The sequence below is a fragment of the Varanus komodoensis genome, unplaced genomic scaffold (genome assembly GCF_004798865.1).
Source record: "Varanus komodoensis strain SLA01 unplaced genomic scaffold, ASM479886v1 scaffold4, whole genome shotgun sequence".
NCBI classification, from domain to species: Eukaryota; Metazoa; Chordata; class Lepidosauria; order Squamata; family Varanidae; genus Varanus; species Varanus komodoensis.
This window is the reverse complement of record NW_025335941.1, coordinates 9,112,672-9,256,850: the sequence shown is the minus strand read 5'-3', so window position 1 is coordinate 9,256,850 and position 144,179 is coordinate 9,112,672. Positions and strand designations below refer to the sequence as shown.

The window sequence follows — 144,179 nt, the reverse complement described above, 5'->3', positions numbered from 1 at the left end:
ATGAACAAGTAGCTCCTACAGCAAATCAAGCCAGAACTTTTCCTAGAGGCAAAAATGACAAAACTGAAGCCGCCATGCTTTTGGCACTTCATAAGAAAGCAAGATTCACTGTGCAAGACAATAATGTGAGACAAAGTTGAAGGCAGAAGAAGAAAAGGCAGGCCAAACAAGAGATGAATTGACTCCATAAAGGAAGACATCCCCTTGCATTTACAAGACCTGAGTAGGCTGTCAAGGACAGGCCATTTCAGAGGGCCTTCATTCATTGAGTTGCCATAAGTCAGAGATGACTTGACAGGTCATTACAACAACAACAACATGGCTACACCTTTGGGTATTAAGTCAGTCCTATGTACAGCTGGTGTAACTTCTTACAGTGACCCCAACTGTAACCTCCTTCTAGACTTTACTTTACTTTTAAGATTTATGTAGAAGCACTTTTTTTTCTTTTTCTTTTAGCAACCAACTATTCTTGCCAGTTCCTGGGCTCCAACAGGGTAAGGACAATGCTCAGCTTGGTTGAAAAGTACTTGATAAAAAAAAATCCTAATAGTATCATGTAAGTCAAACAGTCCATTGAGAGCTTGAATTAATTTGAATAGGAAGGTGCTTCAGGAAAACAATGTCTTTTTACATTTGATTTAGCATCTCTTCAATTTTCTGTATTATCCTTTTGACTTTTCAGTTCTGTTCAGAAGGAACTTGTATAAAATTCCTTTGTAAGGGATGCTTGCTGGAGTTATACGTGATAATGGTTGACTTCATCAATAATTATAATGACCTGCAGATGAATATTCTGCATTAGAGATGCATTTTATAAAGAAAATATTGTAATGAAGCAACTAATAAAACAATAATCACATTCTATAAGCTGCTTCCACAAAAACTGTATTAGTTCTGAATTACTCTGAGATGAACTTAGAAGAACTCACCCATCTTTATAGGAGTTGTTTTGATTTTTTTTTTTTTTTTTGCCAATCCTTGTACATTGTGGAAGGAAATCAGAAGTGGCATAATTTCTCCAAGCCAGACCTTACATTCAGTTTCTATTAGCCCTTGTTGAGCATTCCACCTCTTTTATATGGTGAACTGCAGAAGAGTTTGAGTGTTTAAAAAGCTCGCTCCTCCTGGGAGGTGTTGCTTAATGAATCCCCAAAACTGTTCTCTGAGTACAGGCTTGGAGAAGTTTACAAATATCTCTTTTTCCAAATGTGTAACATCAGAATCACAGCTCACAAAATACCACTGTTGTCTTATGAGCCCAAATGCTAAATCAGAAACAAAGTGCCACAGACAGGTAGCACCACAAAAAACTTGTGGTCATCTGTCTTAATTTAGATTCTGCCTTAAGTACAGCTGCAGTTATATGGATTTATAGGTTTTGGATTAAAGTGGATTTGGTCATAACAATTAGAGTGTATGAATATATATGCGTGCGCGCACACGCACACACTACCCTTTCAACTCTACATAATTATTTTATGCAATCATGCCTAATAAAAAGACTTGTTCCCATTTTCTAGTTCATCCTCCAACACCAACACTGCAATAATTCATCTATTGCTCTCCCTCTAAAATAGCACTTGAGAATTGTTATATCAGACCAATAAAATTCTGAATGCTAAAATGAATAAATGTGCAAGTACCAGTATGTACAAAAATAATTAACATTACATGATTTTTTCTAATTGCATGAAGAAAATGTACAAAAATTAATTTTGATTAAAATATAGAAATGTAATGGCTAGAAGTAAACGAAGGGGAACTTTGCATAAATGAAAAGGCAGGGAAGTAAATGAAGGGGAAATTTGCTTGTCTGCATTTCTCCATTACTGCAGGTGCACGCACTACCCTTCCATTTACTTTCCAGCCATTAAATTTGTGTGTATTTTCCAGTCCAAAATAATAGCAAAAATATTTCCAAAAGTTTAAAAAAAGCCCTTAGAAGATAGCCAAATGGGACAGAGTAAATGGGAAGTCAGCACTAGCAGTACTTAATACCTTCCCCTCCCTGTGGAGCCAATTCATTCCATCAAATGCAACTGCTTTTAGGGGGTGGGGATAAGAACTGCAGTTACTACAGCAGTATAACTGTCTTTAAAAGGAACTGTGAAAAGGGGGAAAATTAACATCTCTTTTTTGGAGTAGATGATAACTTAGGAAAAGGCTGAAAAGCTGTAGGACACTGAGAAATGACAGATGAACACTTAAATGCCAAAGGATCACACTGTACAAGAAGGTATTGCCCCCTCCCACATTTGGTACATTTTCCTCTTTGGCTTTTCCTCTGAATGTTTGGTGCTTCTGAATTGTGCTAGTTAGTCCTTCCTTTCTTTAATTATTATTCCCCCCACCCCTGTATTTCATGATTATGTGCAAATTATCCAACAGGCAACCTTATATTGTCAATTCGGTTGTACCTTGCCTAACCTGCTTGACTCCTGTTGGCAGTTGGAAGGAAGGAAGAAAATTGACCAGGCATGACTGCATCTTTAACAGCGCATTTGCAAAAGACCACCAAAAACCCCACTACAAGTGTGTAGTTTTGAAGGTCTCAAAAATAATAAAGTAGAGAACAAAAATGGTTAACACTCAGAGTGGGCAGGTGTCAGGATAAGGGGACAAAACAGTTTCTTCCACAAAGTCTCCCGGCATGTGTGCCTAAGCAGGCTGCGAAGAAGTGGCAAAACATCCTGTGGCAAACCCATTCATCTACTCAGTGAACAACTCAACCCTCTGTAGCTCATTTGCAGGGACTGCTAAGTGTTACATGTGAACTTGCACATCATAGACTTCAGACAACAATACATCTATATCTGTGCAATGTAAAACATTTTCTTTTTAAATGGTAGCTTTCAGAGCTTTAAGAGGCAATTAAATACATACAGCATTTCAATCCCTTACAAAATAATAGAAAAGATAGACAAGCAAGCATTCCAGTTACAGAAAAGGACAACAAAATTATCAGGAGACTAGCTCAGCTCCTTGACAAGAAAAGCTTACAGTGTTTGAGATTTTTTAACTTAGAAACTAGGAGACATGATAGATGTGTGTAAGATTATGCTGTAAAGGAAGTGGATTGATACATGTTTTCCTCCCTCTCTCATAATACCTTGGGTCATCAAATGAAGCCTAATTGTGGGAGATTCATGACGAGCAAAATGCAGCACTTCTTTCACATGACATGCATTAAATTACAGAATTCAGTAGTACAGGATGTGGTGGTAGCCACCACTTCAGAGAACTTTAGAAGAGGAATAAATAACCAAATTAATGGAGAATAAGGCAACCAGTAACTATACTATGCCTTGATTCAGAGTTAGCATTCCTCTGAACATGAGTTGTTACCAAACTACAGAGAAAAAAGGGGTGCTAGATAAGCCTGTCCTCCGATTTGGCAGAATTGTTCTTATGTCATATTCATACAGTATTCTAATTGTTAAACATTACTTCTAGTTCCTAGAAATTTAAGAAGCAATCTAGAAAGGCGTACACAAGAACTTGAATCTATGCAACAAGCATTTTGTCCTCTTTCCTGCAAAATCCCCATGAGTTTCTGTAGCACCCTTGATACAATGAGTGAAGCTACTGATCCAAAGGTCAATAGAAACTTATCCAAATAATTACTCAAATCATAACTAATACCATCCATTTGATTCTGCCTAATTTTACATTTTTCCTTTAGTCCACAAAGCCACACTTTAAAAAAAGAGAGAGAAAATCAAGATGCAAACAACATAGGAACCCATTATACTTAATTAGAAATGAAAGTTAGATATAGTAAATATGTAATAAATTTGGCAACCTTTGGGCTCCTCAGCACAGGTATTCTTGTGTTCTTGTAAATAGATATGCCTGAGGTGAGTAAAAATCACCTCCAGGCAACAAAGAACAACACAAATGCAGCAGCCACAATGTTCTGTTTTCTCAGAGAGGGAAATACAGGACTGCCATAACTGTTGCCTGTTGTTTCTTTCATCTGGCAGAGAGCAGAGTTAGACTAAAAACAACAACAGTGGTGAAACACACCAGGGTGCAATGGCCTCTTCCAATACAGTCCCTTTTTTTGCTGCTGCCACTATAGTGAGTATCCATTCTGGGAGTAAGAAAAGCAAAGCAGCAGACAGAAACTAACCAGAATGGGGGCAATGGATAAAACACCAGTTCCTTGTCAAAGTTAAAGTTTGAATTCAAAATGATAGGGAAGTAGCTGCAACAGCTGCCATCTTAGTTTGCTTTACTTAAGTTATCTCCCTACCCCACACCTTTCAATATTTTTATTAATTTCAATCCTAAAATATAATGAGTCTTTTGCTTAGTCCACTCATCAAGATTCTGATCCAATGTGTAAAAAATTGTGAAGCACATAAAGTGATCAGGTCACACAACTGCTGGATTCAAATCAATCTCCTCTCTTCTTTTCAGATATTAAAAGAAGAGCAGATTAACTTGTATTTGCTCAGTCCCAAGGAATCTGGGAAGGTATCCAGCATAAATAGATAGCCAACAGAAGAAGCTGCTCAGCTTCAGTTTAGGAAAACCCCTCCCTGCAAGGTCTTACAAGACTTTTATTCAGATTTCAGGCTAAAGTTGTGAAACAGTCCTTTAATATTTGTATCAGTGTTAATGAACTTTTATTTTTGTCTCCAACATTTCTCAATTTCTCACATGAGGAACAACTCCCAGATTAAATATATTATATAATACAGCGGCTCAGTACAAATGTGATACTGACATGCAGCCTTCACATTTATTATATTTCAATTCTGACATGCAGTCTTCACATGAGGAATTCTGGGCTTATTTGTTTGTTTAGATGGCTGAGTGGACAGAAACACACCATAATAGACAACAAGAAAGATGCCTTGTGCCTCAAACCAGAAAACAAAGGAAGTAAGATCAGGTAATATGAATTTAAATCCATTAGCTAGCTTATTCATCCTACTTTTACTAACTGAAGGAACGTCAGAGTAATACAAAGTTTCTTTTCTCAGTAGCCTGGAAAGTATGTCTGAACTTGAGCTATAGACTAAGTCTTGAATATGCCCCATATAACTGAACAAAGTGCTTTATGTAAATAATATTTATTAGGTTTCCCAGTCTCTCCTGAGAACTGGCATATCACCTGTACCTGAGATAGGAAAGCTGTGAAGCTACACCAGATTTTCCTATAGTAACACAAATAAAATACTTTTGTATGAACAAGGAACACAGTGACACTGTGAACTCTGGATAGATTTTTAACATGTGACAATGGCCAGGTTTGCACAACTGGAAAAGGATAAAATCTATGATAGCTTCATTTCCCCATCCTTGCATGCTGGTCATTCCCCACTTCATTTCCTTAATTATCTCTGCCAGATGGATAATAATAACAGATATTATCCAAACCTGTTGAGGTGGGCACTGGTAGTGGCTGAGACCATGCGAACCATGGGTTGTGCTAGGATTCTGGGATGGTTTGGAAGCCACCACCAATACCCACCCTCATTGAATTTGGGCAACCTGGCAAACTGTGGCCAGCATGAGTAATTATGGAAATAAGGCAGTGCGTAACTGGCATGTGGATGGCAGGAAAAAGCAGCTGTGGCTTTTTTTCCTTCCCTGATCACTCAAACCCAGTCAATGAATGTGTATGGTGAACAGCGTAAATATGCTGGGAACAGCGTAAACTTTTTTAAATGGAGAGCAGTATCCAAATATTCTAAAATAAATTCTAAAATTGATTAGGTCTGCAAACTGATATACTTGTTTGGGTAATAATGCTGAACCTTGATAAAACTAGTAATCTTGCACTCAGTGATGAAAACAACTAAACAAATGTTAGAATGTTACTGGAAACAAAAAGGGAAAAAAATGAAGATAAGGGGTTTACTAGAAAATAGTATTTACGTTAAAGGAAATGTTGAGTTACAGAACCACAGGAACAAAACCATGATACAACTGAATACCATGAGACAGACAAATAAATGCCTTTCCCAAAACCTTACAAGTATGTGCATATTTACCTTTTTCATATTCTCTATACAGGACAGAATTTGATGTAATCTTTTGTGAATCTTCTATCTTTAAAATATTCAGACAAGCGAGCAAAACAGCATCTTCAAGAAAAACTTTAAACACAATGTAATGTGAAGCTACATTCCAAAATTAAGAGACAAAATTGTAGCTTCAATTCTGCACTGGTACATATGGTTTAACTAAAATCAGAAAACCACAAATAAATAATTATTTTATTTTTGTAAGATTACAGAAGAGCAACAGGGAATGCATGCTTTCCTGGTGGATGACAAAAGCGAAGTAAAATTCCTATTAAATAAAACCTTACCAAGACTCCCTCCACTACCTAAATAGAGTACTTGCTCTACTCATATTCCGTTACCTAATAAAACAAAATTCTGAGTCTTTAAAGCAGTGGTGGGCAGAAAGTAGATCTCCAGATGTTTTGGAATTCAGCTCCCAGAACTGCTGCCAGCATGGCCAATGGTGAGGAAAGCAGGAAGGTAAAATTCAAAATAACTGGGGATCTACTTTTTGCTTACCCTTACTTAAGCAGTAAATTTCAAGAAGGGAAATCATCAGACAAAGAATCTCAAAGTTTCAAAATAAAAAATGTCTTCAGGGACTATGCCTAATTAAGCACATAAATAAGTAGTTATTGCTGTGCAATTTAGGCTATACATAAGTCTGAAGAAGGAGAAACAGACTAACTACTACAATATTGGCTTTCTTGTGAGATTAGTGAAGGTGCTTTACTCCATGCCTCTCTGTTTAGGGGTAAGATCAAGGTTTATTGCACAGCGATTTCTGTTCTACTGAACTACCTGAACAGGGAAACTGGGCAAGCAACCAGTCTGGACAACTCCTATAGGAAGGGAGAAAACATTTTTAGTCAGTCTTCCTATCTGCTAATATACATTTGTTAAAAATTGTGTCTGCTGATGCATTATTACCTTTTATATCTTACTGTCTTAATAGTATTTGTGATATAATCTGCTCATCTTTTAACCATCACAGTGCAATCCTCTTAATTTTATAAATAAATTCATCTCTTGTTAAAATTAACTTTATTTGAGTGTAATCCTATGGCCTCTTTGACAACATCTAGAGAGTCATAGGGTAATCTAGATTCCCAGATAGAAGGTCAAAGTCAGAATAGAGACTTCAAAGTTGGCATTCCATGCTCTGATTCCCTTCTCCATCCCAACCACAGCCAGTGCAGAAAGAACCACACCAAGACTGCAAAGGCAACTGTGAAGAGGGCTTGAAGAGGCCATTCTGGAAGGTGGGAGGGGTGCAGGCTAGAACCACTAAGATATGAAGTATCCTGCTAACACACCAGCCTCCTTCCCTTCCCCTCTGAAGCACATCAGGTGGATGGCTAAAAGAGCCATCTAGCTGAAATGCAGGGCAGAAGGTGCAGAGAAACAGAGATAGCCTCCACTACTTCTTCCATTCTACAGCAGACACTCTTAAGTCTCTGACAATGTGTCTTCAATGCTTGGAAGCCCCCAATCAACTTGACTGTGTCCTTTAATAAACTTTGTATCAACTATAATGAAACACTGGATAGGCTATTTCTGATACAAATAAAACAGCAACGCTAATATGCTTAGTAAACTAGTATTCAAGTGGAAGCATTTAAGATAAAGAATAGCAATCTATTTTGTATCTTTACATCTTGGAAAAAAAGGTTGAATTGTTAAAATTTCAATGACTAATTAGGCTAATCTTGAAAACCAACAAAACTAATATATTGTGAGTCCTTCTCAGCCATTTCAACATCAGTGATGTAGGCTATCTAGAAATGTTTGTATTCAAAATTTCTAACATCCTTCATCTATTGCAACCACATTCAGCACAGTTGGACTGTTATGTACCTTTACCTTTAATATTTCTTCTTCATTCCACCCACCAAACTTACAAATTACCGTATTTTTCACTCTATAAGATGAACCTGACCATAAGACGCACCTAGTTTTTAGAGGAGGGATCCATGGAAAGCTTCCTGATAATCACAGGCACATTCCCCATCACTTCCCCATGGGCTTCATTAAAAAACGGGTTGCCATTTGAAAACACACACCGACCTGTGATTAACAGCTCTCACCTGCACTGCAGGAGGGGGGCGGAGCAGGGCGCGCCAAGCGCATGCCGGCCAGGTGTGGTGCAGCCGGCCCGGCAGTGTGCCGGCAGTGGTCTTCCCGGCGGCGTGGCGGCGGCAGGTCTTCCCGGGTGGTGGGGGTGAGCACTCTGTCTCTCCGTGCGGCCAGTGGGTTAAAGGCCGCAGCTCCTCCTCCTCCGCACCGCTCCCCCTGAACGGCACAGCTCTCACCTGTGCCGGAGGGGGGGGTGGAGCAGGGCGCGCCGAGCACGTGCTGGCCAAGTGGTGCCACGTGGTGCAACCGGGCCGGCAGTGTGCCGGCGGTGGTCTTCCGGGCGGCACAGTGGCGGCAGGTCTGCCTGGGCGGTGGGGGTGAGCAATCCGTCTCTCCGTGCAGCTGGCAGGTTAAAGCCCGCAGCTCTTCCTCCTCCGCGGCAGGTCTTCCCGGGCGGTGGGGGTGAGCAGTCCGTCTCTCCATGCAACCAGCGGGTTAAAGCCCGCAGCTCCTCTTCCTCCGCACCGCTTCCCCTGAGCAGCACAGCTCTCACCTGCGCCGGAGGGGAGTGTGGAGCAGCGCGCACCGAGCGCTTGCCAGCCAGGTGGTGCCACGTGGTGCAGGCGGGCCGGCAGCGTCCCGGGTGTCGGGCACACACTCATTCACTCTATAAGACGCAGCCATTTCCCCTTACTTTTGAAGGGGGAAAAAGTGCAACTTATAGAGCGAAAAATACATTAATAGGCTATATGTAGGGATGTTGCGAACCATGTCAGAATCCATTCCTCCAAGCATTCAGTCTTCCTCTTGCGCTTGGCCCAGTCTTCCAAAGAAAGCCAATCTGGGAGGAAGTCCACGAATGCTTGCCAAGGCCTGGCTCCCCAACCAGCAACTTCCTTCCATGCCAGCATCAGCAGTCCCCAAAATATCTGTAGATGGCATGGAGGAGAGATGCTGCTGCTTTCCTAGCAGGTGCCCCAGAACCAGCCTTCTCTGGTGCTAGAGCAAGTGCTGCTACCAGTTAGAAGGCTGTTTTCCTGGTGGGTGCCCCATAACCACGTGTTCCATGACCAGCCTTCAGTGCAAGGAATGGCCACCATTTGAGGGGCTGCTCTGGTGCACATGTAGGCACAGCCTGTGCAGTGCATGGGACTGAGTGAGCATTCTGCGGGCTCTGAGTGCACTTGCAAGGAACTCAAACTCTCTGCTTCCACAAAGCAGACCAGAATCCAGGGAACTGAGCCCAGGGAATCCAACAGATTCCCAACAGCAGAAAGATTCCTTGCACATTCCTAGTTGTATGTGGCATTTTATATTATGCATACATACATACACTTCCTTAAAACCATTACCTGAAAATATGAGCTTTGAACTGGCTAATTTTACTGATACTGCATCCATTCAATCTGTTTGTTTTACTGTTACTCAACCTGTTACTTTAGAATGAAACCCTTTAGAAGCAAAGCCCTGACCTAAGAGGTTTCCAAGTCTTGTGAATGCTCTCTGCTGGGCTACTAAAGGCAGGACAAGCAAAATGATGGAAACAACTTTCACCTTCTCATCTTCCTTTTACAAAAGTTCTTCTAGACAGGCCTTTGAGATCATATAGAAGACAACACATTGCCAGGAGCTGGACCAAGGCCATAGGATTTCTCATATTCCAGCCCCTTCTCTCCTTTTCCCATCCACTGGAATACTATTGTTTCCTGCCTCTGGAGTCACATTTGTCAAGCTCAGGAAGCAGTCAACACAGTTCTTTTGTGAGGAGATGGGGAGGACTGGAACTCAAGAGTCTCCCTCCTGAGGTTATGACCATGTCGATACGCTTGGATGAGGACTCTGAACAATTCTTTGTTCCCTGAGACACTCTTCAGGGAGCATATGATTGTTCTCTAATTTTATGAAATACTACACTTTAAATGGAAAACATTGTTTCTAAAAGTGTAAAACTTTCCACACCACACCATTGAAAAAGCTACACATTTCCTTATTCAAGAGTAACTTCTAAAAATATAACTCATATAAGAAGTTTCTGCAAGTAATGACATGTTTCTTTTAAAAAATTTAAAATGAAAGTAGGTATGTCTATTCATAGATATAAACTTATTAGTAAATACCTGCATAATTCCATTTACAGTTTTATTCATGAATTGCATGCACCAACCAGTGTTGCAAGCACTTCTAAAAATGACTTCAAAATATTAGGTGGAAGCATTTGACTTTGCAAACAGCATACAAGTACCATGTCTTTTTTTTTTTTTTTTGGCTCACAAAAACACACTAGATCTTATTTTCGGGATAGGTCTTTTTTATTTTATTTTTAATGTGTACAACAATCCACACTTATTCATGTACAACAGCATGAATACATGTACATTTGGTATCACTGTGCCTGTGAAAGGGGCCAGCGCTATAGAGGAAGCGTCGGCTTACAAGTTAAAGTTAAGTTAAAAAATAAAGTTTAAAAAGGCTCTTCATGTTCCCCACTGGCCCTGGGAATAAACACAGCTAGGTCTTATTTTCAGGGTAGGTCTTATTTTCGGGATAGGTCTTATTTTGGGGAAAACACAGTAGGAGCAGCAACGAAATGCTAAGGTGGAGATGTTCATGTTTGGGGTTTCAGCCAACCAGTCATGCCCTCTTCCCAGATAATCCATTCTATTCCCATTATTCTTCATCTCCCACAGAATCAGCATTTCATGTCCACTAGGCAGGCTTGATTCTCATTTTGTTGTGTCTGAATTTCCTTCTTAAAGTCTGTTCTAAACTTACTGTTACTTTTATATATTTCTCCAAACTTTCCAAGTCCCCCAAACCTGCTGACTCAGATACATGAAGAACAACACTTGGTGAAGAGAGATCTCTATTACAATATATGAGAGATGAGACCTACAACAGAAAATTAGAGTGGAGGGTGTTTCTGTTCAAGGTACTCTTATTCTATTTCCTTCCCCCTCCATTTACCGCATCAGCATTCTACACTCATCAGCACTGTAAGCGCTTAGAGATTAAAAAAAAAGTACTTAGGCTTCCCCAAGTCTGCTGAAAACTGCTCCCTCCTGTAGGGATGGTAGTATTCTGGTCACATGACTGACACATGAGAGAATTCAGGTTGCTATTAGTATATACATATTTTTAAAAAGTGTTTCAGGTGAGATCTAGCCATATATATATATGTATAAACTACTGAATTAAAAATACAGTCCCCAAATACTTGCAACATTTGTCATTAATTTATTACACATAGAATGCATGAATACCTTATCCGAAAGCTGATTCTGCTTGGGAATTCTTAAGGCAGTCCTTCCTAAATTGATGCCCTCCAGTTGCTTTGGACTATACCTCCCAGCATGCCTGATGCCTGGCAATGCTGGCTGAGCCAATAGCAGCTGAAATCCAAGACTGGTTAGGGAAGGTTACTTCAAAGTGCTAATTTAAATGGTTTTCCAAGACACTTCCAGATCACAAAAAGATCTGAGTGCAACTGATGGCTAACTTACTAATACACATTAACCTATTAACAGAGTTGGATGTTCTATCAAGTCTGGATCCTTTCATAAACTGTATCAGGCAGTTATTAAAGACTACAGATAGAATACAAAGTTTTACAACAGGACTCCCTCCCTTCTCTCCTCTGTAGTCTCACATGATCCTCAAAAATCTTGATCAGAGGTCCTCAACCCCCCAGAGGAGATTTAGAGGGCACATGGGAGAAGAAGAAAAAATGAGGACTCTTTCCCTTCTAATTTTGTGAGCAGAAATCCTTCACTGCAATTCATTCAACATGTCTTTCTTGGAGATTAGCACACTGACTGAGCTTCTGATCAATGGGACTCCTGCTTAAAAGGTTTTTTTGAGCACATAGGAATTCCAATTCAGCAGGAAAGAACCTGGTGCCCTCCAGATAGTTTGGACTACAGCTCCTGTAAGTCCCAACCAGTGTGACCAACAATGGAGAATAATGCAAGCTGCAGTCCAAACTACCTGGAGGACACCAGGCTGAATTCCCTTTTCTCTGGACAACAGCAACTAACGGAGTGAAATTTCAAGACCGAGCACATAAGAAATTAAACACTGAATCACTTTTGAATTCTAATCCACAAAGGTAATATGGTAATCAATAATAAAGTTGTCAATTCAGGTAATAAATAGAAAACTAAATAACAGCAAATCTTTAAAAAGCTTACTGCTCTGTATCTGAATTGGACAGTACAGCAAACTAACACCCAATATATTTTAATACTTTCAAATGATACAGATGTAGGAGCAAAGCTTCTAAGGGTTATGATAATATTTAACAAAGATGTAACAGAAAGTATAATTGCAGTTCAAAACAGGAATAAAAAGACTATCCAGTGACAGAACTCAGACACGAATTGTTTAGTACAGGAAAAGAAAACCTGCACCCACCCCACTCCAGATGTTATACCATACATCTTGTCTACCCAAGCCAATATTGCCAATGGCAAGGTATGCAGGGAACAGGGGTACAATGACATTCAGAGGTATTCTACTTCAGCACAGTAATTTATAAAAATTCACACTTTAATTGTGCATTGAGCAAAGCTGGCACCAAACACAGAATGCCTACTGCACACACTGAAACATCCCAGCACAGTTTGGATGGACAGATCCCCTATCAAGAAAGAAAGGCATTGCAACAGCTGAAAGTTATCTGCTGAGAGAGAGGACAAGATATACAAATGTGAACCCTTGTTTTACAAGATGAAGATTGATGTAAACTAGAACTTGAACACATTTCTTGCTGATATGCCAGCAATCTCTAGATGCATCACAAGACACATCCACAAAGCATTTCTATCAGAGAGTCACTGATCTTGACTACACAGTGCTGAATCTGCTAGACTACAGCTAGGAGGAAATAGATAGCATTTTATATATTTATATGATTATGTGTATCCTGCCACAGCCTTTCCACCAAAATTGACCACAAAGAGATCATCTAAGTGCCTTATTATTATATCATACCTTAAGTATGCAAACCTGTGCTACAATGTAATTAAATAAATAACAGTTCAAAAGGTACTTATTCAGCCATAAATGTATGTTGGCCAAATGGTTTTGATTGCATTGGTTATTGAACAAATATTTATTACATGCTTGTTGTATGCTTCTTTTAAGGGACTCTGGGCTATGTACATGTTCTTCCTTCCTCTTACCCCAGGAACCCTACTGATGGTGACTGGTGGAAAGGCATCAAATGAGTTTCATAGCTGGATTTGAACCCTCCTCTTCTTTCTCCTAGATCAGAAAATAGGACTTCCTGTTCCTAGGCCAGTTTTTCTATCCATTTGGTGGAAACAGCAGCTAGTTTTCTTCTTGCTGGAAAACAATTAGTATCTTGCCACTAAAATGAGCTTTCTGCATGAACTTATTTATGAGTTCTTGCATATCCCTTTTCATTTGCCAGCCATCTTGAAAAATGATATCATGGGCATATCTATCCAAGTTATGTGCATTCCTTCATGGGCCTTATGCCCATATACACTTCAGGATTCCATGCACTACTTAAAAAAAGATTCCTATGATAGATCCTGGACTTTTAAGGATTATATAAACTAAACCTATCCCTTATATGAGCAATTCCTTACATAAGTTGTATCAAGATTTGGATTGCTGCTCTAAGAACCTGATATAAAAATGTATTAAATGTATTTACTTTATTAAACACAACTGTACTAAAATTTCAGAGATTTGTAATTCTATCTTTAGCTTTCAATCATTTACCAAACAGACTGATACCTCAGTCATTCAGAACTTTGCTATATGCAAAAAAATCAAAACAACAAGGCCACTTTTAAAACATTTATTAGTATTTCCCCAAGTAATTCAGTTATGGCAATAACAGGAAATTATGAAACTTTAACACATTAAAGCAAGTACAAATTAAGTGACTTAATTATTATAATGATTTTGCTTATACCACAAAATGGGGGAAATTTTCAATGCTTATCATTTTAAAATCAACCAGAGAGAGATTAAAAATACTCAAACTGAATACAAAAAAAAACTGTTCTAAAAATATAATATCACACTGTTTGCAAAAAATATAACTGTCTTACATAAATATACCAAATGCTTAAACTTAGGGGCCATTGTTTAATGATAAACTACAGGACTTGTGCTTTAACGTAATACACAAATGTTCGATGAGGAGCAATGTGTCAGATTACATCTTTATTGGTACCTGTTATTGGTACCAGTTGTTAAGCGACGTTGTATCACAGCTGCAGTAAACTTAGGTCTCAAAACAAAGGGTCAGTGCAATGAATTCTGCACAAGCAGCCATAATTGTGATGTTACAATGCTATACAATTTACCTGGAAGTAGAACTTACTCCAGAATAAATATGCATAGGCTTGTATCTTCCCAGACGCAGATCTTGTGCAATACATAATAATAATTACAAACACACTTAACCATGAAAAATCCAGAATTCAGAACCCACTGACAAACTATGAGTTCTTTTTCTGGGTTGCTCATGATTAACAACCCTTAGTCAAACTCAAATGCAGTGTTTGCATGTGAGAACAGCTCAAAATTCAGTGACAACCCATACACAATGTGTCAATGAGAAGCTGATTTTAATCTGCAATAACGCCACAGAGGTTTACACACACCAGTAGTCCCCAGGTTACGGACAAGTTCCATTCCTGAGACTGTCCTTAAGTTGAATTTGTATGTAAGTCAGATCACGTGAGTAAACCAAATGCATTTATTTTACCTTTCTATGCATATAAAACAAATACTTTCATATTCACTAAAACATCTTAAAAATGCTACAGCATTGTAATAATTATAATAATACAGTAATAATAAAGTAACTACCGGTACTGGAGGGGGGTATGTACATGTGTAGGTATACAGTATTGAAAAAAAAATGTAACTTGCCTCATATACTTGGCTTGATGTATGTTTGAGTTTCATTCTCTGTCTGTCTTTAATCTTAATGTAAATTCAACAGAAAATAATCTTTAAAAGTGACTTATTAGTCCCTCATTATCTTCCAAAATTCTCTGATAATGGGCTGCTAGGGCAATACAGTACAGTGCCAGCTTATTACAATCAAACCACTTTAATTCATGGCAAATTAGTTTCAATGGGTCTGTGTACAGGGACAAAGCTGGCTAAGCATTTGCTGAGCTTCCGCTTCCAGTTCCAGTTCCTGATGGAGCACAAGGCTTATGTGGAAGGGGAGGCAAATGTGTTGCCTGATGTGTTGCAGAGTTTGTTGCAGAAGGAGAAAAACACTTGGTGTAAGGAAATAAGTTTCTGTGACTATCTCTAAGGAACTACACACCCACTGAGATGCATCACCAGATGCATGGTGTAGTTCCCTAGAAATAACCATGATTATCTCCAGTAGAAAGCTGTGAATAACTCTAGCAAATTTCCACCTCTAGCAAAAAGCCATGAATTTCTCTAGAGAACTATGCAGTTATTAATGACATATCGCCAAACACACTGCATAGTTCCCTAGAGATATTCACAACTTTTCTCTAGAAATATTCATATACGGTTTATGGCAGTTCGCACATTCATAAGTACAAGTTGTTCATAAATTGAAAGTTCCTAACTTGGGGACTACCTGTACACTGGTAAAGCAATAATTCATTTTCATAGAACTTGAAACTGGTTACAAGAATTTCAACCATGCAAACAAGTCACAGGGTACCACTAGATCCCTCAGATCATAACACTAACATTCTATTAGCATATAAAGAAATGGTATGAGGTCAGAGCAGAGGAGGCAGTAGGCAAAGCAGATCACCTCATAACCTGTTTCAGCTGGACCATGTTTCCAGGGGCCATTAACACAAACTACATTATGAGAAGAATTCTTATACGTTTTATATCTTAATACTGCTTAGTCTTTTTATTAATGAATCTTTCTGCCATTTGCAAGCCATGTTGCAAGGATATATATCCTGAAAGGGAGGATATATATAACTGCAGTACTAAGTTGTTGTTGTTTTCACATGACATCAAGTTGTTTTTGACTTATGGTGACTTTATGAATGAAAACCTTCCAGACTCGCCTATTCACGACAGTGTTGTTCAGCTCATGTAAATGTAATAACAAATATTTTAGGATTAAAATATTTTGACCATTATTTATTCTTATTAACCTAGAATAACCCAAATAAGCAAAGAATTTTCAGCTGAAACTATTAATATAGAACACTACTAAATTATCTATTTGAGATGTGTAAGATGGGTAGCACCTCTCAGTAATGGATACATGGAGCAAAAATATTTCAAATAAAGTTTCAAAATTCATACTTTTCTAAATCTTTTATTTATCCAAGTTTCTAAAACTGGCAAAATTATGTTCTAATGTGATTTAAAAATATAACATTTTATATTTATAAGAAAAAAGACAAGGAACACAAGTAACAAATATTCATATGTTAATCATGCCAGTCTTCACCTTTCCAACCATTCCAAATGACGTCACTAAACTGCAACACTATGTATACCAACTTAGAAGTCCCACTTAAAAAATAGGGCTTACTTCTCAGTTAATGTGACTAGGATTCAGGTTATATAGCTGCAGCCCTTAGCTGACTAGCTTAGAAGTTTCATTGAATTAAACTTCACTTATCTCAAAGTAAAGACAGAACTGGAGCGCAAATAGCACATCCTCTAGTAATTTCAGTCCAAGTCTTGTAGCAGAGCAAAAATAAACTCAATGAATGAAATACAGTATTCTGTATATAAACTATGCCACTCTAAAAAGATCAAACCATCCCTTGGCAAACTTATTAACTGTAGGTTCACCACAAGAAATTAAGTTCTCTGTATGTTACATAAAACATTACCTAATACTTTCAGATACACCCCAATTTGCCAACAAATTGTGCCACCCCCCAAAAAACAGACATGAAGGAAACAAATGCACTCATCCCCAGCAAGAGATTTAAATACAACAACTTTCATGTTCCATGTGACTATTTTTGAAAATGAAGGTGTTCCAAAAGTAAAACTCCCCATTTGAAAATGACTTGCAACCTCTAGTGCAACTGGGGCAAAAATTACCCTCTTATCACAGAATGAAAAACCATACGGACAGACAGATGTGGTAAGCCGCCCCGAGGCTTCGGCGAATGGGGCGGCATAAAAATGTTTTAATAAATAAATAAATAAATAAATGTCAAATTCCATCTCAGGAAGCCACTGAATAGCACTTTTAATTCTTCCTTTACAGAAGCATGAAGACCAACATATTCTATCAGCCACTGAATAGCACTTTTAATTCTTCCTTTACAGAAGCATGAAGACCAACATATTCTATCAATCAATAAACTAATCAGGGATGTAAACTGATTTTATACAAGAATTTTCTATGAGATATATTGAACCAGCATGAAGTTGAACCACCATGCCTTTGTCAAATGTACCATTTCAGTTTGAATGGTTTTGGCTAGAGATGTGAAGGGACAGGGGAAAAAAAGAAAAAGGACTGTGTGTCCCCCTTTTTTGCAGGCTATCATATTTTTAGCTCTAGCAACATCCTATTACAAGTTTTTCAACAAAAAAATATTAAAGACTAAATTTTTCTAGCACAAATATTCCTTTCCACAGATATAAAGGTACTAGAAGATTTAAGATCAAGACTGCGATACCAAAAGCAGTGTAGTCACCCACCAATGCGTAATTGTAAGCTAAGAAATAACCATTATTTACTACCCTGCCCCCATATTAAGCCCAGAAACAGAGGCAGTATATCAGAAAGCAGTGTTTGTAATGCTTGCAATTTCCTTATCAGTTCCATGCTTTAAATACTAAATCAGACCCAAAGGATACATTCACCCCTGTATTTCCCTGGTACAAACAATACAGATGACAATGTTTTCTGGTTCCTACTAAGCATTAGCTTAAATGCACCTTGGAAAAAGCAACTGGAGCAAAAGCAGCATGTACCATCATAGTTTAAGATTCTTCCTGTTTATCAGTTCAAGTAGTATATAATTTACAGTTCTGACAAGGATAGCATCAGACTCCAGAGAATGTCAAATTTGCAATTTTTAGAACAGTTGCATATAGTACTATTGCAAACTAACATTATGGATTCTTTCCAGGCAGGGCTTATCATGCCATCATTCACCATGCCTCATTCGAGGAATTTTACAGGTGGCCTAATCTTCTACTTGTAACTGTTCCACTGTTTTCCCAAAGTTGGTTAACAAAAGATGCCTTTTAACCTCACTGTCTAGAGCAATCTATATTTACATAAAAAAGAGACTCCTTAAGGAAAAACAAATAGTCTCAAAATTATAAGCACATTATGAACCAGCTCCCATCTGATAGCACCAACTTAACTGTTCCATTATCTATAACAAAGAACTCAATAATACTATGTCATGTTATAAGGGACAGATCTCAGGATTATCATGGATCCAACAACTATTCAACAGGAAAGTACTAAAGGTTCCCAAATTCCAGCAAGTTACTCCACTCAGCAGCTACATCTTAGAATGATTATCAGCACAGAAATCAGATCTTGCATATAAGCCGTCTTTTCCACATCTTTTCTAGCACCTTATAAGTCCTGTCTTATCCATTCAAAAAAACACATTACAGCCCTCAAAGAACTACTGATGAACAACCTAGTCTGAAATTGCACAAGAACTCTGAGTTGCTCAGTTAGCTGTCTAAATCTTCTCTTTAAAAAGTCATTGGAGCTTAGAGGAAGTGCTTGGCCCCAAATGGTTTTCTGGCCTGATTATGGTATTATTAATTCCCCACTATCCCAACTGCATTACTTGCCTGATGGTGAATCATTCTGGAAAATAAACCAGAACTACATAATTTGAGACATTACCAGAGTCACCCAGTTGTGACTTACTCTGATTTTTAAATTCTGCAAGCCTACCATTTAGGGACTAAGGGACTTACTTGGGAAGAAGCTATACTAAATTCAATAGAACTTAATTCTAAGTCAATGTATCTAGGAATGTTCTATTAATCTATGGTTTATATATTCTTAAACAGCAATCCAAATAAAAATGACAAATAGCAGATCACAACATGCTTTCTCTTACCATAACATGATCAAGCTACTCTACTCCTGATGCTTTGCTCCACAGGGTAGGGAGGGGGAAATCTAAGGAGTAGCCCCTCCAAATTCACAAATACACCAACCATGCCAAGCAATTAACTCATTTTAATGTCAGAAAAACCAGATCCATATAGCTGATGAATACATAAACACATTAAATGTATACCCACTAAGCCAAACACAATAGTTACAGTATTTTTAAATCACAATACTACAAATATTTGGGTTGCTCCTATTTAGACTGAAGCTTCACATTTTAAAATGCAGAACAATTCTACTCTTATATGTATTTCCGCAACATTTTCATTTCTTGTCTTAAAACTAGTTGCTTTCATTAATATTGCTGATAAGACCCAGCATGCCAGCAGTTCAATACATGTATGCTACTATTTTATACTGGGAAGAAAGCCAGGTAGACACTACACTCTTAAGTAAAATATCTAACATGTAAGAGTCCAAATGTGTGTAGACGCTGCCTTTGCATAAAGTCAACACCCCAACCCCACAAAAATTTAAAACTTGAAAAAATAAACTTGCCAAGAACAAAACATGTACGCTTTAAAGTATGTTTGAATTGCAACAAAGCAGCACTTTTAAAAGAACATTTATGCCCAGCCTAAACATTAAGATGTCACAAGACAATGATACCAGTTCTCAAAAGAAAATAGAGATATCAAATGATTCAGCATTATCCCCCTTCTAACTATGTGATAACAGGTAAAATTGTCCAGAAAATTAAATTGTCATTTCTAGGCATTGTGGCTCTTGACAGTGCCTTATAGGCAAGCAACTAAACGTGCCACAGGTTGATGCAGTTTATTCATAACTCTACAAATGCAATATTCTACTTTAGAAAATCAAGAAAGACAAAACACTCTTGACACATGAATAGAATTTACCTATGCAGCTATTAAGCCTTACACTTCAGCTGATGAACATATTCATCCCTACTATTTATTTCCCTGTTTACCTCCTCCCACCCATTTCTTTCTCCTCCCTGTCCGGCCATCTTGGGCAGACAGGAGCAGCCATTACTTAACTAAATGACAGGACCAATAACTTTTTACTGAAACAAGCTCCCTTTTTTCATACTCTGGTGTGCTGCAGCAACCTGTACTCTACTCCCTAATAAAACAGTAGGATGAGAAAAGCATCCGCGAGAGCAAACAAGCCACTCAAGGAAAATGCATTGAAAGAAAGTAAACAAAACATTTGGAGACTGGCACCCAAAAGTGACACGCCATGGAAGGAACCACGTCTCTTTGATACCCCTTCTTCCTAGTTATATGAACCGAGTTAAGGCAATTCAGTTCCGCCTGGCTTTTTTTCCTCCCAGCAACATGGATGAGTGAAAAGAATAAAACGGGGAGGGGGAGAGGTCCAGGGCGGCCAATGGCAAATAAGGAACGCTTGATCTCCCGACTATATTGAAGGAGTTGCTCCCAGCTGGGCAGATTCGGGCCTGAAGGGCAGGCACATTCTGTCCTACTTTTTTGGACAAAGCCCAGAAAGTGGCCCAGAGGCGCTTTCCACGCCACGCATCCCTCTTCGCCTTGCTGGGTGCCAGAGAAAAACGGAGCCGATCTTGCCAGGAAAGAGATGGTAGGTCGCAGGGCAGCTCGACTAAAGTCCTGACGAGTCTTACGGGCGCGATGTGACGGTTTAATTCCTCTGCTCTCCTGCACGCACACGCGCGCGCACGCACACACACACACGCGCGCACACACACGCACACACACACGAGGGAGGGGAGGGTGGCTCCCTCGTCGGTTGCCTCCTCCCCCACCCCAGTCCCCTTACCTTTAACAGCAAGGCCTTCGTTCTGGCGCCATCTTCATGAAGCCTCAGAAATCCGAAGAGTCGGCTGCAGAAGGGGAAACCAGGAGAGAGAGGGGGAGATTGAGAAAAACAGCCACGTTCGTGGAGTCCCCCACCCCACCCCACCCCACCCCGCCTCAAACAGACCGCTTCACTCGCTCCCTCTCTGGCGCTGGCAGGGCAGAGCCCGCACCCCGGCCCAAGAGCACCAGCACACTCACACTCGCTCGCTTTCTCTCACGCACACACACACACACACACGGGCGCTCGAAAAGCACGGGCGGGCGGCCGGGCGGGCAAGCAAGGGAGAACACCGGGCGAGCCGGATCACAGAGGCTGCCGTTCGGGTACCTGTCGAGGCCAGAGAGGACTTCTCTTTCCTCCGCTGTCAGGCTGGCGAAGTCCTCCTCGCTCTGGCCGCTCGCTTTCCCCGCCGCCATTTTCTTTTCCTCATCACCGAAAGAAGCAGCAGAGGCGGCGGCGGCGAGCGACACTCCACACGATTTCATGGAAACGCAACGTAATTAACTCACGATCGCAAGGGCCCCCCCTCCTCCCCGCGCGCCCCCAACGCCCCCCCCAGTGCCGGGCGGGGCGGGGTGCCCGACACACACACACCACCACCACCACAACTTTTATTACAACAACAACAGCCGGCAGGGAGGGGAGGGAGAGGGAGGCGGGGGGAAGCCCCGCTGCTCGGAGGAGGAGGAGGAGGAGGAGGGAGGGAGGGAGCCCCAGCGCTGGAGACTGGGGGGAGTGGGAGGAGGAGAAGGAGGAGGAGGAGGCGGCGGCTGCTGCTGCTGCTGTTGCTGCTGGCGGTGACGGCGACGAAGCAGTGTTTACATCGCTGCCGAGCCGCCAGCCCCGGCGGCGAAGAGTGAGTGGAGTCGGGGTGACAGGGGCCCGCGCGCGCCCGCGTGGGGTGTATTTGTTGCCTGTACAAACTTCCCCAGCAGCTGCACAAAGTTGTTGTAATTGTGTCACAGAGCGAACCCCACGCCGCCACCGTGACCCCCCTCCCTACCCCGCTTGCCTGTGCCCACGCAGCCAATCGCCGCGCCCAGCCCTGCGCACGTGATCTTTGTTGACTTACGTCAGTCATAGCGCTCTTCTAGCGCTACGCTCGAGCTTGATAGCCGCGCTCCTTTTACCAAGGGGACGCAGTCTTAATGGCTTTGAAGCTCTTCTTCAGGTTTCCCGATTACATCGCGTCGTCTCTTCCATGTGCGGCTGGGACAGAGCGATAACAGGACCGCGTTAGAATCGCCTATTCGTTGCAGTGTTTTGAAGCACGGCAAGTTGTTTCAAAACGTTACAGATAAAACATTAGATACCCAGCTCCCATCCCTATGGCTGAGTTCCTACGTTTTTATATTTCAGAGTCAGACATTCAACGGATGCAAATGTAAGGATAGCAAAAGGTTTTAGTAAAAAAAGTAGATAATTTCATGGGATTAAATCTGAGACTAGACTGATTCCTTTTACAAAGTTGCAGTAAAGAAACAAATTCAAAGAAAACAACAAAATCCCAACTTCATATATGCAGTGATGAGATCTAAGCTTAACAATGCCTAACCAAGAAATCTATCCAGCTATTTTGGTGGACAGGTTGATCAAAATTGCAAACTCCATGGTAAGCATGATTAAGAAAAAAATTGAAAAGAAAATGGCCCTTATACAAATCTATGGTGCAACTACCCTTAGAATGCCATGTAGTTCTGACCACTACACTTTAAAACATACTAAAGAGTTGGAAAAGGTACTGAAAAGGTCAGACTAAAATTATCATTGGCTGAAGCATATCCTCTATGAAGAAAGGTTACTACAGCTGGGATTGTTTAGCTTAAGAAAAGCAAATAAGGTGCACAAAATTATTTGTGAGACATTATTCTTCCTCTGGCATAATGCTAGAACCTGGGATTGCCCCATCAAGCTGATCTGAATCGCCCACCACTGAGTGGAAAAAACGGTATTTCTTCGCACAGCCTGTAGTCATACTATGAAATGCATTTCCACAGGACGTAGTAATGGTCACTAGAGCTTTAGAAGATGATCAGACAAATTCATAGAGGAGAAGGCCATGACTGGCGACTTGTTCACATGGCTGACTCCTACCTCCCGCGACAGAGCAGTGTGCCTGTATACACAGGTTGCTGGGGTACTTGGGCAAGAGGGGACTGTTATACTCAAAACCACTGTATGGAAAGCATGCGGGACCAGCTGGACCCCGGTCTGATCCAGGAGGGCTCCTCTTATGTTCCCTCGTCATGGGTATAGCGATGTGAAAACTGCAGCTGGATATCTGTCCGCTGTTGCAGTCCCTTTAAAGGTGCAGGATGAAACATAAGCTCTGTAGTATCTGTTCTGCTAAAACATGTCCCCAGAAAGTCCTGGGTGGAATCTTTTCCCATGCAGAATGCGTTCTTCTGTTCCATTGCTTGAAGGCCTGTTTAAGAAACAGGCCTTTTTCATTTGCTGGCCATATATACTTACATTTTTTCCCCCACAATCCAAATTGCCCCCTTACAAACATTTCTGTCTTCCTTCTAGCAAAGCGTGCTGTCTGGTTAGGAAGTGATCTGTTATAAATGTATAACATTTATACTAAATGTTAAATTGGTATAAATGCTACCAATATTGTATAGTATAACTCGGAGGATAAACACGGGCACTATTTCCAAAAACTACTTTATCTTAGAAAGAACAAACAAATCTAAAATCTGTTCCAACAGCAAATGAGAGTCCAGCTAATGCAGGGAGCAAAAGCCGTTTTTGGGGAAAGTCGAACAGTACGAAGGTATTGTGCTTCTAGCGCTGTCTTATTTATAAGGTTCATCTCCACAGTACCCCTCTCACTTCCCCGCATGTGGAGGGTTATTAGGAACGTTAATTGAAAGCCGGGAATGTAACTCTCTTCTCCATTCTCTTAGGTTTCTACCCTCATCACGGGCCACACGGCATTGGACGGGAGGGTGGGGTTTCTGTACACTCTGCCTTTCTATTCAGCTGTTGGTGAGTCAATCAAACGGCTTTGTCAGTTACCCAAAGAAGCATGTTGCTATGCGCCCTTTAAAATTAAGTGCGGGGAGGCGAAAGCGGAGAGGAGTAGTTGTTGGCCGAGGACAGGGTTGGACGGTTGGAGGGTAATGGTTGCCATGCTTGCGAGTTCAGCCGGAGGCTCGTCTGGCGATGTGGTTAGGAAATCACTGTGTGGACGCGCGGCTGCTCTTGTCACCGTCGTTTTCCTGCTCCAAAGGAGGGCTGGCGGGGCGGGGGGCCGGATTCGGCAACGACGGCGCCCCTCCCGCCTTCCCTTGGGCCGGGTCTGGGGCGTGGTTCTCCTGGCACCAGCGAATAATCATGGCTTCCCTCGCGCGGCGTATGTGCGCGTGAGGAGAGGAGCTTGGAGCCGAGCCCGGCGGGGCGCTGCGAAGGGGCGGGCGCTCCCTGTGCCGTGGAGTGGCTGCTTCGGACGCTGCTCAGGCGGCTCCCGGCCCCTTCAGCGGGACGGGAACGAATAGACGGCGCTTCGGCGCGCCTCCCCGAGTCGCTCAAGGAAGGCTGCCAGGGCCGCTCGGGGGGAGCCTTCGCGCCAGCGCCAGCCGGGCGAGCTTGGAAGGCACCCGGGGAGCTGGGGGCTTCTCCGGTTGGTTCGCATGTGGCCAAGGGGCAGCTTCCACACCGAGTTTAGCTAGGCCGGCGGTGTACTGTTCCTCTTCTGTAGAAACGGGGGAGTAGCAGGTAGCTTGCCTAAGACCCCTCCCCCCTGCCCAATCAACGGCGAGGCGATTGCGGAGTTTCTTCTTTGCTTGAGGAGGAACTGACGGCGGCCTCTTTCGAGCGGTTTACCTTTCCGGACGTAGACAGGCTTGTGGGACGTGTCAGGGGGGGGGGGGCGAGAGCACACGTGGCTTGTGCAAGGCTGAAAACTGCGATCGTTTCCTGGCTCTTGGGAAAAGGCGCACGGAGACACGTCTGCGGAGTTCTCCGTTGCGTTGTATGCAAAAGGAAAAGTAGAGGGAGTCGCGCACGACGAATACTGAGTGGTTTTGGGGTCTTCTGGAGACGTCCTCTCGTACCAAAATTTAAGGTTAAGTGGAGTAGTCTGTCGAAATACGGAGTATGTCACCGCTGTAAATAATTGAGCCATCCGCTCTACTATAACTGATTTCCAAACAGCCCGATTTCTTGATAAATAATAAACTTCGGGCTGCAGCCTTTTGCCATATACCTTAAATGGGAGTTCAATGGCCCATTGAACTAATTTTCCATTGCCTAAAATGTCATGCTTTTGTGATAAGCAGTTATAGCAGCATCCAATTTTTTTTATAACCTGCTGTAGAAGTTGGAATTGCTTTATAGAGTGACCAAAGACAGATACACTCTGTACTTCACTCTTTATTTTTAAACTCTAATATTGCCCCACTGCAAAGCACTGTTATGAAAAATAGGCTGTTTAGAAAAGTATCTTGAAAAAATATTTTTGTTTTAATATTCAGTTTAGTTTTTTAAATATTTGCTGACTTTTTCATAACTTGATCGAATATTTTCTCAGTTTTGCTTGCTTTTGGTACAAATGCAGCGGTACTGTAAAATAATTGATGTGTTCTTCTCCTGAGCCGAACCACAGCCATTGTGTTATGCTGGTTAAGCTTTGTCTCAGGTTCTTTCTTGGTTGTGCCTAATCTGACCAATTGATTGGTCTACTCTAAATGTGACTAAGCTGTACCAGTCGTTGTTGAATGTATTTCTACAATTATTTCTGATCAAAAGTAATCTTATGATTATGCCCTTTATATACTTGTGGTTTACTGCTGCAATCCTGTGTTTATTTATGTAGGCATTAGTCCCATTGTCCTCAGCAAAACTTCTTTCTGAGTAAACACATAGAGGATTGAACTGTTAGTCCCCTGTCTCTTGATAAAAATTATTAGAAAAAGCTGACTGGCTGAATTCCTGTTCTCTGCCTCCACTATCTTCATTGATTCATGTGGAGCCATTGAAATCCTAAATATAAATAATAATTTGGATATATAAAGTGAAATGTAAAGTTGGTTGAATTTTATTAGGATTCCCACAGTTTATAATTATTACTTGTAAAGAGTCCTGCCCTGTTCAAAAATTAATAGGTAAAGCTGCAGGATGCTGCAGCTTGAATCCTCCACCCTGCTCCCCAAAGGACTATCAACTACCAGCTGTTGGTGGGAAGGAATCTGATTAATTTTTATATGTTGACATTTAATATGCTTTGATGTTGTTTTTGTTAGCTTTCTTGGATGGATCAGTATTCTGAACTGCAGGGTATAAATAAAGATAATAAACAGACTCTTGATTAACTATATGAAATAACTTTCATTGGACCATGTGATCAGCCACATATCTAGAAATGTTGCATAATCATTTGCTCATAGCAATTCAAGGTGTTTTATACCAGTTTTGAGTTAATTAGAGCATACCTATCAGCGAGCATCTTATAATAGATGTTGATAACAGAACTAACATACAGATTAGACACTTAGATAAACAGAATGTCCTCAAGGGAATCAGAGAAAGGTACCAGTGATTCTTTATTGTTGTTTATGTAGTGTTTTGTACTTAACCAATTAGCATTGGCTTACCATTTATTAATAGAACTTTTTTTCTTCAGAGTAGTAGACAGGAATTTGGAAAACTGGAGTCGACACTTTTATCAGAGCAAGCCAATTCTATTTTCAATATACTATGAAAACACTACTTTTCTCTGTATTATATTTACAGTCATGCACATCATGAACTCGGTTCAGCGCATTTTGTCTGCTTTTTAGTCAAATTTGGTGGCATACAGATGTCAAAAATAATAAAATAGGTGAAAATAAATTCAGATCAACTTCCTGCAGCCACCTAAGCACTAACCTAGGCAGAAGATTGCTTTTGTGCCGTCTTTGCTTCAAATTCTGCAGTATAGTTCCATGCTGCCTATATGCTGATTTACAACCCATCAGACTGTTTATGTCACTTAAGAGTTTTTACAGTGGACCTGCTCACTGTATGCACACTCAGTATGTGGAGTTTCCATTGTAAATGAAGTGAGTTGGTCACCATTTGGGTTTCATTCTGCAGAGTCCTATGTTTCTGGGCTTGACCTGGTTGGATGCTGTAGCAAGCATCAATGTACTTCTGTTCTAAAATGCACATGTGAAAGGAACTTTGTATGTCATCCTGCTACTGCCAGAAGATATGATGGAACAGCATGTGTGTTATCCCACCTTTGTTTATTTGTTTCTTTAATTTTGATGCATGGGTCTGTGGATTTATTAAAAAGGCCTCAACTGGACCTCGGCACTAGAGAATGCTGTCTCCACTGTAAAAGCTTTTAACTTCTGCTGCATGTCTACTTAAAAATACTAGTTCATAGGGATGGGATAGACACCACACTAGAGGCAAATGATTTATTTCGTAAATTATTTATGAAACTGAACATAATGTGACTCTTCAAATAAAAGGTTGAGATTACAGTACTTAAAGGTTCTTAAATTAAATATGGATGTTTGCCATTCTTAAGCAGACTTTCCCTGCTAAATACAATCTCACTAGTTTTTCCTTTAGATTTCCATAAACTCCACTGCACAAATAGGAACAGGTTTAGGCATTTCTTTTAAACTTTCTTAACATACAGGAACATAAGTGTTTATATAGCCAACATTCCTGGCCATTGGGCAAGCTGCCAGCGGCTGATGGAAGCTGAAGTCCAAAATGTCTAGAGCAGCCTTCCCCAACCTGGTGGCCTTCAGAGGCATTTGGACCCCAACTCCCAGAATTCCCATCCAGCAGGGCCATTGACAGGGAATTCTGGGCATTGCAATCCAAATGTGTCTGGAAGGCACACGGTTGGGGAAGCCTTATCTAGAGTACAGCAGGTTGGAGAAGGCTGTTAGTGACAAACTAGCTCTATAATGGACTCTAAAGAAAGGTTTGCTTGTTCAATATTCCACAAAAGTCTAGTCTTTTTCAGTAAACAAAGATGATGACATTCCCCCATGGGATGCTGTGCTGATTTCTGTCTATGTTGCCTCTATGTGCTGACCTTGGAATCTCTGACAGGCACCCACACAGGAAGACAACCTTCATTTTAAATAAATCAACCAGTCCCTGATCTGCTGTCTGAACTAATACAGATCAGTATATAAAACTGTTTTGGGCAATATGAACTTTAATAAGAGTCACTGTGATACAGTGGTTAGAGCAAAGATCCCAGCCATTTTAACCAGTGGGCACAATTGGGAATTAGAGAACCTGCTGTGGGCATCCTCACAAAATGTCTACTGTTTAGTGTCTACCTGTCATGACTATGGATCTTGGGAAATGTCTTACTCAGCTATGCATATGCTTGAAAGACGTATGCATTTCATACAAATCCATGTTCACATATCAAAATGGGAAAAATGTTAAAAATCCCTTTTGGATCCTGTTGGGGACCTCTTTGTGGGCACCGTTAGAGGTGCCCCTGGGTGCCATTTTGGAAACCCCTGGGTCAGAGTGTTGACCAAGAAACTCTGGGTGACTTTGGTCCTGTCAATGGTTCTTGCTCAACCTACTTTCCAGGGTTGTTAGATGTATAATATGGAAAGGAGAACCATGTACACTGCCTTGGACTGCTTGGAGAAAAGGCTGGATAGAAAGGTAACAAATAGTAACCTGCTATTCCACAGATGTAACAGAGCAACTGGAACATCTATCTGAGGACAAGACTGCAATACCAGAAGCTGCTCCTTGCACTCACCAATGCCCAAATGTAAGCTAGGAAGTATGTGTTATTTACTATCCTGCCCCCCTCCCCCCAATATTAAATACAGAAACATATTATATCCTTAGCCAAATCAGGGTATCAGAAAACTGTGTTTGTAATACTTTCAATTTTCTTATTGGCTCCATGTTTCCAATGAAGAAGTACTTGAAATATCAAATCAGACCCCATGGATTCCTTCACCCCAGTATATTCCCCAGTACCAAAAATACAGATTACAAGACCCACTTATGTTTGCTATCTGCAACCAAGTATTAGCTTCTGGACATGATCGTTTTGATAACTTTTGAAGAAAATATCCTTTGTCAGAGTCTCTGAGGCTTAACCATTGTATTTAAGTGAATAACGTCTCAGTATATGCTTACCTACATCCTAGGATCTTCACCTGAGGCTGTTCTAAGTGGCTCTTGCTATCTGAGCCGGAGCACCTGACTAGTGGAGAAAGGGCCTGCTTTTGGTAATGCCTTGGCTATGGAAGCCCTTCCTCAAATAGGCTCATCCAGTGTCCATCTTGATAATGTGTTGCTTTTTTGCTTTCCCAGGTCCTTTTAATTTGTCACCAGGTTGAATTTGATCTAATTTGTTTTAACTCTGTTAAGTGATTTTATGCTGCTTTCACATTTTATAGTTTGTTCTTGCTGTTTTATAAATTGTTGTATGCTGACTATGCAAGTTGTCCTGGTGTGATTCACTGATGTGTGGAGTATAAGAACTATAAATAGATCAAATAAAGTATTTTGAAGTTGTCAACCTTGCTCAGAATTGATAATCCAGCTAGAAGTGCTATCATATACAGAATAGTTACTGCAGATTTGCTAATCTAAATCTGAGAAAGCTTGGTAGATAAGCAGGTGAGCAGAGGATAGCTCCAGATCTGCTGGTGGTTCTCTGGGAAATCTGCAGCAGAGTGGCAAAGAGTTTCCAGTTCCTGGTTGTTTAAATTTAGCTACAAAACAACCTTTCCCCACTGAGAACTGCTGAAATAAAGAGAGCTTGAGGATAAGCAGGACTTGAGTTTCTTTTCTTTTTCATTTCTTGTGCTGAAAAATATCCCTAAACTCAGAGGCATTCTGTTCCAAGTGTATGTCGTCTGCACCTGACTGTGGTTAGAGCCAGCATGGCACAGTAGTTAGTACAGGACTCGGGGGATGTGGGTTCTAATTCCCACTCAGCCGTGCAGTTAACAGTGTAACTTTTGGCCAGTCACACACACTGTTTGTTGTGAGGGTAAGATTGAGAGGAGGAGAAAAATTATGGAAGCTGTTTTGAGTTCCTTGACCTAGTGGGAACTAGAAGCTGGATCACACAGATCACAATCCAACACTCTTAACCACTGCACTGCACTGCACTGCACTGAAGGACATGCTATCAGAATAATAAGCAACTGACATATGAGTGCCGATTTATGCTACAGTTTTGGAGTGTCCAGATCAATGTAGAATTGACTCAAAATAGTCAGCCCCTGGTGTGACCAGTCTTGCATAGAACTGTATTATCTCACTTTTACAAAAGTGCCTCAGTAATAATCAAGGAAAACATCCCAAGTGATTGTTATAATTAAGCATGTAAACAAGCAAACTTGGTGGGTGGGGGAGTATATATGTGGGTTCCAAATGTTACGAAATACATTTACTATTACTTGATTAAAATCAATAACTTTTAAGTATGAATACAAGGCAAACAGATAATATGGGTTCACAGAACCCATACTTCTGGAATCCCATACTTCCAGAAACTAAAACCAAAAGAAGAATGGGAGTCAACACTGGATGCTACTCTGGCTCCAGGATAAGATGACAAGTCCGACATGACATGTGCACACTTCAGTGCTCTCAGCATCAGTATTACTCCAGCAGATGTGAGAATATTACTGCTGTAAGGAGAATCCACAGCATGGGCTTCTCCCTTGTGGTCCAGGGCTTCTCTGTGCAGGAAAGGGTATTCCTGTAATTCTCTCATATGAGTTGAGATGTGCCAGATTAGCCAGATAAAGTCTAGAGCTGCCTATCAGTGACTTAAATAACATCACTGGTTGTATCCCATGGGTACCAAAACTTAGTACAGTGCTATGTTTCTTTATAAAGCTATCATTCTGACTCCCTTGAAGTCCAAAGGTAAAGTTACAAATAGCATTAGAACAGCTGGCGTTTCACTAAAAACAAAAACAATGAAAATCCTATTTTATCCTACACTTGCTAGAGCGGTGACATGAAAAAACAACTCATTAACAAGGTTTGAAAAGGAACAGAGCTTTGGAAGCTTGTATTTTATTATCATGAAACACGTCATTCTTTTTCTAGATTCTTTCATGATAACTCATAAGTCATACACATTTATTCACTTTCTGCTGAACTTGCTTTCTTGAGTTGCCAAAACTTTTTCTAGCCAAGTGAGATGCAGTCAATCCAGATACATATATCTTTTTTAATAACTATGCTGATATATCTGTTATCTCAGTTAAATGATAAAAAACAGACACTTCTGACTGGAGGCTGCTGCTTGAGCTGGAGGATGTCTTAATAAATATCCTCTTGTTTCTCCCTTTCAAAAATAATTCTTGAGGTATTAAATTCGATGGTAAGTCTTGTAATTTATGCACCAAGAATACAAAGATTCGCAGTGAAACAAATAGGCTGTTTTTAATTTTGTGGTCCCAGCAGTGTCTTCTTGATGACTTCGTACCAGAGACTAATTTTTATTCTAACCATTGCTTTTCCAAATTCCATCTCGTGAATAACATCTGTACTCTTAATAGTTTTCTTTTTCAGGCATATCATGCAAATTGATTTGAAATATGGGATTACTTTGATACTGGAATCCTATGAAGTGTTACCACTTTTGGTCCAGAAGCTGGATTATCCCCCCAGACCAAGCAAATAGGCTAGATAAGATCAGGGGGTGGAATCTCACACCCCAAACCCTGCTCCATCCCTTGAAAACTCTCCCTCAACCCACTTTAAAAAAATCTCCATGCAAAAAGAGCCACGGAACCTGACTAGGGTGTGAACAGTATGGGAAGGGACTTGTTTAAGACTTGCAGAACTGACTCCTGTGAGCCCTGGTTGCTACTGGCTACTCCTTTGAAGACAAACAATTGGTGATAACAATGTGATTCCCTTTTGTACTGCTCAACCTCTGGGGGATGAAGTGTATCTGAAAAGGTGGTCATCCTCTTCTGTGAAGGCTCACACCAATGCCTCAAGGGTTGTCTTTCTGCAGGACCCTAACTTGTGACTGGCCTTTTGTGAAGATTTCAGAATGTCACCAGTTTTCAGCTGAGGAATTTCTGTAGTGCTTGCTGCTCCTTCAGAAGGATGTTGCTGGCCATATACTGCAGTGATTTCACTGCTCCAACAGGCATAGAATGATGGCTTACAATACTTTTATTGTAACACAAAAGTGAGCAAAAACAAACTGCCACTTGCTGGTTACACAAGTATTCTCTCCCATTGCTGTGACACGTTCAATAAAATGATACAATTTACCGACTCCAGAAGTCACAGACTAGACATGGTTTGATGGAGTTCACCTTTGTACAATTCCAATGCCATGAGATCTTAGATTCAGTACACCTGTTTCTGGGAGGCCCAGAGTTTGTTGGAGAGCATATCTAAACATCAGTATCATGAAGACCAAGGAACTATCAAAACAACTCACAAAGGTGGCCTAGAATCCAGCTGTGATGGCTTATCCAGCTAAAGCTAGAGAGTCAAAGCAACTCAGTCTGATGGCGCTTGGAGGCTTTGTTTGCCCTGTGTCTCTTGGTGACATCAGCACAGCTCAGCTAATCAGCACTAGAGTCTTCATCATCACAAATTCTTACGTGCTGCAAAGTAGAGAATTTTTTTTTAATTCCTAACAAAAATATGTGTGTAAAAGCCACATTTTCTAGTATAATTTCATCTCACTTAAGCTTCATTCTACACTTGCCTAAGCCAGGCTTTTAGGCAACATCCATGTGACTTTTCCACAAAGATTTTTGCTTTCTGGATGTTAGCTGTAAAGGTTTGAATCCCCTGAAATTCAAGCCTGCAAGCAAAAACAAGATTTTCTCCAGGGAGCAGCAGCTTCATTGCTTATGCCTACTGTGCTCAATTGATATTCCCCAGTTATTTCACCGTGACCCATGGGGCATTATCAGCTGTTTTAAGAAAAAAAAAAACAAACTTTGTTGAGTTCATTACTTCTCAGCCCTCTGAATTATCTTTTCAAATCTAGGGTTGATGAAGCATCCTTTCACTGTATGAATGCAAATGAAATTCACAAAATGCTTCCCTTAGAATAGCTTCTTTTAAATTAAACTGTTTTAATAGGATGCTTTAGAATATGTGCAGGCACATAAAATAGAAAATGCCCCCATGTTTCCAAACATTCATGGATATGGGGTGGACACAGGCCAGTAAGTGGCAGTGGATCAATGGTGTGACTAATAGAGCTTTGCTTTGTGTTGATGACAGATATCTTTATTCTATATGATATTCACTCCAGCAACACTCTCAGCTAATCATGCTCTGAAGGTTTTTCCTAGACACATGCATTTCTTATAATATAAGGAAGAACACTACCATCAACAACTTCCAGAACAGTAGCTACAACAACACAAGATCCCATCCTGTGAATGTTAGCAGAGCCAATTTTTAAGCTATCTACTTAGTTCTCTCTTTCACTGTTGGATTAAGCTCCAGAAATATGCTTTTGTTGCGAAATCCCAACTTTCTGAATATTATTTTCCTACCATTTATCCATATTCCTGATTTTTTGGGGCCAACAAAAGATCAAATTCTTCAGCCACTGTTACTGTCCAAGTGCTTTGTAATAGTCAGCATTATTTTCCATGAAGGTAGCAGCCAGATGTTTCTAGCAACTTCGTATAATTGAAAGAGATGCTGCTTGGCATCTTCAGGGTTGACAACAGTGGATTGCAAGACATCAAATTCCAGTCATACCCTAAAATAAGGGCTAAAGCTGTAACACACTTAACTATCTTACATGGCGGGGGCGGGGGGGGGGGGTAGAGAAAACCTTGCCCAACCTGATGAACTCCAAAGTTTTTGGACTACAACTTCCATAATTCCCTAACCAGGAAAGGAAAGGAGGTGCATAACCCTTACTATTGGAGGAAAGGGATAACCTCACGTTATGGGAAAGATGAGTCGGGAGATCCGGAGCAGAGAAGCAGCTGATAGGGAACAGTTCTGCATCCTTCATGACTCTTTTCCTCACAACCACCTCTGACTGATGCTGCTCTTCATTTCATTAAAGGAAGTCTTGGCTTACTTTTGAATAGACTTGCCTGAGATTGCACTGTTACATTGTGGGTTAAAATATCATTTTTTGTTTATTGTTCTTTAAGGAAAGTCCACATAATGTACCAGTCAGCTGTTCAACGTACACTTCATTTCAGTTTCTGGCTGAAAACTCTGGATGCATTTGCCTGAATAGGTTGTATCATTCTGCAGCTCTGTTCATATTCCTTCAGTGCTGGACTTTGCTGCCTACTTCCATTGTTGTCAACTATGCAATAGAAAGGAGTTTGCTATTTAATTTCACCACTTCTGTCAGGTGCCAAGTTCTGGTGGAATGCCAGTTTGGAATCTGGTCTGAAGGATTTTCTTCCTTTAGACTGTTCTGAAGTAGAACCAGATCAGTTGGCACTGATTTTAACCCAATTCTAAGTAGCACAGATTTGATTTTGTTAAGGGGTGTGATCCAGCATTCTTTCATAAGGAAATCTTGTTGAACAAAGTCCACAGTTAGCCATTATAAATTCAAACCATGGCTTAAACCCGGGAGGCCCCTTCTGACTCACTCTGTTTCTATGTTAATTGACTCAGCGCCACTCTTAGTGGTACAGAACAGGTTAAAAAAGTCCTACAGCATTTGCACATGCTTCAAAATTATATGAAAATCAGTTGAAATGAAAGAAAAGAAGGTGGGAGGTGCTTCACGCCTCGGTTTTCTTGGGGTACAGCTCTGGAAGGGCTTGCCATGAGTCAGGGATGACCTGATGGCACGCAGCAGCAGCAACAACACAGCAGCTGCTCTCAAGGACCTGCAACCTGGAGTGGTTTCATGGCTCTGTGCTGAACAGCAGCCGAGTCTCTGACATGGAGGGATCATAAAGCCAGTGGCACAAGCCAAGATGCTTCAGGGTCTAGCACCGGTACCAAACTAGAGCCTTTTTGAGCTAGGTCCCCAGACTAGGATGTCTAGAAACTTTCTTCCTTGAACAAGACCCTGCTTAAGAGGCAACCCCTCACTTCATCTTAGGCCTCTCATAATAATGCATCAGACAGAAGCTGATGGGTAAATGATGGACTTCGAGGCTCCAAGCCACAGGATTACTCTGTAAAGGCTTGTTACAACTCAAGAAATGGGTGGAGTTTGCTATAAACGAGCTCAAATATGCTCAAGAACATGTTGGGGCATGTTGTCTGTTCAGATATATGCAAGATTCTGCAACCTGATGCAAACTGGCTGGCTAGCTATGACACCTTTGTGTGTCTGGATTGTTCTGCAGGTTTGTGAGGGAGAGTTGCACTTGCTGAACACTAGCTGTTCTCTAGATTCAAGGCTATTGTTAATGTTGTTTAACATTTGTTAAGTAATACCCTGCCCTTCAGAATGTTTTTCAGGATTATCATTACCCCAGCTTTATTTATTAGAGTAACCTTATCTAACAAAAATGCCCTGTGTTTTGGGAACACATTGATGCAAAGCATAATACCATTTAGCCAAATGGCCTTCGAGATATCAAGAGGCTGAGACAAATGGACATTTTACATACAAACTACTACAAGAAGGCTCTTCACTGAATTCTGGCAGCTAATTATTTTTAGGGTTGAAGTTTGCATAAAAAAGGACAAGTTAACACACTGCCAGGTAAAGTCAAAACCAACACAATAAACAACAATGATTTCTTAGGACTAATTATCAAAGGCCAAAGGAATAAGCATTTAAGGATGCAACTTTACGTATATTTTGACAGAAGAAGTCCTATCACTTTTTACTATTTGAAGCAGGCTGTTGTTATGTTTGTTTTTACTTGGTGTTTCTTTATTTATAGCTGGCAATTATTTTCAGATGCTTAATGTTTTGATCCATAAATGTTTTATGGAGTTGCACTCCACAATGAATATCCTTGCAAAGTCAGCAACTTTAATTGGAAGAGGGTGAATTTTGCTTCTCTGATCTTTCTTCAAATCATCAGGATTATCTGTTGACTTATACTAGATTTTGGTCTTTTCCACTTTCATTCCTCTTCCTGGTCAGTTCTGGAATCTTCAGTTTGGATCCTCCTCTCAAATGCATTACACTGTGTTTCTGCTACACCAAAACAGATAATGTGGCTCCTATAGTTATGGCATTTAGAGAGAAATGGCACATATTTTCACATGCAAAATTAACTCTATGGAGAAATCTGGACTTAATGATTAGCAAGAAAATGTTTGTTTGTCAGAGTGAGATGGATGGCCTGAGTTTTTGCCTTGAATCAGCTTGCTGGTCCTGACAAAACTTTCTGCCACATGTCACTTTGCTTGCTAGCTACAAATTGCCAGCTACATCTGTATGACAATGTATTGAGTTGAAACATTTGTCAGAATCTTGGTTTGGCCCTGCCCCCTTTAAAGCTCCAGATTTCCCTTTGCTACTGGAAGCATAGCTTGAGACTGCGCACCTCCATTGGCCTACAATGTATTTGAATAAATATCTAATCTTGGGGAATAAATATGATATACAGGGTCTAAAGCAAGAATGGAATAATGAATTAGAGCACCCCATTTTACCCAATCAATGGAGACTTTCATTATCAACAGTTTTGGAAGAGGTAATAGGTCGTAAGTTATATTTAATTCAGCAAACAAATGATGTTTCAAGTGGACTGGATGCCACCATGTGCTTTTTATAAGGGGTTACTTAATTGTTGGAGGTGCGATACAGCCAGTGCTTCTCCTATTCATATATACTGGCAATGCCCAATAACTGCTTGCTTAGGGGAGGAGGTAATAATGTAGATAAATTGTGTGATGGAAAGTTATTTAATATTCAGTGAAGCACATGTCTCTCTGAATCACGTAGCCATCTACTGGAATTTAACACAAAGTCAATGCTAATGCCTATTTGGCAGCTAAGCAATGAAGGCTACAACACTGGAAGGAGAAGCAGCAACCTGCAGTAATATAATGTGTGGAGAACTTAATGAATTCTATATATTCGAATAGGTGGTCTTTAGATGAAATGTTCAGATGTATAAATATATGGATATTGTGCTACTTTGTCAAAGTTTATGTATAATTATATTTAATAAGAGTAGCATGCTCTGTTACATGCTACTACATAGGGATATATAACATATAAGTGTCTCATGGTATGAATTTCATTAAATCTCATGTAAGAAAACTGTAATATTTTGGCTTTGGCACTATAGAAATTAAACAAGTAAATTTTATTTTTCCTCTATGTTGTTTAGGTTTTGTTCTGGAACACACAATAAATATTAAGAAGCAATGACTCAAACCCCTGAAGAATTAGCAGTGATCTGGCCATCTCTGTTTGTCATGTCAGAACATTCAAATGCTCTCCTGCTGTCCTGCCCTTCCCCTCCCCTCCCCACAACCCCCCTCTATTGGCTTCAACCTGTCAGGTACCATCTCAGAGCTTTCTCAAATTCAGTGTTATGCACATTGTTTATTACCCACTAGAAAGCATTCGTATTCCTTATCTAGCACATGTTTTGCAAAAGGCCTAAGAGGTCCTGATCTTAAATCAGATTCTTAAATTTCTGATACAGATGATTTGCCTTACCTAGACCTTGTGTTGAGAGAGCATTTTAAGAATTTAATTGTCTGCTTATGAGCCAGTTCCAATTTAACATGTATATCCACAGACTGAATGTTAGAAAGCTGCCCACATGAGGGAAGCAGACATGAAACGTGTAATTAGAATAATTTATCCAGGTAATTTTGCTGAAAAACAATTGCATGAAAGGAAGCAGGATAAAAAAATAGGATCAAGTTTATGAAATAATACTTGAGGAAACTGGACCAATTCCAGTGGAAATTTTTGATCTGAGTGCATCCAGTTGAATTTTCAAAAGAGATGAATAACATATCATGTGAATATCAATAATTGGCAATTAATTATTAATTGTTGAGAGCCAGTACGGTGTCGTGGTTAAGAACATGTGACTGAGACTCGAGAAATATGGATTCTGGTCCCTGCTGGGCCAAAGTCACTGGGTGACTTTGAGCCAGTCCCAGACTCATAGTCCAACCTACCTCGCAGGATTGTTGTTGTGAGGATAAGATTGGGAGGAATAGAATTATGTAAGCCACCTTGAGTTCCTTGGAAGGAAAAAGGAAATGATATAAATATAATCATTTTCGCTCAGGTGGGAGTGGCTAGAGCAAAGACAGCAAGGTATTCAATTTCAAATCTGAAACAAAGCTTTGTGAAAAGTAGTAAATCCACCATACTGTAGCTATACTACAGTGCCACCTTGTGGTTGCTTAACAGAATACAGAGAAAAGCAGAGAAATACAAACCCTGCGGGGGCGGGGGGCATGTAAAAATACATTTTTCCTCCTTCAAGGAAAACAGAAGATGTCCCAGTAAAGCAGTGAATAAATCCCTCATGTGGAGAAGCCCCATATACAGTTAAATTAGTCTGGATCCAATGTCACATGTTTGTTTTAGCCTCTGATAGAATGTGCCAATCCTTATGCACATAATTCTACATAGCAAAGAAATTTAACCATGTCATAAACTTCATGAGAATGGGAAGAATAACTGATGTCTGTGTATGAATCAACTGGACCTCACTGAAGTGATTTTTGATATTACTACTTCCAATCTGGCCATCACCCAGCTTTTGTACTTAGATGAACAATTAAGATTTTTATTTTTGTTTATTTTGGTCAGGGTTGAGGGGGCAACCTTACTTGAACTCTTAAAGTATTAAAAATATTCCTCTGCAAAGGCCATACAACTCAGAAATACATACTAATAGCACAAGCAGGACACCCACTCTTTTCAAACATGCTAGTAAAATGACAAAGACTCTAAAGCTACAGATTTATTAGACTAAATGAGTAAGGAGAAAACATCAAAGCTATAAACTAGCTACATGTAACTCAGCTACGGATTAAAACATTGTGTGTTGCTTCACAGTCCTGAGCTGCCTGGTGATCACAAAGCATAGTATGTTTTATAGCACAATCTTGCAGTCTATTATTAGAGTGAGACAAAATTGCAAAAGAAAAGTCAGGCAATTAACCTAATTAATTGCTATCTGTTGTTGGAGTAGGCGTCCTAGTAACAGTAAGGCATAAAACAAACAAAAAAAAGCTCTAGATTAGATCCTCTGGCCCAGCATCCTGTTTACAGGTTCCAGCAGGGATCAAGGATGCCCTCAAGTGGGACATGGAGGTAGCAGGTTTCTCCATTCTGCACTAGAGCAAGGAGCATTCAGAGTTGTAACAGCTTCTTGGAAATGTAAACATAAATTGGGTACTTTTTATCATATGTGGTGGACTTGCGATAATGTGAAAAAGTATTGGATTAAAATACATAAATGGCTCGAGGAAATGTTACAAAAATCCTTAGCTTTTAAACCTGAAGTTTTTTTATTAGGCATTATACCAGAGGACATTAGTAAACAAGAAATGATTTTACATGTAATCACTGCGGCGAGGATTGCATTTGCTCAACACTGGAAAAGTGAAGAACTACCCACGGATGAACTGATTCTAAAAAAGATCCTGGACTGTGCAGAAATGGATAGATTGACTTTATCATTAAAGGAGAAGGAAGATACTGACTTCTTTCAAACTTGGGACTCTTTTTATTATTGGCTAGAGAAATGGGACTTCACATAGATTTAAATATGTTTTTTAAGTTATCATAAATGGAAAAAGAAGGTTGTGGGGGCTGACCCAGCGGGCACGATGTTTTTGATGATGGATGTAGTTTGTAGTTTTCTTTTTGTTTTGTTAGGATTATAATTTTTCAAATAAAACTTATTTTAAAAAAAGAAAAAAAAAGAGTTGTAACAGCTCCTCACATGGAGGTTCCTTTAAGTTGTTAGGAACATGAAGGCTCCATTTAGGTCAAGGAGCTGTTGATGGACGCATCCTTTGATGATTTGTTTACTGTAGTTTGAAAGCAATACAAGCCAGTGGCTATCATCATATCTTTAGACAGCAAGTTAAGATTTGTAAATAAGCATTTTCTTTCCTCTTTCCTCTCCAATACCAGTCCCTTCTCCATCATCATTCAGTTAATGTTAGGCTTCATGTTAGCTCAAGAAGTGTTAACCTTTAATAATCTTTTACTATTTTTCTATCTATCCAAACTGTTTTAAGAACTGTACTGTATACCTAAACACATACATATGGATTCTCTCTTCAGTACCTGTAGTTGCTTTATTATTACTGTACTATTGTCATTATTAACTTGCTGTGTTGTGTTTAAGATGTTTTAGTTTAGCATACATGGAAGTGTTTCATAAGTGTTTTATATACTTTTTATATATGTAATCCAGCTTACATACAAATTTGACTTAAGGACATTTTCAGGAACTGAACTCGTCTATAATCTGGGGATTACCAGTGTGTCTGTACAGTATGTTCCAAGCACAGCAGTTTTTCTGGCTCAATATATGTATTTTGAATGCAACACCTACACAGCTTTGGATACAGTTATCAAATGGTTTTTTTCTCATAAAACTATTCCTCTTACTTTAATCTAGTGAAATATTTGATTCTAAGCATGTAATTAAGCAGATGCCAAATTTGGATAATTCTAGTGTATGACAAATATTTATTATATTTATTTATAACAGTGACTGGTTTCAACATGAGGGTAGTCACTGAAACATGGGTTGCCTGAACCCAGCCAGGATAACAGACCTTTGTGAACAATCCACAGTTCATAACCCAAAAATAAACCTTGGGTTCTTTTCCTAGAGTGTTCATAGTTAGCAAGCATCTGGATTAATGCAACATGATGACCTGCATTTCAACAACTGGTGCTTCAGTAACAACTCACACTCAACCCATACTTAACCTGTGTATGTGGATTATTGTGTTGTCTGAACCCAGTCAAGTTGAGGCTAATGTGCATGGTTTGTCCCCCCAGAATTTTATCCTCATAACACTGTATGTGAAAGAAAGATTAGACTGAGAGGGAAGTGGCCAAAAGTAACGCATTGTGATTTAAACTTGGGGAAGGATTTAAACCAAGAATGGGTGTGCATCTGGCAATGTAGGTTTTTCTAACTTTCTCATTTTTTGTGTTCTTCAGTTAGATTCATACCAAACTGAGAATTTTCTTATTTTAAGTTCAGCATGTCCTGAGCTTTGAGAGGAGGCTTCCCTCCTCCTCAAGAAAAGCTATTGTCTTGAAAATGCAAATACATTTTTGTGCACATTCCTACAACTGTCTTAGGGTCGGAAGAGTCTTTATTCAGACCACTCTGGATCTTAATGAGGTACAGTGCATAACCTAGTGAGTAATACTATATCTTTAAGTTATAGGTAGCACTGTGTTTTGGATTTAGGTGGTACTGTATATTAACATTATTTTGTTTATGCATGGATCCCTAAAAAAGATTGTGGTTTAAACCTGTCCTTTAAAAAATGTAATGTTTAATTATATTGAATATTATGGAAGCATGTGATCATTGGGGCATTGCTGTTCCATAGAGGCTTGCTAAAAATACCTTTGATCTCCTGAATATTTTTTCCAGCTGGAGCAGACCTAAATCTCTATGAGAAAACTGACATCTGAGAATAGATCCAATTCCACTAATCCAAACCATGTCTCTGTGTCTCTCTGGGCAGAAAAGACATTCTGAGAGCTACATATGACAAGTAAAAGGGACTGCAGAGAGGAAGTGGGCCTCTAAGGAGAAGCCCTATATCTTGACAACCTCAAGGCTGAACGTTGGCAGGATGGGCTCTTATGGGGCTATCCAGGCATTGTTTAATCTTCAAATAAACCTATGACTCACGGGTCACACATGTGGTCACCATGGCTTGCATTTTCAAAATGGTGCACAGTGTGGCTTGAAACTTCTTGGGTTGATTAATTCGTGATGGCTTCTTGTGATATGCAAATAGTGGGTGGGTCCATGTGAAGTGAGAAGCCATACCACATGGCAGATGTGACTTATAAGCCTCCCTATCCAAGAGATGACTGGGCACATCATGGACGTGTTGCCCCCTCCTCCCACTTGCTCTCCTGCAGGTAACCCGGGGGACACCACAGGAGGGGAGAGACTCCACACGCCCTTTCAGGCTCACCAAAGTATTTACTTAAAAAAACCCAACACCTTCATTCTGTGAAAGCTGTCTTTCAGAGTCCCACTCCTGACGGCCATCCTTCCTTGTGTCTTAACCTGTGTTATGTTCTTTCTCATGCTAGGAGGAAGTGTCTTGAGGGTCGCTTCCACAAGAAAAGCAACAAAAACCCCTTTTCAGAACTTCATCTAATAAACCGTAGGGTGAACTCAGCACAGTCACCTGAACTACTTTTTGCCACTGGCCCTGAATCAAAAGGACAAACTTTTGTCACTTTTTATTGTTAATGGTGTTCTCATGAGCAGAAATAATTTTCTTAAGAAATTTGGTCGCTATCCTCTTGACAATTGCTTGTTACCAAGCCCCACGGATATCTAGAAATCTGAAGCAAAGTGTATACTAAACTGGATACACTTCATTTTGTATGTGACACTTTTGAAAATACAGGACTCTTCAGGTTGCTCTCCAGGTTTTCAGCCCTGGTGTAGCAGCCATTGGATTTCTACGCCTGATGTGTGCTGGCCATACAAGGGCCCTATTCACAAACTTCAACAATGCTTTCCAACCTTTTTCCTCACCAGGCAGAGGAATGAGGCTAGGTTCTTTCGGTTGTGGGTCTCCTTAGCAAACACGGCCATTTCCACCATTATTGCTTGCTTTGGAATTTTTGGCAAGCCGTGCTTAAGTGGTGGCAAGCAATTTGCCATGGGCCAGTTCCTGCACCTGTAAAAACCATGGGGTGCTGCTATCTGTGCTGTCAGTGGGGAAGAAGCCATTCCCAGAATCCTCCACTTCATCCTGGACAAATAGCAGGTGCTCTGAGGGAAAATCTAGGCCTGTTTGTGTTAAAGGAAGAGCTCTCACTAGGTTGGAGATCTTGCAATAAGCTGGATATATCAGGACCTGGCAGAAGCTCAGGTGGTTGCTGAACAGTTGGTGCCCTTGTTTCCTCACCATCAGGACCAACATTCACTTGGAGCCTTTGCTGACCAGCAGAAGAGGAAACATCTTTTGAAGAGCTAGTATGACTTGGAGACTTCTCTGGCAACATCAGTGTGTTGCATTCTGGTGATTCAGTAACTGGAAGGAGAGGTAAATAGGCAGCATCTTTAGATTCTGATTCTCAGGGGAAATAATTACTGTGAGAGTTTTGGTGCTGCCAGCTATGGGCAGCAAAAGCCTTTTAAAAAATGGTCAGCTTAAAGCACAGCAACACAGAGACACACTAAATAATCATCCCGAATCATTGGCTTCCATCATCCCCCAGTCTCAGTCCTCTCTTTTCATGCTGTAAAATTGAGCTTTCAAGTCAGTCCTAATAAAACACAGTCTTGACAGAGAAATGGTCAGCCAGAAAAACACTTATAGGTGATACTTAATTAGACCAACAACAGGTCCACAACTTGGGTTCATTATCAGCAAATATGACTGTTATAGCTTCTTTAGATGCCATGGCCCTTCAGTTGCACTTCTGATTTTTAAGAGCACATTCCTAGATATTTCCACAGTACTTTGCATATTGGGATGTATAGGAAAAATAATTTAGGAGTCCAGAAAATGAAGTCTTATTGACTATAGCAAAATAAAATACATTTCCCTATTTTTGTATTCTGCTATACCACCACACCACCTTGAGGATATATATAAGAAAAGCAGAAAAGGAAAAGCTCTTCATATAGAGCTCAGATTTCAGTTCTTCATTGAATCCAAAAGTAGAATCAATGATTAATAGTCGCATTAGAAAAGCTCTTACATCCAAGCAGATATGAATAAGGTTGTGCTGTAAGTATATTAAATGGAACATCTGCCCGATAAAAGGATGGACAGTGGTTTTTAATAGGGACACTGGCCATGTGTATATGTCAATTTATCCATGCACTGTGCCTCAGTTCTCAAGCCCGATCAAGAGGATACTTTTAAGTGTGCAATCTCAGCAATACATTTCAGCAGCAGCATGTAGAAAGGTGTTCCCAGCAGCTATTTCCAGGAAACATTATTCTTCCTGAACTTTTCCTAAGTTATAATCTTTGGACAAATGTTCTGTGGTTTGGAGAAGTAAAGGATCATGTGGGACATACGGTTTTCAGATATGTCTTTGTAAATGGAGTGTCTTATGAATAATGCTGCTTTTATAACTTGCATACCTACCCTGAGATCATTAAGAATCTGAAGGTTCTAAGTTTACATAGACAGCCAGAGAGGAATACATGCAAAATGACTGCTGCCTAGTGCTGCTACTGATGAGATGTTAGAAAATCTAGCCAGGACTTTTTCTCTGGCCAGATGAAAATACTACCAATAAAAAGAAGAGAGTGTAAACCACATAATGGCAATGCGTTATCCATGACTGAGTTACGATCATTTCTTCTCCTCCAACACATGCATGCACGCGCATGCACACACACAGAGTTGAGGGGAGACTAATCGCTTGGCTATGTGAAGAAACTCTGCTGATCTGGTGAAATTCACATATCCTTCTCTGTGTCTTGGCTACAGCAGAATGCCAACTATAACAAAAGATGGTGTGGTTTGATTTTTCAGGGCGGGGTAGATAGAATTTTATGCTGTAGCAGCATCTAGGCTACCCACCATGCAAGAGATTCTGTTTCAAGCAGCCGCCTGTAAGTTTCCACAAAAGTTCATGCACAAAACTTTTTTTTCCCCTTTCTGTGCACAAACCAGGTCTTGATAGTTCCCATGGTGACTTTTTTCTTCTTCAGGGAGGGAGCGAGTAAAAAGGCAGGTCACCACCACAAGCACTGTTCTGGGCACAGAATTTTCTTCCATGACCTTTTTCCACTGCGGCAACAGCAGGTTGCTCCTTCCCTTCAATCATCAGAGGCGGAGCTCTTCCTTGCAGGGAGTCTGCCTTTCCCTTCTTAAAAGGCACTTAGTTCAGTGTGGGTGAACCCACAATCTAAATAATAAATGAGAATAATAAAGCAGCTACAAGGTGATGGCCAAAGATAAAACAAGTTTTCTTTTAAAATTGAACAGAAAGTGCTGCAGACTCAGAACAGAGCATGATTCACAAAGCATTACAAATACATTATTAAAACAGAGTGAAAATCACTTGGAACATGCTGGGAAAATAACTTATTAATTCAAAAAAACCACACACACAACTTCTTTTTTAGACCTATAGCTCTTTTAGACCACCCTGAATATCCCACCTTTCTATTTGCTTTGACATCATGCAGAACTGAATGCCTTGTTCATTATTTGCATAAAGTAGCCTGAAGGCAGGTACTTTAGATTCAATTTTATCTCAACAGCCGAACCTATATTGAGTTTTGGATGGTTCAAAATTAACTCTAATGAGTCACGACAGCTAAACAAGTTTCCATACTAAAAGATAATAGCAGTTCCACCATGGATAAACAGTGTGGAAAGTAAACTTTTTTCTTGGTATTAGGTGCTGCATTTATGCATATTCAAGGCCCAGGTTTGCATGACAGGCTAAACCACAGGAGGGTGGGAGGTGGCTTAGCATTTTGTCTCAATCCTTTCTACTGCCCCAGGGGTGGGTTAAAAATCACCCCAACTAGTTCTAACTTGTAGTGGGGTTCAGTTACTGTCCCCCGCAGCTTAGCATGTTGTCAGAAACCAGATGGCACACTAAGCCCTGCTATACAGTCCCTTGGCCAGAGCCTGACAGCTGGAAAGATGGCCTCCCAGCCATCCTGGCTGCTGCTGGTGGGGGCGGGGGGTGCTTTCTCTCCTGGCCTCCCCAGGGGATGAGGGGGAAGCACCTCCTCTCCTCCCAGCCAGCCAGTTAAATGGTGAGGTGATCCACTGGCCAGTGGGGCAGAGATAAGGCGCTTGCCCTCTCCTGCCCTGCAGCACTGCTTGGGCAGAAGGAAGTATATGGGGCTGGGGACAGGGCTGCAGGTGTCTATCCCCTGCCATCTTCCTAGGCTTAGTTTAGATCCTGCCCATTGTCCTGCTGCCACCCGGTGTGGCTTCAGTGGGTGCTGTGCCTGCCAAGAACAAGGGGCTGCAGGTGGGGGCAGCATATTTGGCCAGACATTCCTCTGGGAAGATGCAGCCAAATGTGACTCTTCCACCTGCAGGGGAATGGCACATTTAGGTGGGTATACGCAGGAGGAAGCCCAGTCGAGTACTCCCCTTCCCCACCCCACAGCGTCACTGCCCCTCAAAGCTGGAAGCCAGGGATTGCTTGCAAGCACCACCACTCTTCCGGCACTGGGAAACGTTGGGATACGACTGATGTTAAAGATTAGCCTTAAAGTACAAGAGTTTGTTTTTCCCCAAACTTTAAATGACCTTGAAGAGAGGATTTGGGCTTGTATTTGTCTTCTGATTTCTGAAGCCCTTACTGACAGAAACATCTCTTGGCTTGGAAAGGTGGGTTTCTCTTAATTTAAGTACTGGGATAAGCTTAGCCACATGCTTGAGATGAATGCCTTCCTATTGATAGTTTATCTACAATGCAGTATTCCTTTGCATATCCCCCAAATATATTTTCAAAACCCATGGGCAGCATTGGGGAGGTTTGAGTGGAGGGTCTTTTCCTCACTGTTGAATGAACAGGATACAATTACCAATGAAAGAGGGGACATTTTCTTTTCCAGATCTTAATTTCTATCATAAGGCTTCTTTGTTAGCTCATGCTTATGATAGGAAAGCTGTATTTTATTTTAATTGTTTTCCATGGATTGTTTTGGAATCAACTTATTTGGCATCTCTTTCTAGCTGGACAACTTTAGAATCTAGAAATATTAAAAAGCAAGGAATGTTTACACTAAGAATTTTAGCAGCAGGAGGTTTGCCATGCAATGTCCTATCAGCTCCAGTTGGATCCATATTCCTATACTAAGTTAACTTGATGGGAGAATCCAGTTATGAAAATAAAAGATGGCCTTTTTAGTAATTATATCTATTGCCTGCTTTTTTCTGCAAAGAACCAAAGGCAGCTTACATAATCCTCCACCTTTCCATCTTCACAACAATCCTGTGAGGCAGGTTAGACTGTGACTGACCCAAAGTCATCCAGTAAGCTTCATGGTTGAGTGGGGAATAGAAGCCAGTTAGATGTCTTGAGTCCAGCCCCCTAAGGCCTACACCACACTGGGTCTTTCATGTGGAGGTGATAGTAGATAATCTATACTTTAGATTAGTTAATACGGGTGAAGACTTTCTCCCTTTTTTGTTATTGCGTGTTGATAGCATTTACTGCCTCGTGCTAGTTGGCAGGATATTTAGATACGTTTATTGGCGTCTATATATGGGTCACTAGCAATGATTACTTCAGTGTGTCCGACACTGTTGGAAGAATTAATGGGTTCCTTGCAGAAAACTAAACCTACAATAGCTTTTTATGAAACTTTTAGAATGTAGTAAAGTTATGTTCAGAATGTCCGAGAGGAACAGAATGATGTCTTGGGGTGCTCTATACAGTCTAGCCAACGAACAGTTGCCCCAGCTTCCATTATATACTATTTCTGTAGATTTAACATTGAGGCTGATTCAAGAATAATTGATGTGTTGCATATATTGGACACCACATAAGGCTGTTAAGAAGCTGGCTAGCTCTGTCAGATGCCAGAGAGGTCACTGCCTCACTGAGGTATATGATATGGGTATGCCTTCTTTTAGGTGGAAGACATGGCTCAAATAAATGTTGTTTTTGAAAAATCAATGCTAAATGTGAATGTAGATATTAATAGAGGGACAGCAAAAAATACATATTGAGAGCTCTTAGAATTGCAAGAAGACTTAGGTTGCAATTCTATTTGCATTTAGACTGAAAAAAATCCTACAACTCCCAGCATGCCCCAACTACCCATGATGACTGATGCATTCTGGGAGCTGTAGGACTTTTTTCTTGTCTAAGCATACATAAGATTATGCACTTACATTTGAAGTTTGGAAGGAAAAATGCCCACCACCACTGAAAATCTTATGCTGCATTTGAACATTTCTCCGGCAGACATCAGTCTTATATGGATGCTTATTTAGATATTCCCCAGAGAGGTCCACCTGGCGCCGTCGTTATTTGTTTTTTGGCGCCAGGCGAAGACCTTTTTATTTAAGCGGCATTTTAATTGTTAATATTATTGGATTTTATCTGGCCAGAGCGGCTTATTTTATATTGGTATTTGTATTTTTAACTTAATGTTTATATATTTTGTTTAATTTAATGTTATAATTATTTTTAACTTATTGTTGTAAGCCGCCCCGAGGCTTCGGTGAATGGGGCGGCATAAAAATGTTTTAATAAATAAATAAAATAAATAAATATCCGGACTAGTTCAATTTACATGGATCCCTCAAATAAAAGTATCAAATATTTGCTTTTTTCTTCCTTTTATTATTAAAGGTAATATAAATGAGTATTGTACACAGAATTATTTTGTGATATAATTATTTTCTTCTGCAGTTTCCCCTCCCCAGCCACCTTTCTCTTTTGCTTTACTCTGTTACTGTTGAACTTAAATTCAACATTAAAAAGACATTTCCAAAAGTTTCAGCTAAGGTAAGAAGCTGACTTGCCCATGTCCACCTGTTGTTCATACCGTAGCTGTACTTCGCTGCTACTTTAGCAACAGTGATTGTGTGTTGAAGCGGATGCAAACTCTGGCTGACAATTCATCCTGAGCTCTGTGTGATGGCCCATCATCATCAACTTCACTAACAAGTCCATGGTCCCCGTGGGCAGCCCACAGTGTGCTTTTAGTCCTTGTGTGCAAGCTTGCTTCACTCTATCATCAATTACTTAATTAAATCTATATAGAAGCCTCCCCATTAGCAGTGATTTTTTTGTAAAAAAAAAAAGAAGTGGCAGAACTCACATCTTGGGGTCACACTTTTACACAATGGTCGCCGCCGGCAGTAAGCACTCAGCGCACGACCACACGACCGATCCCAAGCCGAGCAGCGTCCCAAGCCGAGCAGCACCCTCACAATCAGCGCTGACACACAAACAGCCCGCAGGCACTATGTTAATGATTTTTGCTGCCAACCTGCTACGCCCAACAGGGCGATTCACAACCGTTTGGAAAAACCGTCAAAAAAAAGGTGCCGGAAAGCCGTTCCAGTGCGTTCTATGACAAAAAAAAGCCCTGCCCATTAGCATTCTGCTTCCTGGGCGGACAAAGATTATGATGTATCTGTAGAGAGGGGCACATGTTCCTGTCACAGTGCTAGACCCAACCAAGTTAATAAAGTTGCCATGCATCATCCAAGCTGGTGAGTACCTACCTTCTTCGTTGCATAAATAGTGATGTACCTACAATTTGGAAAACTGGCTATTCCTTCCCCAAGTAGACAACTGTTCACATTAATCTGTTCCAATATAAAGTTGATTCTGTGTGCCAGGAAGGTATCATTTCATATTCTTCTTTTCTAAAATTGGAGGAAGTCCACTTGGACTCCGGACCAAGTGGAGAAAGTACAAAAATACAGAAGGGAGGAAGAGAAGCAGATGCTGGAAGCAACTTCTTCAGGTGAGTTCATACTTTACAGATATAAAATCCTATCCATCCATTCCATTTCTAAACCGCCCCATAACTGAAGCTCTCTGGGCAGTTTATAACAAATTTTCCCTGCTGCAAAGCTTCCTAGGAAACAGCTTGATGGAAATCATTTGCCCCTGAATGGGTTTTACACTTAAATGCCAATCAGCTGTGTCTTTCTGCCCTCACTTGCTAGAAATTCAGAACAGCCTTTACAATAGGAGTGGGCAACTTATGGCCTTCCAGATGTTTTGAACTACAATTTCCAGCAGTTCTAGCCTGCATAGGTCAGGGTGCAGCATAATGGGAGTTTTCAGGCCAAAACACACTGCCCAACTCCACTTTTCAGGATCAATTTGCTAATAGATCATCAGAGCCCTTATAATAACCCACCTTTAAATGCATGGGCTAAGCAAACATATTTGAATTGTCCTGGATTATTTTACTGTTCTGTTCTGCCATTTTATTATTATTATTTAACTGATAGATTAATTTAGATTTTGTTTAAAGATTAATGGAGCTACCATAAATTAAAAGGTGACATACAAATAAGTAATTATTTGGCAATGGGTATGCAAAAAAAAGGCAAGCCATGCTAGTCTCAAAATACCAATCAATCACCTTGAAATCCTAAATATTTTGTAAGAATCTATCATGGCCAAGCAGCAGCCTTTGATGTTACTTGTGAGTAAAACCTAGGACTCATCATTTTGAAATGATGGTTCCATGAAGAAGTAAGTACTTCAATTTTCACATGGTAATTGAGTGCTTAAAGGTGTCTGTATGCTGCTACATCCCAATGAAATAAAAAGTCAATTTTAAATGTCCTAAATAAATAACTATGGTAATTAGATTGAGACTTATCATTGGGCTAGTTTCTGCTGCCTTATTGATTCTGTGGTTTTATTGTCTGCGGTTTAAAATGGATGTTAGTGTTTTATTCATTTTATTGTTCTGCTAATTTTGTAAACCAAGGAAGAGTGCATGGCATACATACATATGAGGGATAAGAATGTTTCATCCTTAGTAAATGTGGATTTAGCTTCACAGTATATTGTATCATTGTAAAGAATGAATATCATTTCCCAAATGTGAACATGCCATTAGATTTAACTTAAATGTTAATTAAAGTTAGCTATATTAGCCTTCTTCTTGTTGGAATTTGAGCTGTTTAATAAACTTTTTTTTTAATACAATGCATTCATCCTTAGTTATGTCTTGTCTATCTGGTAGTTGAGCCTTCAACAGACACACACACCCATTTTAGTTCAGCCACATGATCAGGCAACAGATGCCAACTTCCACAAGTACATTGGGCTATAATTCGGTTTGAAAATAGCCAGGAGAATTAATTTCTGCATCATTTGAAGACGCACAGAACTAGCATCATGGAGTTTTTTCCAAGTAGCACTGCATCTGAGAAGTCATTTCAGAGGGTGAGAAATGGTGGGGCATGGGGAGGGGGTACAGAGAATCCCTCGCCTTGCAAGCCATGAACTGATAAAATGCGTTCTAAAGATCACAGGTGCTTTGCCAACAGACGAATACAAATCTCTTCCATCTTGCTCTCCTGCTGGTGGATGCTGACCCAATGATAATCCTGTGCGATTCAACCTCCTGGGTTTTGCCTGCCGGAGGAAGCAAGAATGCCCCCTCCGTCTGGCCTAAGAAGAGTGTGGACACAGCCTGAGACTTCTCTCTATGAGGGAATGCTGTGCAAATAAACTTGGCAGGGGACAATCTTTTGACCCCTGGCCAGCTTGGGGAGGAAGATATAGGATAGTTTGGATTCCCAGAGCCAAGGTCAGAGACTGCTGATTTCCAAGCTGGCAGCTGCAGCGCAGACAACCCGCCCACCCCCGGCTTTCTCATTGCCTACATAGAAAGAACTGCACAGGTTTCTTCCAGGTTGGCAAAAAAAAAAAAAAAAAAAAAAAAAAAAACCCTCGGAGAGCGAAGAAGGAACTGCTTGATGAAGCAGGAAGAGGAAAAGACTGGAGAGCTAGAAAGACAGAAAAGTCTGTTTAGCAGAAAATGCAAGCTGGAAGGTCATCACCTTCGCCGTTTCTCCTACTTTGCATAGGATGCCGATAAGCCTCCAAATGCAGCGGCTTACAGGGTGTGATCAGGTTGCACCCTCAGTTTGTTGGAAGCCCGTTTGAACCGGTGGGGTGCAGTCGGACAACTTGAAGGCTCATGTGGTATGCACACGGATATTACTATTAGGTGCCACACCCCGTGGAAGGCTTTCTTTTCACAGATTTTACAGCCACAACGCATCTCCCCTCAGAGTGAGTGCCACCGAAAACAATTAAAATTATGCATTCAATATGAAGCCCATCTTTTTCTACCAAGAAACAATTCTCAAGGTGGCTCATAGTCATAATCTTTTAAAATTAAAATAAAAACCTGGTTAAAACAATAAACTATATTAAAAACCCGAATATGTCTGAGTAAATGAACATGGGATTTCCAGAGGATGGTTGTGTTAGTCTATTTCAGTAAAAACTATGAAGAATCTTGGGCCACCTTAAAGTCTGCTTAAATGTGGTGTTAACAAAAGTTTGTTTATATGGAATACAGAGTGGGGTGGCAGTGGGGAAAAGAACTGCAAACAGTAAGCTCAGAAGGAAAGTAGATGCAGACAGCGACAATCACGTTAATAGGGAGCATTCACAGTACAGTTGGCCGCTGATAACACATTCTAGCACTATAAGCAAATTAACACATGCGGTGTGATAAAAATCCACAGGAGTCTTTGATGTATTGAATTGCCCCTCTTACATTTTGTTTTATTGCACTTTTTGCTGCCTTGTCATTTTGTTGTGATTGAGGGTTTTACTTTGTATTTTATGTTTCCTATAAACCGTCCTGCAAATATAGTAAACGTTAACATAGAGCTTTTTACAATAAATCTATTATGCATACTTCTCACCAGCGTGATGCCAGATTAGGAAACCGATTACAGTCGACCAGTTTACTGGGTCGCACCATTTTTTGCTCTAATATGCAGCATTCCCAGAGGAATAGTTCGGGGCCGGATTAGGCAAAAGAAGGCGACTGGGCAGAGACCCAAAGGCGTGCACTTAAATAGGCGTGGCGGCTGTGCAGTTTATAAAGGCCTTTATTTTTCCCAAGCGAGCTAGAGAAATAAGTAGCCGCGCTAGCGCGGGAGTTAAGTGAAGCCGCCGTTATCCGAGATCAAATCCACTGCGGTTTTATAATGCGTCAGATGTCTGTAGATCAGTTGTGTTGTTTTACGGCACTTTGTGAGGTCTTGCGAGATAATCCCACAGAACTCCACTTCCATGCAGGACTCTATAATAACCTCCCTATGCCACGGTGTCGGAAGGAACAGAAACTGCAATACCCATAATCGTCCGGGGGCGATGACGCCACTGCGCGCCAGCCTGAGACTTTGCAAGTCAAAGAAAGCGGCTTGGCTTGGCTTGGCTTGGCGTTGCGTCGCTTCTCTCTTGTGCGCAGGCGCCACGCGGAGCCTTCGCGTTCGGCATGGAGGGGGGCAGAAGCGCTACAGAGCGGCGGGTGGGCGGAGCAGAGCGGCAGCCTCCCGCCCGCTCCCCCGTTGCTAACATGGCGTCTCGGAGAGCTCGCGCCGCCTCAGGTCAGTGAGAGCCCCGCTTCCTCCGAGGCTGCCTGGCTCAGTTCCCACGGGGCTCCCGGTGCGGGGCTGGCACGGCGTACGGCGCCAGAGGCGCAGGTGGAGGAAGTGGCCCGTCGTCTGGACCTCCAAGTCAAGCTCGCCCTCCTCCTGGGCTCGCTTTGAACCTGCGCTCCTACGTAGCCTTCCGTTCTTCGCAGCCACCGCGGTTGCGTGCTACTCTAGAGTAGGCGGGGCTTGTCCAGAGCCCCTTCTTCAAGCGCCTTGCGACCTGGAGAGAGAGCGACAGGACTCCGTTTATTGATTTTATGTATTATTTAAAGCATTTTTACACCGCTCTTTGATTAAAGAGGCGCCCAGGGCGGCTTACAAAGATCAGTGTATAAGCAGGAATTGTGAAGGGTAGGCTGGAAGGGGAACTGGATCCCTGTAAGCAGCATCGCCAGCAGCAGGGAATGATGGGAACTACAGTCCACCAACGCCTGGAGGACCACATGTCCACTCTCCATAGGCAAGGGACACCCTTTCCTGGCATGGACAGTGCTCTTATAGGGATCCCGTTGCTTTCTTCAGCCTGGAGGTTTCAGTTGAAGCCTGGCTCAGGTTGTGGGGCGGCACAGAAATGGAATTAAACAAACAAACAAACAAGAAAAGATCTGCTGGGACAGGCCAAAGGGTGACCTTGTCCAGTATCCTGTTGCCTACGTGGCCCACTTGATGCCTCTGGGAAGCATACAAGCAGAGCCTGAAAGCTATCATCTTTTTCCTGCTGTTCCTTAGAGACTGATATTCAGAGGCATGTTACATCTGATCCAGGAGGTAGGATATAGGCAAAATGAGTAGTGGCCATCAATAGCCTTATCCTCCATGAATCTGTCTTATCTCAGTGTTTAAAGTTGCTTCATGGTTACATTCTGTTTGGTGGAGGAAATAGGAGGAAAAGAGTTTGACGGTTACAGGTTTGTAAGGAAGCCAAAAGCAGGTCACAACCCTATGCATGTTTACACAAAGGACCCAGGAGTTGTTGGGCTTAAGTCTGTCCAAACTTAAATATGGTTGCACCCTTATTCTCCCTCTGCCCCCTACACTCCTAATGTGTTATTTTTATGGTGCTCCTGGAAACACAAAAGTGTGAGTCTGTTGAGTTTGAGAAGCAGTGCACAATGGGATTGGCTGAAATTTCCTGCTTGAGATGGTGTGTATCAATAGCCCTTATTTATTTTTATTATTAAAAATGCCATGGTTGAGGTGCTGTGTGGAGGCTGAAGATGGTTATTTGTGGTAGAGCTGTCATTTGGCATGCTTTAGATTGGTGCCCTCTCATATTTGCAGTTAGAATGGTAAAGCATTGAAAAGGGTTCCCATTTGTTTCACTGAGTGAAGGGTTTATGTGTAATCGGTGTAAACTGCTCAGAGTGCTTTGGAGAGTTTAGAAATAAATATGTTTATTAACTTGTGTTAATGAATGCCTGTAGTTATCTCAGATTGAGTAACATTATGTAAAAGCATGTAATTTTGTCTGTTTCATCTGTTCCTTTTTATTTCAAATGTTGCAAGTTTGATCTATCCCAGTTCTGTGTAGTAGCATTTCTCTGACTGCATTCTTTTCCTGTGGGATATTCCCATACCTGTAGGAAAAAGTAGTTGGAAAGTAGATGTATGGTTCCTGCTAATTTACTATTGCTCCCAAGAACCATGTAGGAGATCCACGCTTGGATTATTTAGGGCCTGCATTTAAAACCAGAACATTACAGGTTAAAGATTTCTTTTGAGACAAAATGGCACTGGTGTCAGCTACCTAATAACTCTTAGGAAATATGTGTGTGACATGTTTTAAAAAATATTTTGCAGACAATTAAGGGTAGAACTTCATTTGATTGCATTGTGTTTGGTCCTCTTTGCTTCAAATTATGTTGGTGTATTCTTTCATTAGCTTGAATACCAAGTATAGACAAATTATCCCACAAATAGAAGGCAAGGTTGCATGATCTCAAAATTGTAATAATTTCAGCTTTCATTTATTTTTTCTTTTTAAATGGCGTTTTAAAATATTACAGAAAACACTGTAAAATACATCTGCAGTAAACACTGCATATATCTGTTGTAATAGGTGCTGATGTATCTCTGTACTTTGGTTTGTCCTTTGGTTTGTCCCTTCCTTCATGCATGCAGCCTGTCCTAAGAACCTTTTTGCTAACTCTCTGCATCTTCTTAACTACAGAGATGTGCAACTGTGCCTATTTTATACTTTTGGGGGATGTGTATTTTATGTTTAAAGGGCTACATGATAGCACTTAGTAGGCTTGCACATCACAATTGCGAAATGGCATAAATCCTAAAGATATGTCTGGTGATGGCAAGTTGCTGAAATTCATGAAACACTGCAGAAAATGAAGGATTTTGTTGTTAGTTATGGAAGTCATGTCCTAACCATTGCGACCCCATGGACAACATTCCTCCAGGCCCTCCTGTCCTCCACCATCCCCCGGAGTCCACTCAAGCTCACACCAACTGCTTCAGTGACTCCATCCAGCCACCTCATCCTCTACCGTCCCCTTCTTCTTTTGCTGTCAATTGTTTCCAACATTAGGATCTTTTCCAGTGAGTCCTTCCTAAATTAAGGATGCTGTTTAATATATTCATAGTTAAATGTGTAATTGAAATGCTAATTTTTTTCCATGAATTTCTGAGAAAGTGTTTTGTGCTTGGGCTCTGTGGGAAGCATTTTAGATACACTTATATAAACAGTACTTGTAAAACTGAGTGGCAACTAAGTGACCAGGTAACTAACAATATTAGAAGTTTGTTGCCTTTCCAGAGTACTCTGAAAAACACATTAAATTGCTTTCTGCCTTTATCATTGTTCTTTACCAAGAAAAGAGTCATTTTTGTATAGCTGAGAGCTGTGACATTTTCAATTTCTTCTTAACATGTAGAGGAAGACTAACTTTTAATTTCTCTTTTAAAGAACATGACAGTGATGATGACTCATATGAAGTACTGGATTTAACAGAATATGCAAGGCGTCATCATTGGTGGAGCCGGGTATTTGGCAGAAATTCTGGACCTATTGTAGAAAAGTATTCTGTAGCTACTCAGATTGTAATGGGTGGTGTAACAGGCTGGTGAGAACAGATCACTCTTCTGTATTGTAGTGTGCATTTATAGTTGTGATCTTCTTCTGAATGTATTTTAGCATGATGCAATTTATGTAACGTGATGTTAAATGTCTAATGAATTTAACACTTAAATTTCAGTGGGATGGTGTTGTAACGTAGTGTTCTGAAATAGCAGGGGGTTGGCCTGATGGCCTTCATGGCCCTTCCAACTCTACTATTCTATGATTCTATGATTATTAAAAGCCAAGTCTTTAAGAAGCAGGACTATGACAAGTTGCTTTGTCTGAGTGAGTCCATTGGTCCAGCTAACCCACTGCTGTTGACCCTGAGTGGCAGCAAGGTTTCAGGCAGGAGATGCTGGGAATGTGCTCTACCCCGGAGCTGTGGCTTCTCCCAGAATTCTTGTAATCTTTGAATAAGAAATTTCACAGATTTTACTAAGTTTTTGAAGGGGAGCAGGGTTCATCATGAGAGATGATTAGAAAAACTTGCTTTCTTAATAGCTAAACTTGTATTTTTCATTTAAATATAACTAAAGATGAAGAAACTGGACAAGAAATTAATTGACCTCATAAGTAAGAGAAAATAGTCTTAAGTGCTGATGCCTCCTACTTAACACTGGCATAACCTGATCCAAGGGCCCATCATGGAGTATACCAGTGAATGGTTGGATCAGTCTCATTGCTTTTTCATCTTTGCATGCTTGCTTTGAATTTAAATGTGTAGGAAGTATGCACAGATTAAATACAACAAATTAATCTCTCTTTCCTTCCCCCACCCCATTTTTAAGGTGTGCAGGATTTTTGTTCCAGAAGGTTGGAAAACTTGCAGCAACTGCAGTAGGAGGCGGTTTTCTTTTGCTACAAGTACTTATTTCCTTATTTAACTACTTCAATTATTTAGAAAATGTTACAGTTTGAATATAGACTGATTAATTGCTCTGTAACAGGAAGGGAGATGGAGTCCATAGCTAAAAGCTTTGTGAAAACATTTTTTAGATGTGGTCTCCATCAAAGAACTTCTGGAGTCCTCTCTTACTGGTGCTGTTGTGTTAAAATCAATGAGAGGAGGTTTATGAGTTGCCTGTAATTAGAGGTTCAACATTGTGCTTGAAGATTTTTGTTAAAAATATGAATTCACTTTTAAAATTCATTATATCATCCAACTTTGTTCAGGGATCGTTCCTGGTCCTAATACCTTCCCTTCCCCATATGCCTTCCCAATCTGCTTTGAAGGGTCCCCAGACCAGATCTGGGGAACACAGGGGGGCTGCAAGAGGAGGAGGAATTATTTCAATCAGTGGTGTCCATTCCCGCAGGTAGACAGATATGCTTGTTTGTAACAGGTCAATGAAAATCCTAGTATGTTAATTGTGTATACATGATTACACATCTTGTCCATATTTATAGAAAGGCAATTTTTCATATTAAGAGTTTTCATGTCTATTTCATTACTGATAAATTAACTATCACGGACCATATTTAAAATATAAGTAAATATGTTGTAAGATTCATTAGCTATGTACACCAAATATAGATTCAATAACCAAAAGCTGGTTGGTGTTGAATAGCCAAAATGAGGCTTTTGGTGTTTATATTGAATTGAAAGGCAGTAGGGAATAGCCCTTAAAGATAATTTTACCCTTTAAGGAATCTTTACAGTGTTTCTGCTATTTTAGTTTAAAAAGTTAGATGTGCATAGTGACCTGGTTGGTACAGCACAACAGTCCTGGATTAAACAACCCATAGGTTGTTGAGAATGAGCAGGAGATAGTGGATATACTGCCTGTATATATACCCACCATGGCTACTTTTACTTAGCAACCAATAATCAAGTTCTTCATGGGTTGCTTAGCTCATTGTCTGAACCCAAATCACTGGGTAGTTTAGGAGTTGAACAACCATGTAGTTAACCCATGGTTATTGCTGGATTAACTTCTGGTCTGTTCAACCCACAAATAACCCTGCAGTCTGGGTTTGGACAACATGCTCACCAACCTGTGGTGTTAGGTAAAAGTGGAAATGGTGGGCATGTTGCAGGCAGCACATCTTCCCTCTGTTGTCCATGCCTGATAGACCATGAGTTATCATGTTGTAGGAACTAGCCCTTGGGCTTGATCTTGACTTAGTCATATTTAGAATATACCCATTGAAAATCATTGGGACTGAAGTTAAATGTAACTAACTTAATTCCCATTGATTTCAATTGACTTGTCTATGATTAAATTTGGGTCCAGCCAGTTATTTGTGTGCACGTTTAGGGGATTGTGTGATGCAAAATGATAAAGGTGAACTATCCTGTTGCATTAACCACTGTTGCACATATATAGGTAACTCTTAAACAGAATAGTCCTATTGATGGTGTGGTGGTGGCATCTTTAGAGTTACCACAACATCCTGTGACCCACTGTTTGGTGTAACTGATGCAGGAAATGGGGTTGTGGGGCACTTTTTTTCTTTTTCCACTGACTGCAAACAGAATTCACTATGCCAGCTACAGGACTGAGAGAGAAACAGCTCATTCCTGGAATATGTTGAAAAAATAAATGAATAGAATATGGCATCAGTTTTTCCTCAACATGTCTCATTTCCCCCACTCCACTAACATAACTTTTTCAGTGGAATAGCTGTAACAGTTGGCCCATAGACTTCCAGCATTTTTTCTCTACAAGCAGAGTAGCACTGATGCCACTTCCTGAGACTTCTCAGCCATCTCAGGTTTACACCCAGTGGGTGCATGTTTTAGACAGAAAAAGGCTTACATCACCTAATGTACTCCAGCTAGAGTTCTTTATATTGTCTTTAAATGGCAATAGCCATCTAAATGAATTGGTTTTGCTAAATACATTCAGTATATTATGCTCTACCTGATAAGATCTCTCTCTTCTGTCTTTTCTAGATAGCTAGTCATAGTGGCTATGTTCAGGTTGACTGGAAAAGAGTTGAAAAAGATGTAAATAAAGCAAAAAAGCAGCTCAAAAAACGAGCCAACAAGGCAGCACCTGAAATCAACACACTGATCGAAGAGGTAAAATATGCAATTATTTTGAAAGTTGAATTTTGTGGTAGCTTTAATGTAAAGGTTTTCAAGCACCCAGCATCTTCTACACTTGACAAAGTATGATATATCAGTGGATGAGCTGGTCCTTTTAGTGTCAAGTTTTGGTCAGTCCATCCACTTTTTAAGTTGTCTCTTAGATGGCCTTAGCTTTACTCTGGACTTTGGTCAGAAAAGAACTTCACCTAGCCTGGTATACAGAGCCTCTATTAGGGATTCTGCCTGATTCCAGTGCAGTGTTTCAAGGCATTCTGACTTGCCCTAGAGTTCATTTTAGATTAGCTATTTTTAGTTAATTGGGCAATCTGACAATATATCAGTTATTTTATTAATTAATTTATTAGATTTTTATCCCACCCCATTAGCCACAAGGCTCCCTGAGCAGGTTACAAGCAAAAATACACAATCCATAATAAAACCAAATACTAAAATTCTAAAATCACAATATCATGCTATGTGCAATTGTTTTAAAGAGCCAAAGGTTATATCTAGGAAATGCCTTTTTGACACAGCATAAAAGGTAACAGCACCCTAAAATGTGGGTGCTAAGCTTTTCTCAGCCATGGGCCACTTCGTCAAATACATTTGCCTTGTGCCAGTATAGTTTTAGGTGTCACGTGAAAAGGTTTTTTTTCTTCCATATGGGCCTTTAATTGTGTTTCTAGCTTTGGCATGCTTTTTAGCTGACTGTCTTTATCATTTATTTTTATGGAGTTTTAGTGTATTTAATTTTTGTATTCTCTTATTTTTGTACAATATCCCAGAACCCACTTCTGTGAAATTGAATGAAATTGAATTTTTAAAAACAACTGAAATTCCAGTTCCAGATGCTCATTCCACAGTACATTTTTAAGTTACGACAGGATTTTGTTATATTTGCTGTAACAGGCTAATATAACTACACTTCTGTATAGAGCCTTATTATCTGAAGTATTTATGACAAAAAATGAAATGCTAGAAATACCACAGGGTGCATACAGTTCAGCATGAACCTTCTATGGAAACCATATTAAAATGCATGAATTATAATTCAAGCCTCAGGTAGGCTGCTCTTTTTTAAGCAAACATCCTACAATGGACATAAATTTCATAGAACAATTTAACATTGCTAATGATGTGACTCAAAAACCATTCTTTGGGATGCTAAAGAAGCAAAATCTCCAACTGCTTTTGCAGTAGACTTTCTGGATTGCATCCAACAGTGTCTTTTCTCTAGTATGACACTTCTGCTGCTTCCAGAAATCTCATTGTTTTTGTGCAAGGGTCAGATCCAATACTCAGATTCCACTTGTGCAGACCACTATCTTAGCAGTTTCACACCTCACTATGCTAGGAGTTGCTTGTGGTAGTTGAACTAGTTGCCCAGCTAGTGCTTTTGCAGCGATTTCTGGAGTGCATAACCACTAGGGGAACAGTAACACCTCTTGTATTTTTTCTGCTAGCATTATGTTGGCTATAACACTATGCATTCATGTACACTAAAATAAATTCTTTTCCTTTTAGTCAACAGAATTCCTGAAACAGAACATAGTGGTATCTGGTGGGTTTGTTGGAGGCTTCTTGCTGGGACTTGCATCTTAAGGACATGCCTTCCATCCTCCGAAGGCTTAAACCATGGTAAAGAAGAATCGTAGCCCAGTCTTTAAGCGAGGCAGTCTGAGTTGTTCACTAATCGATCCTGAGCAAGAAGGATGGATTTGCCAGACAAATCGGAGTACTTTACACATTTTAGGCTTTGCCTCCTTAAGCTTGCCAAAACAGCAAAAGCTTGCTGAAAGTTCTGCAATGTCTTCAGTAGCATTCCTGAAGAAAAAAAAAACTTAGCTAACTTTTGTCATGAATTTTATCATCGTATCTCCATATTCTCCATTCAGAATTCAACATATTTACATATTTAATAAGTTATCTTTTGACTCTGCACCTTTATCCAGTTTTAGGGGTATATATTTTTATTATTTAAAGCTGTCTTTTGTGGTTAATAATGCCTATGGCTAAATGTGTAGAATATTGTGCTTCAAGTATGGGGCTAGTCATCTTCTATAGAAATCACTGCAATAACAATCTGTAATCTGTAATACTTTTTCTGCAAAAATGAGATAACAAGCAAGTGTGAATCCATTAAAGAGTGAAGAAGAAGAAAACTGACTGTTCTCTGTCTGTACTTTTATGACTTTGTATCAGCTACCCCAGATGACGGTGTCCCCTTCTCCTGGCTTAGGCAATTTCCCCTAATGCTGATTGCTTTTGGATTTCTAGTTTGTATGTGCCTCTTCCGTATTCTAAAAGGTTGCTATGCCTCCCTTAAAGCTTAGTTACTGACAGTAAGAGCTTTAAACTAAAATATGCTAGTCGCTTCTTGGGTAGGGGGGTATTTTGTCCCCACCCTTTGATTTTTGCCCCTGGAATGTATCATCCAAGAATTTGTCCAAAATGGAATTTTGGCTGCAAGAGATTCTGCACTGTAGTGTAAAAACTTGACTGCACTTATTTCTTTAGGTGCTTTGTTAGGAACCTGATTGTTCAAAATCATACGGTCCTAGCTGTCAGATTATGTGAACCTTTACTTTTAACCCAAGTGATATTTGTTTGTTGAAGACATAGCTTCGTGTTACTGCCTGTCTCATTTCAGGAAACAACTTAATGGGAGAGTTAAAGATCTCTACATACTAAATCAAAAGTTTAGGAGGTATACTGCTGTATACAACTTCCTTAATTCAGTGAGTGAAGGGAGGAAGGATTAGTGTAGAAGTTAATTAAGGAATAAGCAGCCGTTAACTACCCCAGACAGCTTCAATATGGGAAAAGTGCTTCAAAAGGAAGCGAGTGTCTTGAGGACCTTCAAGTCTATAATGTAGAGACTTAGAATGAACATCTCCTGCCAAATGAATTATGCAAAGCCAGTAATACCACAGACCATATTATTATTATTATTATTATTATTATTATTATTATTATTATTATTATTTACTTTTCCAACTCACAGTGGTATAGTTAGAGTAACTTCTTTTCTTTGTTGCTCCTGAGTTACCAGTGCTATCTAAGACTAATGGAAAAATAAAAGCTGTGGCATCTTTTGAAGGTTTGTTCTGGCTGAATATGCCACTTCATTTTGATAGTTGATGATCTGTATGTTCTTTAGAGTTTGATGGTCTAGTACAATTAATCCTTGCATTTGCTTTTGTTGCACAATTCTTCCAAATGTTCTGCTAGTGGCTTTCTGTTGTCTTGGGTCCCTTCTCTTTCAAGAGTCCCTTGGGACTCAGTTTTTGATCACATTCTTTTTACTCTGTATATGCTTTCTTTTGGCTTAACAGATCATTGCTGATTATATCCATCTCCATCTTTTTGTTCCCCATTTCATACCAAAAACTTCCAAGTGTATTGAAGCTATTTTTGTTTGGATGTTCATCTCCAAATACAGAACCTATTCTCTCTCTCTAAATTTTCACCTTCACCTTCTTTCTGTCTCTGTTAACAACATCACACTTCAGATTCAAAGGAATCAGAATACATGAACTTAAAAACACAAAAGATTTGGGATGAATCCAAATAAAGCAACAACTAAGTGAAAGAAATGCGAATTGATCAGGTACTGCTGTTTTAATGGAGACCCATCTGAAGATGAATTGAAATTCAATTAGAATGCACAAAATTGTTTCAATAACACTGCATAATTAGAAAACATGAGTTCTTATTTGCTTAAAGTAGAAAATAGCAAGCCGAAACTTGTTTTGACATCTTAAATGCAGGGGAATTATTGCAGAGGTTCATAAATGCTGTTGGCTTTGTAGTAAAATTTGGAGTTGTTTTATGAAGAAAGTTGACCTTACCTTTTGGTGACACTATTAATTGCAGTATTGTAATTGCTATCCCATTTTCTACTGAATAATCAAGATAGCTTACATCTCAATAAGACAAAAAATATGAGCTATGCAAATAAAACAAAACAAAATGCAACAGTATATAAGAGGGCAGCAGTAGCAATACAATCTTAACCACAACCAGGCTTTTTACCAAGTGTAATAAAATCATTTTCACTGCCCAACAGAAAGTGAATGGTGACTGAGCTGGGCAAACCTCTTTAGAAGAGGTACAATTGAGAAGACTCTTGTTATGACTGCCTGCCATACAGTTGCCAATAGTGAAGGTACCTAAAAAGGGGGCTCCAAAATAAAGTGATGGAGGAGCTTCAAGTGGGAGTGTTGCTTAATATATCTGGGTCTCAAGCCATTTAGGGCTTTAAAGGTCCAGAACACCGCTTGAATATGACCTCAATATTGGTCAAATACCTTTCTGTCCCTTTTAAAGTACTGAGGATGGTAAATTATGTTGTCCTATCCTGTTGCAAATGACATTGCTTAATTCAGAGTCTGAATATTTGGCAGAGCCTCTCCTTCAGTGGTCAGAAAGCCAGTTGCGTGCTGTTGAATGGATGCTGACCAATTATGACTTGTCCAGGCCATCTGAGAGGATGGCAGCAGATCCAAAGTTTGAAACATGACCAGTGCTTTCTTTTTACCGCTTGGCCTATCTGGTTTCCAAAACAAGGGGACTTTTTTTTAAAACCCAAGCCATTCTGATAGTTGGATACAGGCTTAATGGGAACTATTTATATAGCACTAAAGGTCTCAAAAGGTCTGGAGCCAGAACCTTAACAGTTAATTGCCCAAGCAGGGAGCAAAAAAGAACTTGATTTAGCATAGTGGGTTGTAAGGTGTGCTGAGCTGGAGTAGGTTAATACAGCAATGGTTCTCTTCTATAACAGTCATATATTTGTTATTTTAATGCCTACAAAGTTTGCTATTTCCTGATAAATCTTGACACTTGGTTGCACTTAGATTAGTCTCATGCAGTTGAGTTTGTGGTAAACAATTTCCTGTCCCCGCTACCCATGGCAGACCCTCTAACTCCCTAAACAATGCTGCACAGAGGGTTGGTGGATTCTGCAGAACTGAATATGCTACGGTGTAGGCAAAGTGTGAGGAAATCCCTGAAAATCAGGTGGAGACCAAATCTCTGAGCAGAAGGCAGAGCCTGGATCCAATCCATGCTGTTTCTTTTTACTGCATATGAAGGAAATGCTATTAGTGAATGGTCAAAAATTATGCCAAGATCTTTTTGCAATGTTTGTTGTTTGATATCCAGATATATCAATACTTGATGTTCTCTGCTTGTTGTGGAAAAATGCTAATCCCATTCTTGTTGCAGTTAAAGAGAAGCAGTAATAAAGTGGATGTTTTATCTTATGCCAGGCCACACAACGTAAGGTCCCTTGGGCCAACTGCAGTCCCATTCCAGCCCACATGGAGAAATGCCAAATATGCACTGTATTGTATTTAAGTCCGATGTGGAGATAGGAGAATGGCTACAGCTGCATTTACTCTTCCTATCTCTGTATTCAGACAAAGGTGGGGTTTATGCCAGCTTTTCCAGCTGGCTGTAGGCAGCTACCATGCTAAAAATGCACAGATCACCTCAACTGGAGATTCCTTTGCTGATATGAATTCATTGCTAGGAGAAATGAAGTTTTGTGTGCTAATACGCAGGTGAAGTAGAGAAAACCAGGGTGCAGGAAGCCTGAAAAGAATGATTGAAGGAATACGGAAGAGATAACAAACTGGGATACCAAAACCTTTGGAGTGGGGAAGGAGGAGAAAAGGGTAATAAGGATAGTGGTGTGAAAAGGTAAGTATAAAGGGGGTGCTGAGAAAGCTATGGACTGGCAAAACAGGAGATCCGGAGCTGTAGACCACCCTTCCATGCAAGCTGAGAGCCAGGGTGGTGTAATGGCTAGTGGGACTTAGGAGTTCTGGGTTCTAGTCCCTGTTCAGCCATGGAGCTAACTGGGTGACTTTGGGCCAGTCACAGACTCTTAGCCCAACCTATCTCTCAGGGATGCTGTTGTGAGGTTAAGACTGAGAGGAGGAGGAAATTATGTGAGTTCCCTGAAAGGAAAAAATTGTGGAATATAAATGAATAAGTTTTCTTCCAAAGAAAACGAGCTCATTGTTTGACATTCAGTTTCCCATTTAGGGGGCAGCAGCATAATCTCAATAAACCCAGCTTTACCACCTTGGTGAGAATTACGATGTTGGCTAAGGAAGGAAAATGAGGAGTGACATATTGAAATTGAGTTCCATGGGAAGGAAAGAAATGAGAGTGCAGAGAAAGAATTAAGATGGGAAAACAAACAGGAAATGCATTGGAGTAAAGAAAAGAATAGGCATGTGCAGTCGAGCAAAACTTGAGGGCAATAGAATTATCAGAATTCCATGCTTCAGAAATTGGTCTGACTTTCCTGTAACAGATTGTGAATTTTGTTTCTTTTCTCATAGAAGCTGGTGCACTTCTTTGTGTGCATTCCCCCAAATATATGCATCAATTGCCTACAGTTTTGAGATCTTTGCCTTTTTCTCCCACTAATTATAATGCATTGAGCACCTTTTGTAAGAATATGCAATTTTTCATGAACATTTTTTCAAAGATATGCATTTTGAACTTATTTATTCCATGAACTGTATTGCAGGCTCGAAGTTATATGGAGTTGAACTGCAGATTGCAGTTAGTTCTACAATGACTTCTCATATGTGGTTAGGAGAGCAAGAGTTAGGGTTAAGAGAATGGAGGCTAACAGAATGGGTAAAGAGAAAGAGCATTACAAATGTAACAGTATCTTCCATAGTAGGTAGCTCCAGGAAAGCAAAGACTGAGTTTGTATGACTTAACAATATATGCTTGGCTGACAAACTACAGTGGATTGTCATTTTGTGCAGACCTGGACTGATTCCTATAGGTGGCTTCTTTGTGGGCAGCAAGCAATGCTGACAACCTATGGATTATTTTAATGGTTGTTGTACACATGATGGGTTGCAGTGTTGACCTAACCAGGATGTCCAACCTCATTTTGAATACCAGAAATTTGTATCCTTGATTACAAATTTTTAGCGGCTGGAAAGAAAAGAATCTCTCCACTGTTCTTTAAAAACAGGTCTACATCTCTTAGAATTGAAATATTAATTGTGGCAATTTAAATGTTTGGCTTTAGCAAAAATGACTTCAGTTTTCTTAAAAACCTGCCTGGATTTTCAACATGAGAAAAAGTTCTGAAACTCATAAGAAGTGTCACACTTTTTTTCAGTAAGCATAAAGCTTCAAGAAAGGAGCATTCAAAGGAATGCAACGAAAAAGTTCTTTCTGAATGACTGAAGCAGATCTAGTTACTGGATTGACCTCTTTTGATTACATTTTTGGTCATCTTAGGTCACCCAAATTACGGTATATACAACCCAGTCTACAACACATGTAAAGGAAGTCCTTGGATTTAAGTTGATTTGGTTCAGTTGAAACCAATGGGATTAAATTGGCACAGGTCCAGGTACTTTAGAAATCACTCATACTGACTGCAGATAGAAAATCTATTGTATTAATAGCCATGATTTACTTATAGAACCTCTTGCTTTGTTCCGCAACAAGACAGATAAGCTGTTGAAAGTTCAAAGATTTTTTTTATTATAGCAAAGTGTGTAGTCCTTTGGTTCATTGAGTATGATACATGATTATAAGTGACACTGATAAATGAAGTATAAGTTAATGTCTGACACATGCTTTCTTGAGGAATAAAATGTACTTCCAGAGGGATGAGAATAGTAATGAAATAAATCTTGTATAGGTCTAGTCGGTCAAGCTTAGCTGTAGAAGACTTTCCATTTATTTTGCAAGTCTTGCTTACAACTCTTGCACATGTCTCCATGTAATGGATATTGTACAGGAAGAGCGCTTGATGCATTATGGTCTCCTGTTTACATCCTTTTCATCAAACAGCCTAAGTGAGGTTATTTGTAAACTAACAGTGTAAAAAAAAAGATGCAAGGTACTCATGGATTTGTAATCTTCCTGGGGAAATTATCAGTCAGCTTAATGACTGAGTGCCCTTTAACCCAGAAGGATAGTCATTGAAGTTCTTTATGGTCTGGATTTAGCAAATGAATTCTTTTTTGTCACTAGATGCACATGAACATAGGAAAACCTCTACTGGATTCAACTAGGGGTCTATCCATTCTGCCATGCTAATGGCTAGCTAAATGCTTCCAGTAAGGATGTGAGCAAGGCACAAGGCTGCTGGTTTTACCTACCCGACATATGGTTTTACTCCATTACTTGGCATGACTAAGCACTGTGAGGCACATCCTCTAACAACAGGGGCCCTGTGGAATTGTTTTGGCTGATAGCCATTCACCCATCTTCAGTTAATTTGTCTAATCTAGGGGAGCAGAAGCACAGGCATCGGGGCCATATTCAGTCCTCTATGGGGCCTGATCTGGTCTTCCAGGGTTCATTTCCTCAACCACTAAGAGTTTGATGGTTTACTAGCTCTCCCCATTTCTTTGGATTGAAACGCCTTTCTTAAGGCTTTGTTACTGCCTTGCAGGTAACCTTTATGGTAAACTATGCTGGTAGTTTTGATAGTCTGTCCTACCCATTTTGACTTTGACTGGATCCATCACTGGAAGGTGGCCCCCAATAACTGCTCCAGAATGCCGTATGGCCCTCAGGCTGAATGTGGTTCTGTACCATTGGTCTAAACCTTTTAAAGCCATCTAAATTAATGGCCATCACCACATCCTTGAGGCAATGAATCCATTTGATAAATTTGTGCAAGGCTTGACAAACTTTGGCTGGATTTACAAGCCAAGCTTTACAGATTTGCAGTCAGTTGTGAAAACCAGTCTATCACAATTTCAGTCAGATTCAAGTCTAAACAAGGATGCTTAGAGTCTTACACAGAATCCTAGTCTGATTTAGGCACTTACTAATAAATATTACAACATTAAAAGATTTATGGTGCAATCCTGTCAACCTCCAGATATCTTGCATTGCAATTTTCATAACATCAGCAATGCTGTCTGAGGTTAATGGAGATTGTAGACCATCACATCTGGCAAGCACCAGATAGGAGAAAGCTGCTATATACATTTACTTACAAGTAGGCTGCCCTTTCAAAGTAAATCTACACAGTATTGCAGCCAGGAAATGTTAGTCTAACTTGGATCCATTCATTTCAGTGGGTTTAACATTGAGATATAACCCTAAGAGTTTAACACTGCAGCCATAGATAATGATTGCTTTCTGTATCCCTTTCCATCTTCTCCAAGCTTCTGTTCTAAATAGCCTTTAAAATACAGGTGGGCAACATGTGGCCTTCTGGATGCTATGACCAAGAATTTCCATCAGTTCTAGTCAACATAGTCAATGGAAAGGAATCGTGTATAGGGCAAAACATCTGGAGGACTACAAGTTGCTCACTCCTAGTTTAGAAGCAAAAGCTCAGTCAGGGAGGAAGCTGCTCTCAGGATTTTGCTGTTATTTTTAAGATTGCCTCTTCTCCCTGCTTTAATGCAGAACTTCAGGAAGGGGAAACTAGAGAACTGGATCTGAATTTCCTCCCTCTTCACATTCAGAGGTCCTTTCACATTGCTTGGGATGGAGAAGGATGTAATTCAACTCATTTGGTAGGGGAAGGTGACATTCCTCCATACAACCCATTAAGCCATATTTAAGTGGGCTTGGAAGTAATTCTGTCCTGCACCTCTTACCACTCAGGCCTCAGCATTGCCAGTGGGGAGGGAGATGAATTACTGGGTCAATGTGCCTGCACTGCCCTGTCTGTCCTGGGTCTCTGCATCCCTAGGTCTTGAACTATAAAATGGCAGGAAGAGAGAGCCAGCCAACCATTACATTCAGTTGTTAAATGCTAACTACTTCTATTATTATAGGTCACTATTTGTGTTCATTGCATTTGTTCCCTGACCTTCCTGTAAAATACTCAGAGGCATACATGTTGATTGTGATATTCTGTTTTATTCTCTTCATAACCACACGAAGTAGCTCCAGCTAAAAGCTAGCAATAGCTCAAGGCCACCTACTTAACTTAATGATGGAGCAGCAAAGAGATATGTTGTTGGGTCATGCTAGGGCAGTAACTGATTGCCTCTTGGGTCCATGACCATGGGAACCATGTTGGTCACTAAGCTAGATTCATTTCATTTTCTTTTCTCACAACAATGCTCTTCTAGTAAAGAGCCCTATTGCAAACTTGGCACACTGCCAGTATTGCACGATAATGCAACTTGTCCCCAAATGAACTCTGCATACTCTAGACAAGATGAGGCAAGACAGTATTTTTTTTCTCTAATGATGATGAAAGAACAACATCCAGGCTTCACTTTTCATCCTCACTTCATTATGATGAAAGCTTACTTGGGAAAATTGTTGTTGTTCATATTGATGCATTTTGCAACATGGTGACACTATAAAAAGGTAAAAGTTTTTCCTTGACATTAAGTCCAGTCATGCCTGACTCTAGGGGGCGGTGCTCATCTCCGTTTCCTAGCCGAGGGAGCCAGCGTTCGTCCGCAGACAGTCTCCGTGGTCATGTGGCCGGCATGACTAAACACCGAAGTGCACGGAACGCTGTTACCTGCCCACCAAAGTGGTACCTTTTTATCTACTTGCATTTGCATGTACTCTACGAATACTGTATTTTTTGCGTCTCCTGCCCATTGTTTCTCTAACGTCTGACATAACCATGCTAACTTCTAGTCAAAGGGACTTAAGGCATACAATCTGGATAAAGCCACCAAGTTCCTTAGCCTGGATGAGAACTGTTGTTGTTAGTCGCAAAGTTGTGCCTGACCCATCATGACCCCATGGACAACCTTCCTCCAGGCTCTCCTGTCCTCCATCCCCCAGAGTCCACCCAAGCTCACATCCACTGCCCCAGTGACTCCATCCAGCCACCTCATCCTCTGCCATCCCCTTCTCCTTTTGCCATCAATCATTCCCAGCATCAGGGTGTTGAGGACTACAACACCCTATTGCCACTTGTCCATTTGCAGTTATGGTCAATTTCTCTTACTTCTTACTAAAATATTTGAGAACAATATAGGACAGCTGCACATGGTAATGTCCAGCTCATACCTTTTCTAGAGAAGTGGTGAGCAAGATGTTTAACTACACCTCAGGTGCAGATACGTGCTGGGCTACTAACCAACCATCTGTATAGGTCCACACCTTGCTTCCGGTTTGCAACCACAGTATTGTGATGAGCTACGTGGTTAACATGACTCTTTGTGTTGCTTTCATGCATAACTTACCCTTCTAATGATGACATTCTTCCCCCCCCCCATCCCGCCCATCTTCACTTTTATTGAAGCAGCAGGAGAGAAGAAATGTTTAATTAAAAGTGCAATGGAAAAGCTACTATGCCTCACGGAGGCAAAAGCGCCTAGATTTCAGGATGATGGTATCGCATTAAGAGCAAAACAGAACAGGTCATGCATATCACATCTGAACCGAAGCCATGAACTGGTCTGTGCAAACTGCTGTGAGCCATATTTGTACTGACAGGGGAACAGTGCCATGCATTAATTGAATCTTTCAGCAATTTAATTTTAAAATTGACAAGCAAGAGCCTGCCTCAGTAAAATTATGTAACAGAAAGGGGATGATCCATGTTTGTAACACTTCGGTGATCATCTTCATTTTCCCTTCCTTTTTTAACAATCATTGCAACATTTGAAAAGACCCTAGCATTCTGTGTTTATGAATCTTGTCCCATTTCAGGAAAGAATCAAAGTATCTTTCCATTCAGCTTTGTCCCCCACTGAAAAACTTACTTTGAATCTTTAAATAATGGTTGCATAATTTTCAAGAATCTGAAGGATTCATTATCAACATCCTTACCTAAGAAACCACCAAATGATCAGTTTGGGAACTGTAGGGAAAGTAGGTGGAACTAGGGAATAGCAAAGTGCAGCATGTCCAAATGGGAAAACTTGAAGTGTCAGATTTGGCCCAGAACCTGCAGTGCAAACCCTGTTGTTGCCACAATACCACAATGGCAGTGATGGAATGCTCTGCTGTCAGATGGTCAAGTACTTTCTATATGTTGAAGCATCTAGAGTTATGGACATCATTAAAAAGAAGACCTAAGAACCTAGTTGATTTCCACATATACAGATGGTTTTCTTTCTGTGTCTGCTAGGATCAGACCATTTTGAACGTGTTTGTGGGAAAGAAATGGACCAAAGTATTTAGGGGCAACATTGAGGATGTTAATATCTTCCAAAATATGTTGGTGGTACTCTGGAGAAGATTTTAAGAGTAGTGCTTCTCTTTCTCTTTTCTACAAGAATGGCTTATATAAAAACAACAATTAAAAATAACAGGAATTCAGAAACATTGATATGCCAACCTTTTTCTTCTCCTTACTATTGTTATTGTAGACTCTTAGAATTGATTGATTCCCCACAAAACTGTACTTATTATTAATGCAAAAAGCAAAGGCAGTGATGTTGGCCACAGGAAAAATGCTAAAATGCCTATTAGTGTAATATCTTTATTAGGTCAATTCAGTGGTCCCAAAATAATGTGCAAACCTTTGAGTTTTTGAGAAATCTTCATTATGCTGGATGAACAAAGTGATGAAGAGAGGGAGGAAAGGAAGTGGCTGACATTTGACCCATTTTGCAAAGCTTCAGTAGCTGGGGAAGGGGGTATTGCAAAGAACTATTTATTGAACATGGGTGCCAGTTGCTGCCCTTCTGTAATCTTTCTGAAAATCTGTGAGGTCTAAAGTGTGAAATAATGTGCAAACCAAGTGGGCACCAGACCGAGTAGTTTAAAATGGTATCCATGGAGGATTTAAGAAAGCACTGAATGAGCTACATAACAACCTGGGAGCCTGAGCAAGGCAGCTCAGGCACTACTGCCAGCTGCATTTTTAATTTCCTTTTAGCATTAAAATTCTTACATCTTTAACACAGAAGCTGCAACTTGAAAAAACAACAAAAAATCTGTTATATAATAATAACATTCCATCTATGTTACAGCAGACTAGCTAAATTCTAAATTGGTTTAATGTTCAGGCTTGAGGACCTTCATGATCTTGGCCTTCTTAGCCACTTAAAAATTATTCAACTGTAAAAGGCCCTTGAGCATATGACATTTCACGCATCTATCCATATCTCTTGTAGATTTCTGATCAATTTCCTCTGGTCATAATAACCTGTAGCCAATCCAATGCATATTTATTCAGAAGCTTAGCACACTCTGTTCAATGGAGCTAACTCTCAAGTGTGTGTGTATATGCTGGATTGAAGCCTGGGTGATAGAAAACTATTTTACAGTGTCAAAGCATGATCCACAATTATCCAGTAATTTTATAGAACACATGTTAATGTAATTAATTTTCTTGTGTAAATGTCATGCCATTTAGTCTATAGCTATGAACTGTGCAACCATTTGTTAGTAATTTATGCACTACACATTACCAATTGAATCTGCTTAATTTAACAAGTACAATTTAAGAAACAGTGTCAACTCTCCAAAGGTTTTAACATTCATGGGCACAAGCAAGCTACGGTGGGCTCTGGCTCATATAAACAGACATTTAAATATTTAAACTGTGACTATGGTTTGTTGTATCATCTGAACTTGGTGGAATCGGTTGTGTAAGGATTAAACAACCTTCACAAAACTCATGACCTATTTTAGTGTTATGTGAGGGTGGTTTAACCCTCCCATGCTGGGTTCAGATCATACAACAAGCTACAGTTGCAGCTTAAATGTTAGTATGGCACTTGTGGGTATCATAACATAGCATAGCTTAAATAACGGCAGGCAAAGGAGAACATGCAAACTTGGTCATTACCTTGTTGCATTTAACTGGAATGAGCCCTAAGGATTCTATGCAGCTTAAATGTGTCAGAACTAGGGTGGTTAACATAAAAATGCAAACCTCAAGTGTTTTGAGTTGTCCAGAAAACAGTCTGGTATTTTTTACACTAACAAGAAGTGAGAACTTGTGTTTAATGTAAATTTGTATTGAAGAAAAAGGGAAGCACCAATTGTTGCTCCTCAGACCTCCACCTCAAAAAGCTCCAGGTTGCCCATCTTGGTCTAGGGGCTGAATAGGCATGGAGGCGGGAGTTGTTCAACAGTTGCAGTCTGAAGCAGTTATGGGTATATTGTTTTATTGTGAGCTCCTGCTATAGTCATTTTTTAAAAAAAATCCCTCTATGGCGCAAATGAAATGGTCAAGAAAGGTAAAGGAGCACATCACCAGCTTTTGATATGTGATGGCTTTTGCTAAGCACCCAGACAGCTGTCAAATTAAAAGATGCATTGTCAAAAACCACTCAATGTGCCCACTGAAGCCACTGTGTCCAGAAAGCTCTGTTTGCAATAGGAGCCCAGGAAAATAGTCCCTGTGTTGCGGCTATAGTGAGCAAACTGAAAAAAGGCATTTCAAAAGATGCCTAGAGAGAGCTGGATCTCAAGTGATGTGAAACACCATGGGACCATGGCTAGCAGCACTATCTTTAGCACTTTGCATCTGAAGTGGCACTAACAAAGTAGGACTCATGCAGAATATTGTATTCCCCTATGGTAGGAATGGGGGATATGTGGCTTTCCAGACTTGGATCGAGGCTCCTGTCATGTCCCACCATTGGTCATGTTGGTCAGGGCTTCTGGGACTTGGTTAGGGCAGTCTGTCCGCATCTGGATGGGGGTAATGCATTCCTCATGGGCAGGGAGCTAAGTGTTAACCACTTCATGGTTTGGCATGCCCACCAAAGAAAACAAGAAGACATTCCAGTGCTGGTGTGATACTCTGTTGACTGCAAAGGCAAACCAAGAACCTGGCCAGAAGCAGGTGGTATGCTTGGTTGCATACCACTTCACTGGCCTCCAGCAGGCTTTTCTCAACCAGGCACCCTCCAGATGTTTTCTGCCACTGTTCCCAGGCTGGCTGGGCATGATGGAAACTATCTGGAGAATTCCCAACTGGGGAAGGTTGGCTTACAGCATCATGATAGCCTAGAATCAGCCTAGTGGGTAATTTGAATCCATTCAGTAGCACTCAAGTAAATATACTTAGTCCTTCAAAAGGTGCATTGCCCTAATTGCTTGTTATTTACTGGGAAAATGTGTAGAAAGAGGAAGTAAAAGGAAAGGGGGTGGAGGAGAGAAGGAAAAAAAAGAACCGAGGAACAAACATTTGTGCATGTTTTTCAGAATAGCTGCAGTGAGTTTGATGATAAAAGAATTTTTAGAACTTCTTTCTGCTACTTCAAAACACAAAATATATCTACTGTTTTAATGTCTTGAATTGCATTAGGGTGCTTTGTGGACAAGAGGCTATCATATTCCTAGCAGAAATGGTGGTTTCTCAGAGCTGCTTTGATCAATAGATCCTGAAATAGGCCTACAAAGGGAAGCTGGAAAGCACTTTTATTTTTAAAAAAGAGGATGTTTTGATCGTTAAAAAAAATGAAATAGATGCTGAATCTAGGACACAATGCAACTAGTACGATCAGGGAGTAGAGCACATCTTTAAAGAAGCCTTGATCAATATTAGATTTTAAGACTAACTGGCAAAGAAAGCTTTAGCATAGTGTTGGGATTTTAGCACTAGAATGGAGTTGGTTGTTTTCTCAGAAAAGCTAAGAGCTTTTCTACACAAGGCTGTTAATTATCTGTTAATCTTCTGCATCTACTTTCCAATCCAAGGGCTGCAGAAAGAGCAATTTCTTTCCTGCTTTTGCAGTACAGTGTCCTAGTTGGCACTGTTGTATAGCAGAACAGTGCAATTACACAAGAAGAAATAAAGTTTCTTTCATTTTTATATTTAAATGCTAAATTTCCCAGTTCTTAAAAAAAAAGACGTTGGACAGACACAGAAGTGAAACTGGAGACTCAGCGTGTCATCTAAAGAAGCCATGAGCACGTAATGATGAACACATGATAAATGCCTTATCTTAAAAAGAGACCTAAGAATTAGGAGAGGAGATGGATCAGTTAGGCAGCAGCAGTTAAGTCTGTTTTCTGAGAAAACTCAAGTGTCTGGGTTTTCAGGAACGTACAGTGGTACCTTGGCTCACGAACTTAATCCGTTCCAGGACTCGGGTCATGACCCAAATTGGTCGTGAGCCAAGTTAAATTCCCCCATAAGGTTCAATGTAAATAAAGTTAATCCGTTCTGTAACTATTTTTTTTATAATCAGAAAAATGTGAAACAAAGTGACAAAGAACAACTAAGATTGAGGCCATCTCCCCCTCTCCACCCCAAGCACAAGTGCAGCCGTCTCCTCGCCCCCCCAGCACGACCAAGATCGCGCCTGTCACCCCTGCATGCTCCCATCATCCCGGCACGCTGGCATGGGGGGAGAGACGGGTGGGAACAGGGCATGCTGGGGGAGTGGAGACGGGCAATCATGCTGGCGGGGGTGGGTTTCGCGACCCACATCAAAATTTTCATGACATTTTTGGTCGCGACCCAATTTGGTCGTGAACCAAGGCATTCGTGAGCCGAGGTAGTACTGTCCTGGCAATCTGCTTATGGGTTGGGCAAGTGAGTTGTAGTTGGCTGGAGTTCCCCTAATAAAAGTTTTATATTCTAAAATATATAAGGCTTTGCCTGTTTTCCCCTGCCCCCTATCCCAGTCTGCAGGGGTTTTCCATTCTGGCTCCTCCTACAGGAAAAGGAAGAACAGCAGAGAAGCAGAATGGATACAATGCTGCAAGTTTGAATCCACAAAATGCATCTCTTGCTAATCCTTTGGAATGTGCATGGGTCTCTTGTTATCTTATCAGCAAAATGGCAACTGTTGCAAGCTGTGCCAGGCATGCTTTCCTTTGCAATTCAGAATACCTGGCCAGCTCATGCTCTGTCTTAAAGGAATTCCCTACCTCTGACTGTAAAAAGCAAACACTGAAGCCTGTTAAATTCTGTAACCTCTGATTGTTTTGTTATTTGTTACTCAATGTGTCATGACATTTTCCTGATGCCTCTAATGATTTTGTGGTGTTTCTGTATTGTAATTTTGTGCTTCTATATTGTTCTTGCATATCGCCCATTCAAAGTCTCATTCCCCTTTCCTGCAAAGGCACTGAACACCAACTCCATAAAACACTCTGTGTATGTACTGTTTGCTTGTAGCCAGTCTTAAATTGACTGCCCCTCAGCATTGTTGCAGTTTAAGGATCCCTGTTGCTGTTACAGTGCTTGACTGTATGTTTCCACTAAATCTGGGTATTCATTCCAAGCAGGTCTGAAATCCTGACAAGTTCAACACATGTGATGGGTTAGTTCCTCGGCTGAGGAAGTCTGCCGGATTATACAAATAAGCATCTGTTTAATGATGGAGAACTGAAGCAGTTTCTGATTCCTTTGCCTGGGCAATGTTTGTATTTGTTATAATAATTTTTAATGTTCACACTTATGGCCTAAAAAGAAATATTTACAGCATATCTGGATGTAGTTTGTACTCTGTAGCACTCTTTCTAGTATGTGAAGTAAGGTTCATATGATTTTAGGGTTTTCTGTCTGAGACCTTTAGGAATTGCTACAAGTTCTGCAAGAAGAATGTGACAGATGCCTACATAATGCAACCTGCCAATTCTGTTGTATTTGTTTGTCTGTTTAATCCTTTTTTTGCCACCTCAAGCCCAGTCTCTTTGGAAGGCATAAAAAACACAGAATATTAATGAAATCATATTAAATATGCACAATCTGAAATAGCCTGTTTCAATAAAATACAATTTCAAAATATCACTCAGCTGTACCTAACACAAAAGTTTTAAGCGAAAAGCCAAGGAGAAGAGATGAAGTTTGAAAGTCATCTAAAAGCAACCATATGTGGGTGAGAGGATTCCATAGACCAGGAGTCCCTGTTGAGAAGCCCCTTTCTGTAGTGCCAGTGATGGGGAACTAGTGATCCTGGCCCCTGAAAATTATCTGAAAACTTGGGCAGGCTTTTAGTGGTGTAGACAGCCCTTCAAATAACTTGAAAACAAAGCTTTTGGGTTTTAAAGCTTGAAAGCATACAAAAACTCCAAACAAACAAACAAACAAACAAACAAACAAGAGCACTCTGAATTGGATTGGAAATGCACTTCCTGAATACCTAGCTGTGAGAAAGACAGTAACATTCACCTTGGGTGTCAGCTATGTCTTTGATCTTTGTGTATTAATGTCTTACTATTTTAATTGATTTATTTTGATACTAACTTTTAAACAGCATTTTACTTTAATCTGTATTTTATTATTGTTAGCTGCCTGAAGTGCCTTATTTGGTAGAAAGGTAGGATATGCATTTTATGAGTACGTAAGTGATACATTTTGTACCAGCTGAAGTTGGTGAGTTATTCTCAAAAGTTAGTTCCACATAAAGCAGGAACATTACAGGAATTTGATTAGGGCACAAGTAACTGGGACCAGGCTCATTTTCCCTGGACAGGGTTACAGCTGATGGCACTTGGGGCCAATGGCACTTCTGGCTCTGCTGCCTCCACCATCATCAGCAAGTCCAGAATGACCCCTAGACTACAGACTTGGCTTTTAAGAAGAAATGGAAACTGTTTCAATAAAAGTTGACCTCCCCTGTCCCTGCTATCCAGCGGAATTCCCTGCTCAAAGTACCTCCATCTTGTCTAGATGATGCTTCAACTTCTTCACCCATTCCATCCCCTAGATCCCTTCACACAAACATTTAAGTGTTCCACAGAGGTCTACTAATGAGAAGATACAGCTAATATTTCCTGAAGTGTTACTATTCCCACTCATTCCCATGTGACTTATGAAGTAAAAACATAAGGGGGAGAGAGCATTTCCAAGCCTAGGGTTTTCCATATGCTAGAAATGATTAATGTGGCTATCTGTCTTCCATTCTCTTTTCTACCACCATTCTAACATCCAGACACATTGGCTCATTTAAACTGTATGTGCACAGCAAGAAAGACAAGAGAGCGATGGGAACGGTGAATATACAGTTGGAGCATTCAATAAACACGGCAATAAAGCAAGGCTGTAAAATGATCTTAGGGCTGTCGCAATGTACAATATAAATACTACAAAATTCAGAGATATCCACCAGTGTCAAAGGCAGTATTCAGCACCATCCTTAACTATCTTAGATCGTTAATACTGTTTATCAACTGTTACCAAAAACAGAAAAAAAGTATTTTCCACTGGCACTCCAAGCTAATCAGATCTGGTGACAATCTAATCTTTCAGCTTTAAGGGGTAGATAGTTACCAAATCTGGTTAACTTCAAGGAGAGGACATTCTGCAGCAGATAAAAGTTATGGAAGACTAGGCTTTGTTTGGTGAGGTATAGGCAACTTGTGATCCTCCAGATGTTTTGACCTACAACTCCCATTATCTCACCACTGGCTATGTGGCCTATTGCTGATGGCAACTGTGGCCAAAACACATAAAGGGGCATAAATTGGCTATCCCTGGCATAACCATGAGGCCTGCTCAGCAGACCCCAATAAATTTGCCAATAGTGACACGCATCCTATGGATTAATGCATATTTCCCCTTTCCTTTGCTGCTTTTAGCCATGAGGAATTGCTTGAGAAGCCAGGCTCTATCTACATGCGGAAAGCACTTTCTCTGGATTAAGCCTCAGCTTGTTCAACCTCATTCACCCCCAAACCACCTCTAAGGACCTCTTCAAAGTGATCGAATTGCCCCATACATTGGACCAGTAAATTGCTGATAAGAAGAGGTCGCTCCTCTTCTCTTAGTATAATAATAAATGGCAGTTGCTTATAAAAGAACCTTGGAAATCTTATTTTAAAGTCTAAAGTTTCTCCAACTAGAAACATTTTTCCTTACCTTGTGATAACATAAATCAGCATGTTACAGAAGTGTAACTGCCCAATATTATGCTTTCCTGAATGTCAAAACACAAGGTGTGTCAACCATGTTGCCTGCTGATGGGGCACCAGAGTTGGTATTCTAACAGACACGGAGGTGTGCCTACAATGTTACAAGTAAACTGGATTGATCCTAGCAAATGGAGCAGTGAGAAATCAGGTGAGTGTGAGGCACTTTGCTGCTTCAGAACAGGCTTGCTAGGACATCTCAAAAGGGTTCTACAGTGCAGTTAATATATATGTCACATTCAATACATAAGCAAAAGGATGTTGGCCTTCTGCTGATCCCATACATGTGACTGGCAGTTAATGCCACTGAGGGGGATGGATGCAATATGAGCAGTGGCTGTGTGCTAGGTTTTAGCTGCTGGAACAGTTGGCAATGGATCTACAGTTTTGTATAAAGTGGCTTTTCTGTATGCATCTCTTATTGTGGAGGGGGGGTTCCCCTCCCCCTTTCCATTTCATACTGAGAGAGGCCTGGAAAGCATTTGTATACATATATGAGGCTCTTTGAAAGCACATGAGTTTATTTTTACCCCATTTTCCACTCAGACATACCCCATCAATCCTTAAATTATACATCCAAATATGTACATGCTTGGATGTATAAACACAAGAATATAATTTATAAATTTATGCATATAAGCATAAATTGCTCATCCAAGTCAAGTCTTTAATATGATGGTTTTATGATGTTTGGCTTCCCAGTCATAAACCCAGGTTTTCCCATTTCAACTTGTCATATATTCCTGCAACAAAGGCATAATGCCATATCCTGTGATAACACTGTTTTTACAGCCATGGACTGGACTGACAAGAGGTACATTTTGTTCTCATAAACAGTTCAGTATGTTTCAATCATGCTTCAACACTAATTAGATAGAGCTAAGCGTACGGCTTTCAGCCTGTCCTCAGAATGTGTATCAAAGCATTTCTGATTTGGGGTGTTGCAGAATGATGGTCTCTGTGCCAGCAGTCATTGTGCAGCTATTAACATATACTTATGAATGGATTTTTGTGTGGTTAAAAAAAGAAAGGTGGAAGAAAAGTTGGGGGAAACATGGGAGGGTTACAAATGGAAAATGAAAATGACTGTCTGGACTTGCCTAAAATTCTGCGACTCAGGCAAGGTGATTGCACGATCAAACCCTAATCTGGAATCACCCTAGTATTTGGCTTGGGATTGCTCAAAAACCTCTTTTCAAGGAAGAAGTGAAGCAAGAACAAAATACTACACCTATCCTGTGAGTCTACCAGTTTTTAAAATAACTTGCAGTAGAGTGTTCTGGATACATACTGAGTGCATAGGATTGGCTTATTGGAAGAGAGTTAACATACATATATTGAGAAAGATACAGAGCTATTTGACAGGTCTTGATAGGTAAAAGGAAAAAGAAATTATTGTAAGCACAAAGGATATACAGAAAGATTATTAGTTGCTGTTTAATGCAATCATGTATGACATTTACTAAGCACCGCTGATAGTAAATCAAAATTCATGTGAGATGCATTATTATCATCCTCAGGTCTGTGCCCTTTATAAAACTATTCATTTAATATAATTGAGATAAAATGATTCATCTTTTGAATGAACTTGAATTTACTTTCATTCTAACATCAAGTTTGACAATCAAATACAAGCCCCAAGAAAACATAGTGTGGAAAGAGACTTTTTAAAGTTGGTCTCCTTTTGAAAGGAAATGAGAATTTAACTCTGGATTGAAAATGAACTGAGGGTGATGCTCTCACATAGAAATTGTACAAAGTCGACACTAAGATAAAATGCTCTCACAGGCTGAAAGGCTAGGCATGAAATAGGTCTAACTGCGCTGAGATGATAATAAGTGAGGAGGGATTGTGAAGAAATAATGGTAGCAACTCAGTATGGACAAAAGCTACTGCTGAATTCATTGTTACCGAACAAGAATTGGTATCTTTATATTAAAGCATAACACAGGGAAGAGAACGGGGACGTCACACTAGTTACACAGTGGCTTACTCCTGGTACTAATGCACCTTTGAGAACAGAAAAAAGTCAAATGTGCCAATGGGTCCAAAAAAGTTGCTTATACTGTACTGTACTCTATATAGTTCTCAGGCATTGATCCACAGTTCCCATCATTGGGGAAGCACCATTGTCAATAGTTTGGTTGTAAAATTTCATCAGGTTTGGTTTGTACATGCATGTTTACTGCTTTGATTACTGCAGAATCAACTGATGACATATTTCTGCCATCCTAGACCAGAGACCCCAGAGGCTATTTTTCACATTACAGTACTTGACCTCATCTCAAATGCAATAAAAGCCAGTGAATTAAGTTCAAACCTTGCTTGGCGAGTCATCAAGTACTGACTGAGAAAGTGGGGATCAGATGACATCTCCCTGAATAATATGTTAGGTGGATTATAGGGCCATTTGTGCTAGCTGCGCCTCTCTGCTACCTTCATGTTCAGCATGTTGAGAAAGGCCCCTGTATACATTCCACTTAGAGGGTCTCTAAGCACATGCATTGGTAGGTACTGCCCGTGCCTTTCTCACGCTATGCCATTGTAGCCTAGAGATTGGAATGTTGGACTGGTACTCAGGAGATCTGGGTTCTAGTCCCTACTCAGCCATGATGCTCAATAGGTGACTTTAAGCTAGTCACAAACCCTCCACCTAACCTATCTCATAGGGCTGTTGTTGCAAGAGGCGAGCCTTGAAAGGAACCTTGGGTTCCTTGCAAAAGGAACACATGAACTATAAAGGCAATATAATAATAATTATACCATTATAGATGGTGGGTCCATATTAGCTCATGTGCCTGCAACATTTTTCACACATTCCTTGAATAGGTGAGGATTCTGCCATCTAAACTCTTCTATGCAATGCCTATTTTAGTCAGCTGTGAGTTTTGGCTGCATTTTTCTCAGCTACTTCAGTCTTTTGCCTTTTTTGTAGACAATTAGTGGCTGGAATCTCTCTCTTACTGGTTTACTTTCACCAGCTAACAAAAGTACTGGTAATACAACCAGAAGAATTCTTTGTGAGCCGCCCCAAGGCTTTGTTGCGATGGGGGCGGCATAAAAATGTTTTAAATAAATAAATAAACTCATGTGTAAAAAAATAATGGTTTCCATCCTTGATCTGATGTAGTTTCTGAATCAAACAACTGGAACTGAGAGATTGAAAAACAGGAGAAGGCATGTTTTCAGTTAATAGGCAAAAGAGGCCATCTCATTGGACTTTGCCATTAGGTTTTTGAATGAAACAGGAAATAGAAGCTAATAAAGATGGGTAGAAACTATGATTTGCACTTTGTCAACTGGCTAGGGGGTTAGATCCAATACAGATTATTCTTCCTAGAAAAAATATGGAACGTGGCTACTGAGTCATGCTTCATATCACAATGGCTTATAAATAAGTTGTGTCCTTGCTAACGTTTCTAGTAAAAACAAGCCTGTAGAGGCAAAGGCAAAAGGTGGATTTGAAGGGAAAAAGAAAATAAATCCTGTGCACAGCTGAGATCCTTTGGAACTCTCTGTTCCCCTTTTGTACATCGATATAGACAAAGCATATGGACCTTTGCAAATAACATGTTTTTGCAGAATGTTAAGAGTTGCAATGATGGTTTTTGCAATTTTACTTGCAATTTACTTAAGATGCTGACAAAAGAAAAGGTCCTTAATTTCTTCTGATAGGTGACAGAACACATTTTTCAAATTGTTAAAAGGAAACTGATTTTTGTGCAGTCAAAAATATTTTGGGATAAAGCTGACAAAATACAATTATCTAATAAGAGAAGTTATAGAAAATACCAACGTACATGTAAATTTGATCCATGGTCTAACTTGGCTTATAACTGAGGCTACTTTGAGCAAGACCTGAAATTAAACCAATGAGAAAAAGGAACAATTTTAAAAACATATGTTTTTAAAAAAGATGTTGGGACAGTTTGACATTAACAGTCCCAAATGTTACACTCCTTTAGCTAGGCACTTGACATGGAAGTCTATTCAAAAGCAAATCTTGAGTCATTTTTGAAACTAATAAATGTGTTATGGTTTAAATAAGCTGTTGTGTGGATTAGAATCTATTTAATTAGATGTGTAAATTATTATTCTCACTTGGCAGGTACACATAGAGGCATAGAGAAAAATGGAAAACAGTAAGGTTGGATAGAAATGAAATGCAAAACAACCTCCAACAATTACACATAGAAATGAAAAGCAGAACAACCTGCAATAATTATGCATAAACTTAAGAGTGCATCCCCTGTGGATGTCTATTCAGCTAAGTGCTACTGATTTCAAGTAGGATTTGCTCCAAGAAGAGGGGGCACAGAAATTGCAGATTCAATATGCACAGTGACCATTCATAGCACCAGCAACTAATTTCATTTATTAATATACTCTATCTTTTTTCCCTTTTGCAAGGAACAAATGGTGACTTGCATAAACCTTTGCTCCATTTTATCCTCATGACAGCTCTTTGAGGTTTGTTAGGCCAAAAGTCAATGACTGATCCTCCCAGTCACCCAGTCAGCTTCATGGCTGAGTGGGGAGCAGAACCCAGACACTGTTCAATCATTTAGTCATTAAACCACATTGGTACTCATTGACGATAACTTAAACTTCTTAGAAGTACTACAGTAACTAACATCTGGAATGGGATTAAGCAGCAGCAGCAGCAGCAGCAGCAACTACTAGTTATCTCGATGGACTTTAACGTTGATAGAATTAATGGCACAGAAATGAGTTCTGAGCCAAAATGGCAGATTGTATAATATTTGAGATGTCTCCTGTCTGTAGAGAAGGTAACACTTGGAGAGTTCTCAGGACAGGACAAATCCAAAGGTCAGGAAACAGCATTAATTTATGTGGTAACAGTACTGTGCATATCTCAACTGGCCTTATGAAACCCGCATATGTGCGCTTCTATAGCAAAAGTTCCCTGCTCCACCCACTCCCTGCCAATATACGACGAAAAAGAGGAGTCCTTTCCAAGTATAAACTTCCATATTAGTGTAATACGATTTTTGTTCCGACCTGACGTTTACCAAAGCTTTCCCACAACCTACTTTTTGTAACTTGTCTGATGAAGAGATTGGAGAACGTGAAAGAGCGCGCATTTTTCGTTAACGTTGGGTTGCTCGATAAAAGTATTACACCAGTGTGGATTTGGGGATTTTTGCTTAAGGCCGTAAGAGCTACCTTTGCTCTGCGTAGGTCAAAGTAGTGCAGGATTAATTTTACTCTTGAGCCAGTGCGCGGCCCCGACCCGGAGCTTCTGTGTGGGGGATTTCGTGCTTTTAAAATCAGGATCCAGCCTTCTACGTCCACTCTAGAGTAAAAAATAAGGCACCTACTATTCAAACGGAGAGGTGTATTGTTAGCCAGCAACGGTGAGAGGCCAATTCTAACGCTGCGGCTAGTGACGGTCGTGCGGCTGGAACACTGCAAGGCAAAACCAAGAGGTTGGCCGATGCCCCGCTGGCTCGCAGCGACGAAAGGCGGCTTTTGGCAGCAGCGCTTGTAGCGAGCACCTCATGCCTGAAGGGGGCAGCCGAGAGTAGGGGCGTAGTGATCGAGCCATTCCCCGCCGTCCTCTGTGACGTCAAACGGGGGTCTCCAGGCAACCGGAGTGCAAACAGCGCGCCGGGGCTTCCTCTGGCCTGGGCAGCGCGGAGGGCGACCGGCCGGGTTCGGGCAGCAACACCAGCCCCGAGGCGGCGGGACCGGCGCACTCATGGCGCTACCGCTGTTGCCCGGGTACTCGTTCAACAGGAATGTAAGTGGCGTTGGCTTGGTTCCCGCCGCCCTCCGGGGCTCCCCGAGTGGATGTGTCTTCCCCGCCCCTCAGTTTTCACAGCCTTCCTCGCGGGTGCTTCTCCACGTGTGCGTGTGAATGGAGACCGTGTGGGGGAAACCGGCTCCAGATAAGCAACAAATGCTATCCCTTTCTACCACAAACCAAACCCACAGGTATTACAGCTTTCCCCTACGTTGTGCCTCTGGCTGAGTTGGACTATAGCTCCCACAATCCCCAGCCAACATAGCTGTTGTAGGAATTATGGGAGCTGTAGTCCAACCCTTTTTCAATTTTGCGGAACATGTCCATTCCCTCTTCAGTTCGGGTCCAAAACTTCTGTAAGGCTATCATATATTGTAGAACTCCTTTCTCGAATTCCTGGTTTCATCATGAAGCTGGGTCTGGCCTGCTTAGCAAAGGGACTGAAATCTCACGTTGAGATCCTTTCATTTCAACAAATGTGAGTCAGGGGTGTGCACACTTGGAAGGTGCAAAGTGGGAAGATGAGGGGAGAGCAAGAGTAGAAGAGGAGTTGCCTATTCATTGCTTTCTTTCACAGCTCACCCCTCCTTAACTTAAAGTATTCCTTTTCTCATTGCACATGACTTCCTCTTTTATTCAGTAAGTTTCCCTCTATCCAGGCAAATCTCTATAGTTTTCTTGTCCATTGATACCAGGGAAGGGGAGTGTATGGCCCTCCAGATGATATTGAACTGTAGTTCTCACCAGCCTTTAGCGCTGTCAAGGCTGGCAAATGCTGAAGGGGATAGGAATTGCAGTCTTAACAACACCTGGGCAGCCGCATTTTCCAGACCTGAGTCTGTACACACTGACTGGCACTACTACTCCAATATCACAGGCAATGGTCTTTCTAGTCTGGTTGCCTGAGATCCTTTATGTATTAATATGAGATAAGCAGCATGGTGTCCTCCAGCTGTTTTGGACTCCACTTCCCATAAGCTCCCACCAGTGTGGTTGCTGGTCTGGGCTGGTGTGTGTTGTAGTCTAAAACATCTGGAGGGTGTAGATTGTCTGTTATTTACCTTAAGTATGAATGACATTCCATTTTTTAAAAAAAGCAACCGAGTTGCATTATTACCAATGGGAGTGCGTCATGCAATCTTCAAGGACAGCTCCAAAATGTATTAAAAGATGGGCCCAGGACTATATCTTGAGATAAAGACTTAGCAGTACGGTAATTATTTCCAGGAGTATGTAATTAATCCATTCAGTAAGGACTAATTTTAAACTCTTCTGTTTTGCCTGTAAACTTCAGTTCTGGATATTGATTGTTCTGAGTATTTATTGTCACTTTTTTCCTGAAGTTCATTGGAAGAAGTTTTGGAAGAAATGTTGCTTTTCTAAATTCTTTCTAACAGACTGTTATTATATCTCTTATTATATCTGCTTAGCAGCATGCATTGTAAGGAATTGGTAGGTGTTTGCATGTGTTTCCACAGGCACCCTGGTGATGGATTGTTAGCTTGGCAGAGTTTACCATCTTTCCTTTGTTGTTTGTTGTTATGTGCCATCAATTCATCTCCAACTTATGGCCACCCTATGAATGAATGGCTTTGGGATCCCACCTCCACATACAGATGCAATATGCCTCTGCATATGAGATGATGCACACAAGTAACCGGGGAAATGTAATATTCGGGTACTTTTTATGAGTGTGCAGAGGCTTTTGTTGGAAGGAGAATAGTCCAGTAAATGCCCTTTGCCTCCTCCAGATTTGTTAACAATCAATCACGATTCCTAGTTAAGTGATGAACTGATTTTAGCCAGTTTTATGATGCATGAGAACACTTGCTCCTTAACAACTAGTGAAAGAACCCAGCTTTGTGTGTGTTCAAAAAGACAGTACTGAAGTCTTTTTTTTCCCAGGAAATACAGTGAAGTCTTCAGGTAACCTTATGCAGGGGACTGAATTAAAGGCATATGCCTGCCCTGTCAAAGTGCAAAGGGAGGGGTCTCTCCATTGCATTCTTTTGGAGGGAGGCTGCCTCATAGGCATATATCTTGGCCTCCTAATGTGGCTACTCTTGCCTTCTTATTTGCTCCCATTTTCCTTATTTTTCACTTCTGTCATCTCCAAAATTATTATGGATACAACTCTTACTGACTTTTCCCCTCCTGTACCCTCACTGGCTAGTAAGCTTAACCTACTGAAGCAAACCCCCCTTTCTGTTCAGTGAATTCTTTGGTATTTCAGTACTCAATTTCAATTTCCTCTATAAATTTCGGCTTAAGGGTTTCTCTAGATAATGAGGTCAAAGCCCCCTGCCACTTCTTACTCTTGTAGAATAGTTTTGCAAGTGCTGTTTAAAAGGAAGTATTGCAAATCCAGTTCAGATGTAGTGGACAGGGAGTCAACTTTGCTGTTGAGCATGAGGATTATCATGCTGATTCATGTTCCTTGCCTTTTGTAAGTTAATCATATGCACCGAAGCACACAAAAGGGCTGCAAAGAGGGCATTTCAAAGAAACTAAAAGTAAGGGTCAAACTACAGCAGGCTTAGTGCTGGCACCATTATTTATCTAGGAAAGCGCCCATATAGATCATGGTAGGAGCAGTGATATGCCTGGAGGAAGATTTTAATCCTTTCCTCCCTGAACTGATTTCATGCTGAAAATTGCCCCTCCTCTATGGTTATTAGCTTTCAAAAGTGCTATTGCAATAAAGAAACTCTTCATCCTGATCTATATTGGACCCCTACATGGACTCTTTCAAAAAGAGGAAATAAGTGGCCAACACTAAATATGCTTAACATACTGTAAGCCGGTTAAAAGCAAAGTATGGAGAACTAATTTCACAACTTGAGCTAAAATGAAGGGAAAGTTTGAACGCTCCTTTGCTGAACTGGTGGTGGTGAAGAAATTTTACTTCAAGCTTTGCCAGTTTTAGCTCTGGTGCAAATTCCCTCTTTGCAGTTATGAATAAGATTCCCATAATTTTATTGGTTGTGAATAGGTTCTTGAGAATATGCAAAACTTCAATGGCAATAGAGTTGGGCGCTAGTATTTAGCAGTCCCAAATTTCCTTAGTACTATAGATTTCAGTATACTGCTCCTATTTCCAACATAAATGTGTACAGCATTTGATGTTTGTATTCATTTCCTCTATTTTTGCCAAGGGTACAGCTCCATTAATTTTCATTTACACCCAGGAAGTAGATGAATTGTTCAGCAGATTTGTCCAAAGCATCATTCTTTGTAGAGAAATTAAAATTGGTTTAAAGTTGCTTTGGCATTATTTTTTCAAGATTAACACTGTTTTTCAGATTTTGAAAAGCACTAATTATTTTAATTCTTATACTTGCCACTTTAAAGATGTTATTACATATTTTGTTTTCTAAAATGGTTATTTAATTCATCTTTATTTCAGCTAGGGAAAGACAAATTCCATAAATCGCAACACTGGAGTTATTGCAATAAGGTTTCTATGTTGGTGGGCGAAGACAAGCCCGGAATAGGAGGTGAACCTTTGCTTGGACAAAAGCTGAAACCGAAGTATAGTGTTTTTCCTAGAGGTGTTGGGTGTGATGCACCTTCCTGGATAGCATTTGATAAACAGGTACATTGAGTTCAATTCGTTTGGTTGGTTGGCTGCATTTTATCCTACTTTGTCCATTGCCTTGAATCCTAAGAGAAGTTGATCAAAGAAAGTTCATGAAAGTCCCCCTCCCCCATCCCATGTTGTCTTCAAAAAAGCCTCTTTGAAGGGTTGAAGCCAGCCTTCTGGACAATCAGAAGAGATAGTCCAGGGACTAATTTAATGTGCAATCCTATGCAAATTGAGAGAGAGAAAGACCTGCAAACCCCAGCATGCTGTAGCATGCCCAGCCATGTCCAGACTTGCATAAGGTTGTGCCCTTAGCATCATAGCTAAGAGTTGGAGCTTGTAAGCCCCCAGTTTAAATGTTACCTTAGCTATTAATGAATTTAATAGTCTTAAGCACACCACTGCTTCTCAGTCTTGGCCCATCATTTACAAACTCAGGATAATAACGATCTACCTAAAGGAATCATTGTAGGTTCATTTACACACTGGCTGCATTAATTGCAGGTTTTGGTCTGTCATTCTCATGTCATCTAAAGCTACTCATTTACCTGGGTGTATAGGATTGTACTGTTGGAATACTTAGTTTAAGGGCTTAATATTCCAGCATTTTAAAATATGCAGTTCATAGAAGGGTGACATTTTTAAAAGGTTTTTTTGCCCCTGTTCTGTAGATGCTTGAAAATTTAAAACATAGACTTAAGCTCAATAGGTGAGGGTGTGAATATATTGCACTTAATACATAAAATACTGCTCTTTTTTCCATTGTAATCCTTGCTAAAGAAGGTAATACTTGCAGCACAATTTACAAAGTGCCTTGTATTTAAATAATTTCCCAGTCTGTGAAAACCAGTGGGGCAGAATCAACATCAGTCCAAGTACAATTAGTTAACTGGACTGCAGATTAAGTTGGTAAATAGTTAAGTCACATAGGGGACAATTAATGCTTGAAAAATTCCCTTGTAAAATTTGTTCATCAAATTATACTGTCCGAGCTAGCCAAACATAATGCAAGTTCCAGAGTGTTCCGTACAATTTGGCTAATCTCTGTTTCCTCTTTCTCTCTCAACCCCAAATCCTGTCTTTTAGACATATCTGCTAATTTTATTTAAAGAAAAGGGATAAAGCATTAGTATGTGCATGTATATGCACACATGCATCCCATTGCAGTCAAATACCAGCCTGCTGGTGAGATTTTGTTGCAGAAGTATATGCTTGCAAGAAATGGGAAAACCGACAGTTTAGGAATCTGAATGTTTAATCAGTAGTGCTTCTTTCCCTGCTAATCTGAAAATTCTTCTTGCTGAGGATTAAAACTGTTCCTTTTTGATATTTGTAGTGTTATCTGCACAATCAGTGTTTGTCTGTGTACAGCCTATCTAATTAGGAGTTAAATCTGCTCACTAAGGACAACTTCAGACAAGACATTACCTGCATTACTTTCTCTTGCCCCCATGGCTGCTGGCACTTTGTCCTGGTAGCAGAGCAGCTTGGGCATCCTTTCATTAAGGCATGCTAAAGGATTTCTTCCTTTCTGATCATGTGTATGTTTATTAAAAAAATAAATATTACCGTGTTCAGTGGGATTAACCTCCCAAACAATGTGAGGCTTGGACCTGTTTTCAAGAATAGATTGCCCAATGGAAATGGTACAAGCCAGAAATGAACAGAGCTGTGTATCTCAAATATCAGATGGGTTAGACTTAATTGTGAGATCCCACAGAGCTCCCAGTTTTTTGACTAGGGAAGTTGATAGTTCCCTATATTCATGTGATTGACTTTTATAAAGATGCTTAACACAACTCTGGTCATTTCTTGGCTTCCTTCCCTTCATGTTTATTTTTCAAAACAGAAATAGGAACACACAATTATGGATCCTGTCTTTAGAGAGACTTCCATTTTCTTCTGTACCCTAATGCTCAACTTCCTTTCCTTTCTTCAAGAGTGTACAGCAGATATTGGCAGAGCCTTTGAGAATTGTTTATCATATGACCTTTCTTGACAATTAAAAACAGATTTAGTCATAGCATTGTACTTGTTTCACCCACAAACTCAGTGGGTGAACTTATGCAAGCCTTTCTCTTAGCTTATCCATAGTACTGGCATAACAATGTCCACCAGGATTCCTAAATGTAACAGAAAAACATAATATTATTCATATGAAATATTGTTCACAAGCACTGATGGTTGTTTTGCTTGAACAGCCTTTGGTGGCTGAGGCTGACCTGATCACTAGAGGAGTTCTGTTAGGTGCTACATTTTGTTTCTCCTAGCTTTTTCCATATTGGCTTTTAGCCCTTTGCCTAGTCTCTCTTATCTATATTTTGGTTTTTTCAGAGCACAAGTGGGCAACTTCAGGCTTTTAGAACCTGAACCTTGTCCCCATTCGCTGACCCTTAGAGTTCTGTAACCAGAATCTAGTGCAAAATATATCAGGGCAGATATAAATATAGTAGAGTTAAGGAACAGGATGCTTCTGAGAAATTTAATTGAACCAAAACCTTTCACACAAAAATCTGTTCCTTATTCTCTCTCCCCAACCTCACTTTCTTCTAGGTTATAGCAAAACAAAATGTGGAAAAATAAAGGGGGTAGATTTTTCTGTAAAGCACTGTATGACCACAGAATAGCAGCACTGACAACAGAAAAGTATGGCTGCCTCTTCGAGGTCCTGTAATTTCTTTCTTAAAATTATTAGTCATTCAACAAGTGGAACCTAAGTAGTATTTTACTCTTTCACCACCCCTAGTATCATTATATACTCCAATATAGTCTGCACAGTAATTTTTAACAACTTTAGAAAAATTGTAATACTATTTGGAGGATTTTTGCATAAACTGGACATACAGAATTCTTTCCATCTTTTCCATCGTATATGGATGCATGCTTAAAATCCATGAATTAATGTAGAAACAAACAATAATGCTCTTAAATTGCTTCTCTAAGTAATTTTCTCATACTGTTTGTGCTAAATATATATGTTAATATGAGGATTTGGAAAATTAATTGTAAATTCTAGACGGTGTAAGTGTAAAGTCCTAGTAGGAACAATGTGCAACAGTATAATTTGAGAGCTAAAGCTCTGTGTTGAAATCTGACTCTCACATGCATCCTTGATTCGCTATATTGCTTTGTTTCCTTTATATCTCTGTTTAGAACATAGTATATGCTCATTTTTTATTGTTTGTGCTTTTGCATAGGTATTGTCATTTGATGCTTATTTTGATGAAGAAGTTCCTGACAAAAATCAAGAGCTGTATAGAATAAGACACTGTAAAATATATTTCTATCTGGAAGATGACACAATTCAGGTAGTTGAACCCCAGGTGAAGAATAGTGGAATTCCACAAGGTATTTTTATTTACAGATGTTCTGCTCCTCTGTGACCTTTTTTTTTTTAAGGTATATGGTTTCCCTGCCTGATATAATCGTACATAGTATCATTCAATCAAAAATAATGGGCTGCTTTTGGTTTGTGGGTAGTTAATTAACCACAATAGCAACCCACCCTGTGCTGGGTTCATTTTATTTATTTATTTATTATTTATTTTATTTATTTAGAAAATTTCTATGCCGCCCCATTCGCCGAAGCCTCGGGGCGGCTCACAACATAAATCAATTAAAATAATATAAATTAACAATATAAAATAAGTTAACAATATAAAATAAGTCGCCCTAGCCAAACAATAACATAAATAAATACTATTAACAGTTAAAATGACGTTTGAATAAAAAGGTCTTTGCCTGGCGCCAAAAAACAAATAACGACGGCGCCAGGCGGACCTCTTTGGCGGACCCCTATTTATTCAGTTCATCCATGTGCTGCCCCATGACATTAAGTTCTCCGGGCACTAAGCTTCTGTGACCATTCTGAATTTTCAGAATGGCTGCTGCTATGTATAACAGCCTACATTAAATAAGGAACAGTGAGCTCTGGTGATTATGTGAACTAACCTATTAGGTACACTATCAAGTGCAGGTACAACATGAATTCCAGCAGTTTCAATTAGCAGGCAGCTGTGGTTCAGAAACCACTTCAGTATCTTCTAGGCTAATCTGAGTGTTATTGCAAGGACTTGCATATAGGGCATATGAAACTCTGTTCTGTTTCTAGGGATTCTAAATCAGCCTGAATTAAGACTTTTATGTGAAACTTGGCAAAATGTGAAGAGAAATGTTCATTCTTTGTGTGTATTGCAAACTCTGGCAATCCTAAGTTAGTTTTTCACCAACTCTTGGTAAATGGGGTATGCCAGCTTCAGAACCTTTTCCTCTGCTGTCAGAGGGAATGTTTTTAAAGGCCAAAAGGAAAAAAACCCTTAAAAGTGCAAGATATAAATTAATTTAAACAGTGACAAAGTTCATGTAAATTTGATGGGCACTAAACCATAGACTAGAATGAAATAACAGATCAAAATGTCCTTGAATCAAATAAGGATAGATGCTAATGCACAGAAAATGAAAATGGTTGTGCTGGAAATATACATAAAAATATCTCCTTCTCAAAGTCAGAATGTATTAACATAGTGGTAATAAGAAACCTTCCATGTTGGATATACTGTATGGGGAGATTCTTGCATGTATTGTGTAATCTCTTGTTAATTGAACTTTGGCTAACTGATGTTCTCTGATACAAAGAGGTTATGTCTGTCCCTTAGGGTTAACTTTTGTTTTTGGTCTAGCCCACATCCCACAATCCAGAGCACAGTTAAGAAGGAGTTGGCCAGCTTCCCCAAGGTCAGTCAGTTTTAATGGGAGAAAGACACTGCCTGCTGGCAGGCTTCCCTAAGGCCAGCTGGATGAAAAGGAAAGTGCAGTCAGGCGCAGAAGGCCTCAGTCACTTCCTCCAGCTTCAATGAATCATTGATTGTCTTAAGGCGCCCGATGTTCCCAAATTCTTTTGAATAATTGGCTCTGTGAGTACTCATAGTCTAGTTACCCTTGTTGGAAGAGGGCAATAGGGCATATAGGCTATTGGGTGAACTGGAAAAATGTTTTCAAAATCATCTTTTTTTTTTGTTCCACTATTTAGAAACTGCTTTTTCCTCAGTAGGTTTAGATAGTGAATAGCTTCACAGACCTTGGAGTGGAAGTTTTCTGCAAAATTTCATTCAATTTCTTGTCAGAATAAACTCATTTTTGAAGGCTGCTGGGTTAGATAATAGGAATAATAACTTCCACACTTTTTACCTAACCTGGGATTGAGAGAGTGTAGAAGAGATACAAATGTTATGAAATAATTACTGGAAGTATAATGAGAAATGTAGTCTGCATGTTGCAAAATAAGTGCGCAATGCATACTTTTTTCTAGAGTTTGCTTATGGATACAATTGTTTAGGGATCTCAGAGTTTTGGTCCGCTGTGACATGTTGTGCAACAGCATTTTCCCCATTTAGCCTGCTGTTAAGGTTTGTTCAATAAATGGACGCTGAGGTAATGTCTTTTGAGCAAGGCATTATTGCCTCCCATCTTTGCGAGTTGACATCATGTTATTTCTTTGCAGATATAAATGCTTCTGATTTAACTCTGTGCAAAGTAGGTGGAGAATAGATGTAAGGTTTAGAATGAGCTGCATGTAATGGTGGCTTTGCCTTAACAGAAAGTGCTAGTGTTCATTTAAGGCAGTATACTTGATTTTTGTGCCAAATCCTATTCAATTCCTGAGGGTCCACTGATCTGCAGAAGCAACTTGTTAGAGCTTGAAAGGGATTGGTAAAAACAGGCTGAATCTTGAAAGGAATTTAACCCTTTCCCCCCAAAAAAGTGGGCGCCCTAACATGCAGAAGCAGTTCTGCTAAATCAAGGCCACCATTGGATACAGATCAGTAATTTGGACCAATTTGCACATCACAGTAACAAATTGTAGGTTACTTAGTTAACCTATGATTTGGTGCAGTGGCCACAATTTGCTTATTGTTATAGTGCATTGCTTTTTTGATGCTGTTACGTGTTGGATATCTGGTAATGCAGACAATGGCAAATAGATTTTCTGCTAAATACCAGCCATGGCCAACATGGGAACGCCCATCTTGTGAACTAGGGGAGGCCTCATTATAGCAATCATTACTTCTGAACAAATGCAAGAAGAACCAGTTTGCTGGGAAACATCAGAGCACTTTCAGGTACTATTAAGCAGCTATGAAATCACTGTCAAAGAGTAGAACAAGATTTCCATCAAATAAGTTCTTTCTTCCATTTCTGGACATGGTGCAAATGGGCATATTTGCAGAAAACATTTTTTCCATTTTAATTTTATCACTGGATATTTCAAGGTAAGCCTTTCAATGGTAGAATTTTCTGAGTAGTTAGTTCAAGAATCTATGAGTGCAGTTTCACCTTTCTGTTCTACAGATAATAAGTTTATGTAATTGCACTCGAGGCTCATTGAAATGCTTAATTATACTTTCAGTGGTGAACAAACTGTATATTATAGCCTCTTCATCTTTCTGATTTAATGTGCTGTCAGAACCTTCCTGTTTGCATACATTTGGTATAATATGTACTGTTTTCCCATATTTTCTTGTCATGGATGTTGCCTCTTGTTGTAACAAGTTCCATCTGTGAAGTGTAGAAAGAGTATTCCACTTAAGCCATATTTAGGTTTGAATCTTGTTACAGATTTGTTCAATAACTTGATAATAAGCAAATGAGCAAATTCTATTCTTGCTTTGATTTTGGACTGTTTCATATTTTATATTTAAGCTATTTATATTATTCTGGATTAGATAATAAAAGATCTGTCATTCCTTATAATAGGAGATAATGTGAATATATCTGTGTCTTCTACTTCTTTTCATTTTCACCAGAAATTCTTTTCTCCAGAATTGCAGTCCTTTTTCTTTCATTTATTATGGAGAATCCGAACAACACTGTTGCATCCCAAGGTTTTTTGAGTTGTCTTCTTGTTTAAGACTCAGTTTTTAGGTAATTTTTCGGACTTCTCCAAGCTGTCCAGGGTAGACCAGCAAAGTGCTATCTGAAGTCTCTGGCAGGAGGAATGGGCTGATGATGTGGTTGGAGATGTCCTTGCATTTTTTGTTTGCGGTGTTTTTACATGTTCTGTGATGTCATTCCCTTGTCATTTTTAATAGACTTTTGCTGGGGCACTTTTATCTTTTATCCCCTTTATCTAATGCACAGCAGTACATGTTGTTGTTGTTTAAATGAAAAGAAAATGCAATTTCTAGGACAAATTGCAATCATTACTCCACCTTCCTAGGCAAGCTTATAGATGATCTCCTGACTCTGCAGCGTGCCATGATTATCAACAGCAGGAATCTATGTATTAGCACAGGCTGTGATCTGTGCACATTTATATAGGATTTCATTCCAGTGAAATTCAGTTAGACTTCTTTCTGAGTAAATATGTATAGGAAGAATACCAGGAAAGAGAGGTAGGCAGGCACAGCAGTTGCATCAGCTGTGAGGCAAAGGGCACCATCCAGTAAGGAAATAATCACAAGCAGTACTGACGCTTAAGGTAAGTATATTAAGAGAATGGGAATGAATGGCCAGGCAAGAAACAAGTTTTGCTTGGTTCATTTGTAAACTATAGGACTTAGTTCCAAGTCAATGAGCAGACAGCATGGCCAGAACAGCATTGGTTTTAATGGTTACTGAGCCTATTTTAGGGCAAGAACCTCTCTATCAGATTTGTAGGTCATATATGCAACACCATGGCACCCAGTATACAGCTTTGAACAACTGTTTGCCCAAAAGAAAAGTATTACTTCTTAATCTTGCTACAGGAAAATCACTAAGTAGTCAGGTCTGATTTGTGCCAAATCTGCTTTTCTCTAGGGCCATCAGAGAGATCCTTGTCAGTTTCAAGAGCAGATATTTCCCCCTTTATCATGTGGTTCATTTTAGTAGGGAAAATGGTATTATAGTAAATGATCTGCAATTCACAGCTATCATTCTGCTTCTAGATGGTTACAGAATTGCAGTGTTTCAACAAATAGCATTAAAGTGCCTATGCGGGGAAACTATAGTGTTCTCTCTCTATATATATGTATAATAACCAATTTTGTAAGCCTAACGTAAGTTTGGAAGCCACTCTAAGAGCTTCATTCTAAGAGCATTCTAATGAAGCACTGTAAGAGCTTCATTCAGCTAAAGCGTGAGTTAAAATATAATGAACAAGACCAAGAAGTAAAGCATCATGAAATTAACAAATGACAGATACAGTCCACAGTTAGAGGTATCCATTCCTGTGCTCCATTTTGCACACATGTAGTGGCTTGTTAATTAACCAGTGCAGGCTAGTCACGTGCCAGTTGATTTGCATAATTACCTTGGTTGGGGGCAGCGCCTCCCGTCATTCAAACCGAATGAAGCTGGCTTGTTGAGGTGATTAACACAGTACCTAGAATCCTGGTGAAGGGCTGTGGGAAGGTTTGCTAGCCACCTGAACTAGCCGTCCCTGCTGGATGTTGATAACATGAGAAGTGACAGGGCCTTAAATTGGCAACCTGGCACCTGTAGGTGCTGTAACCCACCATGGACAAGCCACAGTAGACTGAGACGATCGTGCAAACCAAGTCTCTGACCAACAGTAGAAAGATTTTAATAGTTTTGATGGACAAGCACTTAACAAGCACTTGGTACCTTTATTCACATAATCTTTGTGTTCCACAATTACATTCTTGGTCAGAGATCAGGAAGGTATATACAAAACTAGGTTAGCTTGTTGTGATTTGTTACATCATCAAGGGATTTAATTTGACTTGTCCATTGTAAAGATTCCAATGCACCTTTGAATTGCATAATTTCATATATACACACCTTTCTATACTATGTTTATAATGAATGCCATTCAGAAAATATTACTAAATTATTTTTACATTAATATACTATCCAATATTAAGACCACTGGAGTGGTTCACAAAATGCAACTTAAACTAGGTCTTTAAGCAAAAAGTTTTGATGTGGTCACGAAGTTCAGCATCCCCATTTTTTTTCCTGAGCCCAGATAAAAATGATGTGTGGAATTCACCAGGAATTCAAATATCTTGTGTAGTGTCTGCTGATTTACTGTATTTTAGTACATATTGCTCAAAAATACAGACTAAGTGCAAGCTGATTTTCTATGTCAAAGCTTTCTTTTAGAACAATAATAGACCACTGTGTTGGGTTTTCAATTTTTCTGGAAGCTTTTGAATTAATCCCATTGCATTGAAGGCCAGTATGAATACCTGTTCACTAAGATCTGCTCATAGGCAGTTTTACAAAACTATATACCAATTTGAGGCTTACTGCTGATGTCTTGTCCAAATAAGTATTTATTGTTTGATAGTTCTGAGACTTCCAGTAATATTGATTTGCTCCTTTACATATTGTTGACAGAGTGCATGAATGATCAACTTTCTGACCATTCATATCTTTATTCTTACTTACCTAGAAACTGAAATGCACTTCTGTTGAGATCTTAAAGCATGACCTATTAGTCTATTTTAATACCTCATTAATGTTTCTCATTAATGTTCCACAAACACAAATGTTATTTTCCTTTGGGAACACAGGCAATCATTCTCTTAATACAACTTAATGCAAGTTATTTATTTGCTCCCTATCATAGAGTGAAAACAGGGTGCTCATATATCTGCAAGGTTTTGCAAGTACTAGGACTGATCGATAAAGCTGGCGGGAGGGAGGAGTGAGGTAACAGTTTGCCCCATAAATGTTACTTCAGTAGAGATGTGGCTGAGAAGTGCATAAAAGGATAAATATGGAAAATGCTGGTATGTAATATGCAGTACTTGAACCAGAACTCTGGACCACATAAGCAAAATCTGCAGGGGAGGAAACCCTTTTACTTCATCTATCTTATACATATTTTATACCTCATCTACATTTTTGTATGCAACTTCTAATAATAATTTCATTATGTTCTGGATACGTATAATAGATTTGATAAATAGCTGTAATATAGGAGTTGTTGTTATATCAAAATCATTAAGGTAAGTGATTCTTCATATCCTTCTCCATCTCCTCACTACTCATGCAGCCCTGGTTCTCATGAAATGACAGCCCATGGGTTATTTTATCCCATCCTGGAGTTATGCTCTCTATGTTTGAATTCATGTTCCAGAATTTTAATCTATGCTTTGTCATTGGATTAAAACTTTGGATTGTTTTCCCCTCAGCAACTCAGATTACTGGGTGCACATGTCATGGAGTACAGCCCAAGAATTGGGTGTTCCTGCATTCTTTTGTAACAGAATACAAAACAGAAGCATGCATTTATTATTTATTTATTTATTTAGACAGCTTGTATGCCGCCCCCTTCGCATAAGCCTTGGGGCGGCTTACAATCATTAAAATCCTGCCTATAAATACAAAAAAAAATACATAGAATAAATAAAATACATAAAATAGTGGAAACAGCCTGATTAGTTTAAAATCAATAAATAAACCTTTGCAATTAAAATAGTGTTTAAATAAAAAGGCCTTGGCCTGGCACTGAAAAACAAATAACGACGGCGCCAGGCAGACCTCTCTGGGGAGCGCATTCCATAGGTTGGGCGCCACCGCGGAGAAAGCCCTCCTCCGAGTACTCACCCTCCTAATATCCTTCACGGAGGGTTCCCGGAGGAGGGCCTCTGCTGCCGATCTCAGGGGGCAGGAGGGCATATATTGCATATATTACTGCATATATTATTATGCAGGAAGCAGTGTGCTTGGTTGCTTCTTCATGATGCTGACCAACTTACTGGTTAAATAAGCTGTGGTTGGTTGTTATGTGCAAACCAACTCACCACAGTACACCCCTCCCCAAACTTTACTTGCATTTGATAGGTAGGACAAATTTTATGTAACCTTCCTTTATTCATGATTGGAATTTTATTTGTGTCTTTATTTATTGGATTAAATAACAACTTTCTATTCTTAATGTTAGGTGCTTTGAGACAACGTTACAGCAATCCTATACATATTTAGCTAGGGCTACTTTAGAGCACACATGTAGAGAACTACACTGTTACATTACAGTTTGGAAAATGTGGTTTAAAACCAAGTTATTCAATTAAAAACTAAACTAAAAGTCATTTGACTAAAGGAATGGTATAAAAATGCTTTAAATAAATAAATGCATAACAAAACAGCCCAATGCATCAGGGAGATTAAGCACTCTCAAACAGAAGGCAAGCCAAATGTTTGCCTAACAAAAGTCTTGATTTGCTGATGAAGCACCAAGAAATGAAGCAACAAAAGTTTCATGCAGCAGGGAGTTCTACAGATTGGATGCAACTGTGGGGAAGGCCAGAGAATGCATACATGAATGCACTTCTCAGAGCCAAATAAACATACCTTTATGAATGAAAATACCAGGTCAGGAAGGCTAGGCTAAATTCTCTAACATGCTCATTTTATATGTGGAAAGAGTGTGGGTAGGTGGATAAAGGATTCAGGAACATGATTCTGTTTCTGTAGCCTGACATGGTACAGGCCTGAAAGAGCCTCCATAATTGATTCTTCAAATGTACGTTGGCCCTCACTGGTTTTGGAAGTTAAGATGGAATTTCTGCTTAGCTTAAGACCACATTTGGGTTCTCAAATTTTCCACTGAAGAATGGCATTTTTCATATCAGTAACACTGGTGTAAATAACAAATAATATTTACTGTATTTTTCCTCAACACAGGAACTCTTCTTCGGCGTCATCGGATTCCACTTCCGCCTCCTAATGAAGATCAGTTCTATACTATAGATTATTTCAACCTCGACACAGATATCATCTTTTATGGTCAACGATATAAGATTATAGATTGTGACCAATTCACCAAAAATTTTTTGAGGAAGATGGGAGTTCGAATAAATCCTTCAGTTAATCGTCCAGATGATCCCTATACCAAAGAACGTCAAAAGGTTAGTTGCAAAACTGCTAGTAGATGAAACTCTTGGTTGCAATGCAAAATCATCATCATCATCAACATCAATCAAAATCTTTATACAGAATATAAAGGATTAAAAAAAAAAACCTCTTCTCATATGAGAAATTTCCAGTGCAGAGTTGTTTACAAATACTTTTTTATTTTGGAAGAAAAACAAATTCAGAATAGTTCAAGTAAAAGGCCTATATAAATAGATAACACGTTACAATAAACATTTTTGCATGCTTCCCTAATTGAACATAATTTGTAACTGCATATTTTCTGTTTTAGATCAATGAAAACTCATGCTCTTGGTTCATCTGTTGATGGATGAAATTGTACAGATTTAATCTGCTTTTAATGTCTTGTGCATCACTTCAGATAGTAACTAGCAGTCATTAAGCAGCTATGTGAAATCCCAAGCATTATATGATAGTCTTAATCTTGTATGCAAATAAACATTGCATAGTAATCAAATGAAAACCAAATGCTATAAAAGTAGGAAAAATGCCTTTAATATGGTGATATGTGGAAGTCTGCATCACCAGCATTGCAAAGTATGATAGGCTGCAAGACACCATTTGTCTATAATTTGGAGTAATTGATGCCACTACCTGTGTCCTTGAATAACCTTTTATGTCCTGAATATGTGGGGATCCAGGCCAGTTCACTTATGACGTATAATAGGCCCCTTCAAATGCCTGAGAAACCAGGTTACCATGCATACCAAATGGTCTAGACACATGGGATTGGGCCAACTTCCAGCCTAACCAAAGAACTCAATCAACTGTCTTCAACTAAATGTATTTATTGAACAACCAAGAAGGAACTGCCAGGAAAAAAAGAAATGATTAGTTGCTCTAAAATAGAAAGAAACATGAAGCTGTGATAATTAGGATCCTAAGAGTAACTTGGCAAAAGGGTTTATTAGGGGTGCAGGTAGCCAGTGAGAGAAAATGCTGTGCCTTTTTGCCAAGGCTGGGCAATTCCCAGAAAGGGACATTCAAATGGAACAATGAATAATATCCTGGGTGGACCAGTTAATATATCCTCCAGGTGATACTTGCAGGTACCTTCTAAAGGGATGAGTCATAGCATGTGAAGGGAGAAAACCAGCCTCAAATTTGTAGCAGTGCAGATTTTTGGTTTCTAAATGCCTGGTCATATCTGGTCATGTCCTTTGTTCAGAGGTGCTTCTAGCAACAAATGGGGGTGGGGGGAAGGCAAGGTTCATCACAAATATATTTTAGTATTGGAATTTGGTGTCTTGGCAGTAAGCTCTACTGAAGAGAGTAGGACTTAAGTTCTAAGTGAATATGCAAAGGATTTTGAAACTGTTTTTCTGCAGATTTATTTATTTAACATGTATGATTTACATTCTCTGCCATGAATATGGCACCCAGAGTGGTGTCAAAACATTCAAAACAATACCAAATCTCCCTGGAAAAGCAGTGTGATTGTAGCTGTGATCATCTGAAAGTTTTGGGCAAAAGTGTACATTATATTTGTACATTATTTTGCAGCCCCTTGAGGCCTTTCAATTGATTTATGGTAAAAGTCTTTGCATCTTGTAATTTAAGCTCCCCAAAAGTTTTTCACGACTGGTTATATATACAGATCTGTGCTTTTTTGAAGATTAAAATATTTATTAATTCAGTAATAAATGTTACTAATTGGCAGACATGCATCTCATGTTCTTATAAACACCATTTACAGCAACCTTCCCCAACCTATGTACCTTCCAGACATGTTTGGACTGCAACCCCCAGAATTTGCCCTGCTGCATGGGAATTCTGGGGATTGCAATCCAAATGCCTCTGAAGGCCACCAGGTTGGGGAAGGGTTTACAGAGAATAGCTTAAACCTTGAGGTGTGTACATTTTTATGGGGAAGGTCTCAAGCAAATCATCCTGAGGGTCGACTGATACGTAACATCCACTTTTTAATTGTCCCTTGAAATCCTAAGAGTATCCTTGACACTTAGGATAACCTCACCACATAAATATTTAAGTGATACAAGTCAATATGATTGAACTGATGAAGATATAAAATGTAGTCCCATGTTCTGGATTCACCATACATACTGGAGGAGTTGCATACTGTTTGCAGGATTGTTGGAAAGAGGCTAAGATCCTAGGGAGGCAAGGAAACTGAAGATTAATTGAAAAGAAGCAGAGGAAGGAATTATTAGCAGTGTGTAGGGAGCTGACAGCCCACCAGTGGATGGCTATGTGACAGAAAGAAGGCATAGCAGAACACTTTTGGTGTAGAAGCAAGAACCTGAGGGAAAGATGGGCACAAGGCATGGCACTGAAGTTGGTGTTTCTATGAGAAACAAGAAGAATGCTGAAAATTCTCATTGTGATACAAGCTAGTGATAGAAGGAATATTCTATTTGTATTATGGTGTGCAGGCACAAGCAGCTGCTCAGTTCAGTGGGAACTCAAGCTCAGATAGTGAGGATGAGATTGTTGTGGAATCTCAGCATGTCCAGGCAGGAGACCAAGGTCAGGGAATGTCTGGGGGAGGAATTGGCAGTTCAAACTGAGGCAAGCCTAATAGGAGAAAAGGACAAGTTTGACAGTTTGTGCTGGTGGAAGCCCTGGTCTACCAATTCGTGGGGAAGATGTTGTGCTAGAGGCTGGGCATCTTTTGCAGCTGGGGAGTGGGGATAGAGAGCTCAGTAGTTTGTTGGACATAGCAGTCCCTTCTCCTGAGGAGGTGGACAAGAAAGGGTTCCAGGTCATGACTGAAAATTGTGCATATCACAAGGGTTCTGAATTATATTTCAGAATATTACAGGAGAGGGAAGGAAGCAGAGGTCCTGCAGACCAGAGAGGTGGGGAGATTGAATGTGGAATATGTGTGAATGTATGTGTCTAAGAAAGTGAAGGATTGTGGAAAGGTCTTGGAGGGACAACAGTGAACTGTAGCATGGGGACTGAAGATGGATGCAAAAGAGGAAATGAAAAGGAAGAATTCATCTGGCAAAGTCCAAAGTAACTTTGGGGTGGGGGGAAATGGTGAAGAGGAACAGGGAAAGGAACAAGTGATTATTGAGGAAAAAGAAGGGCAGTAGAATGAGGGAAGAGAAAGTAAGATGAAAAAGGAAAGGAATAATTGGGCAAAAGATGTGAGAAATGTGGAATTGGAGCCAGCAGCGCATATGGAGATGAAAGATGGGACATCATTGGTGGATAACAGAAGGAAGCAAAGAGGAAAAAGAAGAGGAAGAAGGGGGATGCATTGACTGGTGATTGAAACTCATGGAAAGTGGGAAAAGAGCACTTTCTGGAGCGGTACATATGAAAGTGGAGTTTAAAGAAAGTGAATGGTAGGGAAATAAGTTGGAAGAGGCACAGGCAAAAAGCACCCAAAATTTTCCCTACTATGACTTCCCTATAGCCATAAGTTGAGCTGCTATGATGTCAGATGATATTCTCATATATGTTTATTCCAAAATGGAAAAATTAAGTCATGAATTGTTGAAAGTCACTGTAGCATGAGCCAGAAGAACTAGAAGGCCAGTATGGGATGGGAAAAATCATACACAGTGGCTGGGTCACATGAACAGGTGAGGAAAGGTGAGGCCTAGAATATATATTGGGATGCAAGATAAGCTGCTGAATGCTTGCCACAGGCCTCTAAAACACAAAACTGTACAAAGCATCCTCATTATATGAATTTTTCCTTAATGCCTCCCCCATGCCTCTATATGGCCCCTTTTAGTACCAACTTATTCAAATTGTTTTCTTTCTGGTCCCACTGAATGATTTGGGAGTCATTTTTTGTGCTGAATGAGGTTGTGATGTATTCATAGCAAGTTTGTTTTAAAGCCTTGAAGAGAAACATTGTGATAAATAGATACTCCAGGGAGAGATTAGGTGGAATAAATCTATTGAATTGACATTTCTTGGCCAAGCTTAACCTGTTTTCTGCATTTTACTGAAGACCATCAGTACCATTTGTCAAAACCCCTGCTGTAGTTTAAATCATTGAAATGAATGTGCAGGAACATTATTGTTTCTTTTCGTAATACATCTTGGAACAAGTGCACCACTACCCCTTCCTTTAAAAGGCAGATTTAATTGGGATCTTCTTGAGTTAAGCATAAATACACTATAGTAACTTTCAGATTCATTTAGTACCAGTTTTCTTTGTTATCATTTGTCCTCTCCTATGCCTGTATTACAACTTGTTTGCAAGACAGCATGAAACAAGGGAGAAAAATAGAATCAGAAAGAAAAAGAATATAGCTTCTTTTGTCTGTTGCAAAAATAAAGACGTGAAGACAACACAGTGTAAATGATAGAGAACAAGCTACATAAAATAGGCTGATATTCCCTTAAGTGGATTACAGTACAATCTAATTAATACATGTCTACTCAGAAGTAAGTTCTATGGCATTTCATGGGACTTCTTCTCAGGTAAGTCAGTATTAGCACTGCAGCCTTAATCTTATTTTTCCTCCGGTCTCTAGAGGCAGAAATTGTGATGGAACTTTTTTTAGTTTAGCTGCATACAACAACTATTAGGGAAGCTACAAATATGTCTATTTATATTGCTATTGGTATTTGTTTACCATACTTGGTGTTTTAGCAGACATGTAAAATAACTGATTGGGAATGTATATCTTAAGCCCAGCTAAATCTGACAAATATAACAGTGATCTGTTCTCCAGGAGTATGGTTGGATCAGACTATGGCAGATTTAGAGAATCATTAATCTCTCTGTCATTGTGAAACAGCATTGTAGAATCTGATTCCTCCAAGAACATATTTCATTGAGGAAGGAGTGACATCTATGGCTTAAAAGACAGTTGGTCTTATTATCATCAATGTTTGCCATCAAAAGCTTTTAGCTCTGTTACTTCCTTCTGTCATTTTATTTTATTTATACTTTATTTTTATCTTGATCGTTATAACAAACCAATTTTTCATCCATTCCCTCCTAACTGGATCTTCTGGTCATTTCCCCTCTTCCCTTTCACCAAATGCCTTTTCCACCTCTTTCTTACTTCAGCACCTTACTTCCTCCTTAACTCCTTTCCCAGTCCCCCTCCCACTAACTCCCCCTGCTCTTTCCTCTGTGATGTCACAGTGTCTGAAGTAAGTGTTCTGAAGAAGCAACAGGATTCTTTTTGCTGTGTGCTTTTCTCTCTTCCTTCCTTTACCCAGTTTTAGCTCACTGTAACCCAAAAATCATATTTTAGCCTTCTGAAGGTAAACAAAGCTTTTTATACCACTTGGATGAAAGCTATGGTTTCTATGTATGCCTTTCCATTTATCTGTTTCTGTTGCATTGCTATGTTCTTCCAGCTCCATCTGTGAACAGCATTTTCTTCTCTCATTCTCTTTCCTAGTTTCCACCCCACTGTGCTCTGGTTTGTCCTTGTCCTTATTATCTCTACTCTTGTCTTAGGCTATTGGATGTATCATCCATTCCTGTTTCCACAGAGGAAATATTGCCATACCTTTCCCATATTTCTTTGACATGCACCCTCATAGCCGAGTCTTCCACATATTTTGGCTCTCTTCTGTCTGCCACCAGCTGCCTTGCTTCTTCTTATTTAACCTTATTAATAGACTAAATCTAACAAGGCAATATTTTTAAGATACAGTGACAGGTACATTTGAGAAAAGGCACAACCCCCATTTTGTTGGTAAGTTAAAAGTCCAGTTGGGCAGAATGGTAGATTTCCAGATATTTTGGAATTCAACTGCCAGCATTCCTATCCATTGGCCATTCTGGTAGGTGCTTATGAGATGTTTTAAATATCTGGAAATCTGTCTTTTGCATATCTCTGATTTGGTGTAAAAGACCAGCTCAAGAAATAACAAATTTATTTATTTATTTATTTATTTATTTATTTACTTATTTATTTGGGATTCTTATATGCCGCTCCATTTGCATAAGCCTCGGGGCGGCTTCCATCAAAATTGATTTTTTTGCTTCATCTGGGGAGGAAAACCTTCAGGAAAGTTGAATATGCTTCCTTACATGCTCATTTCACAGATTATAGCATATTATTATTTAAATAGGAGTTATTGTAAAATAACAAATGTTGCTTTTTAGGTTGCACATAAATAGAAGTATGAATAAATGTAAGGAGTCTTGTAAAATGTTTTTTGAAAACTTAACAATATTGAAACAATACTGAGGATGAAAATACTGTTCAAATGCTTCCTTACCTTAAGCATATCTTTCATTTACTATAACTCATTTAAAATGTTTCCCAGTATTCTGAAAGCTCCGAGTGTCTTACCACAAAGGGCAGCAGTGTGTGGTTCTAGCCCTAGTGACTCCTGATACTATGTAAGGGGCATCTATTAAAAGATACTGAAGTTTTAATGAATAAAACTTGTCGTAAAAACTAGTTTCAGTACCTGTAGAGTTTTTCTGTATTTAAGCAGAATTTAATTAATTGAAAAAAGCCCTTTTCCTCTGTTCTCTTACCTGCAGTTGATAGATGATATGAAGCCGTTGCGTCCATATGAGCGCTTTGACACACTTAAGCAGTTTCTGGAGCATGATGGGCATGTTTTACGCTTTTATGGCATTTGGGATGACACAGAAACAATGTTTGGGGATGTTCGAGAAGTGGTGCTACATTATTTTCTGGCTGATGACACCATTGAAGTCAAAGAAGTGATACCAGTGAATTCAGGTCGGGATGCTGTACCTCTGTTTCTCAATAGGCAGAAGCTACCAAAGGTAAGGTGTGCATGCGTGTGTGCATGCATGTATGTGTGTGTGCCCATGTGTAGGGCAGCGGTACATGGATGCATACATGTGTACCTGCCTGTGTACATATGAAAAATGGGTGAGGGGGGTGCATGCCCATTAACCCACATGCAGGCCTCCAAACCTACAGATCTCTGATCCATCTGCTCCTAATTTCAGTAAGAAGAGCCCAGAAGAAAAGCCCTGATGGATGAGACCAAAGATCCATCTTGTTCATATGTGTAAAACACTTCTGGGGATAGAGAAATTAACTTCTGCAGAGAAAGTTTTAAATTGCCTCATCATTTCTAGCCCCAGTCCATGGACCTCTTTCCTCCTTTCTTGGTAGCAGCTACTTCCTTCATTCAAAATGTCAAGGAAATCTTTCTTACCCTATTCCTGCAGTTGAAATGCTGCTACTTGCAGGGCACAGTATTCCAGAGACTGGGGAGGAAAGAGGGGCTCCCAGCCTAAACTACCTCACAGGGTTGTTGTGACAATCAAATGGAGAAGAGGAATATTTGGTACACTGCCTTGGGTTTCTTACAGATGAAAAGGCACTATATAAATATTAAAAATAAGAAAAATGCTTTCCAGAGATCTGACAAAGATTCTTCTGGGTTTAATACTCTAGAAAGATGAGGAAAGACAGAAGGGTCTTTGCCAGAATTATGTGTGCCAGATTTATCATTGGCTAATACAAAATAATGTTGACAGTACTGTTAAATTCTAATAGGAATATGATTATTTATAGTTATTTATCAAATGTATGATTTTTAAAAGAGTTCCTTGGGAATTATTTGAGCCAAGTTTTATTGGCATGTTGGTACCTACCTAAATTGCTCAAATATGACATTATACTCAGTTACAACATGAAATAATGGAGCGCACATGGCTCAGTGGTAAAACATACCCTCAGCATGCTGAAGCTCCCAGGCTCAGTCCCAGGGATCTCCAGTTAAAGAAGTCATTGAGTAGGCGATGGGCATGACCTCATTGCCTGTGGAAGTGGACAGTGAGTCCTAATGTATGGCAACCTCCTAGTAGTTTGTAAAATTTAACGTACCCAGTTTATTTTTCTGATAGTTAACAATCTCTCTCTTCTTCCCCAACACTCCAGTATGCTCCAGTGGGACTGTACCAGCCTGGAACCATCACAGATAGGACAGTGCTGAATGTATTTGGAGGTCTAGTGGGGAATAAAGGACGTTACATTCTGGACAATCGTAAGGTAAACAGCTGTATTAATACAGACACATTTGAATATGATGTAGCCATTATGCAAAGCACACCAAATTCTAAATTAAAAGCTTACACAGAAAACAACTTTTGTTGTTGCCTCAGTGATTAAACAGCCCAGGTTGGAATATGGGTTTTCCTTTTCTTGTGTTATTTCAAGTTTCCACTCCCTCCCCCCACCCCAGCACCTACACACCAAAAATCAAATTCAGAATCTTAAAGGATTTGTATATTTTTTTTCCACCTCCTCTATTACTAGACAGGAGCTGTACATCAGGAATTTTATAAAGACTGTGACCTGAGAATAGGGTCAGCAATCAATGTTTGGGGAAGAAAGGTAGTTCTCTGCGATTGTGATGAATTTACCAAAGAATATTATAAGACAAAGTATGGAGTCAGTAAGTAACTGGTGCTTTGATGTGCTACTCTTAAGCTATGAACTTGTACAGGTTGTTTTTTTGTTGTTGTTGGGGTGTTTTTGTTTTTTGCATGCTTTATATTTGTAGATGAATATTTAGTTTTATAATCTATATAAATGACAAGATTTACGAACAAAGAATAAATGCTATATTATTGCCCTGATATGAAACTCCATGTGGGAATTAGTGTCGTGTACATGGGATTCCTGCACTTCCAGTTGCTGTAGTCACTTCACTGAATTGGAAAGCTTCTTTTGTTCAAAGGCATGCAGAGATGTATGCTCCATTGAAGTGAATAGGACAGTCCTTGCCAGTCCTACCTATGCAACTGCTTCATTTCAGTGCAAGAATGCTGTCTAGTGCCATTATGATGAAATTCCCCTTCCTTTATTGGAATCTAGATTGTGTGTCTGTGTTGAACCTTTACAATGAAAGAGAAATTGGAGTTCCAAAATATTCCAAAGGATTATTTATTATGTAGAACTGATGGAATGCTTTAAGGGTCATAGCAGTGGCTTATTTCTTACATTATTTAATGTCACCTGGGTGTTAAAAGTTCATTTTAGTGTTCTAGTTCAGTGAGCAATGTGACAGGAAGAAAGAAGGGGTGACTGAAGGACAAACTTTCCTCTTCTACAAATACTGGCCAGCTCCTTGCTCCTACCTATCAGTCACATTGGACCTGCCTACCACTTTCCTCTCATTTATTCCATTTTTGTCAACTGCTCCAGCCAGTTTTTGGCAAGGGGGCTTTTTGCTTTCTATATAAGCCTTAGAGAGATTCTTAATAGGCTTCTATAGGGTGTGAAAAAGACCCCCAGCTAAAAAAATAGGTAGATGCAGTAGTGAAGTGCACTGCCCAGCTAGGACCCTTGGGGCAACAGTGTCTTTGGTGGCAGGTAAACTTTGTTAATGTAAAAGCCCTTTATCTGAGATACTAGCCTAGAAAACTGCTGTCAGTCAAAGGTTTAGATTCATAAAATGTCTGACCTGATATAATGCAGCTTCCCATATCCCCTAGTGCCCAGTGTGATCATGGAGACCTCTGGAATAAAAAAAACTCTAAGCAGATGTTGTTAAATTTGCCTGCAAATTCTTTATCTGGTTCTCCTTGCATTCCATTCTGGGCAGAAATTGCTAGCAGCACTAATTTTACAGCTTTTTAAAACTGGAGTTAATTTTAAAATTCAGTGTTTATGGGCCTGAGTTTGATGGATATGTAGATAGTTTTATTTTATGTTTGGCAAAATGTTATGCTTAAAAGTTATCTAGCTTAGAGGAAATGACTTGAGTTTAAAACTGAAAATTTCTTCACTTACTGAAAGATGACACATGTGTTCAGCACAGAGAGATATATTAACTAATCTTTAAAAGCTGTTTTTCTCTGTCAAATTCTTTCCAAAGCTTCACAGCTTAGAGAAGATAACACATTTATTGTGCCATTGTCAAATCCTAATCATCACAGATTGCACTAAGGCTACTGATATTTCTGTTGCCATTTGCTCTGATATTTTCATTACATTGATAAATGTCAAGATAACTTTACAGTTTTAATAAGAAATACTTATTTTTGTGCTGACTTCATACCTAATTTGTTTGTGAATATATTGCTGATTAGAACCACAACACTAAACATAATTCTTTGGATGTGCCTTGTCAAAATAAATGGAACATAATTACAAGACTGAAGATTCCAAGATCAGGGCACTGTGCCCATCTGAATCCCTGCAGGCAGAGTAGATGAAATGCCAGAGGTAAAAGTGCGGACTAGGTGCAGCAGTGAGGATAGAATCCCTACTCAGATTCCCCCTCACCTCAAAGCCATCAGTGTGTTTATGGCCTTGGTGTGTGGAGGAATCTACATGTTATAGTCTCTGGGATACCTTCCCAGGGGCCATGGAGTTGCTTTGCAAATGTGTTCAGATTCTAAATAAAACACAGTTTTTCTTCATGCACTATCATTGGCTTCACAAGATATTTGTATCCATGGGTGCCGAATTATCCATAAAAGTTAACCTAATGCTTCTTTCAAAATTGGATAACTAGATTGACACTAGATTCCTCATGATGGGTGGTTCTTGTGATGGATACTAAGAATAAGTTCATGTATTAAATATGCTGCATTTCATGTCATGACTAACTTTAGGGTCAAGATAATTAAAGCAACAGTTAAATAATTTACACATTCCGCCACCTTGTAATATGCTTAATTTTAAAACTTTTCTCAAGAAGTTCTAATGGCCCAGTGTAGATTTTCTAAGCACAAATCATATATAAACTTAAATTTGACAAAGTTAATAAGCTGAGCAAGCAATATATCTGGACTTCTTGATTTAGCCTATAAAACATTAAATTGTTCTGGAGAAGAGTGGTTTAGAAAGGGGAAGTACCTTAAGTTGGCTGTACAAATGGTTAACAGTCTGCAACCATATGAATTATCCACAAGGTGGAAGGAAAAATAAATTGACTGCACAAGGATCAATGATGGCTTTAGTGTTCTTCGTTGTAACGCTAATAACTTGGGTGAAGAAATGGATTACATACTCTTCACATTTGCTAGTGATTCAGAACTGGGCAAAATTCTAGACTCTTGTTAAGCTTGCAGTAAATACATTCAGATCCACTTGGGGTTGGGTTCCTTGATGTTGAAAGTACCATGTCCTAAGCTATGTAGGTTCTGGGAGGATGTATGACTACTGCAGAAAGAGTTTGCTTATCCCCATTACTGTCTTGCTTGCTGAATTCCGAAAACACAAAGAGTGCAGGAAGAGGAGGAGGAGGAAGAAACAGGGCCATTACCAACATACAAGAAAATTTAAGAATGGGAACTGTCAAGTGTTACAGACTAAACTTCATATTTAAGTGAAACTTTGTTGTAATGTATTTTATGTGCTGTTGTAAACTGCACAGAGAGCTTCAGCTATTGGGGGTATATTAATAAAATGGATAGTAATAGTAGTATTGAGCTTCCTGGGAAATAGAGCTCTTCCAACAAAATTTGGGGCCAAAACTAAGGTCTAGTGATCTCAATTGTTTAACATGCTTTTAATAACTGAAATCAGTAAATCTTGTGTTTCTTTCAAGTTTGCACCTCACCATCTCTAACAGTTATTCTTTCCTTGTGGGATTCCACAGCAGAAGATGACCTTTGTTGCTTCCCATCTCCCAAGCAAGCGAAGTGGCAGAGATGGTCCTGTGCGTGGGAAGCAACAGGAACCATTTCCTCTCATTAGGCTCCATTAACACAATGCAGTGTTACTGATTTTGAATTGGACCTAGTGTAGTCTGTAGTTGCCAAGCAGGAGGGAAATAGCGAAAATGGTTTTTCTCCTACCACTAACTTTTCCCTCCTTAGGGACACCACTTAAAATTACAAGTTCTCTTTAGCCCATCTACTCAAGTTGCACTAGGTGGCACTGTTGGAATGCAAGAAAGATCATAATCAGAGTTGCAGTTGTTATGCAAGTCTTGAAACCCAGAAACACCAGCATGGAGACTGCTGCACATTAGAAAATTTTGAATGCCTTTGTTGTTTACATGCCCACCATTACTTTCTAATTTCACATACAAATCTTTCTCAGAGTTGATTGTTTTCAAGCTCACTATGTATATATGTCTGTCAATTTTTTTAAACCAGTGAAAATGTACAGATGTAAAGCAGTTGAACTCAATGGAAATAAATTGGCTTAACCCCAAATAGTTTTACTTAACCCAGCTGTCAGTATGTAGTGATCAGAATGGTCCCAGCCAACTTATACATTGTTGTCTGGAGTAATAATGTTGATAAGTAAATCATGTTTATGAGATGAATACAGATGAATTTGCCGGTATTAAAGTTGTATTTAGGAAAAAAAGATGGATAGAAAAGTATAGGGTTGAAAATTCTGGGCCCATTTCTAGGTCAAACAAAGTCTTTTGTTTTTTGGCAGTCTACCAAGGCTCATGGAAATTTGAGTTTTTTTCCCATCCATAGAGAGAAGTTGATAGAAAGCAGAGAAAAATGTCAATAACAGTATTCTCCCAGAGGGCAAAACTTGAAAAATTTCCCCAAAATTGGGGGTTTCTGCTTAGAGGAAATATTTGCTTTTCTAAAAGGCATACTTATCCTTCAGTTACTCCTGCCAAAAAGGGTGAATGATTCTGCTTCTATAGACTGAGACAGCATATATCAAAATCTAGAACCATTCTTAATATCTTCTAAAAGTGAACAGTAAAATATTGGTTGTTGATTTTGTTTTGCAGAGGACTTTACTCCAATTCCATACAAAGCTCCACCTATTCCAAAAGTAGAAAGAGTGATTCCTCCATACCATGGTTTTGGCTCTGAGGAGGACTCTCTTTGCTCTTGCATGGGTTTACTTCCCAAACCACCCCAGAAAGACTTCAAGAAATTCATGGCAAAAGACAGGTATCGGAGCAAAAGCAATATCGGCATCCCCCCCTTCTCTAAATTGTAGAAATGTAAGGTGGAGGGGTATTGTCATGAATATGTATATGTCAAGAGATATTATAAATGGGCACTGTACCATTCACAATTACTGTGAGTTAAACAGATATTTCTCAGAATGTAGGGCTGGCTCTCCTAGTATAAATGCCTAGATTTTCATGAACTGCAAAGAGCTAGCTCCAGATGAAGGTAAGAACAACTGCACTCATAACTTGGTCACGTCTAGTACTAAATAGGGTGGTAAAGTTCCCCTCCCCTCCCCATGTCTCCTGTTTCCACTATATAATTACTTACATGTTGTGCTGCCTAGTGATGCTCCATCTATTTTATGAGCATTTCTGGGATTTATTTAAAGGGTTTCAAATCGAAGTAACTGGATTACTGTGATTTGTAAATAACAGGGAGAGATTCCAGGCATATGCAGCATGTTGTGGCCTGCAGAGTTGCTACAGATCCTAAGATGATGTAACAGCTGTCAGTATACAATAGAATTTATATTGGAGCATCGCTTATTCTGTATTGTTTTTGATATCTGATCTCCCAAACACTAAATGACTATGGAACAGACACTGACAACATCTCTGTCTTTAAAATTGAAATTTAAGATTAACACAGTGTTAAACATGTTGTTAATGTAGAGTGGTTCCCCTCCAGAAGAAAAGGGTTTAATAGCACAAATCAACTCATTAAAGGTAAAACTGGATCTGAACAGTGGAATTATTTCCCTAGTTTATAAGGGTATGAGTAATAAAGAAGATGAATCAAGTATGTAATGTTTTATTCATTTTACAAAAGAAAGGGATTGCTTCTCCGGATAAAGGAAAAGTTCTGAGCATCTTCTGTTTCTGCTGTTACAGACAAGGCCTCGAAAGTAATATATTGCGGTTTCTTGCACAACTTATTACTACTGATCCTGTTGACAAGGATCGGAAGTTCATTATTTCTTTTTTTCTGAGTGATGACACCATTGCTGTTTTTGAACCTCCCCAGAGAAATACAGGTGAGAGATTAATTCCATGGCAAGAAATTCTAGTAAAGAGAGGAAAGGGTTTTTATTAATGAGCACAAAAAATATCAGTTTGGTGGAAATAAATACATGAAAGAACTTGGTGAGAAAGACATCTACTAGTTGGGGAGTGCATCATTTGTGTTTGTGGGAGAGTGGAAAAACTGGCTTTTAGTAGAATTATCTATGCACCTTTTTATCCTTTTATTTTAGTTAATATTTAACTAATATTAAAATATTCTCAGAATAATATTAATATTTTAATATTAACTAATATTTTAATATCAGGAACTGAGCTGATAATAGCAAGAGAGTTGCATCTCAAAACCAGTTGCTTGGAAACATGAGCAAAAGAGATAGCTCTTGCACTCATGTCTTGCTTGTGAGCTTTCTGGTTGGCCATTGTAGGAACAGACTGGTGGACTAAATAGGTCTTTGTCTAATCCAGTACAGCTCAGCTTCAGGTTTGTAGTAGTATTTGCAGGTTTTCTTTTTTTGCTTTTGAGTCATTTAGAAATACACCTCACTCCTTATCTTTGTGTTGTGCCAGTTCTATAATATTTAGATGTACTGTTTTTCTCCTCACTCCTCACTTCCTTTCCACAGAGATGAAGTTTTTTTCTTCAACTTAATCTGAGATAGAATAATGCCAGCTTTGCTCAGTATCCTCTGTTCTCCCTGAGTGTATGCTGCAGTATACAGGTTTTAAAAAATATATTAGTGACTAGATGACAGGAAGCTGCAACAGCTTGGTTTCTATTCTTGACTCTGTGTTTTCATGCTCTTACAGACTTAAATCACACCTTGAATATTATGTGATTTTATTTTAACCTTTCAGTTTTATTGTAAAAGGAAGATTTCGGAACCCAGCTGTGGTTGAATAAGTATTACAGGTTTTGCATTTCCATATAATTTTGACAAAATGGCATTTGATTATACTTCCCATTCTGTTTTACTACACTTACATCACAAAATAATAAGTATGAAACATTTTATGGTCCCTAATGCATGCTTTTTGACTTTTGATTGGGCATGCATATACAAAGAGGAAATTAGCCACAGGTATGCTGGAGTTAGTGTGTTATAGGGCTAGGTCTGAGGGCAGATGCTACAGCCGCCTAACAGATGTTAAGCAGGTGACTTGGGGTGCTATCAGAGGGCTCTTAGCACTACCAATCAAAAGGTATTGTGCAGTTTTATCTTTTCCAACTTACGGATTTTTGTGAAAAGAAAAAAGAAGTGGTCAGAAAACCAGGGGGAATACAATATAAAGACATCATGTGGCCCTTCTGTAACATTCTGTGAATGACGCCATATGATCACACTGTTGGGAGGTTGAGCACCTTCCTGAGCAACATACCTTGAGAATGAGACAAGGTACAGAGGGAAGAAAGATATGGAGGGAGGTAAATTGCCAGAAATTATGTATGATAAGTTAAGTCCATGGAAGGAAAGTTTCTCATCTCTCCTTCCCTCCCATGAATTTTGTTAACTTACTTAACATTCAACCCATAAATTAATGGAGCAGGTTAGGCTTCCCTTCCCAGTTGCCCCTGTAGCCCTCTCACACTGTTCACGAGGGTCCCCAAGCTAACTAGAGAGGGTTTTTTAGGTCACAGAAAGCTGCAGGGGTAAGAAGTAGGCAAGATTTTTCCTTCTATGAACCTCTTTAAGTTAACTTACCTTAGGATCCAAGCCAATGAGAGTAAAACATGACTAACTTCCTCTGGATCCCTTGTGAGTCATCTAGTTTCTTCCAAGATGAAGGCAGAGTTCCCAGTGTTTATGTCTTGATTATGGAAACTCCTAAATAAAGCCTTTTTTCCCTCATCATGAAAGACAAAAGAAAAGTATTTGGCATGAAAATGAACACAGCAAGGAATGTACCTGCCTCCCATGAAAATGATTGGGATTGCTATGGATAATTCAGTGTGGACAACAGGAAATCCAAGGGTGCTGTCAAATTTTAAAGTGTACACTTGTTAGTTTCTCTCTGAAAGATACAGCTTGTTAATTTATGGTTCTCTTGTTACAGGGGTAATTGGTGGGAAATTCCTGGAAAGAAGTCGTATTAAGAAGCCTGGGCAGGAGCTCTATAAGAGCAAACTGTCTGAATACTACACAGCTGAGGATCTGTATGTTGGAGCCAAAGTGTGTTTCCATGGCCACATCTTTCTTTTGGTGGATGCTGATGAGTATGCTTTCAACTACATGGAGAAGCATGCAAATGAGGCAAGCTGTGCTTTCCAATCCTTATTTGGCCTTTAAGGCACATGCAGTTTTATTATCTTGCTTAAATAATGTTGGCTATGAAAACCTTTGTTTATTCACCCCAAGATCAACAGAGACTCTTTGTTATTTGATTTGAAAACTGTGTAATGAAAAAGTGGTCTGTCTCTTCAACACGTTATAGGCACAATGGACACAAAATAATGTGTTTGGTAAATGCCATGGAGTGTACTTTGTGCTTGATGATTCGAATTCACAGATTGACTTTCAAAATGATATAATCCTGCCTTTGTTTCTGGACAGGAATAAAACAGCAGAAGCCCAAAAGGGCACTGCTGATACAGTCTGTGCTGTACCAATTAATTTTCCCATGCCAAAGATAAAGGAGCAGAAGCTAACCAAACAAAATACATAAGAACATCTGATAGTTGTTATGGCTGCTTCTTCTCATACCACTTGTGGAGGACCGTCTGTGGATAAAGGACAACCAAACAGGGAGGAGATAAAAATAGGATGCTGCAAATGACATTATTGCAGTGCTAGCTTTGCTTCTTTCTGGTATTTCGGATATTATGTGTAGCTACATAACAGATTCTGTTGAAATAACGTATTTAATGTAGTTGTACCTACTGATTCACTTTCTCTAGAGGTTCGTTTAAAAGGTATTTAAAATTGAATTTTACACATCCAGGCAAGTGGAAATATGTTTTGAAACTGATCAAGTTTAGCCACACTGAGGGTTATCCTCTAGTTCTAGGTTTGAATGCAAACTCTACACAAAACAAAGTGTTTGTGTGATGACGGCATCCCTCTTGATGGCTGTCTTGCATCAGTGCACAGTGTGTGTTTTCAAATGTACCTGACCTACTGTAGGAGGATAATTGCATCTCCTTGAAAAAGCAGATGAATTACTTTCACAGTTTGAATTTGATTTCACAATTTTTTGCCACCTGCACTGGTTGTACTTGATAATTAATTTCTTCTGATAAAATTACCAGTATCTTTGCCTATCCCAGGTTGGTCTGTGTGGAACAGGGAGAATATAGTGATTGAGGTTGCTTCCTTGGTGGGCTAAGGCAGTTTAGAAGAAGCATTCTTTAATAGGCTTGGAGAATGGATGTGCAGTAATCTGATTCTACACTGACATATGATTATCTCAAGTGCAATTTGGCATGGCTTGAGAAAACTTTTACAAAATCTGTTTTCGGACTCGTTGTTTTTTTCTAAAGACCAACTAGTGACATGCTATAAAGAATGGACTGTCTGATGTGACATGCAGACTATGGTTTATTGTTGGGTTGAAACTGAGTGTTGCTTGTTCCTCAACAACCCAGAGTTCCAGGTTAAAATGTTGTATCGGCCAGCTCAGGAATAGGGTAATCCTAGGTTGTAGCTGAAAGCAGATGCAGAGTGGAAGGAGTGACTATGCAAGAGGCAACCAGCTCATTTGCTCTGGTGTGGCACTACCAGTTTATGGATTAAGGATCCCATGAATTTTCATTATATGAAAATCAGCTCTAAATGGCATAAGTGGAAAAAAACCTGACTTCTATAGTTTTCATTGTTCACATTGCCATATAGTACCTGAACATTACTTTGTATTAAATGCATGCTGTGTTGCTCTCACTTGCCCTTTCCTACTTTTCCAGTTTGCAATGGCCAATATCAACATAATTTTGAACAAACTGAAAGCAATAGGAGAACCTCGGTCAAGAGAAATTAAGCAGATTTTTGCAGCTACAGATCCTCAGCACACCTTCATTATTGATTATGATGAATTCAGGTGAGACTCTATAAGCTTAGAGGAAAGACAGTTTAATTTACTCTGGTATTTATTTACTAAATTCTGGTAAGTTTTCAGATCTCTCCAGTGAGGTCCTCATTGTCAAGATGAGAGAAAATTTACTGGGCTGTGTATAGTTCCTTAAACAAGTTTGCCTAGTGTAACCTCTTTAAAGTGCCCATGAAGTCATTTCTTTGTATTTTCTTGCAGACTAGACTTGTGTGGGTTCTTGTTGGTCTCAGCTGTGTACTTAAGCAGCATGAACATGTCATCACATGAAGCTGTCCTAAACCGAATCAGATTATCCAGGCCAATGCTGTCTACTGTGATTAGCACCAGTTGTTCACAGATACAGAGTAAATGGTGACCTCTCCAGCCCTTTCCCCTAGAAATGTGGAAATGTGGGGTATTGACCCGTAGGTGCTTCTACATGAAGTACATCTCCTCTGCTCCTAAGCAACACAATTCTGTATTCATAAACATTTACAACAGAATGCAGCTTTTAATGCTTCATGCCTGCTATAACTGGCATGTTCTAATGTTCATGTTCTCACCCTCACTCAAAAGGCAGGATATAGATAAAAGAAGTAATGGTAGATCCATTTTCTTGTTAATAGATATTTTTTCTAAGTTTCAGTCCTGTTCTATCAATGCTATGAATGCATGTAACAACAGCAACAATTGCATGATGAGTTGTGTTGCTTAAAACCTTGAGGATGCAATCCTGTGAACCTTTACATAGTTGGGCTGGCACCTGAGTAAACATACTCAGGATTATGCTGGACACAGCATTTCAGTCACTCAGTCATAGATTATGGGTTTATGGGGCACTTTGCCTTTCGATGGTAATGCTTATTATTTTCATACATTACTCAGTTGGTCCTGCTGTGTTTGGGGGCCCTCCTGCCCATTTGGCTGAGTGGGGCCCTGGATTTCTCCAAAACCCTGCCCTGTTGGCAGCACATCTTGCTTCATTTAAAAATGTCTGTAATAGTTATGGATCTTGCAGAAACATTACTTATGTATGGCTAATCTTTGTGCCAGGCTAAATATGACACCGCTCTGTGGAAACAAATATTTCCTTCAACATATCCTTTCCCTGACTTTTCCCAATTAAAGGTTTTTTTTTAAAAAAATAAAAATCTGTGTTTAGCATATCCAGACACCAGGACATTGGTATGAAATTGCGACTGTCTTGATGGTTAACCTTCAATTCCAAGTCACCTTGATCTGGAGTAAAAATGGGCAAGATTTATATTGTGCTGTGAAAGTTCCAGTTACTGTTCACTTCCAGCAAATCTATGAAACCTAGTTTTCCTTGCACCTGTGCTAGTTATGTGTGTGCATTTGCATGTGTGTGTGAGTGCACACACATGCGTGCGGGCAGTCTTGAAGGGTCATTGTTCCTTGTAGTATGTAGCCTCTGATCAAACAGGTTTTGTAAGGGTTTTGTACTCCTTCAAAAGGAAATACCAAACCATAAGAATTGCACTGCAAGACAACTCAGGCTGTCCCCCTCTCCCACAGGATACTGCAGTGAGTATCCCTCATAATCCTTGTTTGATGCATAAGCCTCAGCCAAGAAACAAGTGTTAATCAGAACTGTAGTTCAAAATATCTGGAGGGCACCAGGTTGCTCACCTCAACCTAGTCCATCCATCTGGTTGAGAGTTAGGGAGTACTTCAGCCCATATCTAGGGTGGTGGGAGCGGAGGAGAAAGATGCTGGGGATTTTCTAATCTAAAGGCCAGAAGACACAGAACTTAGCAAAACCATCTGAAATATTCTAAGAACATAAAGGATGGCTTAGCCGTCATGTGGCCTTGTACATGGGAAAGTGAGACAGAATACAGATAAATGTCATGTTAAAAAAATTTTATTTGGAAAAATGAAGAAAGGGGGGGGGGAATTAAGGCACCATATTGTTTGCACACTGATTTATAATTAAAGTTAATCTATTATGTTAGTTACATATTATCTGCTTGAACAGAATCTTGGAAACAAAATTTTGCCTCTGGAGAAGTTCCACTCAGGGTGAAAAAGAAAAAAACATGCCTTAGGGAGCATTGCTGTTCTGTTCAGAATATAGGGCTCTTCACATGTCTCTCCCCACTTCCATTTCTCTTTGGCCAGACATGTTTTATTAAATAGTCCAAGCAAGGAGGGGAACAAGCATGTTCTTGTACATGAACTCCAGAGAAGATGAATTATATAAACGCTAGTATGACAAACAGAATATATAAGAAAGATAGCATAAGATAAGTATTTGTTTAAAATAAGGATACATTATATCATTAATGTATCTTTTGGAAAATGATAGTCCTGCATTTATCTAAGATACATAATATATACTCCATCAGTAAAAAGAGCACAAAGTAAAGAGAGTTTAAGAAAGTTCTTTGGAAAAGGCCAAAACTTTGTAGAGAATGAGGTGTCTTCTTTCTAAATACACTGAACACTATAGTGTAATAAGCATGGAAGACACAGATCACATTTTAAAATTAAAGGCACATTGTAAAATTAAATTAAATTAAGTTAAAAGTTTTTCTTCTTCATGTCAGAAAGATTTCTTGACCAAGGGCATAATGCATAGTCAGAACAGTAACAAAGGTGCATAATATGCATACAGTATTAGAATTTCATAGGAAAAACAATTGGAGGATAGAACATAGTTTCCAAAAGTATAGTTTGCAACTTCATGGTGTGGCAAAAACTGGCTTCTTGGCTTCAAGTAAATTGTGTTTGACTAACCTCTTAAGAATCCAAACTGCAGTGAATAGAGAAAGCAGGGTGTGTGTATGCCCAGCAGCTCCAACAAACAACAGAGGAGCAGAATCGTGAATCCCAAGGTTTATAAAAGCATGCTTCTAGCTTTACTTGGGATGGTGATTTGTAGTGAAGTTTACTCACCAGGAGGGAAAAGAGAACAGCCAGTACAATCAGCAAGTTCCTTTGCTTTAATTTCTTGTGCATTGAAGTGGATAGAAACATGCCACTTTCCACATAATTGGATTCAGAACCAGGGTAAAACACTATAGGAGCGGTTTGGGAAAGAAATTTTGATCTACATTTCACTCTAGATTCCAAGAAAGAACAAGGTTTGTTTGGAAGAGTTCTTCCTTCCTTTGCATGTTTTGGTTAAGTTCCTGGCAACTCAAATCACTTTGGGTTTGAACCTGCAAACTGGGGCATAGCACAGGTTCTCTTTTTTCTCCTTGCATCCCAGCAAGATGGGACCTGCAGAAGCCACTTAAGTAAGGGGCCATATCAGCCTAAAGTGCCTGATTCTGCCTAATCTTGGAAGCTCAGATTCAGTGGTATTGTTATAAACACCCAGAGAGCTTTGGCTACCGGTGGTATAGAAATGTAATAATAATATAGAAACTCCCACAGAGATACTGGGTCAAGACAGCCAACAGTCTTGTGGCACTTTAAAGATGAACAAATTTATTTTGGCTTACATTTTTGTGGACATTGTTTACTTCTAGTATTTGTGCACACTGTTCACAGCAGAAGTAGATAGCATCCACAAAGGCTTATGGTGCCAAAGATTCCTTGTTGTTTTGTCTGGAACTACCCTTCTGGAAATTGTTACTTAGTATAGAGTTAGAGGGAGTCTGTTAAGATGTATAGAGGGCTCTTTATTGTGTCTGCAGACCCAGCTGTCATACTCAAAGTAATTCAGTTTACTTCTCAGTTGGAATAATAGCAAAAACCATCTCAGAGTACAATTAGCACATGTATATTGGAACGTCTGTGTCCATGAGAATTCATTGTTATCAGGAAAAGTCACATGATAGTGATTTTGAGCAAGTGTGCATAAATCTCTAAAATATTTGGCTCTTGTTATGGTATGAGCACATCTTGTGTAGTGTGCAGTTTATAACACTACAGGAACTTTGCAAAGTACTTTCTTGAAACAAGTGACAGTGCAGACAGTTTTACACAGGAATGAGGAACCTGTAGCTCTGTAGGTTTTCTTTTAAAAATTAAAGTGTTTTATCCATTTTATCCAGAAAGGCTCTCAGAGTAGTTTATGTGCCATCAATAAAACAAGACATTCCCAAGCAACAGGTTTACAGCTCAAACAGATATGACATACAAGGGGATAGGAAGGAAGAGGGGGAAAATAAGCAATATTTCAGTTTCTCAGGGAGTAAAACTCCTCTTTCTCCTGTCCCTTGGTCAAGTTGGTTGGGGCTGGTGGGAGTTGGAATCAACACCAACTGGAGGACCACAGGTTCCCCATCCCATTTTAATAACACATAATGTTCAGAAAATCTGAAAAAAATATTTTGAGTTACTTCTTCCTTGAAAACAGGCAGAATAGGATTTTGGATATATTTACACACCTGTGTTCCTTGACACTGATACTTTACTTGTTCTTAATGTGTAAGATCCATAAGCAACTGTCATAACAAAAATATTGCCCCTTCCCAAAGTGTGCTCAATCTCAAAATCATTAATTATGCGCTGCCTTGGGTCCTAGATTTAACTTAAGCTGTGTTGCATGACATTTTAAGCTTTGGTTGCTTTGCTTGGTGAGCCTAACATCATTGTTTCCCTTGTATAAGAAATTGTCTGTTTTTCTGCATAGATCTTATCAAATGTTCTAGAAAGTAGTTTGTACTTGACAAGTAGATAAAGCAAGCACTGAAATTAACATATTGGCATGATGACGTTTTCCCATTTCATTGTGCTGTGGAACTCAACTAGAACAAGACGTGATGTAGATACACTTTTAAAATGAGTGGTAATAGGGGCCAGTTAAGAGGGTACTTTATACTTTTGGTAATTTAAGCTGTCCCCTGAGTGTGTTCTTCATGTGAACAATTGCGATATATGAACTAGAAACTCATGAATCTTGTGGTGTTGAAAGGTCCATTAAGTTGGAGGCCAGTTTTCCTCTCCCTTTTGTAGACTGCTGTAATCTAGATCCATAATTACTTATGGCTGTACATGTACTTTGTAAAATCCTCTAATATGTTTTAAAGTTAGAGTGAACATTATATTTACAAAATGAAATAGTCTTACTTTGGCAGCCACATTCTGTAATATGGCAGCTTGGTTCCCTCCAGAAGTTTTCAACTGTAGCTCCCATAATCCCCAACAATTAAACAAGCTGAATGGGGCTATGACACCTGTATTCCAAAACATCTGGAAAGAATCAGGTTGTCTACCTTGTTGAGTAAAGCCTAATCTAGAGGCTAATCAAAGGAATTGAACTTATTAAAAGATTTTGTTTACACAATTCTCAGTTGATCCTAAATGGATCTCTCGTAGCTCCAATTAAATTTGCAGCTGTATTGCTTCTTTTCTATATCTTTTCTCAAGGAAAATTAGATTATTCAAAACTACCATGTTTGAAGCTCAGCTATCAGGTCAGAAAAGGTAGCACTAAGTCTAGGAGGTCACTGGTTTAGTTAACAAGCAATGTCAAGGAAGCTGTTAGAGATAAGGCCTCCTTCAGAAAATGGAAGCCTTGTCAAAGCGAGAAAAATGAAAAGGAGCATGCATAAGGGAGATGCAAGCAGATAATTAGATATGTAAAAAGCATTTTGAGATGCATATTACTAACAGCATCAAAACTAACAATTCTTTAAATATATCAGCAGCAAGAAACCAGATAGAGAGGCCTTTGGACCATTGCATAATGAAGTTAAAGGAGTGCTATAGGAAGATAAGATGATTGTAGTGAAGCTGAATTATTATTTTTTAAAATCTGCCTTCTCTGCAGAGGATACAGGACAGATACCTGTGTATGAACGCACATTTTCAGGACGAGAGTCTGGGGAACTGAGACAAATAGTGGTGGCAAAAAATGACATTTTAAATCTTATTGACAAACTGAAAGCTAATTACTGGGCCCAGATGGCATTCATCCTAGAATTCTTAAAGAAAAAAAATGTCACATGTCCCTAAGACTCTGTACGAGAGAATTGGAGAATGACCCATGTAACACCAATTTTTATAAAGAGTCCAGGGATGGAGGGGAGGAGCCTGGGAAATTACCAACCAGTTAGTTTAAAGTGAATTGGTTGAGAGTGTTATTAAAGAGAAACTTAGTAAACATATAGGAGGGCAGACCCTGCTGAAAAAGAATCAACATGATTTCTGCAAATGTAATTCCTGTAAGTGTTACTAAATTTTTAGAGTTCTTTGAGAGTGTCTGTGTTGTCAGAGGTGATCCAGGAGACTTTGCTTACTTGGAATTCTAAAAGGTTTTTTGACAAAGGCCTTCACCAAAGATTCCTGAACAAACTTAGCAGTCATGCTATAAGAAGGGAGGTCCTGTTACAGAATAGTAGCAAGTTAAAGTATAGGAAGAAGTACATGGGTATGAACGGTAAATTACTCCAATGGAGGGATGTCATTACTAGGCTCCACAGGCATCTATCTGTCTCAAGCCAAATGCTTTCCAACTTATTCATATGTGATCTGGAACTAGGAGTGAACATTGAAATGGCCAAGTTTGCCAATGGCACCAAATTATTTAGGGTAGTCAAAACAAAAAGCAAAGGGGAGGAGCTCCTAAAGTATCTCTGCAAGCAGGGAGAATGGGCATCAAAATGACAATTGCAGTTGACTGTAAGCAAGTATAAAGTTATGCATATTGGCACAAAAAATCCCATCTTCAGATATTAGCTAATGGGATCTGAGCTAGCAGTGCCAGACCAAGAAATAGATTTTGAAGGACAGCTCAGTGAAAATGTTAACCTAGTGTGCACTGCATTGAAAAAGGCGAACTCCATGTTAAGTATCATTGGAAAAGGAATTTAAAATAAAATAGCTAATATCATACTGTCTGTTTATTCAAAGCTGTCATGTGTCTGCACTAGATTATTATTATATTATTATTATTATAACATTTCTATGCCGCCCCTTGCCGAAACTAGATAATGCGTACAGTTCTAGTCTCCTTATTTATAAGAGGATGTTGTAGAGTTGGAAAAAGTACAGAAAAGGGCAACTAAAAGGATCTCAGGGCTAGAGCGACTTCCCTATAAGAAAAGGTTACAGTAGTTGGGCTTATTTCGTTTAGAAAAAAGGCATGGAAGGGGAGTCATGACAGAGATGTACAGAATGATGTATGGTGTGCACAAGGTGGATAGGGAGACATTTTTCTCCCTTTCCCATAATATTAGAACCCAAAGGGTTCATCTCATGAAGCTTACTAGTGGGAGATTCAGGACAGATAAAAAGAGGCAGTTCTTCATACCATGCATAGTTAATTGAATTCACTTCCATAAGGTGTAGGAATGGGCACCAATTTGAATGGATTTTAAAAGGGATTGGATAAATTCATGGAGGGAAATTATTCTTATGTTCTAAGCCAATTCTCAGCTCTAAGGCTGTTCCTGCTAATTATTAGCAATATATTCTAGGTGCTCTGATGTCACATTTTTAATGTATTGTCTGTCTGCAATAGTATGCAACATTTTTATACTTAAATGGTCTTGTATTTCTGAGGTGCAAAACAAGCTTCTCATACTACTCGGTGCTCTTTTTCATACTGAGGTGGAAATCTACATGATTCTAATTACGCTAGATGTTACTGATTGCTTAGAGCTAAATTAGACAAGACACCACACAGAAGGGTAACAGTAGTGGGACTAGCTCTTATAAAGTAAAAAGCTAATTGGGGAGGGTTTTTTATCCTTGTAGGTGGCAGCACGGAGTTTTAACTCTTTACCTCCATTGCAATTCTTGTCTCAGTCAGGTCTGCTGTACCTGCCGTGGCATGAGGCAAAAAGCATGTGAGCCCATCCAGTACAAACATTAAGCATGGCAGAAGTAATCTGGATTGGTTTTGCAGCACTGGGGCAAAGGTTTGATGGGACTAGCTAAGCGTGTGAATGGGTTCTCATCTCATTTGACCCCCTGAAAATCTCCACTTGTGTGGCAGTGTTGAAGCTTTGTCAGACACCTTGACTCAGGTTTTTTAGTTTCGTTGTGATGCAATGGAAAATTAACTTGCGAAGTTTGATTTACAGCAAAAGCGAGCATTCATGACAAATTCCTACATGCTGATTTCCCAGAGCTACCCCTGGACTGAATGTGACTCTTTTTAATTTCCTTTTGTTTTTCAGAAATGTTATGTTGAATATCTCAGATGGAAAATTATCAGAACATGAAATTATGACCATTGGGCGATATTACAGTGCAAGAGATGAGAATGAGATGGATGCCACCTTCCTTCTAGCAGTATCCCAGGAACAACTGAAGAAGAGTAACTTTGAGAATTTTGGCCAGCTCTTTGCTGCCTTGGCCTACAACGACCGGGAGAAGTAAGGAATCTCTTTTCTATTTAGGGGGCTGCAAGGCTTGATTCTGTATCAATCCATATTTAAACAAACAAAAAACACATACTATTTTTCCTTCCAATCTTTCTACAAATAGGTAGTGTATCTTTGCTCCCACTGTAAATAGTGGAAATTACAATCTGGGTCTAAGCACATTTTTTTCTTGGAAACATGTCTCCATTATATAGGATGGACTCCATTCCTTAGGACTGAATGATGTTTCCTTGTAACCCTGAAGTCAGAGATGGGCAATGTTTTTGCCCCCAAGCATTGCATGTAGGTATGATCAGACACACATAGACACACATTCCTCCCCTCCCTGCATCTTTATCCCAGCATATAGGGACAGGGAAGTTTAAACCCATCTCATGGGCATGCTTCCCCCACCGGCTGTTTTGTGCTGCGAATAGCTTTCCCAGTGCCAGTTGGTTATAGGGTGTGGAGGGGGAATGTGATTGAATCAAGAAAGCCTTTCTCCATGCACCATCTTCTACATCTAAATTGCATTCCTTTGTGAAGTGAGCTTAAAATGAGGAGAGTGGCTCATGGCCAGAGTGATTTTTGTGCATTGCCTTCCCCATCAAAATTGTGCTCCACACAGCCTGCCATTAACCTGAATGGCACAGGGAGATTTGGGAGTGCTGGCAGCTTGGGCATCTGTGCCCGCTGCATATAAGGCCTTACATACATCAATACAGGATGTATCTGTTTAAACTGCTTAATTCTGCTTTGAACATCTGCTATGATCATTTGTGATTTTGTCCTGCTCTAAGTGACTTGAGAACTTCTGCTTTTTTCCTTAAGTTGAATTCAACACAAGGAAAAGATGTTGTTTGTGGCCAAGTCAGCTGCAGCATTCAGGAAGGGATCGTGAATGGCACAGTGTTGCTCTTTTGCCTCCCTTCTTTCTCTGGCATGCTTTAAGATTCATGTTATTTTTTCTGTTTTTTTTTTCTCTCTTGCTGTGCTAAGTATCTTGTGACACTGTTATGGTCTGGATCTAATTACCACAGGGAAACATTTTTAATGCTGTTAACAAGTTGTAGGCCAAGCTAATTGAGTACATTCAAAGCTGTAGATTTGAAAGAGAAGATAGATTAATATTTATCTGTCACCAGCATTAAATGTGTGTTAGAGTTTTGGAGTTCTTCAGCAAGTAGGAGGGGTGGGGAGGATTTCTGGGGCCTGCTGTTAAGGCCAGGCAGGGTGGGCTTTGTGTTTGGAGTGCTCTTTTTCTCTTTACTCCTGCTCTGCTGAACAAGTCATTGGTGGAAATGACGAACTAGTTTCCTTCCCCTCTTGTACAACCTCAATGAGTTGAGGAAGAGCTTCTGGCAGGAACTTGGGGATTTGGGAAGCTATGTGGTACCCGAGGACAAGGGGCACAAGTGCTCCTCAGTCTTGGCTTTCTCTGATGCTGAAGAATTTCCTCGTGGGAAAAGTCCGAAAGAAAGGAACATTCCCTGTGACACATTTTACATGTTTTCCTTTTCACAAATGTTTGTGCTATTTTACTACTGCTTTTTAACACAGATTTAATCTCCTCTTAAATCAAGCATTATGTGTTTTCTTATTTCAACTAGCAGTGGTGGTGGTGGTGGTGGTGGTGATGATGATGTTGTGAATGACATTACTTCTGTTTGGGTAGGTGTGGATTGCTGTCCAGTAACACATGCAGGACCATTTGCAAGTCCTTCAGGATACCATTAGCAGATGACCTTCTGCGAGCACTACTGGCAGCGTAAGTCTCACTTCAAGTTGGTAATTATGTAGATCGGGGTAGAGAATATTTTCTGTTGAGTGCTGTGTTCCCTCAAGGACCATCTGTTAGGGGCTGAAGCTGCATGAGGGCATGTAGAACCAAGCATGAGTGTCACCCCTTTTTTTCTTTCTCCCCTTCCTCCCCACCCTGCAGAAAAGGGACAGATGTCTTTTGTCAGAGATCTAGATTGCTGAAGGCCACATAAAATTAAGCAGAGTCTGAGGCTGAGTATAGTGTGTCTAAGGTTTGATGATAAGTGAGTTACAGTGGAGACCAACAATTTTTAAGAGTTCAGAGTGGTTTGAAAGAGGACTTGCCTTCAGTGGTGTGTACATGCATTTCTTTTGTCCCACAGCTACTGAAATAAACATGCATGGGTCTGGGCATAGAGCCTTTGGACAGCAGGAATGAAAGATGCCTTGGTGGTCCCGCCTCATACCCACCAAAGCAATGTCTGTTGGGATCAACAGGATGAAAAGAGGAAGGCCACAAACTATGGTAACCTCTGGCATTGCTGGTGACATTGCCATGGTGACAGAAGTCATGACTTTGGCAATTCCAGAGGTCAGACAGTATGCCAAGGGGCCTCTACACACCTGCATGGCTTGCCATGCTCTCTGTTATGGTTGGAGTGAGACGGCCAGTGAAGACACTTGCTTCATGCCCTTTCAGGCCATTGTTGCAGTGATAGGGCCTGAGGAGAGGGATGCTGGGTGATGTAGCCTCTGTCAATATGAGACCGTTGGAGAACACAAAGGAAGCTACTTCCTGCCCTTTGTAAGAAGGCATTTGAAATGGTAGGGGAACCTTTAACTTTGCCTCAGGTGAAAGTGGGATGAGTTACATGCCAAATCAAACCATTGGAAGGGAGGAAGGCCTCTTTCTGCCCCAAAGGCACACAAGTAGTTATGCCTTGAGTCTCAGAATAGTTTTTCCCCATCTGACTGACCCTTCATTTGGGGTTCCAGAAGTTTGAGGACTGCTTCTAGAGTTCATTTCCTGCTACCTAGACAGCGATCCTCTCCCCATCTCCTGCTTGGAGGCCTTGTTATTATATTAGCAAACAATATAATGGATGGCACACATTTTAAAAAGTGAATCCTTTTAGAACAAGAAATGCAAGATGAACATTAAGCCCTCTTTATGCATCATCATAGGACTGCAGTAGATCAGTCTTAATGAAAATAAGGTATTATTAGTCCTAAAGAAATCTGGCTCCTTCATAAAACAAAAGCATTTCAGGGAGTTCCCTGCGGTAGGCAGATAAATGGCTTTTGCAATTTGCTTTTGCTATTTGCCACATATTCATCATCTCCGACACCTGGTCATGAGCATTAGTCAAAAAGAGTAAAATAATTCATTTTTAGAACTCCCACTAACCTGAACTGTGCTTTGGGATAACCAGAATCCAGGAGTGGAGAATTCTCCCTTCCGTGAAATAGTAATAAAATAGATGCAATCAGAGAAGAGATTATATACTATCACTTGTGATAAATGCATTGAATATTAAAACAAGGCTTTTCTATCTATAAAGCATGGAGAAACAATATGAAATTTGGATTTATGCCCTGATCCTAAATGCATTTTATAAGTGAGAGGTTGCTATCTCAGAATTGTATTAGTTACAATTCTGCAGGTTAAAACTGAGTTCAATCTCTCTCTCTCTGAATTGTGTTTAGAATCTGAAAAGGATTCTGTCAGCCTGAAAAGGAACTATAGAACTTCATATTGTGAAATATGAAATGGCCAGAGGAATATATTACTCATCTAAAATACAGGCATTAATTGAATTTGCTGTGGTTATTTGATTGCAATTAAGACTAAGGACTTGAACAGTTTACCATATTAGTGCCACATTTGTTGGATTATCCTTTGAAAACCTGTTCCAACAAACTTGAAAACTGTAGCATGTTCCCAGTTATTTTCCAGGTTATACAATACTATTTTTACAGGCCTAGAATGAATATGGGCTGTTTTTTGGCACATTAACACAGCTTGAACTCTGTCAGGGTCAGTGAAAAAGGAGATGATGAACAGGTGTCCAGCCTATTCTGTATGGGCTAGCACTCCCCTTGAAGGTAAGATGCACACCCTGGAGGTCCAGTTTTGTTGCTGGATAGGTCACGTGATCACCACAGACAGTTTTCTCCAGCCTTGTACCCCAGGTGTTTTGGATCACAACCCCACCATCACTAGCTATGCTTGCTGGAACTGATGGGAGCTATAGTCCAAAACTTCTGGAGGGCACCAAGGCTCTGACAGTACCAAAGCATCTTTCAACACTTAAGGGCAGCATACCAGCTCCAGCCTCTCCTGATTAGGGAGAGCCTCGCTGGAGTGGCCCACACTTTTGGAGCCTTCGGACAAGGCCGTTGCAGTCTGTTGCATGCAGGACTTCTTTTGAAGAATGCTCAGAAGCAGCAGTTCAGAATATAGCAGCTAGACTCGTACCTCGGACTGGCTTTCAGGAGCACATAATGCTGTTGTTGAAACCCTATTGACTTCTGATCTGTTTCCACATGCAGTTCGAAGTACTGGTGCTTACCATTTTTGAACTTGCCTGTACATTGAGCGCTCCATTAGAGACCTTTGTCCAGGTGCCCTTGCCTTCTGAGGTGGTGACTAGGGAGAGGCCTTATCTGGGAAGAAATCCCATTAAACATAAGTAGGATTTGCTTCTGAATAAACATACATTTGATTGCACTGGAAATCAGTTACTGGGAAAGGAATTGTGGAAAGAGAAGGAATGATAGCTGTCCTACTCCATTCTGCTTATTATTTGTTTCATTCTTAGTGTCACACTAGGTAAGAGCAGAGTGATCTGTTTGGAAACACATGTATGGGGTGAGGAGAATAGTGTACTGTAGAAAACCATGAGACAAAGCACTTCTTATTTTTCTTCTTTTTGCATATATACTGTAAGAGGGAAAGCAAGAAACTCTACTGTAGAGCCCTAGAAAGTTTCCCAAACAAAAGCCTATGACACAACTTCAGAAATGTGTATATATGCCTATTTGGCCTGCGGGGTTCTACCTCCAGGCTGCCAAAGAATTTGGATTGACTTATTTTAGAGAAGGGTCTTGAAGCTGGAAATTTAGAGGTTTCGAGGGAATGGAGTTGGGTGGACTGTAGGACAGAGGCAGGGAGCAGTAGCCACTAGAGCGGGACAAGGAATAGTGCAGGGCGTTGATCGGCCACCCATTCTTAACCACCAGATTTGTGAGTTTTGAAGGTTTAATCAAACACTAACCATATATTGCAAGCTTTCCTTCTTTAACCATGAGGGCTAGAACCTTGTTACTCTTATTTTTTGCTTTGGTAATTTCTGAGCCAGGCACATAAGAATACTATGAGCACAGAATACTAAAAGCCTATTAATGCAATTTAAGCATGTTAACATAATATACTGTTTCTCCACGTGATTCTTTTATGATATAAGCTAATGCTTGTAAAAAACAAACCCAAAAATTATTACAAGGGCCATAGAATTTAACGAAAGAGCACACTTATCATAAATCCCGAGTGCAAATCAGTTTTAATGCCAGTTGACTTTTATTGGGTGTGTTTGCCATTTAAACATAAAAGATTGGAAATAATTATTATCCAGGATTTTGGATTTAATCTCTAAAATTTTGGATAATTTATTGGTTCAGTATTTGTAAGTGATAAGTGATTGCTTGTCCCAAACCAGAATAATAAATGTAGTAATGCAAAACACATTTGTGGCATTTATCCAGATTCCCCATCAACAAGTGAAAGCAGCAAAATAGCTAGTGTTGTTCTGTCCTGGCTCAGGGACCATAAGCCTCATTTACTTCTACTTGGCCATGTTGGCCTTTCAGTAACTTTTTATGTAATTTAGAACTCTGGTATTTTTGTCTCCTTCATATGAAAGAAGAGTCCTACAATTATAAGGAGTGATTTGTGTCTGTTCATTGCTGTTGAAAGATTCAAAGACCAGTGAACCAATCTGCATCTTTAAGCTATCAGCCAACTTTTAGTTGCATTCTGCCCATGGATGGAAGCTTTTAACACAAATCATATACAATAGTCAGGTTCTGTGGAATTCAGAATTTTAAGAGGATCTCTTAAATCACCCTTCTGCAGCCCTGTTCTTAACAGATGCCTCGCATGTCCACAAGCCTCATCCATTCTAGTCAATGGCTAAGAATGCTGGGATTTGTGGTCTAAACATCTGAAGGGCAGTAGATGGAGAAGATTGTCCTAAATTATCAGCTGCCTCTACCTTGCAACAGCCAAACCAAGAGAACCACCATGATCACAACCACCATGTCAGCTTTATTTTCTTTTATATTGTATCAGTGGTTAATTCTTAAGATTCTCCTAAAGATTTTTAGTTGGCATTCCCACAATCATAAGGCATAGTAGGTAATTTAGCAAGGATGATTATATTAGAGGGTTAAACAAATCTGTTCAGCTATGTAGGAAACCATCATGAAGAATTTTTCATGATAGTATATAGATAATATATAATAAAGAAAAAATTGTTCTCTCCCTCTCTCATGAATTCATCTCCGTTTTGGTTTTATGATTTTCACAACTGTGTTTGTAAAACTTACATATTAAGCAAATAGAAACCATTTACCAAACATTTGAATATCAATCTGATTTTAGGTGTGAAGATTGTAAAGAACAAATAAATTATAAGAAGTTCGTTGATGGTCTGAACTGGAGAGAGCATCCAATTCCAGCTTTTCAAAACATTTTGATACCTCTACAGGTAAACCAAACTTTGTTTTGGACTAAAGGGCTGCACAAAAGTTCCAAGAATTCAAAGTTATACTTGCTGAGGATATAGAATGGCATTTGTTCATTGAAAAAACTGCTTCTATTCATAAAGTGTAGTAGTTTTACTTTTGCTTTTACAAGCTAATTGTGTTGTATGAACAAGTACTTCCTTCAGAAGCTCTTGAATGGAAAGGAGTTTTTGTAGCCAAAGCATAGACTAATACTTGGTAATGCATGAAATGAAAATAACCACTTTCCATGGATTTTAAAACTTAACTGCAATTATATGAATATTACTGGCCACATCTTAATTGGGAATTAAAACTAGTGACAGTTGGAACAGGACTATGCTCTTTGAGAAAAGTGTTCATTTAAATATACATGTGGCATTCATATCTGATGCATGCCACATGTTACTAGCAACTGAATATATCAACAAGTGAAGAAATGACCTCTTTCTAATATACTGCTGCCTGACATCAGAATTGACAGTAAAATCTTGAAAGTGCATTTATGTTTCAGGTGCTGAAATTAATATCACTAAGCATATTTTAATGGAGATGTGAGGCTAAGGGAAATAAATTTGTTGATATCAAGGAAGGAATGGAATTTGTATCCCCTGTTGGATCTTTGAACAATATCAGTTATATTTTCTCTTCCATGGTGCTTTAAAATAGAGTATTTCTGGAATGTTAGATTATGATGTTTGATACAGAGAAATTTCAGTCTGTATTTTTCATTTACTGACTAAATTTGAAGAGTTTTATTTAATTCAACTGCCAGTTTCTAAGCTAACAAGTCCTAGAAAATAAGTGTTCTCATCACTGGCTCTGTAATTTTGCAGATCTAGTTTGCTACCCTGAGTTCATATTTCCCAGCTGGATTAATTTCTAGCAGAAGAAACTAAATGATTGATGTCTTCAGATTCCAATGGCCTGGCTTAAAGATGATGACTTTCCATTCCTGACAGCTAGCAAACCAACAGAACCCTCAATAGTACATTAGAATAGTCTAGTCTGTCTTTATAATACTATTGCCAAATGCAGGTTCCAGACCCATCTATGGGATTAACAAATACTGTTGGTCCAAGGCTACTGATTAGTAGGTGTGCTTGATGGAATTAATCTTTGTTGATTCCAACATGAATTGCTCTGCTCAACATCCCCCAGACTAATGTGTGCATTGAAGCTTTTTTATCCATCAGTTCTTGCATTGTCTGAATGTTCAGATGCAGTGCTTGATTCAGTAATATTAAATATGTTCAGTAAGTCATGTCTGGGTAGAAAATATATGTGTATTTAAAGGCTTTATTTATTTATTTATTATTTAAAACTTTTATCTGCTGTCCCCTATGCACGGTATCTCAGGATGGCTTACAATATTTTATTTTATGCATGCTTTTACAATATTACTTTATGCATGCTTTTTTCAGAATCACGGATGAGCACAGAAATGGGTGGAACCTTATTTATAGGTGAACACATGCAGAACTGATACGAACCACAGATAGATACACCTACTAACAGTGAGAATTAGACATTAGGAACTAGAGGAAAATGTTGAGGAAAACATCAGATTAAAATATACGATCATGCCTAAATTCAAAATTTGGGTTTGTGAAAAACAAAAGGCATTACAATAAGACTTTCTGAAGTTTGGGTACAACTCAGAATAGCTCATTCTTGCATCCCACCCCCACACTTTTATTATGGTACATTTTGGGGCAGATGATGTAACGATATTGGGATCCCACTTGTGGTTTGTAAAAACTCACTTGTGTTCTTCACATTTTCTAAGATTTTGCCTGCCTTCAAATCTCTTCAAGGATTCCTGTCTTGGTTGACTTTTGTTTCCATCCCATCTGGAGCACTGCATGCCTCGCACTGCATGGCATGCTTTCTTCCTGGCTGTAGCCGTGTCTTGGAAAAGAGGTGGACAACACTCAGCTTAGGGGAGACAACATGGAGCCCTCCGTGGCTTCCCTGCTGCCACTCTTACATAGATGAAATGCAGTACTGTGATGGCAAAAAAAAGGCACAAAATTCAGTAGCAGACTGCTATGGAAATGCAAAGGTGCCAAATCTAGCATCTTTTCCAGGCAAATTTGATCCGTTTGAGTCTCCATGGTAATTTGCCACTAAATTTCAGATGGTACAGTAGTAAGAGAATTCCCCTGGTAGAACTGAGCAGCCTCTTTAGAAGAAAAGAATTCATGACACCAATAGGCTATCTTGGAGGCATCAAATTAAATTTAACTGTAACATTGTCAGTGTCAAAGGTGAGTTTATGCTACTGAAGTTTTTATTTGTTTCCACCCTTGTTTAGAGGGACCATTAGACTTTTGATGTGGTTATGTTGTATATTCCATTTGCAGGAAGATGTATTTACAGAAATAATAGCTGCGCCAATTCCTTTTTCCTTTCAGCATACAAGTCTAAACTTGTTTTCACTTCCTCTTCCCTTTTTTAGTATGAAGACGAATGGACTGGGCAGCCACCCACCCTTCCAGTGAAAAAAATCAAATACCTACCACTAATAGAGGATGTCTTTGGCATCAAAGATTAGCATAGACCACACATTGCACCTCTTATGAATAAAAGTTGTGATTTCCTTTCTCTGGAGCATTGCTGTACATTTTGATTTAAACAAAATAAAAGAATCATAGTTATAGATTTTTTGGGGGAATGTAAGTTTTATTTTTTACTTCAATGTATATGCTCTTATTTCATTCATATGCTTTTTGTAATTCTTTCAGACTCCAATAGACTGTACTGTAATGCAATATCACAATTAAAATAATTTAAATGTACCTTTATCCTCAGTTGTTATATGTGGAAAGGACACTAGTTTCCATCAGTTTTAGCTAAGGATTTTACTCCTGTCCTCCAATGTAATCAGACTCTATAACATGCTCTTTTCATTGTGCTGGATGAGGCTAGTTCAGTTGCTAGTTCAGATGCTGACAGGTCACTTGGTTTCTGAAGCCTTGCAGAGAAGGGGAAATCTGACCATTCATTGCTCTTAAAAGTCACAGAAAACTGCAGTCCTTGGGTTTGGGAAGACTTTAAAATTAATAATTTTGATCACAGCTCATCTTACATGCACTCACACGCACATGTGCACGGATGCGTGCGCACACACACATACAGAATTATATACCATATGAAGAAGTCGACTTCCTGAAAGACTTGCGGAAAAATCTGTGTAAAGGTTAACTTCCAAGCTTCTTTGATAACTATATTGGAAGGACCATCTTTCTTCAAAGTTACCAACAAAGTCAATTGTAACAAGTAACAAAGAAGAATAAATAGAAACTTGCACACCAAGAAGAAGAAGCTAGAAACCTTCCCCTTGTTCTATATGAGCAGGGAGGGTTACAAGTGGAAGACAAAGTTGGCTGTGATGCATGTAAAATTCCATGAACAAGATAGGGTGACCCTAAAAGTCTAATTTAGAAGAAACCAAATGGCCCGGAATTGCTTGGTGTTTCTTTTTGTCTTGCTTTGTCTCCCTCTGATTTCTTGTATCTGCTCCCTTTAGGGCACTGTTTTATTCATTGCTGTTGTTTTGTCAACATGGAATTTTATTTTTAAATAGTTACAAAGAATGACCACATCTAACAAGATAATAAGAGACAGTTTTTATAATGGGTAGGATAAATCAGCCTAAGGATATGTATCCGTCACCAATGGGTGGGTTTGCATGTGTAAGTTATCTAGTGAAACCATAGTCAGAAAAATATGTATTCATCTGTGTTTGGCTGGAATGTGATGAGAAATTTGAAGGGCTTCTAAACAGGAAATAAATAGAAACCATCAGTGTTTTTTGTTTTTTGTTTTTTTTGGTCATAGAACGCACCGGAACAGAGTTCCAGCACCTTTTTTTGACAGATTTTCCAAGTTTTAAAAGTAACTTTTGAAAATATGATGTTTGGTCCATGTGGATTTGAATTGCCCTGTTGAGCATAGCAGCTCAGCAGCAAAATCATTAAAACGGTGCATGCAGGCTGCTTGTGTGTTGAATCTGATGCTTGCGTACTTCGCACTGGTTGTGATGGCACTGCTCGGCTTGTGATTGGTCATGTGGTTGCGTGCTGAGTGCTTACTGCGGGCGGTGACCGTTATGTTTCATTACACAACTGACACGTGTGGGTGTGTGTACAGTGACTGACTACGTGCGAAAGGTAAATTCATGAGTTCCGGCACCCTTTTCTTACAAAAAAAGTACTGGAAACCATTATATTTGTGCTTCTTATTGTGTGTGCTTGTACCTGTATGTATCAAGTATTAGCCACTTAGAGTTCACAGTGAAAAGGCAGAATAAGTCTTTCATGATGATAGCAACACCAACAACCCTGTGTTGTTGGTTAGACAGATTATGCTACATCCAAGTTTTTTCCAATGAGTTCTGGTAGGATTCAGAATGTGTTTTAACAGCCTAGCCTCTGCCTGGCTCACCAAATTATTTGCTGTAATCCTCCCATAAATTCTAGCTGGCATGAAACATAGTCAAGGAACATGGGTGTTATTGTCTAAAACATGTGAAAGGCACCAGACCAGTTTCCCTAATAAATATACCCAAGCAACCATGCCAACATGCATTCTAGCTTGGCTCATCTTTGCTGCACACTTTATGACATCTGTAGAACTTTGGCATAGACGAGATCCCAAATTCACTGGAATTTGGAGAAATTAAATTGTATTTCCAAAGAACTTTGAATTGGGTCTGTATCATTCCATATGCATCCATTAAAGCAAACCCCCATTTTCTGTAGTATGCTAAAGTGCTGGATAAGATTAAATATACTCAAGATTTTAAAAAGATGAGTTCCTGTTCATAAAGATGAGCTGCTATGTTTTATAATATTATAAAAACATTGTATAAATGATGAAAGGTGGTGATAATGTAGGGTAGTATATATGTTCAGTTGCAATATAGGTGAACATATTGTATATTACTGTGCTACTTTATTCACAATATAAACAGAACTAGCAATTAAATTCCCATTAGGGTAATATATGTTGGTAATGGTGATAAACTGTAACTACCACACCATAACTAATGTGAACTGTATAGGAAGTATATAATTTAGAGACAATATCCCCATTAGTAGAGTTTATGGCTCAATAAACAACTCCCCCCCCCCGCCCCCAGCTAGGAAATGCAAAGCCATAAACACCAATGCTATTAATGCAGCAAGATTTCAGTTCCTTCTTTTGTTGGTGGTCTTGATATACCAAAGAGAAATGCTATCTCAGGAAAAAGAAACATTTATGCTGCCTGTATAAATAGCAATGAATTCTTTCAACCCACTGAGATTTCCTATCTTCTCCATGACCCAGGTGGTCTGCTAATAGTGATGCATTCAGCTTTCAACTGCAAGTGATAAAGATGCAGATAAATAGACAAATCAGAAATGAACAAAAGAATCCATTTATGTGGGTGGCATCTTCGTCTTGTCTTTTTCCTCTGGAAAAGTATCAAATTCCATTTTTTAAATCAATATCAATTTAAACTACATAAGTTTATAAAGATTGATAATAAAAATGAATTGGTATATTCCCTTTAACCTTTCTCCTACCAGACTTCTCTCTCTTTCACTGAGCAATAAATCTTTGTGGCTGAAATATTGCCATCATTGTCAACCTGAAGGTTAATTCACGCAATCCCTTTATAGCAAGAATTCCCTTTTTGTTTAGAGATGGGGGAGGGTGATTAATGAAATCATCTGAAAAGAGAATCAATCTTTCTCTGATATGTATGTATGTATGCATACTAAAACCCATGACAATTCAACTGCCAAAGTTCATTCTTCTAGCACCCAGTTAGTTAGGAATGCAGTGGTACCAACAAACACCATGATGTGTAGAAAAACATCCATAATGTTGATGGGCTTGTTTTGCTGCTCACCCAAACTAGCTGAGAGCCTTACCAACTGCTCTAACTTAATTTGTACAAGAAAGCTTTAGTAACATAGAGTGTTCTAACCCATCTGCTTCAGCTACAAATACTGTCAGTACTCAACACTAACCTTTTTGACTGCTTTTACCCCTTTGGCTGAGCTTGTTTATAAGAAATTAGCTTTCCTTTAAACGGCTATTGAGATTCATGTTTTTGACCTCTGAGGCCCCCCTGGCCTTTAGAGTGTTCTTATCTTTACCACAGAGGTTGCTCTCTTAGCAGCCAAAGGATTAACTACTTCAAGCCACCCAGAAATACCATCTTTTCATAAGTCTCCCGACACCACCTGGAAGTGTGATTTAATGTACAAAAGTTTAAGTTCATTTTTATTCTGTTTTTGTTCAACCCCCTTGGTTTGAGAATGGTTGTATCTCTCCAAAAAGTTGTCCCCAGGAAATGCTACAAATGGATGTGCTCCCTTCCTGTACATTAACACTGACAGATGTCATCTTAACAGTTCCCAGTGACTTTACAGACACAAACCACTTGAAAGGTCCTTACACAAACAATTCATGTGACACATTTTTGATGGGATTACCCAGTGCATGTCGGAATAATGTGGATGGCCAAGAAGCAACCTTTACGAATCAGATACAGTTTCCCCAAGCAATTTTATCTGCCCTCTCAGCACAGCTAAATACTAAGTCTGAAATGGCAAAAAGTCAATCAAGGTTTCCAATTAAAAATGGACAACACATTTCACTGTTACACTGAGTAAACTGTAGGTTGGGTAAAGCTTTTGGCAATATGTCCTTGGTAGGACAATGACCTCTTCCCCTGAGACCTAGGGCACTCTTACTCTGTCTAAAGTGTATGCAAATAGTAAGGGGGTGAGTAGGAAGCTAATATTTAGAGACTGATCCACCTGTTTCCAAGAGGAAGCATGGTGGTAGGGAATCCCTTGAGACTGTTGCTAAAGGACTGACTCCTTAGAGAGGGAGGGGGACACCTTGGACCCAAATACACCTTTGTCTAGGTGCAAATTTAGAAACAACCTGTTTAAATAGAAACATGGTGCATATCACCATAGCAGAGAAGACTAACTAGATGGCCTGTGTGCCCACTCATTCTGCCATCCTGACATAAACTTTTGATGAGTACCTTCTTTCTTTTCTTTCTTATGGTTCTTTGATTTTAAACCGACTTAGCTCATAGTTCCTGAGCTATAAACTGGCAGGTAAATGAATCAGTGGAAGAAAAACGTTGCAGTGAAACCAGAAGAAATTAACACCATAATAGTCAAGTCTGATTTTACACAAGCCAACTTTGTATCCGTGGCACAGAGCAGTGGCAGCATCATGTCTGTTCTCACTGGGCATCAGCATGGTGGTCTGCCCAGTCCAGCAAGCAGATCAAAGTCTAGCTAATGTCCTAGGTGGTGTTCTGTTTGTATGCACCAGATAGAACTCTAGAAATGCAAAAGTCCTGGGGCCTCCAAATGAGATTTGATTACATATGGATGGAGATGTTTTGATGCAGGGGTTGCCAACACTTTGGACCTGTATGCACATTTAAGAATGTGAAAAACAGCTATGGGCACCACCACAAAATGGCTCCCATGGAGGGTGTAGCCAGTCCCCTGCTATGGGGCGTGGCTAGTTAAGAGGTGTGTATCCAGTGGGCGAGATAAATATCAAGGCTAGAGGCTAGGAGGAAGAGGAAAATAGAGTTGCTTCCTGACCCATCTGATCTTCCTTTCCCCACACAAACATTTTCTCTCTCTCCTCCCAATCTCTAGCCATGTTCTTTCCTTTCCCCATTCCCCCCTGTGTTTCTCCCACCCTCATCCTTTACCTTTTTTCTCTGCCTTCCTAGCCTCTAACCTTGCTCCCCCCTGCCTCCCACACTTTTGTTTTTCCTCACCACTCCCAGTCTCTGTATTTCTCTCACGTAGCTCTTTACCTCTATTATTCCCACTCCTTGACTCATTTTTTCTATCCTTTCTTCCCTTGTCATCTCTTTCTGCCTGCTAAGTGGGCAGGTTCAGGAATAGGAATGAGAACCTACTTCACGGACAACTTTCAATTTTTATTTTCAAAAATACACATCTTTGAAGGGGACAGGAAGTGCAAAGCTGTGCTGGAAGCACTGGTGGTTCCTGTGGGTGTTATGGTGGCACCACACCTGCTGGCACTGCATTGGCACCCCCTTAGGTGAAGACACAGATTCGGAGCCTTTCATCCAAATGCTAGAACTTGTCTGCAGCACCATGGGCTGCACATAGCCTTGCTGCTGCCGAAGTAGTGAAGAAATATTCTAGAAGAAGCTGAGCTGAGCGTTTGTCTCATTCATATGGAAAGTCTGCTGCTTGAAGAAATGTTGGCTTAGGCTGAAACGACCCCATGCGATTCATAGGGCAAAGGACAAGAAGTAGCTCCCTCCCATTCCACCCAAAAAAAGCTGACTGGGCTTGAAATGGAATCTTTCTCCAGCATTGGCAATGGGGCAGCAAGTTCTGCCCCACATGAAAGCATCAGGCTAATTTGGTGGCTCAGGGTTAGCCGCCTCCCAGAATTTGCTACCTGAGGTGACTGCCTCACTCTGCCTAATGGTATGGCTGGTCCTATTGAACACAATGACAATGGAAACGAATGGAAAAGAGAACAAAGCCTGCTCTACAGTTTATGTTCCTAGTGGTATAAACCACCAGCTGTGTTTCATGCAGAGCCTCTGAGCATCAGAAGGTTGGTAGCCCTGGTATTAATATCCTGGTGAATGACCTTTACTGCCAGCTGAGCAGTTTGTTGCTTTTCTAATGAGGCTGTGAGCAGCGAGGGGCTGTCTGGGCACTGGGGGCGAGGGGGGAGAACCGTGGCAGCAACTATTGATGCATTGTTCCTCCTTGTCCAGAAAGAAAATGCCCTTGCAAAGGGAGTGAAGGTTGCGTTGTCTTTTATGACTGACCTTGTAGTCAGGCACATTCATCCTCCTTTCCCAATGATGTGGAAGGAATTAATTATTGAATTGCACACACAAAGCAGGATGAGGAGCAAAGTCTAAGCAAAAGGCAGATAATTTCCCCAGAAATGCTTGTGAATTACTGTGGAGTTTACAAACAAGAGAACTTGCTTGGCACATGGCTTCAGAAAGTCTCCTAAAGACAAATATTATATGCAATGTTGTTCATTTGAAAGCCATGGGTTTAGAGACCTTCAGTGCCCCATCCTTTGATGTTTTTAACCCAGGGATAAGATCCTTGTGGTGGAATTACAGAGGAAGGCCAGTCCCCTAATCTTTCAAAATATCCCTATTCATGATCGTTTTTTTCGAAGGCAATACAGGGGCAGCGGGGGAGGTCCGTAATTTGTGTGAAACTGGGAGGGGACGCTTAGGGATTTTAGTAAGGCTTCCTTATCTTCTTTCACTTTCATCAGAAGTTGTTTCATTTCACTGCCCCTCTCTGCTAGTAATATGATATTATCTGTGTTGAGCATTTGACTTCTCCAGCATATCATGCCCCCGAACTAGCCACCAAATTCATCCCAGTGCTACTTTATGCAGATGATGCTGTACTGCTCTCTCAAACTAAAGTGAGCCTGAGAAGACAACCAAGGCCTTTATCAAGTTATTGCCAGCAAGAACATCTTGAGGTGAATTATAGTAAGACCAAAGTAATAGTATTCTCAAAGGGGTTTAGACTCAGCAAATGGTCCTTGGATGGGTGACCAACTCAACACATTTTTAAATATCTTGGCATCAGGAACATGGACAGCTCAAGAGGAATATTCTGTGGAAAAAGCGTCACCTACCATAAAATTTTTGAGAGAGTTTTTCCACACTGGGGGGGTATAATGTTATATCAGCAGTGCTAGAAGTTTACAGAGCCAAGCCATTAGCCCAGATGCTATACAGGATTCCAATCTGGGTCAATACAAATTTAAAATCAATAGAAATTGTGCAGTCTTAGTTTCTTAAGCAAATTTTTGCTGTACCCGGCTGCATTCTAAATGCTTCTTTGAGACTGGAAAGTGGTCTTCTTTCAGTGTCTACACGGGCCTGGCCCAGAGCACTCTATTTTTGGCTATGGCTGAATTTAGCTCCTTCCAGTCTGCTTTCTTTTGTTATGGAGGATTCTCACAAGAGCAAGTAGATGAAAGATACGCAGTCCAAAATAAATATTCCCAGACTGTCACCTGAATTTTTACTGACTATTGGTTATGGTGAGGCAAGAAATTTATTAAAGCAGTGCCTGCATGATATCAAACATCAAAATAATTTGTTTGTCACTAAAAAATCATATTCTTAGTATGACCACTTTTTAAAGTTGTCCAAAAATGACACAGTATTTGCAATTTCAAATATATAGAAGGGCCTTTACATACGCACCATATAATGTCATGGGATGCATTAATAGAAGTATTACTTCCAAATCAAGAGAAGTGGTAGTTCCTATATGCTTGTCAGACCCCATCTGGAATACTGTGTCCAGTTCAGAGCAGTGACAAATTGGAAAGGGTCAGAGGAGGGCAACAAAAATGATCCAGGGTATGGAAACACTGCCCTGTGAGGAGAGACTGAGAGAACTGGTCGTGTTCAGGCTTGAGAAGAGAAGGCAGGGGGTAGGGCATGATACTCCTCTATAGGAACCTCAAAGGCTGTCACAAAGAGGAAAGTCAAGATCTCTTCTCACTGATACCAGAGTGTAGGACATGGAATAATCAATTCAAGTGGCAACAACCCAGATTCAGGCTAGATAGTAGGAAAAGCTTCCTCACTACTGTCAGAGCAATATGAGAGTGGAACCTGCTGCCTGGAGGGGTGGTGGGCTCTTCCATACTAGAGACATTCAAAAAGAAACCAGACAGTCATCTGAGTGGGATGGTGTAACTTGGTGTCCTGCAACAGCATTGGGTTGGACCTGATGGCCCTCATGGCCCCTTCCAATTCTACTATTCTTTGATTTATGCCCTCAGTGTTACCTGAAGGTTGTTTCAGAGGAGTTCCATTGCAAAATCATTTATGCCCATGTAGTGATAGTGTTGAAACACTTGCCCATGTACTATTGCTCTGCCCTTTCTATAGAGATGTACGCAATGGGTTTATTTTTCCCTTGTTAGTCAAGAAGCCAGGTCATCTGTTCAGCTTCTATGTATCTTTTCTTCTAGCAGACTGAGATAAACAGGTGAAGGCACAAAAAGCTAAATTTTTAGCAGGAGCAATTTAAATCAGGTCAGATATGATTCTAAAATTGTAGTTTTTCAGACTTGTTCAAATTTCAGCATTGGTATGTATAAATATATTT

The 144,179-nt window shown here is 39.7% G+C and overlaps 3 protein-coding genes and 1 pseudogene across 7 annotated transcripts in view; 2 read left to right on the top strand and 2 right to left on the bottom strand.

Annotated features, from left to right (window-relative positions):
- The window catches only part of KDM6A (lysine demethylase 6A), a 139,648-nt gene extending 118,117 nt beyond the window's left edge, over positions 1-21,531 (bottom strand). Inside the window, exons 1-2 of one of the 3 annotated variants that reach the window (XM_044442763.1) lie at positions 21,352-21,531; positions 20,983-21,046 (exon numbers count right to left, since the gene is read on the bottom strand). In XM_044442763.1, the coding sequence (XP_044298698.1) occupies positions 20,983-21,046; positions 21,352-21,509 (222 nt within the window). In that variant the 5' untranslated portion in view covers positions 21,510-21,531. Of the gene's footprint in view, positions 1-20,982; positions 21,047-21,147; positions 21,203-21,351 lie in introns of those variants that run through there. The other 2 variants (XM_044442764.1, XM_044442765.1) reach the window with 2 other exon arrangements.
- Positions 21,532-42,540: 21,009 nt separating this feature from the next.
- On the bottom strand, positions 42,541-52,939 carry LOC123029116 (annotated as a pseudogene).
- Positions 52,940-53,094: 155 nt separating this feature from the next.
- Positions 53,095-61,508, top strand: FUNDC1 (FUN14 domain containing 1). The gene is made up of 5 exons (XM_044442770.1): positions 53,095-53,190; positions 56,156-56,312; positions 57,097-57,172; positions 59,205-59,333; positions 60,867-61,508. The coding sequence occupies exons 1-5, from the start codon at positions 53,160-53,162 to the stop codon at positions 60,942-60,944; spliced, it is 471 nt and encodes a 156-aa protein (XP_044298705.1). The 5' UTR covers positions 53,095-53,159; the 3' UTR covers positions 60,945-61,508.
- Positions 53,201-136,794, top strand: EFHC2 (EF-hand domain containing 2). 3 transcript variants are annotated; one of them, XM_044442768.1, is made up of 15 exons: positions 53,201-54,006; positions 88,274-88,462; positions 91,648-91,798; positions 100,088-100,311; positions 106,779-107,030; positions 108,160-108,270; positions 108,538-108,676; positions 112,940-113,105; positions 114,002-114,144; positions 116,186-116,382; positions 118,029-118,162; positions 126,253-126,450; positions 128,114-128,206; positions 132,863-132,968; positions 135,446-136,794. In XM_044442768.1, exons 1-15 carry the CDS (start codon positions 53,986-53,988, stop codon positions 135,539-135,541), a joined length of 2,220 nt encoding a protein of 739 aa, XP_044298703.1. In that variant the 5' UTR covers positions 53,201-53,985; the 3' UTR covers positions 135,542-136,794. The 3 variants fall into 3 exon arrangements, with proteins under 3 accessions (XP_044298703.1, XP_044298702.1, XP_044298704.1); XM_044442767.1 differs by lacking the exon at positions 53,201-54,006 and adding an exon at positions 84,767-84,864; XM_044442769.1 differs by lacking the exon at positions 53,201-54,006 and adding an exon at positions 84,940-85,058.
- Positions 136,795-144,179: the final 7,385 nt, after the last annotated feature.

Coding starts and splice junctions, on each gene's coding strand:
- FUNDC1 (XM_044442770.1), top strand. CDS start 53,160: ATGGCGTCTCGGAGAGCTCGCGCCGCCTCAG. Junction 53,191..56,155: donor GAGAGCTCGCGCCGCCTCAG/GTCAGTGAGAGC, acceptor TCTCTTTTAAAG/AACATGACAGTGATGATGAC. Junction 56,313..57,096: donor ATGGGTGGTGTAACAGGCTG/GTGAGAACAGAT, acceptor CCCATTTTTAAG/GTGTGCAGGATTTTTGTTCC.
- EFHC2 (XM_044442767.1), top strand. CDS start 84,823: ATGGCGCTACCGCTGTTGCCCGGGTACTCGTTCAACAGGAAT. Junction 118,163..126,252: donor ATTGATTATGATGAATTCAG/GTGAGACTCTAT, acceptor TTTGTTTTTCAG/AAATGTTATGTTGAATATCT. Junction 128,207..132,862: donor CTGCGAGCACTACTGGCAGC/GTAAGTCTCACT, acceptor ATCTGATTTTAG/GTGTGAAGATTGTAAAGAAC.